The sequence below is a fragment of the Lygodium microphyllum genome, chromosome 20, assembly GCF_053477565.2.
Source record: "Lygodium microphyllum isolate KBCC chromosome 20, Lygodium_microphyllum_v1.1.10, whole genome shotgun sequence".
Lineage (NCBI taxonomy): Eukaryota > Viridiplantae > Streptophyta > Polypodiopsida > Schizaeales > Lygodiaceae > Lygodium > Lygodium microphyllum.
This window is the reverse complement of record NC_141154.1, coordinates 104,018,839-104,163,017: the sequence shown is the minus strand read 5'-3', so window position 1 is coordinate 104,163,017 and position 144,179 is coordinate 104,018,839.

The following is a 144,179-nucleotide window of genomic DNA, read 5'->3' as shown; positions in this document are numbered from 1 at the left end:
GTATCAGGATTGATGTTAACCCCAAGCTGAGAAGGCAGAAGGATGAATGAAAAAGCAGAAAGAAGATGGAAAAGGAGCAAGGACACGCAGACGGCCTCTAAAGCTAAGCCGGGGCCAAAAGCATAGTTTTAAATAAAAGGCACCTCAAAAACTCCAAAAACTCTTGTAAAAGAGCGCCAGGCTCCCTCCTGTGCCACCTGTAAAATAATAGTCAAATATAGGCCTCCGATCATGTAAAAAGGGATGGGTGCCCATGGGGTTTTAGGGTTTGTATATATAATGTTCAAAAAGTGAATGGAAGCTCATTCTTTGGTGTGTGCCCAACAAGAGCTCTTCTCTTCTTCTCCTCTCCTTGCTTGTGTGTGCTCTTGAGAGAGGGACTGTGAGAGTGTGAGGGAGTGAGAGAGTGAGGGATCAAGAGGGTGAAGCTCTTCACCATCTCCTCTCCTCTTTTCTTTTCTTTTCTTCTCTTGCGCGCACGACTATGGTGGATGGAGCTTGGAGAGGGAAGAGGCTTGAGGATGCTTGAGCTAGCATCTAGGATCGTGGAGCTACCGGAGTGCGCGGGAGAGAAGGCAACTCACATTGGCATCAAGGTAAGCTCACTACACTCGTAGGATCGATGGCGCGTCGGCTATGTGAGAGGTAGCCATTAGAGCTCGCTTGGAATGCTTGAAGCAATAAGCGGTCTGTGGGTCTTGGTAGTTGAGCAAAAGCTCCCACATTTTGGTTCCATTTCCGGGACTAATGGATTCAAGCTTGAGCGCTTGCGCGCCCCATATCGAGCATTGAAGTAAGGGATTCCCCCCCCAAAATGGAGCTTGAGGTAGGTAGGAAGGTTGAGTGTTTTGATCTTCGAAACAAGTAAGTATTTTGGGTTAGTTTGTTGTTTGATGATTGGAAAATAGGGAGAAATCATTTCAGTTTGTTACTTTTGATTCTCGTTGCATTTATCATAGGATAGGATTAGGAAATCGAACTGGGAAAGGGTAGGGCTTACTGTTGCAAACAGGGTAAAATAGGGCACAAAACATGCAAAAAATGGCAAAAAACTGGCTTGGGATGCTTAATGTTGGCAAGTGAGTGATTGAGAGTGTCAAAACCCTGCTCGGGAAGGGATTTAAGAGCCAGGAGGCCAAGGGAGAGCTCATTTGTAATTGTTGGAGAGAGAGAGAGAGAGAGAGAAGAGAGAGAGAGAGCCAGCAAAGATTCGATTCGATCGCGTCATCGGAGAGCCTACCGCTCACCCCAGGTATACCAATCACTTCCCTTGGTGCCTTAGCCAGGATCTGGAAGTTTGTGCTTGGGATGATTGCCTGACTAGGGAGATTCGATCGAAATCGTCATTGTGCGGCATTCGTCGCGCCACGTTTGGCCCGTCCAAACGGCCCTTGTTAGGCCAAGTCCCAGTCTCGACCCTCGGACTCGCCCATTCCGACCTCGACCCAAAAAACCTAATCGATCCTCGGCCCAACATTTGACTCGGCTTGTCTGAGTTACTCCACTCAGCTCTTTGACCAAATCAACACTCGGCTTGACGTCCACTCGGCCCGAGGTCCACTTGGCCCAGGACCTGACTCGGCCCTCAGCCCAACATTTGGCTTGGCCCATCCGAGTTACTCCACTCAAACCTCAACCTACGAGAAACTTTTTGCACTCGGACAAGTGCAATTTGACCCGTCTGAGTCACTCGTTCGGCCCCTGCAATTCGGACCAGTTGGGCCGAGTGTGTGTCTAACTCAGTCTCAGAGATTTGACCTGATCCAACTAGAGCTTAGTGGCGCAACCTGTTGTAAGCCCTCCTGACATTCAGAGCTTGATTCTGGCGCACCGTGTAGACAAAATCGCAAGGCACAACCACTTAACAGTTTGAGTGGGCAGTTGCAATACCTAGAAACCCAAAGACCTAGAGGTAACCCGTTGAGCCATAAAACCCTAATTGAGCCCAAAAACGGCAAGGCAACGTAACCGAAAGGCCTTAAGTCCCATCTAGACGGCTAGAGAATTGATCTACAAAGCCTATTAGGCCTGAGGGTGCATGAGGCGCTTAGAGGCTGTTTGCCGCACTCACCTTGAATTTCCGCACTTGAAGTGCACTTAAGAAAAATTGAAAGCCTGATGGAACACAAGTGCACCAGAAAGAATACATGCATAGAGTGGAGATAACTTGAGGACTGTATTTAATAAGTCAAGGAACTCATTCAGATAAGCCACTCAAGGAACCCACGAATAGGAGAGAACCCATGGATAGAGACAAACCATCAACACGCAAAGTAGGACCAAGCAAGCGGTGCAAATGAAGGGGATTTGACAAACCCACTCAATCTGATTGATAGCTTGGCAAAGCACGAGAACTCGACTATGGCAAAGCAAAGCTCAGACCACAAGTCTAATGAGGAAATCAACTTGGGCGTCTTCCCAAAGGCTATTAACTGGTTAGTAGCTATGATGTGCATGCCTGGTATGAGCACTGCGGTCAGACATCAGATGCTATCATCGCAGACTTAGAAGAAGAGAGGAAGCTAGTCCATAAGGCATTGCAAGGCATAGCCGCGTACAATAGAGACCAGCATGCCAGGAGTCAAAGGCAAAGCACGGAGTTGCATGAGGTACAGCGAGTGCTGAACTTAGTCGGCAGAAATTGAATGGATCACAAGAGAGCCCTAGAAGGAGACTTAACGCTGAGCGAACTTCTTATGAAGCGATTGTTAGACAACACCGCAGCAGAGCAAAGTGCTGCAGCATTGGCGACCTCACTGCTGGCAGGATTAAGGAGCAACCCAAGGCTCTAAGAGCCAGTCTAAAATCCCAATAGTCGCAAAGCAGCTCAATAAGTACCAACCCCATGACGATCCATACAACTTTGTAGAGTAGTTCGAGCAAGTCTGCGAAGCCAACGGCCTCAGCAACCTGACTTAGTATTCTCAAGCATTCGGGCTATGCTTAGGTGACAAGGGCAGGACCTGGTATATAAGCTTAGATGCCGCAGAGTGAGCAAACTTTAATAGCCTCGAGAATCTCTTCATTAAGAGATTTTCTGAGCCTAGATACTCTGACAATTTGCTAATACGACTGATGAATGTCAAGCAGAAAGAGAAGGAGGACATTTGCGATTACATAACCCATGTAAGGAGCCTCTTCAAGAGAATCCCTACAGGTGAACGACCGACTGAAAGAGCAATTTCAACTGTGTTCATTAGCGGAATTCAAAACGAGGAACTATATAAGGCTTTGGTAGCCAACTTGAGCTTGCAGTGAGACATGCTAGCTAGGGTTTTTGAAGTAGCCATCAGAGTTGACGATCAACTGAAAGAGAGGAGCTCCAGGAGCTCCAACTCAGAAGAAACCATCTCGCGAGGTTTGGAAAGAGCATCGACCTCTGATGAGCGACCAGCCCCATCATCCCAAGATAAGGGGAAGGCCACCGAGAGAAACCACGACGTGGCTGATGTCAAGATGGAGATAGTCAAGCTGCAAGACCTGTGGAGATGACCAATGCGGCCACATATCCAATGTGTGTACTGTGGCGGAAATCATTTGCCAGCCAAGTGTCAAGGCCCTCGGTCGAGACCTTGCGCTAACTGCGGTAGGTTCGGTCATGACGTTATGCATTGCAGATTGCCTAGGAGACTTCCGTACTCCCAATCATACGGTCAGCCTTACCTAGCAAACAGACCGCAGCCACTTTTCGGAAGGGGAGCCCCATTGGCCCTTCCTACGCCTAATGACATTAAGCCAGCTATCCCTAGGATGGACATAGACCCTACAAGTATACCTAGGCCGCCTGCTCCCTATGTGACCCATCCACCGAGTGATGCTCCAATCCACTACGTGGAAGAGCCAAATGAGAAAGAGGCTTACTTATACCCTTATGTCTCTCACGACGACGAGGACAACGCCGTCCTTATGAACTATCAACCAGTACCAGTGATCGTGTTAGGGAGAGGACAAGGTAGAGGCCTAGGAGGGTAGACACAGGATCCAATCATTTGTTGGACTTGTGGTCACCCATGCCATGTCTTATCACATTGCCCCGAGAGGGAGCAGCATAACAGAGATAAAGCTGACCTAAGGTGTGTTGAGTGTGGAATCACCCATCTCTTTGTCAATTTCCCAAAGCGGAAACCTTTTGCAAATTCAGTTGAAGTACCATCTGTCCCATTGGGGTTGTTTGGCATCGAGAACCTTGATGGGGAAGCCATGCCCATCCCATTGCGGGTCATGACCCGTGCCTAGACAAAGTCGGCCGGCATATCACTATCGAGACCCAACTACCTCGATGGAGCCTCGATGGGAAAAAAGAGAACCAGGCGAAGGAAGAGGAAACCAGAGGCTAAGATCGCACTAAAAGCTGAGAGTGCTACAACTTTGCCTGTTGGAAAGAAAGTCGAGGACGCAGAGACGGAAACTTCAGCCCCCAAGATGGCCGAAAAGGGAAGTGTAAAGGTAGGGGAGTACTCGCATCCGTAGTGCCAACTCGAGGCCATAGAGAAAGTGAAGGACTGGGTAAAAGAGGCCCAAGAGCACTTAAGGGACATTGAGCCCATCCTAGAGGACGAGAGCAAGGATCTCATTAGCATGAGCACAACAGTCTCACCCCCTCGACCAAAGTAAAGAGATGCAACCGCACCGCAGACACAGTACCCCTTAGGGCAAGCCTTGATGCTGCAGGTCCACAAATCAGTCACGGCCATTGGCCAGAACAATCCGGTGTAGGAGAGGGACGAGCAGCCGACAACCTCCTTACCACGCTAATGACCACCACAGTGACGTTAAGCCTAGGAGACATGCTTAAGCAGCACCCCACCCTATGGAAAAACCTCAAGTAGTGGGTTGAGGAATCACAAGAACATGCATCGGATCTGCAGGATCAGGACGTAGAAACACAAGTATTGAGTCTAACGCTACACTCTGTGCCAAAATCCTTGCATGTTAATGCTTTCTAGGAAGGCACTGAGATGCGTGCAGTGTTACCAGTCCTAGCCTTAGGAGACACAACAAGAAAGGGGATCGTAGACACGGGAATCGGGGTTAGTGTGCTAAGTCACGCAGTACTGCAGACCTGGGGAAACCCACTTGTTGAGACCGCTTGGTTTAATGTCACATTAGCAAATGGCATGAGGGTGAGGCCATTTGGGGTACTTAAAAACTGACCAGTGAAAATCGCACGTGTCCAGTTCTCTGTCGACTTTATAGTCATGAAGGGGGTGGACTACGATGTCCTGTTAGGCCGGCCTTGGATGCGCAATGCCAGAGTTATTGAAGATTGGGGTAACCGCTTGATATTTTTAGGCAACATGATGGAAGCTGTGAGGGTAGAGATAGACACTTCGAAGACCTCACCAGTCAACTTGGATGCCATCTCCTCGATGCTCAAGGGTGAGGTCAAGAATATTTATGGGCCCTTGATCAAGTATATCCCATGTCCAGAGAATGAGGGGGATTGGATGCATGTCCTTGCTATAGTCGACTTGCTGTTCTCGAATCAAGAGGCGCATGAGCAAGCCATCAAGATGATGGGCACAATCGACAGCACGCCCTCTATACCAATGTGCATGATGGAAGGAACCCTTCTTGGGAGACCTAAGCCCGTCACCTTCCAAGTGCCGGGCAACAAGAGAGAACTCCAAGAGGCCCTAAATACTTAACAGACAAGCTGGTTGAAAATTCAGTAGCAAACCTTGAACCACTCCAGGATCTCTTAGGTGAATCCGAGTGGCAATGGACTAGGATGCATGACTTGAACCTTATGTACAACTGGGCCTTAGTCCCGGATCGACGACAAGAGATGTACCAATCCCTACGGGACGATGAATAGTCTAGCGCAGAGCACTCTGACGACAAGTACAAAGACTGCCAACCCTTCAGTGATGGAAGTGAGGGTGAGGTGGATTTGGTAGAATATGACACGAAGGGACATGAAATAGAACAAATACAGGCGGATTCCAAGCCGCAAAAAAGAAGTGCCTACAAGACAGAGCGAGGACTCATGCACATAAATTGTGACCACGCTTGGTTAGAACACATAGGAGCCATAGACCTTGAGCAAGCAGGCCTAGCTCAACCAAGAGTGACACTAGTGCTTAGGGTAGAATCACCATCTGAACTGTGACCACCAGGGGAGACCCCCTCTTCTAGCGAAGACGGAGAGTTCGACTCTGAGTCGGTGGTGAGCTTGGATAGCGACCTAGAAATACCTAGGCCGCCCAAGATCTGATGCACAATCGGGAACTTACTTGTCCACCTGAGGCACAGACCATTGAAGTAAGGAAGGGCGAACCAACCCAGGGACACCCGAATAGACGAACAACGAAAACCACGAGACCTTCCTAAACGATTTACGAAATTCAAGAAAGGAGATAGGGTAGTGATCTTGATGGGTGCCAAATGGCAAGGGCAAACGAGCGAACAGATCGAGGGACCAACCAAGGTCAAAGAGGTGAACTTAGCCTGGGAAGGGGAGACACACCGACTCGTCTTCATTGCCAATGACTTGGCTGAGAAAGAGGAAGCGAGTCTTGTCGCTCTCTTGCGAGAGTATGTAGATGTATTTGCATGGTCCTTGGAAGAGCTTAAAGGTGTAGATCCGAGTGTAGTGACTCATAACGTACCCATGACACCAGATGCAGCATCGATGAAGCAGTGACCGTACCCAACGAATCCTAAGCACGCTCATGCTGTGAAGGAAGAAATTGATAAGTTGATGAAAGCAGGATTTATTTACGAAATTGAGCACACTGACTGGGTATCACCCATAGTCATTGTGATGAAGAAAAATAGAAAAATTAGAGTGTGCGTCAATTACAAGAAGGTGAACGCTTCTACTAAAAGGGATAATTATCCATTGCCATACACCGAGCACATGCTTGAAAGAGTAGCAGGCAAGGAGGCCTACAGTTTCTAGACGGCTTCTCAGGATACAATCAGGTGCCGATTCGCAAGGATCAAATGGAGTTGACCCCAATCATTGCATGACAACCCTTCAAAAAATGGGAAATCGACTTCATGGGACCCATCAGCCCTGTTGCACAGTATTCTCAGGCCAAATACATCATTGTGGCCACAGACTACCTAATGAAATGGGCAGAGGTGATAGCAACCCAGAAGAATGATGCTCAAACGACAGCCAAGTTCTTGTGGGAGCAGGTAATCTCACGATTGAGATGCCCCATTGAACTAGTCAGTGATGACCAGGGGACACACTTCGTCAATAAAGTGATAACTGATCTCCTATCCACCTTCCTAATTATCCATTGGAAATCCTCTCCATACTACCCTCAAGTGAACGGCCAGGCAGAATCCACAAATAAGATTCTTGTTAACATCCTAACCAAGGTAGTCTCGGCCTCACGCAGTGACTGGGATAACAAGCTGATGGCGGCCTTGTGGGCTTACCACACAGCTTACAAAATGGCCGTCAAACATACCCCCTTTAGGTTGACCTATGGAACTAAAGCAATTCTCCCCGTAGAATTCTTTGTGCCTAGCCTACGAATTGCACCTCAGGAGCGATGGGAAGGAAAGAAGGCATGGATGTAATGCTTAGTAGAGCTCAAACGCCTCTTGGAGACTCATCTTCTAGCCACTCATGCACTCATACGTGAGAAGGCACGATGCAAGAGCTGGTTTGACAAGCATGTCAAGCAACGTGACTTCGAATAAGGTGACCTAGTGCTCCTATACTCAGTCAAGGGGCACAAGCAAAAAATGAAGTTTCGGGGTCTTGGACCTTTTAGAGTCCGTGTGATCAGCCGAATGGGCAATGTCGAGCTCGAGACTTTAGCCGGCGAAGGAATAGGCTTCTTCAATAGCATCCGTGTCAAGAAATACTATCCCCCCACGCATCCTTTGCATGAACCACCAATGTTGGAACCACCAGTCAACGTCCAAGTAGCCACCATTACCAAAATTGATGATGAGGGTGACAAAATTGTGGAATCTGCAAACCTGTACATCATGGTCATTGCCAAGCGCACATGCATCTTCAATGCCTTAATTGATGAGGGAGCGGACTTCAATGTCTTGACTCACGATCATTGAACCTAATTTAGCAAACCGCCACTACAACCCACTAACGCCAGATTAAATCCATATGGGGGCCACTCCTATGTACTCCTCAATAAGTGCACGGCCACCATTTCTATTGGGACTGAAATTGTACCAATGATCTTCTACGTGCTGCCAAACACCAAGGACGCAGGCATGGAGACGCTGCTATGACAAACCTTCAAGAAGTAAACTCGTTGCTACGTCAATTATGAGTTGCAGCTCATTCACCTCACCATAGGCAACATCCGCATTGATACACCTTTCAGCAAGGGTTGCGTGATGGAACAATCCACACGGCCACCGATGGAACTATTAACATGTGAATCTAAGGAGAGGGGTAGTGCTCGACCACCACCCACCACCTCTCAAGAACCACTGCTCGTGGTAACAAAAGCTAAGGCTCAACAGCCTAGTTTCCAATGGAGGCCTAAACAGCTGCAATCGCTGCCTAGGAGTCGTCGCACACGACCTCATAAGACCCAAAGCTCTAAACCTAACACACCAAGGTGCAGTAATCAAGGAATGATCAGGCAAAGGTGGGTCTCTAAAGCCCTCTTGCACGCGCAAGGCTACTATGAGGGGAAAGCCTGGTTATGGATCCCTAAATCCCACACGGCCAAGACCACCACTCATATGCTACCCCCAAGCCTGATCACCCTTAGTCCCATCAAACCTCAAAACCATAAACTACAATTCTCCCTAGGACCACATCCATTAAGCCCATCCACACATATGCTTGAGAGAGTCGAACAAGCCTACTGGCCCAAACGACAGACATTGTCGCATGACCCATCACCCACTAGAGTCCATCTGATTACAATGATCCACTCTGAAGGCAGTAGTCCATCAGAGGTAGTTGCTGCTTCCCCAGCCCTAAGCGAGGAAGCCAAACCACAACCTAAGGCACACCCGCAACCACAACTATCCACTCTCAAAGGCTCTAGTACTATCAAACCCTAACCACTAGCATGTCTTAACCCTCCTACGAGTGGAAGTCATTTTTGACACTGGCCTTAGATCTAGCTGAAGATACAGGGGATGATGTGGTTGATTGTATTAGATGGCTCGATGCCACCTTCAGAGAGTTAGCTCTGAGCTATGACCGCTTGGACTTAGGCTTGTTGCGTGAGCTTTTTGCAACCAAAATTCACACAATGCCTTCTTCTTGTGAAACATTTGAACTTGCATTCGCAAAGGAAGCACACTCCGCTGCTGTATTGATCAACAACGAGGTCTCTAAAGAGCAAGCCCTCCAACAACGCCTCATAACGTCATACCATCAGCGAACCACTTCTGCCATCACCGACCAAGAAATTGCAGAATTATCCCAACTTGCTGGGACTGAATCCCCATTCTTGCAGCACTGGTACATTCTTAGGTTGCAATGGAAAGTAGAGGGATGCTGAGTCATCAGCAACTCGGAGTAGTGCCGCACAATCAAAACAGTAGAGTACGACCCCACTTATATCATGCCAACCTCGTATAGAGTTTTAACCACTCTTCGCAACCGCCCCCTAGAAGAGCACATCAAGGGGCACCCTTACCTCGATCACCTATTGACTGAGGAGGTGCTACACATTGCTAGCCGTGGTGCCTCCGGTGACTTCCTAATAGATGTTCTCACTTACATAACACACGTTGGCACTCGCCCTTGTGATCTCGATCGCGTAGCTCAGTTAGAGTATAACCCCAATTTTTACACTTGGTTCCTACACCGGTGGCTCCTAAGACCCATTGCCGAAGGTCCTCAACCTCCAACACTTTCAATCCTAGTAAGGATTCTTCTCAAGCTAGGAAGGGAAGGGGAGTGAGGTGAATTAAGAGATCAATTAAAACTAGTGAAAATCAAGCAAAACGCATAAGCACGTAGACAACGGGAGAGGTAGGAAAATGTCAAGAGAACTTTAAAATAAAAGGCAAAAAGTTAAAACTGAAAGGGAAGGCTCCACATTGGATAGGATTTTAAGGCTTTCATTCAATAAACACATAGAGTCTTTCCTTTTTAGTCTATGATTTTTTTTTTTGGCGAATTGTTAATTTTGGAAGCACTAATGGAAACTGGGGTTTATGACAGGAACAAAAGATGTCACAACAAGACCGTGCCCACCAACTTCCATTCATGGAAGAGGAAAGAGCGCATTACAACATCACTTTGGAGAGCCGTGCCTACAACCAACTAAAGTTCCGAATGTAGAAGGTTTGGTGGCCAAGGAGGAAGCAGCGAGGGTCATTGAAAAGTGCAACTTCACCAAGTACCTGGAAAAATTTGCGCAAGAACCTAACCACACAAAATGTGTGGAGTTTCTCAAGTCTTACGACCCCGACAATGAGTGCGACACCATCACAATAGGAAGGGGATAAAATGCCAAACATGTGCAGGTTCGCTTAACCACTGCCTTGGTGGAGAAGGCGTTGGGACTGGAGCCAAAAATAGAAAAGAAGCAGAAGAGGGATGTGTAGGCCATGCTAAAGATGAGAAAGGAGGACGTGTTGACAAATGACGGCACCAACATCCAGGACATCCTTGATGCGGAAACCAGATTGTAGGCAAAACTAGTACACGCGCTCTTCTCCAGCCAGCACTACAATGCCTTGATGCATCGAATTAGTGTGCCTGTGCTGGAGAACGTAGCGGCTCATACCTTGCATGAATTCAACTGGAATGGCTATGTGCACAAAACTATCGACCAAGCGGCTAAAGCATTGGCTTTAGGAAGCATACCCGTAGGAGGAGAGTCTCCAGCTTCTAGGGCCACGGAAAGAAAGAAGGCCTCGTTTAAGGCCTCATTCATTGCCTATGGAAGCATTTTGACTGTGCTCATCTAGGAGGCAGTGAAAGAGACGCAGGCTGTAGAAGAAGTGTCAAGATTTTGGGAGAGAAGGAAGGAGTCTCACTTGTAGCTTTCTTGCTTGCACAATGGGGGAATACACACACAGGTGGAGGCTGAAAACCGTTTTTCCTCTTCTTAGTTGTGTAAGCCAAAAAGAACTCAAGTACATAGAAATAGAAGAATCCTATATATGGGTCTCAAACCAAACTCAACTAACTAAGGTGGCATACTAACTGAGCTACGAACTAGAGTAGATAAGGATAGCTGTCATCTAGCTATTATTCATGGGCGGTGTACCAACCGCATCTACAGCTAACAAGTCGGTGACATAAATGCACAACGGTCACCCTGGCATATCACGAGTGGAGCTCGATATCTCAACACTCCCCCTCGAGCTTAATCCCAATTCCTGCACACCAAGTAGGTCTCTGAACTTGCGCAGCTTCTCTGCGCCCAATGCCTTTGTAAATATGTCAGCTACCTGATCCTCTGTGCTGACATAAACTAGATCAATAAGACCTAGTAAAACCCTCTCCCGCACATAGTGATAATGCACCTCAATGTGCTTTGTTCTAGTATGATAGACTGGGTTATTTGCCAAGTGTATACTGCTCATGTTGTCACAATAAATGATAACTGGCCCATCTGTAGGCTGATGCATATCATAAAGTAGCTTATGCAACCAAGCTACCTCACATGCAGCCATTGCTGCACCCCTGTACTCAGCCTCTGTGCTCGACAAGGCAACTGTAGGCTGTTTCTTGCTGCTCCAAGTGACTGTAGCACTCCCAAAAGAGAACACATATCCACTGGTAGATCTTCTATCAGAAATACTACCAGCCCAATCAGCATCAGTGTATCCATGCAATTGTATCTGAACCCCAGTCTCATAAAATAGTCCATACTGCAATGTGGACTTCACATACCTGAGTATGCGTCTAGCCGCATCCAAATGGGGTTTCCTTGGAGCTTGCATAAACTGACTTACCAATCCAACAACATAGCTCAAATCTGGCCTGGTAATAGCCATATAAATCAAACTTCCTACTATGCGTTTGTACATAGTAGGGTCTTCGCTCAGCTTCACATTCTGCTCCAAAGAAACTGAAATAGGCTTATAGCCTGTCGTCCCATATTTGGACAGTATGTCCAATCCATACTGCCTCTACAAGAGCCATATCCCACTTGGTGATCTAATCACCTCAATGCCCAAGAAATAACGCAGCTCTCCCAAATCCTTCATCTCAAACTTCTGCTTCAATAACATTTTCACATGAAGGATATCTTCATCACTATCACCTGTGATAATCAAATCATCAACATAAATGACAAGCAGCATAATACCTTTCTCTGTTTTTCTCACATAAAGTGAGAAATCTGCCTTGGAAATTTGAAAGCCAATAGTGACAAGATACTGTCCTATCTTGTCAGACCATGCTCTAGGTACTTGGTTCAAGCCATACAAGGCTTTCTTCAACCTGCAAACAAACTCAGGATGAACAGCATGCACATAACCCGGTGGCTACTCCATATAGACCTCTTCTTGCAAATCACCATGCAAGAAGGCATTCTTTACATCCATCTGATGTAAAGACCATCCCTTTGATGCAGCCATAGCAATGACTGCTCTTACGGTTGCCATCCTTGCAACCGGACTGAATGTTTCTTCATAATCAATGCCATATGTTTGTGCATATCCCTTGACTACTAATCTTGCATTGTATCTGTTCACAGAACCATCTGCATTGTGCTTCACCTTATAAACCCACTTACAACCAATTGCATTCTTATCCTTAGGCAAAGGTACCAATTCCCATGTAGCATTTGCTTCCAAGGCATCCATTTCTTCATCCATGGCTTTCTTCCATTTTTCTTTTCCCATGGCTTGCTTAAAAGAAGTGGGTTTTGGTTCCTGTATCACTTTGACCATATAGGCATAGTGAATGGCTGTAAATCCATCATATTTCAGCCTATCCACAAGATACCTAGCTCTGGTAGACCTGCGCAAAGTAGGTTCACTCCCAGGTGCTCTCAAAACATCCCTGGTCTTCCTTACTCCAGGTGTAACAATAGAAGGAATACCCAACTCATCATCAATGCTCTGTTCTGAGCCACTGGATTCACCATCCACATAAGAGTGACCTGCATTCACATCAAACATGGGCTGATCTACCTTCTCTTTTCCTTTTCGTGATACCTGCATATCACTATCTGCATTGCTTTGAGAAGATTCTCCTGATCTCAATATACCTGTCCATGGTGAAGAATGTGAACCACTGCTAGAGGACGCTCCAGGTCCACTAATATCTTGTGACTGCTGCTGTGAATTCTGTGCAGCATTACCATTTTGTGCATCTACATTATCAATCACATTTATTGGTTTATACCAGCTACTCATCTCATCAAAAACAATATCTCTGCTCACTGTAAACTTACGAGTAGAAGGATTATAGCATCTATACCCTTTCTGCTGGACAGAGAGTAACCAATAAAGATGCACTTCTCAGCTTTTGGATCCAACTTGGATCTCAACTCATCTGGCACATGAACATAGGCAATGCAACCAAAATTTTCAAATGAGAAATATCTGGTTTCCTACCAGTATACCTCTCCTCTGGAGTCATTCCATGTATTGCTGCAGTGGGAGTCCTGTTCATTATGTAGACTGCTGTAGCAACTACTTCAGCCCAGTAAAAATCTGGCAAGTCTTTTTCGTTGAGCATGGCACGAGATACCACTCCAATATGCCTGTTTTTCCTTTCTGCAATTCCATTTTGTTGTGGGGTATGACTGCATGAATATTGCTGCTTTATGCCATGCTCCTGCAGGAACCTTGCAAACTCATTTGAGAGGTACTCTCCCCCTCCATCTGACCTTAGGCATTTTATTTTCAGGTCTGTTTCTTTTTCAACCATAGCTTTAAGAGTTTTGAAATGCCCAAAAACTTCACTTTTCTTTTTCATAAAATACACCCAAATTTTTCTGCTATAGTCATCAATAAAAGTAACAAAATAATGACAGCCTCCAAGAGATGCAGCTTTAGTAGTCCACACATCAGAGTGGATTAATTCCAATGGCTTCTTACTCTCTTGAACATGTCTAGGAAATGGTTTCCTTGCCTGTTTTCCAAATTGACAAGCTTCACATACCTTATGCATTTCTGCAACCTTGAATTTAGGCAATCTTGCAGCAATATTTTGGGCTTGCATTGATTTAAGTCATTGTACATTAACATGACCAATGCGTTTATGCCAGATATCAATATCTGCAACTACACCGGTCCCATGTGCAAACATTGCTGCACTCAATTCAGGCATGTTTGCATCCAATGTAAACATTCTGCCCTTCTTCTTTCCTTTTGCTATCAAGCGACCTTTATTTTTCATATTCTCAACAAAGCATCCATGAGAATTAAATCTGATCTGCAAGCCTTGCTCAACCATTTGTCCAACAAAAACCAGGTTCTTGGTGATATTCGGGACATGAAATACATCCGACAGGTATTTCTTTTTCCCATACTGCATAGACAAAGGAATATTTCCAATCTGCACAATAGGATGTGCAATATCATCACTAGTCTCCACAAATCCTGGTTTTTTCATTTTCCTTGCATCCTGCATCCATTCTGCATGACCTGTCATGTGGTTTGATGCACTTGAGTCAACATACCACACATCGTTGCTTTCTTCTGCACTTGTCACAGAATTGGTCATGTGCTGCACTATAAAAAAATGTTCATTTCTATCATCACCCTGTCTACTAGAAGATGCATAATTCCTTTGTTGCAATTTTCCATTCATGATGTCATTCTGCTTTTTATAGTAGTCTTTAGCCATATGACCCATTTTACCATAGTAGTAGCATTCAACATTGATGTTTGCATTTTGGCCTCTTTGCCATCCACCACGACCTCTTTGGCTCCCCCTGCCTCTAGAGTTACCACGTCCTCCTCCAAAGGACTGGTTTTCTTGAGTTTATTGCATATTCTGATTTCTACCACGGCCTCCAGATCGGCCTCCTCTACCTCTGCCTCTACCTCTTCCAGTATTTGAGTAGAAGACAGCTTCTTTTGAAGTTCCTCCTGAAGAAGATGTACCACCATTTCTCTGCTCCTCAGAAATTAGAAGAGCAATCAACTTCTCAAAATCAGGAAATCTTTCATGGATGGAAATGGATGTTCGGAACTGTGCATAATCCTTTCCTAGATCATTCAAGGTCACAAAAACTAAATCATCATCTTCATTGGCGACCCAATGGAAGCAAGTGCATCTGCAATCTTCTTCACCTTCATGTGGTAGTCATTGATGCTCATACTTTCTCTTTGCACATTGTGCAACTCTTGCTTGAGTTGCATTTTCCTGGCTTGTGTATTTGTGCTATACATTTTTGACAAAGTATCCCATGCCTCCTTTGGCGTACTTGCATCTTGAATATGCATAATCATAAAGTCTGAAATGCTGAAAGACAACTAGTACATAACTTTCCTGGCTCTCTCATGCCATGCTTTAAATGCTGCATTTGCTATTGATTGGGAACATCAAGAAGAATTGGTTCTTCTTCATTTCCTGCAATGAATTCCCAATATCCTTTTTCCATAAGGAAATTTGTCATTCTGAACTTCCATGCTTGGAAGTTGTTCTTGTCAAGCTTTTCAGTGACAATCTGTGAAAGAGAATTAGACGCCATTACAGAACACAGCAAAAAATTCTGTCAGTGCAAAGAACACAGCTTCAGCCTCACAAGGGAAAATCTGCAAAACTGACGAAAGTGGTATTTGACCACACAGTCACTTCCTAGTGACAATTTTGCATCAACACGCAACAAGGATGATTCTGTAACTCCCAATGTCTCTGGAGCTCGATATCTCAACATGGAGCCACATTGACTCTACCTTCCTAGACTTTACTCGAAAGCCAAGGAATCTTGGGCTCGATCTTGCAATGGATGGCATGAACCCATTCGGTCTGCGCTCAACTTCTAACAGTGTGTGGCCTATAGTCCTTATCAACTACAATATCCCTTCTTGGCTTTCTACGAAGAAAGGACATCTCATCCTTAGCTTACTCATTTCCGGCCGCTACAAAGTCAAAAATATAGACGTGTATCTTCATCCATTAGTCAATGAGCTTAAGATTTTGTGGGAGGAGAGGGTCATCGTGCAAGATATGAGTAAGCGTGATGGTCGACGGTCAGCCAATATTCAAGCCATTCTCATGTGGACGATGTATGACTTTTTGAGATTCGGAGAGTGCTTAGGTAAGTAGGCTTCTGTTCTCATTGGTAATATCTATCATAGCTCGTTCAAGTTTGTATTCACTGGATAGAGGTGTTGGATTACCTCAAGTTATCATGCATGTCCATTGTGCAGGCCACAGTTAGACTCCCAAAGGTCACGAACCATGAAGAAGATGATATGTCAAGGACATGCCACTTTCTTGCCAGAGGGCCATGAACTCAGAGAAGGTTTTCTTGGACTACCTTCAACATGTATGAATGCCCAAAGTTGGTACAAGCTGAAAATGGTCCACACGGACTCGCATCCAAATGGAATGCGACAGTTCTCAGTTTTTATGAGTTGCCATAATGGACCCACTTACAGATCAATCACTTGATGAATCCCATGCATATTTTCAAGAACGTGGGTAGCTTGCTATGGGACCACATCACAGGAAAGAGAGACACTATAGGGGCACAAATGGATTTGAAGGAGGTAGACAAGATGGAGGCACTGCAATCAAGTGTTGATGGTTGCTTGCAGCTACCTCATGCTCCTTGGGTTTTGTCCACTAAAAAAGAGTGCATTGTGAAGCAAATAGTCAAGTCTATCTGCACTCTGATGCGTATGATGCATTCTCTCAGGTTTGCATTTTCTAAAGACCAATTATCAGGACTAAAATCCCATGATTGGCATAAGATATATCAGGTTTGTACGAATGGATTATAAGTGGCCTACGTATTTTGCTATTTGGAGTGTAGTTATTGTTCATAATGTTTTCTCATTTGTGGCAGTTTGTACTATCGATCGCAATTGTAGGATACCTAACTCTAAAAATGCGAGGGGCAATTTACAGGTTGTCGACTTTAGTGCAATGGATCTCACAGAAGGAGATTAAAACGTCCTCTATTGAATCCACGAGGTGGGGAGCAATGGAGACGGTTTGTCTCTTTGAGAAATACCTGCCTACTAGCATGCTTATGATACAAATCCACCTTCTTGTGTATCTTATAGATGAAGTGGAGATTGTTGGACTTGTCCATACGCGATGGATGTTCTTCTTGGAGTGCTTCATGAAAACCTTGAAAGGCTTTGTGCGACAACGAGCTCACGAGCTCAGCCAGAAGGTAGCATGGCTGAAGGTTGGCTGGTGTCTGAGGCGCTAGTGCATATTTCACATTGGCTACCAATGGTGGATTCAGACAACAGTATGCTATGGTCATTGAAGGACGATGATAGACTGACCCGAGATGTGGTGGTTGGAAATGGGGTAGAAAAAATAATGGATGCTGCAATGGAGGAGAAAGTGAATCGCTTTAGTATGTTGCACCATTCCTCTATGGAGACGTGGCTCTCTAGGCACCAGCAAGCTAGGAAAGATCAAGAGGAAGCACGATCTGAATTTTGACGTAGTACGCATCATCGACCAATTCGATATCCCGAGGGCATGGAGGAGATGCCGTGGTTTATGTCAACGTGATGGTTACATGGAGCTTTGACTGCAACGTCTCACGAAGGAGTGGAGGTCTCAACCGAGGAGTGGAAATTCTCGAGGGGATGTAGTCCAAAGGTGATGACGTGGTTAGGGTTTGTCGTATCTATATTTTATATGCGACAAGTAATTGAGTATTTTGGAAACTTGCAAAGTATTATTACGGTGGATTACCATAGCTTCTCCATGATACTATTCGATGTGCAATGGTTCAAAGTGGTACTTGAAGGAGCTGGAGCAATAATTCGACGAGGTCCATCTAGATTTCTAGCAATAGATTTCGAAAAAAAATGGATGGATTTGCGCGACACCTTTGTGTTGCCGGCCCATTGTGAACAGGTGCATGAACTCATTTGTTTTTTAATTGTATTACGACATGGTACATGTCATAATAGTCATAATAGTTAAATCTCTCTTGTACGTGATTGTGAACAGGTAATCTTCTATCCAAACCCTCGACAACCTCGATGGTGGTATGTTATACCTTCAGCTCCCCGAAGTGCGAGAGTATATGATCAAAGCGATGTTCCGAGCATAGATGAGGACAATATGCAAATAGAGGGGTTGATATTGCAAGGGATGGAGGCCATCGAAAGCTTGGAGTATGTAGAGGAGCCAATATCAGGTAACAATGATAGAAATACAGGAGTCCAAGAATTCTTTGAGAACAAGGTGGACTCATTCTTTTGTGGTTACATGTCTATCGACCTTCTAGTATATGCCAAGTTGTGTCAAGAGATTGACATGGGACCATAGGATACTTCATACTTGGAGCATCCACCTACTCAATCTGTTGACAAATCGCTTATAAGGGTACATAAGATATGTATTTTAAGTAAGTTCATTTTTTAAAGATTTATATTACCGTGCTTTGTATGATTTAAATTGATTATGCTAACATCATTTTTTGTCTGTGCAGGTGACCTTTGTGGATCTTTAGATCATCAGGATGAGTCAAGGGATGAGCGATGAGGAGCTGCAAGAGATCTTCACATGTATATCTTCAGATTAGATGGCGAGATTTAGAGACATGGCAGACCAAGAGCTGTCTCGGACATTGTCAGGCCTCTCTATTAGATCTACTTCGGCGCGATCTGATGCTTCAGTTTCGAGCAGACGAGGTCAACGCTCCAGAATTGGGCTAGACAGAGGGAGTAGTTTAGGGGGATGCTGTAGAGATCCGCATGCAGTGAGCTCGTAGTGAGCTCGAGATATAGGTGCTACTCCTCGCTCTTGTGGCAGTTCCAGAGAGTGTGGCTTAGGTGGTTGCTGTGGAGGAATGGACGTGGTGTTTCCATCTCATCGTTCTGCTAGAGTTGCATCACCTCCAAGATTTGTCACACTTGTGGGGATGTCTACTCCACTCATTCCGGCTTTTGCTCAGTCATCCGCAGGGTGGCACCCCTATGGGTGCTACTCCAATAGATACTACCCCGATTGGTACACAAGATGTACTGGGGTCTCCTAGATATGCCCAGGAGCATGGTTGTAGGTTGGAGAGGACCCATCTTAGGCATACCCTAGAGGGATATGCCTACCTTGTAGATGATACGTCAGGAGCCATCATCATGAATGATGAGGGGAGGAGGGTGATGGCTCGCACGAGAGAGTTGTGCCAACATTTTTTTCGGCACAACGTCTTGGATCATTGGAAGAACATATCGAAGGGAAGCAAGGACTACATAGTAGCACCCTTGCAAGAGGAGTTTTTGATACTAGCAGCAGATAGGTTTTCTACGGGCTGGATGATGGAGTGCATGTGTGCATATATGTCACACAGACGATCGGACACACGCAAGGCACTTAAGAGTGGGGCTACAAAGCTCGAGTGGCTAGACGCGAACGACTGGCACTGACTCAGGGAGGAGGCTACAAATTCTCCAAGATGTTGGAGACAGCAATGCAAGGTGGCGAGGGCACGACTAGAGGCCAGAGTGGTCCATCATCTTGGGAGTCGCGGCAAGATGACATATCTAGAGGACTTTGTAAGTTTTTCTTTTGTTTTGCTTGTTTATTTTTTTGTAATATCCTTTGTACTGACAATCATGTTTCTAACAGTTGTATTTTGTTTTCTTTGCAGCACTCCATTACAAATCGCGATCCCATCGGCCTTGAGACTCGACATGCAGAGAGGCACAGTCTCACTACATTGATCGACCGATTGCATGGACGCAATGGCCCTGTAAGTCACTCATCTTTCTTGTCCATAGTTACCATGTTTAATTAGAATGCATTATTGTATGGTGGATTGATGTGTAGTTGTTTCTTTTTTTGCAGAATTCGTTCGATGCTCCTTTGCGACGGGACGAGGTTTCGGATGGCGATGATCTATAGCTTGCCCTTGGATCCCTGGAGCTCACACACCCTTATTTTTTGGTCACGTGATTTGTGTAGACATTTTCTATGTAGTAGTAGTATCTTGCCATGATTGTACCGGTTGCTTTCATTATGCGATCATGTATTTATTTCATGTATCACTGTTATGATTTAAGTATACTTTGTCTTTATTTACATGAACATTGTACACATTTCTAAAACTATTTTTTATGGCCCAAATAAGCACATAGTGCTATATGTGCTACCCTGCCACAATTTTTTTTCCTGTTATCATCGCTATTAGTGTCACAAATTTATTGCATGCGTCGCTATTAGCATCGTTATTAGTGTCGCAAAACGCCATTATCAGCGTTGTTATTTGCATCGGTATCAGCGTCGCAATACTGATGCTGATAACAATGCTTCTATGGCGTCGCCAATAACAACGCTTTTTGCGACGACGGGGGTAAATTTTTTATATTAACATTTTTGTCACTTTTAATGTCTGTATAAGGCCTATATCTTGTAGTGATTATCTATGAATTTTTTCTAAACAAAACATAATCCTTTTCTATTTAATCTATAAATAACCCCTTTATATTATATCCTTTTCTATGTAAGAAGTGTGTAAAAATGGTATTTTAAAATAACCTTGTTTTGAACCCACGTGATGCACACATATATTCATGAGTGGCCGCCTCAAGTCTATGGCACTAAGGTGATGCACTTTTGACAAGCCTCAAGGAGAACTCTCTATTTATATCGATTAGTGCTCACTACTACTGAGATTACAAAGAAAGAAGGATCCTTCCTATTGTCTTAGACAAAAGTGAGAGGGATTGTAGGAGAGAAAGAGAGAGGTAGTAGTTCCAAGTCATTACTGGGCCACTACTAATGCTTAGGATAAATATTTAATACATTTCTATAACACAATTTTAAAAAAATGTATGAAAAATGTGGATGGCAAAGCTTTATTCCTTGTAACAATAAACTTGTTTGCAACTGATATTACCTATTTTTAGTTATGTCCCAGACAACCTAGTTTGGTACCACCTTACCATTCTTTCTCTAATGCATACAAATAAAATTTTGAGGCATGAGCTCATAGAATCAATCATGATGGCAAAGGGCATTTGCCAAAAAAAATTCCGTCATTGGAACTAGAACTAGCTGCAAAAAAAAGTGACTTAAAATTTTGGGTATGTAATTGAATTCACTTTTCCCCTTACCAAAATGTTGAAAGGGACTAGTGATAAATCATGGGTTTAAACCCCCGTATGCATGCATTTAGAGTAGCCACATTGTCTCTTCATAACCACTGCACCACTCACAATATTATGTAAATGCTTTGGAATTGTATCATATTTGACCCCCACTACATCGAGTAATAAAACACTTCCTATTGGTAGCTGTCCAACAGTTGGCCCTTATACCCTAATATTGTCTTTTTCTTTGTGATGTTGGGGTTAGGTTAGGAAATGATGGAGACATGTTATGGTGGAAAGCCATTTTCAACATGAAAACGTGAAGGTCTAAAAACGCTACTAATCGTGGAGACAAAAATAGAGTGTGGCAATAAGAAATTGTGTGAGGAAAGGAATGCTTGGGTTTGACAAAGCAAGTGTACTTTGGATTTGACTATCGATCGCCTTGACTAATATCATGGGTGGCTTGTCATGCACGAGATCGGAATCGCATGAATGTTGATCACTCACATATTATTGACTATAGCTCACTAGCAAACAAACACCCACATGCACACTCGCCCTCCCCTCCCTCTCCCTCTCTCTCTAATTTGTGCCTCCCTCAACAACATCACAGATCATCGTCTCGTTCTCCATCGTCATCACAGTATTCATCCATCTTACTGTTGTCGTCGCATGGCAGCTCAAGCTTTTTTCCTGTGGATTTTTGGATGTGGGATTTCCGCTCCTTGCCATCATGTCATGAGACCTTGTGGGTGTCCACACAACACTGACAAGTTCTGTTCCTTTTCCCTCCTTCACATGCACCATAACACACAATAATTTGTAAATAAAATTAATCTAATTGTTGCATCCACAAAATGAACACACTGGCACTTCACCAAGTTTGTAATTAAAATCAACTCAACTGTTAAATTGTAAAAATGAGCCCACGCAGTTGTAGGAGCACATAACACAACAATCCACATAATTTTGTAAATTAAAATTCACTCCCTGTTCACAATGCACCTACATGCGTGCTCCATACACAATGACTTGTAATTAAAAATAAACCCCCACTATCATGCATGCATGTGCTTTGCACTAAACATCATATAAATTGTAACAATGAAGTGCATTTGTAGAGACCTATAGTCAAGTCGAGTCAAATCTGAGTGGGTTGTTTTAGGTTATGCAATATGACTCATTGTGCATTAGGAGTTAACAATGAATTGCAAATTAATATCTCATCTGATAAAAGGGATTTGTGTAATTTTTACCTATTCACATCAGCACGCCATAAGTTGATAAAAAGCATTTACAAGGATGGGGTTTTGTCAATCAAACGTTAGTCTTATTAGTCCCTATCGATTCTGTTGTCAATCATCAATGGTTCTATTATGAGTTTGTTTTGATTTGTTTAGTCTCATGGAAGCGGTATGTATGAGATTATATTTGATTCGACGATTTGACTATGGGGTTTCATGGTGCATTTATGTTTGCATATCATGAAGCTTTCGATCGCATGTGTGCATACTTCATATCAAAATTTTTATGTAGGATGTGATTTGCTTGGGGAAGTCTTGTCCAATCATGTCAATCTTCTCGTTTTTTTCTTGATATTCATCTTTGCACTAGTGGATTGTTTGGGCTTTGCAAAAGCTTTCTCTTTTTCCTAGTTTTTGTGTGTGTGGTTATCATCCTATGTAGTTTGAATGTCATCTTCTTCTGCCCCACATGATATTCCCTCCTTCTAGAAGTTAATTACATCGTCGGGCTGGCCTTTCTTAGTTTGTTTCCCTCAAGTTTCCACCTATGGATGTGAAACTTTGCTATTCCTTCTTAGCATCTTACAAGAAATATTTTGGCTTAGTATATGGTTGTAATTTTTACTTATCTCTTGTTGGCTAAAATATCACTGATGCATTATTCTTACCCCTTTTTGCTTCCTTTGTGCGCCTACTGGTAACCAATTGCTAACAATAGAGGAGATTCTTGCCCTTTTATAGAAGGAGACTTTAACAAAGTCATTAACAATTTAGGAGTGTCAATAGCCCATATCTCTTCTCTTATATAGAAGTATTTGTGTCCATTTCTACAAGATCAAGGCAAGCATGCATCTAAGTGCGTGTCCAAAGAATTATACACTACATCTATCAAGTCACTTGAAGGTGTCAAGTTTAATTGGGCAACATTTGTTTTGGCTAAAATGGACTAGCACTTCCAGCGTGTCAAGAAAGGTTAGCTTAGCAATGTTTCATATGGAGCTTTTCTCCAAAAGGTTATTACACTTGCACCTCCTCCAGGTGGAGTGCCAGTACCTCATCATGTCCCTCTTCTGAAGCAACCTCCACCTCCTATTTCCTCTCCTCCTCCAATGCAACTAAACTCCGATTTTGAATATGTGCCTCTCCTACTAAGTTCCCTCAGAAAAAATGTTTACGCACAAAGGGTCCTTCCAATCCTCCTTTTGTTCTAGATCATCCTATAAAGGAATATGTTCCTATTGTTTCTAGCAGCTCTCTTCCCTCATTCCTTTCTTGTAAAAATCTATTTGTAGCCCAAAGGGAAGTTCAATGAGATTCACAAATCCCTTCCTCCTTATAGATAATGTTATGTGGACCCATGCTTTCACAGTTGGTTTCTAGTGTCCATTCTTACTCTTGAAACCTCAATCAATTCATGTCTTTAGTCCATATATGCACTACTTACACCTCTCTACAAGAAAAGGTGGACTCCCTAACTAGCCAGCTTAGCAAGGCCTTGGAGAATCTAGCCTCTAAGAAAGCTACTTTGAGTGACATTCATAAACACATGACTGCAGCTACAGCTTTAATGGATTCACAAAAAACCACCATTAGAGCGTTGGAAATCAAGATCACTACTTTAGAGGAGGAGAATATCTCAATAACTAAAGAGAAAAATTATACTCTTGAGGAGATGGTAGCATTAGCTAGTAAGCTTCATACATGTGAGGATCAATTACAATACTCTCAAGAAACTGTAGAGTCACAAAAGAAGCTTATTGAAAAAATCCACAGTAAAGTAGCTACCCTTTTTGTTCCTCCTCCAACTCATGTGGTATCTTTTGTGTTGTCTTATAAAGAGGATCTTGACCAGCTATGTGATGGTTTCTTTGCTAAGGTAGAATGCATTTAGCAACACATGAACTATGTCCAAGAAGATTTTGTTTGCTATGCTAAATTGGTGTCACCTTTGCCTTCTTTTTTGGGTTAAGTATAATCAACAATGCTTGGCTTTGTATATTTCCCTGAGTAATGTGGATTTAGAACCTCCAGAGGGGGATGGGTGGTTGAATTTGTGCTCTGCAGACTTGTTGAAATCTATGTTTGATAGATTTGTGGATGAGCTGATTTCTCATGAGACACAATTACTTTCTTTCATGTACCTTAAAGGAGATTTGCAAATTTCTGATGAGAAGGACATGAATGTTAATGTGGGTGATGTCATCTTACAAGCTGCCACGAATGTATATTTGGTGGATATGACTTTGGCATCTTGATATAGAGGACATGCTTGGCATCCTCCTTTGGAGGATGGTGTCATGGATCCACAATGTCGATGGATGTTTTTCATAAATCTGATATCCAACCTTTACACTCTCAAGTATTAACTCATATTGCAAACAATCCTTTATTCACTGATAACTTCTTCTAAACTTTCAAATTTCATTGTTCAGTTTATCATTCGGATCATCCCAATGATCTCCTTTCCTATTCTCTCATTTCCTATAACCTACCTTTGTATATTTCCATTATCAATTCTAATCTAGATACCATTCCTATATTATCTTTCACTCCTACCAGCTTCCCTCAAATTCATGCTTTTACTAGTCATCCATTCATCGTTGATCCTATATCTTCTCCTACCCCTTGTGAAACTCTTACTATTGTTCCACTTATTCCCTCTATCTTTTCAACAGAGTCCTTTCAAACATTTTTATTATCTTTTTCTCCCTTGCCATACTCATTGTCCCTTTAATTATCATCCTTTTATGATTTATCTTACCCACCTTTGTAATGTTCTCATATTATTCCAGTACCCCCACCCACTAAAAATATCAACCTTCCTCCACAATCTGTGATGGATACTCATGGACATGATAATGATATCCTCCATTGATGGTAGTGGACATTACTTGATTCTTTGATAGGCCCATTGTTTGATTGGCCTCTCATTCTTGGGTTTTGGGAGAGTCCTTCAGGATGTTCAAATTCCTATCTTCAATTTGCTCAAGTACATGCTCAATCTGAGGATATCTGTGTATGTATTGCAACTCATTTTTATTGGTATCTCACCTTCATGCATCAATAGTCAAATCTGAATACTCGAAAGACAATCCTGAATTTGTAAATTAATCCTAATGAGGATGTAACAGTGGCTCAGATGGATGTGTTGTACTACTTTGCCCAGGCCTTTGCTACTAGATTCATTATCTTTTTGGAAAGGATATGCTGTCTTCAGTTTCTTGAGAATGTACGTATATACTTTGAAGATGAGAGAAAACTTGAGAATGTCTCAAGCTTAGCATGAAGTTCAAGAAGAAATATCTTCATCCTATGGTAGTGGAGTAGGTTTTTTGTTATATCTTTCTTTTTAATGAAAAATATCCTTTTTTCTCTCTATTTTTTGGGATCATGTGCCATTTAGACTATATCATTATAGTATATATGTGAGTTCTGTGTTTTGTGATGTTTATGTGATGTGTATGTGTTTTTTTTCCTTGTTGAGGAGATGAAGTTGAAGCTAAAAATGATCAAAGATGGATGGTGGTTGAAATTAAAGATTTTTTGAAAGAATATGTGCTAAGATGCAAAGAAAACTCTTATATCCTTTAATGGTTTGAGTTTATCTATTTAATTATTAAAGGAATGGTTCATAATGGTTATGATTTTCCTTCATATCTATTGTTGGCTCCAGGTTTATTTGAAGAAGACATGTTTGGGATCATGGATTTTTTTTGAGCTAGATTTTATGATGAAAGATGGTTATTTAGAGATTTTATTCTCTTTTTCCAAAGGTTTGGGAGGATGCTCCCTACTTAAGTGTGGAGATATGTTAAGGGATGAATTGACTTGTTTTTTAAGCTGATTTTTGTTGTTTTTGTGAGCTGAGTGGTGGATTCTGAGGGTTTATAGATTGAATTTTGATGTGTTAGAAGTCTTTTGGAATTGTTTGATTATGATTGAGAAGCTCATGATGGTTTTAAGCTTGAGATATTATGATATTTTGATTGGTTTTGTGATGTGTATGTTTGGTTTTGTTAAGTCTGTTTTGATAGGTTTTCTTTTTTATATAAGAGGTTGAGATTGTGGATAAGTGATTTAAGGAACGATTGAGAGTGTGTTGGATGGTTTGAATTGGTTTTGGTAGTATGAGCTTTCTGGGTTTTTATGCCTTCTATTGACATTTTGTTAAGTGTTCTGTAAAGCTTCTGTAAATCTTTTGTTTTGTTTTGTTTACTTCTGTGAATGTTCTATTGGATGAATGTTTAGCTTGGAAATGTTTTGTAATCTTGGAAAGAGATGAGTGAAAGCTCTTTGAATCTTGAAGAAACAAAAGAAGTAGCTTATGAAGACTTGAAGTGAAGACTGTAGTGACAGTGATAGCGGTGAGCTCTCAAGGGTCATGTAATGTCTCTAGTGACCTTTCATACAAAACATGCCTTTTGGGAGGGCTATCCATGACCAAGAGAGGATTATTGAGTGTTATTCTTTGTTATTCTCATGTATTATTGAGTGAGAGAATACATGAGAGAGATATTATAAATACCATGAACAAATATTTTTTATGTTTATATGATTTATAAATATTAAGAAAATAACTATTGATATTTTATGTAATTCATAAATATGAAAAGAAATATCACTGATGTAAATTTTACTTTATCTTACATTTACATAATTTGCAAATACTAAAAGAATTTTTCTTAATGCTAATTTTTACCTTTCCTTATATTTACATAATTTGCAAATGCTAAAAGAATTATTCTTGATGTAATTTTATTTATAAGCAACTAAAGATATCAATTTATTCAATGCAATGCAATTTCATGCAATTTATCCTACCTTTCAAAATGTAAGACTCTAATTTAATAGCTCTTCTTATTCTTCATTATTTTCTTTTGAATTCCCATTTTTGTGAAACTATAACTTCTTCATTAACTATTGAAACTCTTTTATTTATGTTCTTGATTGTGTATTAAATGAACGTCAATCTATGAATGAACATGGTTCTATGTGGTATGTATTAGTAGCAACCATCGACTTGCCGTTCTCAGATGATGAAGATAACTATATGCAAAGATGTAGAAGCAGCTAGTAAAAACAATGGAGTCAGCTTTTGAGTTACCCAAGAATGATGCTACATCATCAATACCTCTTTGCATGATGACCAGGAGCTCTATCAACTGACCAACACCTATCACCTACCATGTACCAACTAATGAACTTGAACTCCATAGAATTCTTGAGTACCTAAAGAGAGAGGTAGCTACTAACCCAGTTGCAAACTTTAAAACTCTTAAGGATCTCATAGAGAATTCAGAGTGGCAGTGGACTAAGGTCCATGACCTAAATTTGTTGTACAATTGGGCCCTCACTGTGGATGTGAAAAGTCCTATGAATGGGAACCATGGGTACAATGAATAGTCTAAGTATGAGGATTTGGATGATGAGTATGAAGACTACCATTCCAATGGTGAGGAAAGTGAGGAAGAAACTGAAACCATAGAGTACAACATAGATAGACGAGTGATTGAGCACATAAGAGTATACTCTAAACCCCAAGAGGCCAGTGCTTTTAGAGTGGAAAGAGGAGTCATCAAGGTAAATTGTGATCATACCTAGTTAGAGCACCTAGACGTAGTGGACTATGAGCAAGCTAGATTAGTTCAATCAAAGGCACCACACCACTACTTAGAGTGGAATCGTTCTTAGAGCTACAACCACTAGGGGAAACTCCTTCCAATGAAGGCTGTGAGTTCAACTCTAAGTCAAAAGTTAGCTCTCTAGAAATCCCATAACCACCTATAAGACCAAATGCACCAAAGGGGGCCTCTTGGTCCATCTAAGACACAAGAGGCTCAAGGAAGAGAGAAGGAAACAGTCTAAGTCCTCATAAATTGAATGATAAAAGAAACCACATGACTTACACAAACACTTCACTAAGAATAAGAAGGGTGACCGTATGTTGGTATTAGTAAGAGACAAAGCAACATGACAAGTTAATGAACGCATTGAAGGATCTGATAAAGTTAAGGAAGTCAACTTGGCAAGGGAAGGGGATAAGCCTTGACTTGGGTACATATTCAATGACTTAATTGAGTAAGAGGAGTCCAATCTCATTAATCTCTTACGAGAGTATGTAGATGTATTTGCTTGGTCCTTAGAAGAGTTGAAAGAAATTGATCTGAGTATTGTGACTCACAACCCTAAATCCCTTTTGGGTGGTCATCCCCTTCTCTCCTTTTTTACATGGCCCCGATAGGCCCTGTGTCCCATTGTCCTCCTATCTTCCTAGCTTCCTTCATACTGCCCATCTACCTTTACAATTTTCACGAGTGAGAGCTCGGCGCTCTTAAAATAAATCATGGTGTGCCTTGCACTCTTTTACAAAAGTATTGAATTACGATTTTTCTTGTGCGCCTCTCTCCTTGATTTAGGATTTTTTCACACTTCTTGTGTTTCTCGATTTTTTCTTGACGTGCCTTCGCCTTCCATTCCACTTTTTTCTTGGCATTGTATTTTTCTCTAGATTTTTTGGATTTTCTACTTTTCCACCTTGTTCGTTTGATGGTTAACATTACCTCCCTCCTAGTTGAGTGCCAGTCCCATGGCACTTGCTGGCTGGTGAGTTTGACGGTGTTGCTACGATAACAAGGTGGCTTTTTGATTTTGTATACAAGCAGGGTGGGAGGTGGGAGGTGTATTAGAGGGATGTATGGGATTTATGGACCTAAAGAAAGGCCCTTATACTAGCCCTAGTAGAAAGTGTGCTGGAGAGATCTATGCCTTTGGAATTGAAAATAAAGTTGGATGAATCCCTGCATGGAGAGAGGCTGATGGGTAGATCCGTCTTTGAAATTGAATATTGTGTTGGATGGATCCATCGCCTGGACCTTTGCAGTTTCCTTCTCTTGCGGTGTTCCAAATGAGCTTCTTCATTCACTTTTTGACTAGGGCTATTGCATCCGCCTCTTGATTTGTCGTGCCTGCATGGTGGCATGTCACATAATATGGGGAGTGCATTGCATGGATGATGGGGTCTAGTAGTCAGGGCCTTTGTTTGTACCTGGAAAGAAAAGGAGGTGCACTACCTAGGGGTGTGTGTGCCTGATCGTGGAGTGTGTGGTGCTAGTGCTTGTAGGATTGGGAGATAGGTCCATCGCCCTCAGTGTGTTGCACACTTGAGGACCTAGTTTGTGTATAAAGGAGATGCGATGCAAGGGGCTTAGGGTGACAAGTCTAACCGCAGGAAAGTGTTACCTCCCCAGGTGTGTCTTGCCCTTGATGTGTCCTAAGCATGGAGTGGGGAATCAAAGTGAGGGTAGGGGGTTAGGGACAGAACCAACCGACCAGGGCCACCATACACACCTAACTTGAGAACCCTTAGGAGCAGTGACGGTGATTGATGTGAAACTTGCGGTGTCTCTCTTTTTTTTTGTTAATATAAATTAAACCCAAGTTATATAGTCATGACAGAAGTTAGTCTTTGTCATTGGAGTGAGGTGGAGAGAAGGGGGCTTAATAGATTTGTTAAGAAATTGGAAACTTTGGAGATATGCCTTGAGGTTTAGGTGGGGACTTGAAGAGTGGTGGTGAATAGGAATGGATGATTGCAGTGGGTGAAGCGGGTATCATTCTTGTCCTCTAGAAGAGCTAAGTAAAATGAAGGCAATAGAGCAGATCGCATCATTAGTCGAGCCATCGCACGACTATCCATGGTGTTGGGATCAAAATGGAGTACTGGGAGGCCGCACTCCTGTGGGATGGGGTCTTGCCTAAAGAGTATCCTAAGCAATCTAAGGTAATTACAAGTAGTAATAAAGGCAGGGTCATGGCATGAAGAGAATTCGTTAGTGAATTGGATTAGGATATTATACAAGTTCTCTAATGTGAAAATGAGGGCATCTTCATATGTAGTACAATGAGGTTTATAGATTGCAAGGAAGTCATAGCGGCCGTGGACACTAGAGTCAAAATCCACTCCCACCCTTGGAGGGTAAGGCATAAAGGTTGGGCCATTCCACTTGAAGGGTTGAGTGTTGCAAAAGGCCATTCGAGTGTCCAAGTTGGAGTCACAGACCCTCCTTCTCCATTTAGGTTGGCATTCGTAGCCGGCCACAGACCATGGCACTTCAAAGACCTTATTTTGCCAAAACTTGGCATCTTCAGTGGCCCATAAGGTGGGATTCTGCTCTCTCTCATCCAGCCATTTCTGTACGAGCCTGCTTCTGATGTTAATTACCTCCTCCACCACCTTGATGGGCAAGACCCTATGCAAGATGGTGGGGAACTGGAAGTTAAAATCAAAGGGGCTCTTGGGCATTTCTTGCCTCTCCCATATTACAAGGTCAGAATGGAAGCTTGCTCGGGCATTGTCCTCACATGGTGAGATAGGTGCCTAGGGTGCCCTCACTCCCTTGGTATTCTATTTCCTTATTGTCTCCTCCACCATTTGTTTTCTTTTTTCCCTTAGTGCCACCTTTCTTTCTACGGAGGTGTTTGCATGTTGCTACTCTTCAGGCCACGGGGAAGGAGGTGGTGGGACAAGCTCTTCTTCACATGGTCCCATTTCAAAGTTCACATTCACCTCTCTTTCCTGGCTTGGCTCTTGCTTCTCTCCTTCGATGAACCCAAGTGCATCCACTTCATGCAAGGTTAGGCTTACCAATAGGAGATAATGGCATTGCTCCTTTAGGCTTGGGCCAACCTGCTAGGTTGTGGTGGCATCTGCAGTCTTGCTTTTAGCACTCTACGAGCCATTCCTAGTTTCCTTTTCATTGCCTATATGAACTCTCCCTCTTCTCTTTGGGTAACGTCCAATACAGTAACCAAGAAGGCACTTTATCGGGTCTAGAAGTTCACTTGGGTGGCCTCTACTCCACTTTCAACAAGTATTTTTTCTTTTTCTACTTGACTAGACGGCATGCCAAGGATTTAACTCTTTTTTTGTTTTGATTAGCCCATTCTTTTTCCCTACTATTCATACCTTTGAGGCTTTCCCCCTGTCTGCGAGATAGCACTGTCAATCTATGTTCTTGGTCTTCCATCTCTGTCCTTAGCTTTTTTTGCTCTTCCTCTATTGTGGTAGCCTCTTGGGTTAGTTTTTCCACCTCTCTTTCATATATGTGAGCTCTTTCCTCCCTCAGCTCCTCCAGCTCTTCTGTGGCTTTAGCGATTTTCTCCATTTTTGCTTATAGATATTTGTAACGTGCAATAATCTCTTCATTGTGCCGCCATAGATGTCATGTGGCCTCGATTTCTTCGTTCAAGCGCACCTGCCATTCCGCTTATGTCTCTTCCTTAGCTTGTAGCTGCTCTTTCAGCTCATTGACTTCCCTTTGGGACATGGCCATTTGGCATGTTCTCTCCAACTGGGATGTAGCCAATGCCTATTTTTCAGCTTCGAGCTCTGGTACCGCGATTATCTTCTCCTCCTTGGCTCTCTCTAATTGAGAGAGGAGCTCCTTGACATACTCGTCCTAGTCTTCAGGTGGCCTCTCTATTGTGGGGATGGAGGTTGTGGAGCTTGCCACCTTTTGTCTCTTAGGGTCTCGCCTCGACTCGGCGTCTGCTACAACCGGCCTTTTGGTTCCTACTAGGGAGGTTCCTTCTTCTACTCCTTGGCCCATTTCTTTATTCACAAAGTATTGGACCCAAGCCATTAGGTTGCTGGCATCCACTTGGGTCGTAAAACTAGGAGTGGAGATGGCGGCGATGGTGGCGGTGTCAGGGGAGTGGAAATGGGGGTGATTGGGGCCTGCCTTGCCTTCTCGCACTGCAGGTGGCACAAATTCTGGCACTTGGGCACTTGATCTCAGCCCTTCGTCTCTAATTGGGGGGCTCGTAGGTTCCGGCTCATCACGCTTGGACTGTTGCTCAATGGACATGCATGTGGCAATGGCCATGTCTTCCTCCTCCTTTTTTCTCAATTTCTCCTCCTCTTCATGCTTTCTCCTTCTTTTGTCCTTGGCCTTTTTGGACTCTCTAAGGGCCTTTTGCAAGTCTTCCTTTTCTTGTTTCTCCTCTCCTCTTCTTGATGTTCTTGTGTAATTTTCTTCTTTGTCTTCTTAGCCTTTCCTCGGCTAGTTTAATGTTGTTTTTCCATGTCTTCTTCTTCCTCACTCAGTGTCCTTTCGCTGGACTACGCCTCTTGTTCCTGGTGAGGTGGTGACCTGCTTGGTGTTTCATCCACCCCTTCTCCTCTTTCTTCCTGCCCTTGTCCCAAGGCTTCCCTGATGATCGCGGTGAGAACCCTACCAAATCCAATGGTTGTAACCTTTGAAGACGAGGCTTTCCTTTTAGCTTTGGTGGCAAGAGATTCTCCTCCAGCAGTCTGTCCTCCCATTGCCAAGGCTTTTGTTGAGATCTCAATGGTCTTCCTCACAAAACCATTGAGGTTCACCTCATCGAGCGACCTTGCTGTGACGCTCTCCAACAGGGGGACGTTGATGTGGCTCATGATGGTGTTGTATCTTTGACTAGAAAACAACGTGTGCACCATTTTGGCTTGGAGTTGGATTTTAGGGTCAAGGATATTTACCAAGCTGATGTCGTCATTGGTGTGGAATTTTACCTTGTCCATTCCTAGCAAGGCATATACATCTGTTTTTGGCTTCCTCTCCACTTTGTTTGCCAAGTCCAATTCCTTTTCCACCAGGTCCGGGGTCAATTCAATTTGCACCTAATGAGTTCCCTCTCCCTCATGTACAGTTACGGTGCTGTGGTTCATGTGGAAAGTCCTTAGGAACTCTGCACAGTGGAAGTAGTCCATCCCTTGGCGGCTTACTGCTTCCACATATTTTTGTAGATTGCATTGCTCGATGATCTGCCTCTTGGCCCACCGCTCTTCAATGACCACATCTTCTAGGTTGAAGATATGCCGGGGAACTTGAACTGGTTGAATGCTCGTGTTTCCATCGCAAGTCCATATTTCACTTGTTCTGCCTCTGAAAAAGGTAATTTGCCAACCTTTCCTTGGGCTGCCATGATGGGTACTTGTCATGAAGCCATATTCACCATTAGTGTTTTTCAGAATAATTATAAGCAATAGGAAATGACTACATACTTGTTGAAGTGAAATGCTTGAGTGCAGAAGTACACCTTTTCCTCCCAGTAGTCTATTGATTTCAAATTTTATTGACCTTTTTCTCAATTACAAGTTGTTGCATTCTACCCTTGCAATGTGTGCTTTTCCTTTATTGTTTTCCTTATGTGTTTGGTTTGAGTCACCTTACCCCCACCTTATGGTTCACCATTAGTATTCCTAAGACATTTTCTTGCTGGAAGATAAATAGGAGTTGATCATGCTTTTATGGAAAGAAGAACGTGCTTTAAGCATCAAAATGGAATTTTCCTTCCAGCAGTTCTATTCATTTCCAAAATTTTATGACACTTTTCCTTGATTTCACCTTACTTCTCCTTGCCACTTACTTCACCTTCACCTTGCCCCCTCCCCCCTTGGGAATGAGAAGTATCCTTCCTAGGATTAAACATGGGAGAGACAAGAAATTTGAGCACAATATGGTGCTATCTACTTTGACATTATTTGGCAACCCTATTTCTCCCATTGGAGACGTAGGTTACACCATTTGTGTAAGAATGATGAGTCAGAGCCAGCGAGGCAAGTGAGTTCCTCAAGCTCAATGGATAACATAGGCCGTTGGGGCTTGCGGTATAATGTTATTAGTCATTTGATGAACATGTGCTCTTTTGAGATTTCACCTTTATCGATCAACTCCTTTGAAACTTTGGGGGATGTTTCTTTCATGAACTCATATTCTTCCCAAGTGCAAGATAAGGAACAAACCTCAGTGGTGGTAAGGGGTTCATCAAGCAATAAGCTGAGGTCAAAATTTTTTAAGCTCCTAGTGAATGTGGTAAAGGTGTTATACAAGAGCTTGATTCAGGTCACCAAGTCATCTCCCATATTCTCAACAAGGTCCTTAGCGACTATTACAAACGAACATCACTCGTAGGAAGGCCTAAGACCTTCTGGTGAAAGTGGTGGAATTGGGCTAGACAGTGATGGTTCTAGTGGCAATGGACTTGACAGTTGTGTGTCTCAAGGTAGCTCCATAGTCTGATCCATGTGTCCGGTGTTGCTTTGGGGTACTAAGGGTGGCTCCAGTGACACAGATGGTGGGTTGCCCACTTCTTGGTAGCCAGTGGGGTGCCAAGCTTTTCAGACTTAGATGATTTCAGGGTATCACCACATGACTATTTGGGTCAATAGATTGGTTGGGGTTTTTTGACCACAACCATCACAGGTTCTATAATCTTTGCTGCTTGGGTTTTCTGGTTGTTCACTCCCTTAGCAAGAGTGTGGCTTCCTAGAGATGGGGTGGCCAGTGATGGTCATGGTTGGACTATGCTTCTAGAATTTTGCTTCTTGGGTACCCATATCCAAGTATTGCCTTCGTAGTATCCTTGGGCTCATAAAAGATCTTTGGGGATCCATTGCGGCTTGATTGTGCACCTACATTGATAGCGTTGGGTTGGTCTCTTAGGTTTTAAATGATGGTTATTAGCCTTGCGGGACTATGTTTGTTGGCTACGAGTAGGTCATTTTTGGTCCTTTGGCACCCATTTAAGCATGGGCTCTCTAGGTTTGGGGATTGCCTTAGTTGGTAGTGGTTTTGTAGTCTAGGTGGGTTGTGATGACTCACGACCCCCATCCCTAGGCTTGGTCCTAGGTAGCTCTATTGGTGGCATGGTAGGCTTGGATGGAGCCTTGCTGCCCTTGCTGAAAGTTGCCATGATTTGAATGTTGCCAATGGCAAGGTGAATACGCTGCAAATCATAATCTATGTTACATTGTGCTTGCTTCTTGAAAGTGCATCCTAACAATGATTCTTGACATGCATCCTTTATATTTGGCAATACATAGAAGATGACTGATAGGCTCTCTAATTCGATAGAGACTGCGATCTTGCATTTTCCCAAAAGTGTATAGGGTTGGCCCCCATAAGGGGTGAGCTTAGCATTAGTGGGTTGGAACTACAGTTTGCCAATTTGGGTCCAATGGTCATGGGTTAAGACATTAAAATCAGCTCCTTCATCGATCAATGTGTTGATGGTGCATGTGTTCTTAGCAGTGACCATTGTCGGAGGGGTTTTTGTCGAAAGGTCGAATCCACCGAGGATCAGAAGTAGAAGGAAGTAGAGATAGGAGATGGAAGAGAAGATAGAGAATACCCAAGTGGTAAACATGACAAAAACAAATCACAATGAATTGAATCAATATGTATTGAAAGAACCTGGAATCTTTGCACTACTCAGAAGCAATCTCCAGGCATTAGTTCTCCTGGAGCTCCTTCGTAGACCAAAAACGTGGATCTGAAAAATCAACTCTTTCTCTGCTGCCTGGAACCCGAATCTGATGGTTTCGTTGGCTTTGAAAGGGAGGTAAAACCCCAAGACACCTAATCACGGATCTCTTAGATCACTCCTTCTTCTTCTTTCAGTTCAATTTGCAGTTTTCAGCCTGTTTACAGTGATCACGACTTGCATGATTTCATCCATCTGTCTTGTTTATGATAAATCTCCTAATTGGCTAAAAAAGCAACTAGCTTTTTGCATGCCATCCTAATCTAGAAGCTTTTTCTAACTTTTATGGATTTTTATAATAAATAATATAAAAAATTGACTAAAATTATCCAAAAATCTAGTATTTTCAAATAATCCATGCAATTCACACTAGTACTAATGGCTCAGATCACATTGACTCTCTAGATCAATAGAGAAGTTGAATGATGATGCATTCCATACTTTTTCACACTGTGTCCTCATAACATCATGACATCCACCCCCTCTGAACCTGCATATCCTTCGGTATGTGTCAAAATCCTAGTTGTCACTGAATTCTGAGTCCTCCTCATCCTCTGCAACCATATCCTTTACTTCTTCATCTTCCATATCTTCCTGGCTAGCCCCTATATCATGGCCACTATTTTCTTCCAATTTTGGCAACTCATAGGCAATAGATTCTTGTCTTTTGAATAATTTTATTCTTTTCCCTACTAGCAGAAGTTTTATGGTTGTCCCATCCAGCTCATTTAATGCATAAGTAGCATTATCAAACACCTGTCTTACCACATAGGGTCCAAACCATCTTTTGGAAACTTTACGCATGGCACTATGCTGGTTATCTAAACTGCTATCATAAACTAATACCCAGTCCCCATCTTGTATGGTTCTTGGTCTCAGTCTATGTCTTTTGTCAAACTGTTTCTTGTTATGTATCCTTGCTGCCCTTAACTTTGTAGTTGCTGCCTCTATGTCTTCTAACTTTCTTTCCAACTATCTAATGCGTAAGGCCAACAACTCCTCTCGATTCAACTCCTCCTTCCAAGATAACACACTCCATGTGACTGTCATCTCTTCTATCGGCATGATAGATTTTTTACCATAAAACAACTCTACATGCATATATCTTGTAACAACACTATGAGTTGTTCTGTTGGCCCATAAAGCATAAGGGAGCAATTGTGGCCACTCTTTTACCTTCTTTCCACATGCTTTTGCCAATGCCTTCACAATAGGTGGATAACCTCTTTCACTTTTTCCATTTCTTTCAAGGTTATAGGCTGAAGTTAAAGCAAGCTTTATCCCCAACCATACAAAGAAATCATGAGCTTCATCTGCATCCAGCTCACCCCTATCTGTTGTAATTTTTCCACACAACCATATGGACAAAAGATCTCTTCTAATAGAAAAGTACATACATCATTTGTCATCTTAGTACCTAGAGCTCTCCCTTCCACTTGATTAGTCAAGTCTTCACGAGAAAGCACAAGTTACCTCATTTGCCAAAGACTTGTAGGCATTGTGACCAAATCCACCACCCACTTAAAATGAAGAGACAATGGATATGTGGGTTGCAATCCATCCCAATGTCTCACATTTGAATACATTTGACATGTCATACATGTTTTCACAAAGTGAGCAACATCCTTATACATACCCTGCCACCAATATCTTTCTTTGATCTTTATAAAAGTACCCCAAACACCTCTATGACCAGCCCATAAGCTTTCATGAAATTCTTGCATAACAGCTACTTGTGAAGCTCTATCACCCAAAACTCGCAATGGCATACCTTGTTTCTATTTAGCATGTTTCCATAAGTATCCATCTTTTAAGAAAAATCCATAGGCTTTCCTCTTGATCTTCTTACACTCCTCATATGACCATTCATCTCTCGTTAATGTACTGAGATATTGACCAATTCTCAGCCACTCTCCTGCATATTTGTCTTCTAGAAACACTTCTACACAAGATGCAAAAACATCTAAAGTGTCTTCTTTTTGTTGTCCAAGCTTCTGTTAATGCTGTAGCAACACCTTGCATTGCTAAATTCACTCTTGCAACATCATTTTTAGCCATAAGAAAATCATCTTCTTCCTCCTCATCCATCATCCCATCTTCATTCTCATAGCATGCTCAAGATAACATGTTTGCCATTGGGTTATCTCTTCCTGCAATATGCTGAATTTCAGGGTTCAAAGATTTGATGTATGCAATCCACTGAAGCATAGCAATGTCCAGGGTAGCACAAATAGTAATCATACCCAACAATACCGGCAAAAAATCAATCTCAATGACTACATGACCACCCATAAAATACTCCTTATCACATTTAAGGGCTATCACAATTTCCCATAATTCTCTTTTAACCTGTGGATATCTTCTCTGTCGTTCAGTCAATACTTTAGTACCAAAGAGAATTGCATATCTTTGTCCTTCCTCATCATCTTGCCCAATTGCCCATCCAATCCCAATTGGGCTTGTATCAACAGTAATAATGATAGGCTTTCCATGTGAATAGTCAGCCTTTCTCAATGTAGGAGCAGATTTTAAGAGTTGCTTCAATTTCTTCATTGCTTTCTGATGCTTCCTTTCCCAATGAAATTTTTGACCTTTCCTTAGAAGCTGATAAAGAGCATCGGCTACATGTGCAAAGTGAGGAATCCATATCAAATAGAACACACATGCACCCAAGAATCTAGGCACCTTTGATACATTCGTGCATACATATTGCATTCTATCAATCCCATATTTTTTTGTTGGTTATGGCTTCGCCCATAAGGCCCACACATATGCCCAACAATCAAAACATTTTCAACTCCAAAGACAGACTTTTGTCCAGAAAGAGTTAAATACACCTCTTCTAGACATGTCAAAATCCTCTCACAATCCACAATATGATCTGCAACAAACTGTCTGCATCCATGAGTATCCATCTCTTCATTCTTTTCATCCACTGCACACCCTTTGATTGGAACATCATCCAAGAAGGGCACAGTCAATTGTGGTATAAAGTCCCTGAGTACCCTATTCATAGCATTTGTCATGTGTTCCATTGAGTTTGTTGCACCGTGTGGGAGAGTACACATCCGTACTAACCCCAAAGGAGTCTTCATGGCTATGATATCCCTTCTTTCAATTGCAAGCTGAAACTAATCATAACCCAAGTAAAGATCACCCAAAGAATAGATTGCTCTGCTTGCAAAAGCCTCTGCAAATTCATCAATCATAGGACTTGCACCCACATTCCTTATGGTCACTTTATTGACCAGTTGCATGTCTTGAATAAATCTCAAAGCCCCATTCTTTTTGGGCACAGTAAACCAATGATTTGAGTACGGGGCTGAAGAAGGCTCCAAGATCTTCATGCAAATCTTTTCATTTAGCAAATCCATCAACTTTGGCAAGTAAGCTTTAGGCACTAGAATAGGCCTCAAGTTCCATGGTACATGTGTCACAGTAAATACATAGGAGAGACAACATTTGGATCCACACAACCTATTTCACTTGGTTGAAATGCAAATGCATTCCCATGTCTAGCCAACATCTGCGTAAAACAGTTTCTCTCAGCATGCAAAAGAAACCCTTATGTACCAACTTTCAATTCCTATAATGTTTCAGATGTAAACTGATGACCTATATCTTTAGGATCTCATAAGCTTGGCTGCCTTGACACTTTTTCATATATACCCTCACTCTCTAGTGGAAGTGGCAAAGAAATTGGTTTGATCTTTTTGTCAATTGTCTTATAGTTTGTCTCCACAAGTGCTTCAGCCCATTGTAATCCTTCCTATTGAGCAAACAATGTTATAACATCATACATATCCAAAGAACATATTGACAACACTCTCTTTTCAGCCTCATTTTCTGCATGTATAGCTGCTGAAATTTCAGCCATAGTGTCAGTAATATTCAGCCCATAAAAGATGCCTGAAATGCCATCATTTTTAGCTAGCAGCCCCCAGTGATCTCAATTTCTTAATAGCCCGTTTCATAGATATGTGTTCAACCCTACACATAGCTTCCATAGGCTTAAACCAACATGAACTGTTTGTTGTAAACTGAGAATTACCAATAGTAAATACATGCTTCATTTCATCAAGAGGCGAGTACACCCTCTGAATAGCACTACTATAGCCCCGCATTACAGTAGTGCTTAATGAAAATCCAAGTCTTTGAATTCCCTTGCATTTGGAACCAAAGGAGACTCTTGAAGCATATCACAATTTCTAGGATGATTAACACAAACAGTAAGAAATTGGACTACTTTCCTCCCATCTTTGCTTCTGACTCTTGCAAAAGCAAAACCATCATCAAGTACCTTTGTTTCCATACACACTCTTGTAATATAGGGCTGTCCCAAAATCATTGCATATGAGGAAATATCTTGCACAAAGAAGTGTTGCTCTTCCTGTACATCACCAATTGTCACTTTTACATTAGGACATGCAGCATAGAGCTCCCCTGAAGAATTATTTGTAGCCCTCATATGCCAACCATGATCAGTGTCCACAGGCCATGCACCATTTTCATACAATCCCCGCTCAATGACATTTATCTCAGACCCATGGTCAAGTAAAGCAACACAAGGAGTTTCACGCTCCCCTATTTTCACTACCATTTCAGTGGTAGCTCTAGCCCAATGATTTCTTGTGTAGTGACTTCGAGGAATAAATCCTAGAGTCTCTTCTCCATATTGTTGCATTTTCCTTACTCCACCATGCATATTGCTACAAGACAATGCATTTTCAGCCACTTTTTTCTCTTTTCCACATGCTGTCCTGATTAGTAGCATCCTGCATAGATAATCCAGTACTTAGTTCATGCTCATATTCAACCCGAATACCCAACAAACTAGTTTCCTCTTCAAATTGCAGCAATGCACTAGTGGTATCACCAAGAAACTGAGGTTTCCTTTTAATTATGTCAATGATCTCATCATGAAATTCCCGCTTGGAAATGCCAGCACCTCTCCCAAGGTAAATTCCACCCGACTATTTAAGATCCGCTCTTCAAGAACCTTCTTAAGATCTGTGGTTGTCTCAATGTCAGATTGCAACTTATATCCTGGTTGCTTGCCCTTCTTTTTGCCCTCTTGTTTGTTATCCTATTTTTGCTTCTGACTGACCTCTTCCATAACATGCTCGGGAGGTGGCTAATTTGCAGCTTTAGGCCGATCCACACTTCTTCTTGTCATTCTTTTAGATGTCCCTGCAATATCTTCATCTCTTTGTCATTTTTCTTCCACGAGTATGTTTTGTACCTTTGCTAAATATGCATATACTGAATATGCATCTACCGGTGATTCCCAACCAGTTATGCCACGAATATCTTTCCCTGCATGAGACATTTCACTATCAGTGACCTTTCTCTTTTCAGCTACATGTAAAGCATATGTCCATATTTGAGCCTTTGGACCAACCATCACTTGGCCATGCATTCTATCCAACTGTAGACCAAAAGTAGAAGCATGTACCACCGCATAAGCATTTCGGACAGCCAAGTCTTCCAACAACTTCTGTGTACATCCCTTTCCAAAATTCAAAGCAAGAGGCAATCCCGTTTCTTGTGCATGGATCTTGCCATCTTTCCAAAAGATAAGTTGTCGTGCCAAGGCCTCCTGATAGGCAACACAATCCTTTCTCTCGTGCTGCAAACTGTCACACCACATACATCTTTTTCCAATCTTAGGACCCGTCCCCTTTCCTCTTGTCCTTTTTCGTCCAATTTTGCAACATTCAATTGAAGATCCCATATCCCTTTGACCAATTCATCCAAGACATCTTCCCTAACAGAGGGAACAATAGCAGGTACAGCCATAGGGTTAGCCATAGAAGTAGGTGGCTTATTGGATACATCAACTGTCTTGCCCGTAACAGTGGGCAAGCTAGAGACATGCAATCTTTCTCTTCTTCAATGCTTCTTCATAAGTGCAGTAACAGCTTTCTCGACTCTGTTTTCAAACATGTCTCTGTAGTTTGATCCTCCAGCAAATCATCAAGCTTCTCTTGAAGCTCAAGATCAGCTGCCTGTAGAAACAATTCAATTTTTTGACTTGCAAGAGCTTGCTATTCTGAAAGATCCAACTGCTCAAATCTACTTTCAAATTCTCTTAACAATTCTGTAGCCACAAGACCCTTATTGGGTTGTATAACCCACTCCTGAAAAGTCTTGCGCATAATCAAACTGGTGTCCTCAATGTAAAATTCAATTTGCAGTTTTTAGCATGTTTACAGTGATCGTGACGCGCGTGATTTTGTACATCTGTCTTTTTTATGATAAATCTCCTAATTGACTGAAAAAGCAACTAGCTTTTTGCATGCCATCCTAATCTAGAAGCTTTTTCTAACTTTTTCAAATTTTTACAAAGAATAATATCAAAAATAGACTAAAATTAACCAAAAATCTAGTATTTTTGGATAATCCATGCAACTCACACTAGTACTAATGGCTCAGATCACATTGACTCTCTAGATCAATAGAGAAGTCGGATGATGATGCATTCCATACTTTTTCACACTGTGTCCTCATAACATCACGACACCGTCATGCTTAGGTAAGCTGGCGCTACTTCTTTCTCATCCTCACTGTCCATCTCAGCGATAGTGGCTACTCGTACGTGGACAAGGGGTCCTGGCATTGGGGGCTCATGCAATGGGTGTGTGGGAGGGAAACACCTCTTTATGCAACTACCATTGAAGAAGTCTATGCCCTCACCCTCTAGGGTTTTGTGTTCCACGTTGCTAGTTTGGCTAATGGTTGGAACCTTAAAAGGTCCTTGCCCCTGGAACTTTATTTTTTGCTTATGTCCTTTGATTGAGTACAACAGTACTAAGTCACCCTGTTCGAAGCTGCATTGCTTGACATGCTTGTCAAACTAGCTCTTGTGTCTTATCTTCTCGCATATTAGTGCATGGGTGGCTAAAAGCCAGGTTTCTGATAAGCATTTGAGGTCAATCAAGCATTCTTTCCATGCCTCTTTCCCATCCCATCATTCTTGAAGGGCTAACTTGAGGCTTGGTATGAAGAATTCCAAGGGCAGAATTGCCTTAGTACCATATGTCAATCAAAAGGGTGTTTGTCCTATAGTTGTCTTGTAAACTATGCGGTAGGCCCACAAGGTTGCCATCAGCTTGTTATCCCAATCATTGCATGAAGTAGAGATGACTTTGGTCAGGACCTTGACTAAGATTTTATTTATGGATTGACTGTTTGCCTAGGGGTAATAAGGTGAGGATTAGGTTGATGGATGATTAGGAAGGAAAATAGGAGGTGAGCTATCACTTCATTGATGAAGTATGTGCCTTGGTCGCTAACAAGTTTGATGGGGCAGCCGAATTGTGAGATCACTTACTCCCATAAGAACTTAGCAGTGGTCCAAGTGTCATTCTTTCTCATAGCTCATGCTTCTGTCCATTTTGTCATATAATCTGTATCCACAATGATGTATTTGGCTTGTGAATACTGTGCCGTAGGGCTAATGGGTCCGATGAAGTCAATCCCCTATTTCTCGGAGGATTGTTGTGGGATAGTTGGGTTTAGCTCCATGTGATCGTTACGAATCAAAAATTTAACCCTTTGGCACTCGTCATAGTGCTTCACAAATCGTGCCACATCTCGAAAGAGGGTGGGCCACCACAGCTAGGACTACAACACCTTATAGGGTGTCACATCTCTACTAAAATGTCCTCCTAAAATTTTGCCATGTGTCTCTATTAGCACGTCATGCATCTCATGCTCACACACACATCTGCGCAGTAACCCATCTTGCCCCAGCCTATAAAGTTGGCTAGCTATAAACTGATAGGGTTGGACTTTCAGGATGAGCCGCCTCACTCGAGCCTCTTCCTCTGTCCATTCAAATATAATCAAAAGCTTGTATAGAGGTCTAGCAATCAATGCATAGTTTAACACAAACCGTCGATAATACCCTATATGTCTTAAGAAGCACTAAATGCCCTTGTAATCAGTTGGGGGTGGAAGATTGACAATGACCTTGATCTTCAAGAAATCTGTGGCAATGCCATTCTTCAACACCATGTGTCCTAGGATACATCCTTGCTTCACCCAAAACAATCACTTCAAGGGGTTTAATGAGAGACAATATAATCGACATCGTTCAAAGACGGCTTGGAGTTATCTAAGTGCTCTTGCCAAGTAGAGTGAACACAGAAGTCGTCCGCGAAGCCTCTAACTCCTTCCTCAACATGTCTTTGAATATTGTACACATCAACCATTGGAAAGTGACTGGCGTGTTAATCAATCCAAAGGGCATGAATATGTAGGCAAAGACTCCCCATTTAGTGGCGAATGCGATTTTCTACCTATCATTAGGATGTACTTGCACCTAATTATATCCAGAGAAGCTATCCAAAAAACTGTAGGACTCTTTGCCACCTACTCTCTCGAGTATGTGCTCGGTGTACAGCAGTGGGTAGTTATCTCTCTTTGTAGCTGCATTTACCTTCTTGTAATTGACACATACTCTAATCTTTCCATTCTTCTTTAATACAATGACTATGGGGAAACCCAATCCGTGTGTTCAATTTTGTAGATGAATCCTGCTCTCACTAGCTTGTTGATTTCTTCCTTGATAGCATGGGCATGCTTTGGATTCATGGGATATGGTCGCAGCTTGTTGATCAGTGTTGGGTCAAGTGTCAAGGGTATGTTGTGAGTCACCATACTTGTGTCTACCCCTTTGAGCTCTTCTACGGACTAAGCAAAGCCGTCTATATACTCCCGCAAGAGAGTAACAAGACTTGCTTCATCTTGCTTAGCCAAGTCATTGGCTATAAAGACAAGTCATGGGTGGGGTCTCCCCTTCCCTAGCTAAATTGACCTCTTTGACCTTGGCGGGTCCCTTGATTAGTTCACTTGCTTGCCCTTGTCGTTTGGCTTCCAGCAAGATTACCACCCTATCTCTCTTTTTGAATTTCGTGAATTGTTTTGGTAGGTATTGCGGTTTTCACTGCTCTTCAGTATATGTTTCATTAGGTAGCTTCCGTCATTCCTCCCTTAATCATCAGCGTCTTAGGTGGACGGGTAGGTCCCCCTTGGTGCGTCTAGTCTTGGGGAATCGAGGTATTTCATGGTCACTATTTGAGCTAACTTCCAATTCTGAATCTAACTCTTTGTATTTGCTAGAAGAGGGGCTCTCTCCTAGTGGTCATAGCTCAGAAGGCGAGTCTGTTCGTAGCAGTGGTGCATCACTCGATTGGGCTAGGCATGCCTACTCATAGTCAATTGCACCTATGTGCTTCAACAAAGTTCAATCATAGTCCTTGTATCTAACTCCTTTCCCTACTCTAAGGGCACTCTACTTGCATGGTCTAGAGTCTATTCATATTTTTTTGATTATACAACCCCTAGTGTCATATTTTATGGTATCGATTTCCATTTTTCTCTCATCACTAAAGGAATAGGAGTCCTCATACTCATCGTCAGAGCTGTCATTATCTGGTTGCTCATCATTCTCCAGGTTTTGACACATCTCTTCTTGCTGGTCAAGGATTAAAAGGCCCAATTGTATCTCAAGTTTAAATCGCATACCTTGGATCATGGCCATTCAGGCTCATCCAAGAGGTCTTGGAGTGGCTCAAGATTCGTTGCTAGATTGCTATAGCCAATATGTTGGTCAAGTACCCTAGGATCTCCATGAGCTCTTGTCTATTGTTTGGGACTTGGAATGCAACAAGGTTTGGTCTTCCATGTAAGATCCCAATCATCATGTAGACTGGTGCTAAAGGTGTGCCCTTGAGCTTGCCCGTTGCCTTGATGGCTTGTTCATAATCCTCAGTATTTGAGAACGGTAGGTCGATGGTAGCAAGAACAGGTAACAAGAACATGCATCCAATCTTGCTCATCCTTAGGGAACGGGATATACTTGGTGAGTACTTGGTAAGGGCCCCATAGGATCCCCTAATATGTCTGTTGCCCTTCAGCATGGTGGAGATGGCATCTAGGTCGACTAGCGTAGTCTTCCAAGTGTCCATCTCTACTCTTATAGCCTCTATTCGATTGCCCAAGAAGATAGAACCATGGTCCCAGTCTTCTATGACTCTCGCATTGCGCATCTAGGGTTAGCCTAGTAGGATGTCGTAGTCCACTCCCTTCATGACTATGAAGTCAACCGAGAATAGGATTCATACAATCTTCACTGGCTAATTTTTCAACACTCCGAACGGTTTCACCTTCATTTCATTAGCCAACGTGACATTGAACCTAGCCATCTCGACTGATGGGTTACCCCAGGTCTGGAGTACTACATGGCTTAGCACACTCACTCCTACCCCTATGTCTACAATTCCCTTTCTTGTGACATCCCCCATAGCTAGGACTTGCAGGAGTGCATACTTTTCTGTGCCTTCCCAAAAAGCATTGACGTGCAAGGATTTAGGCATGGAGTGTAGCATCAGACTCAGCATTTGTGTTTCTACACCGTTCTTAGGCAAGTCTGTGGTAATTGACTCATTTGGTTCTTCAACCCAATGCTTTAGATCTAGCCATAGCGTTGGATGCTGCCTAAGCAGGTCGCCTAAGCTTAGAGTTACAGGGGTGGTCAACAGTGTATTGAGGAGGTTGCTAGTCACTTGCCTCTCTCCTAAGCTTGTAGTTCTTGGCCAATGATCTTGATTGTTTTGCTAGCTCAAAGCATTTAGCCCTGGTCTAGGTGGCCTAGCCTGTGGTGCCATCACCTCCCGTGATCTTGGTCGCGCAGGAGAGAGATTGGTGCACTCATGCTTGAGAGATAATCGATCTCGTCTTCTAGTATGGGCTTAGCATCTTTTAGGTGCTCCTAGGCCTCCTTCATCCATTCTTTCACCTTCTCAATGGCTTTGAGTTGGCACTTCAGGTTGGGGTACTCCTTGATCTTAGCACTTCCCTTTTCAGCCATGCGTGGAGCAGACGTTTCTTCCTCTGCATCAATGACTTTCCTCCCCATAAGTAGTGTTGTGGCACTTTTGGTTTTGAGAGTGACCTTAGCGTTTGGTCTTTTTTTCCTTCATTCAACTCTTTTTTCCAATTGAGGTTGCGTCAAGGTTGTTAGGCCTTGGCAAATGATATGTTGGCCTACTTCATCTGCGCATAGGTCATGACATGCAAGGGGATAGACATGGCCTCCCCATTGAGTGCCTCGACACCGAACAACCCCAATGGAACCGATGGCTCATTTGCCAAATTAGAGGATGGCCTTTTCCTAGGGCAATTGACAAAGAGATGAGTGATTCCACACTCAGCGCATCTCAGGTCCACCTTATCTCTATTTGCTTGCTCCCTCCTCTTGAGATAATGCAAAGAAATGTGTCCTGGGTGATTGCAAGTTCTCTTGGGTTGGTGCTCCTAGGCCTCTGCCTCTCCCCCTACCTACTGCCATTATAGGCACTAGTGAGTAGTCCATAAGGATTGCATTGCCTTCCTCATTATACGACACGTATGGGTTTACGTAAAGCTCATCGTTGTTAGGCTCATCCACATAGTGGATTGGAGTATCACTTGGTGGTGGGTGGGTCAAGTAGGGTCCAGGTGGTCTAGGGATACCTGTATGATTTATTTCCATTATGGGGATGGGCGGCCTAGCATCATTAGGTGCCGGGGGAGCCACTGGGATTCCCCTTCAAAGGAAGTTTGGTGGCCTATTCTCAAGGTAGAATTGATCGTAAGGCTACAGGTACAAGAGTCTCCGAGGTAGTCTACAATGTATGTTGTCATAGCTGAACCTACCACAATTAGCACAAGGTCATGACCAAGGGTCCTGACACTTAGTTGGCAAGTGGTTCCCACCACAATGCATGCGTTGGACATATGGGAACGCTGGTCATCTAATCATCTCCTGTAGTTTGGTTATGTCCATCCTAATCTCTGCTAGCTCATGTCTCACTACAAGATATAGGCCTTATACCGACGTTTAAAGCAACGAAAATACGATAATGGACTCTGCAGAAAAAGAAACAACACATCAATCCAACATACAATAATGCATTCAAATATCTCATGGTAACTACGGATAAGAAAGATGAGTGACTTACAGGGCCGCTGCGTCTATATAATTGGTCGATCAATGCATTGAGACCGTGCCTCTCTGCATATCGAGTCTCAAAGCCGATCAGATCACGATTTGTAATGAAGTGCTGCAAAGAAAACAAAATGCTAACTATTAGAAACATGATTGTCAGTACAAAGAATATTTCAAAAAAACAAACAAGCAAAACAAAAGAAAAACTTTAAAAGTCCTCCAAATATGTCTTGTGGCCACCACTCCCAAGATGATGGACCACTCCGGCCTCGAGTCGTGCCCTCGCTGCCTCGCGCTGCTGACTCCAACGTCCTGGAGAATCTTTAGCCTCCTCCCTCAGTCGGCGCCAGTCGTCTGCATCTAACCACTCGGGCTTTGTAGTCCCACTCTTGATTGCCTTGTGTGCATCGGATCGTCTATGTGACATGTATGCACGCATGCAATCCATCATCCAGCCCGTAGAGAATCTATCTACTGCAGCTGGCACTGGAAACTCATCGTGCAAGGATGCTACTATGTAGTCCTTGCTTCCCTCCGGTATGTTCTTCCAATGATCCAAGACCTTGTGCCGAAAAATTTGTTGGCACAACTCTCTCATGCGAGCCATCACCCTCCTCCCCTCATCATTCATGATGATGGCTCCTGACCTACTATCGACCAGATATCCATAACCCCTAGGAGTCTGCCTAAGATGGGTCCTCTCCCATCTGCGTCTACGCTCCTGGGCATATCCAAGAGACCCCTCTACATCTGGTGTAGCGACAGGGGGTAATCTCTCTCGGAGTGGCACCCAAAGTGGTGGCACGCAAAGGGGTGCTACCTGCTAACGGTTGTGCAAAAGCCGGAGTAACTGGAGTAGACGTCCCCATAGGTATGACAAATCCTGGAGATGACACAACTCTAGTTGAATGACAAGACGGACATACCACATCCGCGTCTCCACAGCAGCATCCCCTGATCCCGATGCACTCCCTCCCTCTGGCCCAAGTCGTGAGCGTCAAGATCGTCTGCTTGAAGCCAAAGCATCCGATTGCACTGAAGCAGATCTAGCAGAGCACCCTGATGAAGAATGAGACAGCTCCTGGTTAGCCATCTCTCTGAATCTCGCGAGCTGGTCTGGAGACATGTGTGTGAATATGTCCTGCAACTCCTCATCGCTCATCCCTCGACTCATCGTGAAAATGTCACCTGCACAGATAAAAAATGATGTTAGAATAATCAATTTAAATCATACAAAGCACAGTAATATAAATCATTTTTAAAAAATCTCTCTTAAAATGCATATCTTATGTACCTTTATAAGAGATTGGTCAATGAATTGAGTAAGTGGATGCTCCAAGTATGAAGTATCCTATGGTCCCATGTTAATCTCCTGGCACAACTCTACATACACTGGAAGGTCGATAGACATGTCACCACAAAAGAATGAGTCCGCCTCGTTCTCAAAAAATTCTTAGACTCCTATATTTCCATCATTGTTAGCCGATGCTGGCTCCAAGATTTCGACGGCCTCCACCCCTTGCAATATCGACCCCTCTATTTGCATATTATCTTCATCTATGCTCGGAACATTGCTTTAACCATATACTCTCGTACTTCGGGGAGTTGAAGGTATAACATGCCACCATCGAGGTTGTCGGGGGTTTGGATAGAAGATTACCTGTTCACAAACACATACAAGAGAGTTCAAACCATTGTGACATAAACCATGTCGTAATACAATTAGTAAGAAAATGAATCCATGCACCTATTCACAATGGGCCGGCAACACAAAGGTGTCGCGCAAATCTGTCCATTTTCTTTCGGAATCTATTTTGATAAATCCAGATGGACCTTGTCGAACTGTTGCTCCAGCTCCTCCAAGTACCACTTTGAACCACTGCACATCGAATAGTATCATGGAGAAGCTACGATAATCCACCATAATAATACTTTGCAAGTTTCCAAAATACTCCATCTCATCCACAACCGTGTTTGGATCTGTTGCTCATCGCCGGCTCTCTTGCTCAAACCTTGCCATGACACCACAGTCCATTGTGGAGCACATTTTGTCAATACGCTCCACGTGAAAATGCCATCCGCACGACCACGCTGCACTATATATTTTGTACTGTACATTGAAACACTCAAATTAGATGTCGCATATAAAATTTAGATACGACAAACTCTAAACCCCTCATCACCTTTGGACTACATCCCCTCAAGAATTCCCACTCCTCCATTGAGACCTCTGTTCCTTCGCGAGATGCTGTGGTCAAGGGTCCATGCAACCATCACATTGACATAAACCGCGGCATCTCCTCCATGCCTTCGGGATATCGAATCGGTTGATGATGCATACTACATTGGAATTCAGCTCGTGCTTTCTCTCGATCTTGCCTTGCAATCTGGTACTTGGCGAGCCACGTCTCCATGGAGGCATGGTGCAACATACAAAAGCGATTCACCTTCTCTTCCATTGAGGCATCCATTCTTTTTTCTACCCCATTTCCAACCACCATATCTCCAGTCAGTCTATCATCATCCTTCAGTGACCATAGCATTTCATTGTCTGGTTCCACCGTTGGTAGCCATTGTGAAATATGCACTAATGCCTTTGACACCAACCAACCTTCGGCCATGCTACCTTCTGGCCAAGCTCGTTGTCGCACAAAGCCTTTCAGGGTTTTCATGAAGCGCTCCAGGAAGAACATCCATCGCGTATGGACAGGTCCAACAATCTCCACTTCGTCCTCCACAAGATGCACAAGAAGGTGGATTTGTATTGTGAGCATGCTAGTGGGCATGTATTTCTCAAAGAGACAGACCGTCTCCACTGCTCCCCGCCTCACGGATTCAATAGAGGATGTCTTAATCTCTTTCTGTGAGATCCATTGCACCAAAGTCGACAACTTGTAAATGGCCCTGCGAATTTTTGGAGTAAGGCATCCTGCGATCGCGATCGGTAGTACAAACTGCCACAAATGAGAAAGCATTATGAATAATGGCCACATTCCAAATAGCAAAATGCCCATGCTAATTACAATCCATTCGTAGCACAAACCTGACATATCTTATGCCAATCATGGGATTTTAGCCCCAACAATTGGTCGTCTTTAGAAAATGTGGACCTGAGAGAACGCATCATACCCATCGGACTTGATTACTTGCTTCACAATGCGCTCTTCTTTAGTGGACAAAACCCAAGGAGCACGAGGAAGCTGCACGCGACCATGAGCACCTCAATTGCGGCCAAAGCGCCTCCATCTTACCTACCTCCTTCAAATCCATTCGTGCCCCTAGAATGTCTCTCTTTCCTGTGATGTGGTCCCATAGCAAGCTGCCCACATTCTTGAAAATATACATGGGATCCAACAAGTGGTTGACCTGTAAGTGGGTCCAATATGATAACTCGTAGAAAACTAAGAACCATTGCATTCCATTTGGATGTGATTCCGCGTGGACCATTTTTAGCTTGTACCAGCTTGTGGCATTCATACGTGTTGAAGGTCGTCCAAGGAAACCTTCCCTGAGTTCATGATCATCACGAGACTCAGGCATGGTATTTGCAGGTGGTAATATATGATATTTCAATAACCTGAAAAAAATCATAAAACACCTTGAAAAAGCACAAATGTTTGTAATAATAGTGTCAAAAAAAAAAACCAATGAAGCCTATGTGCAAGGTACCTGAATAACTTAGTCACACTCGTATCGCTCCACCCGTATTTTGCTTGCACACTTAAGAGTGCAAGCAGTGTCTTCAACTGAGATACTCCGCACCCATCATATAATGGTATGGATGCTTCCTCTCTAAGCGAATCAGAAGTCTCGACATCCATGGGAATCAATGCATCGATCATTGCCTCCATCTCAGGCTCCAAGATTGTAGGTAAGTCTGGAAGGTTGTCTGTCTCCTCTAGCATTGACGGTATAGATTGGCCTTGCAAGTGGTGGATTGGCTCCTGCACTCCATCCATCGCACACCCATGAACTCTTCTAATTGGCCGCAAAGGGTGCACTCCCCCTTGGGACGAGACATCACCTCCCTGGATAGAAAATTTGCCAGCAAGACCCAATCTTATTGTATATGGTGTTCAATTAGCTTGCAAGTACAATGCATGATTAATATTAACTTCAAATTACCGTTTGCTAAAAATATGCAATCGTCTGATCAATGATCTCAGATTGAACCTCGCCAAATCGTCGTACGTCTTCTATAGACAATCGGCGTTTTCGTCTGATTGTTGCCAACTTGTATTGAGAGCAAGGACATGGGACACGCTGATTAAGATACGCCTCGCGATCTTGAACAACAAGACCTTCTTCATTTTCCATCTTATCTATGTTACAACAAACAATTTAATGACTTGTAATACAATTTGGAAAAATGAGGCTCAAATGGATAGCTTTATGGAGATGTATGTCAAGTTGCAAGTTGATCATAAGCTCTTGCTTGAGAGGTTTTAGCCTCTGCAAGAGGTTGAGAAGAAAATTTTGAAAAACATTGAGGTTGATATTGATGCATCCATAGTGTTGAAATCTAAACTTCAAGATATAAGAAATGCTTTACTGATTGATGTAAAAAATGCATGGGACATAGTAGTTGAGAGATTTATTGATGTTATATCTCGGCCATATACCATGCTCAAGGATTTGTTTGTCCCAGTAGATAATTATTCATTATTGTAGAAAAAAAAAGCATTGGTTCATAAGGTTCATGAGTTGAAGACTAAATGTTTGGACTTGACTAAAAGATTGGATAATGCCTTAGATGCTAAAAGGAAAAGTGATGAATATGTTACTTCATCATTGCAACAAAAAGATTAGTGACAAGGATGTTATGATTAATGAAGTTCTTCATGAGGTGAATATAGAGTTGAAGGGGATGGAACACAATTCTTCTTTGGGATTTAGTGGTGATCAGTCAATTATTGAGGTGTCTTCTTGTATGGCCATTATACCTTATATACCTAGCTACGATCTCTAGGTTATGTACTTTGAGTATCTTAGAGGGGCTCTACTAGGATTACTTATACAACAGCACTAGAGGGCTTTGAGTATAAGTAATCCTAGTCAACAAAATTTATGAGCATCATTGAGGATCTCTTAGTCTAATAATAAATTAGTCTCAACAAAAAGCATCTTAGTAATGTGGTTTTTTTGTCCTAGGTCCATGTATAAAAATTAATGCCATCTATGAAATTTATCAACTATAGTTATAAAATTTGTTCCAATCAATTATACTCATAGTCATAACATTTGAAGAAAATATCCTATGCTCAATTTAAGGGATTTTTCTTCTATGGCAATACTTTTGGGTTCATTTTGATGAAGTACCATAATGACCATTAGCTAGGGTATCATTTTCTTTTAGTCCTTCCGTTGACTAGTTGGTATGATTACTAATTTGTTATGCCTATAAAGTTAATACAAAAATAATGAATTATGCATATCACAATTAGATCCCCTACTTGGACATTGTGAAGAATATGACCAATTTTAAGCCATCTTAAAGAGTCACCAATGTACGTGGCCCATGGTAAAGCACATTGCATACCATTATCGATAAGTCTATTATTGTGCATCTTAAATCTCCTAATTAGACTTTATAAAGTGTATGACCAATTTTTAGCCCTCTTAAGGAGTCGATGTAATGGTACCCATAAAAAAAGAAAAGTGCATACCATTACCATAATCATGGATATGTTATCGTTCCAATATATACACACACAGGTGGACTACATCTTGAGTAAACAAAAGCTATCCATTTGAGTAGACATACATCTCCATAAAGCTATCCATTTGAGTATACATCTCTTTCTCTTTCTCTCCCTCTCTCATTTCCTCCCCCTCTCTCTCCCTCTCCCTCTCTTTCTCTCTCATTTCCTCTCCCTCTCACAATATATCCTAACACTCTCCAAAAGCAAAAGGGAGAGGGAGAGAGAGAATGCACTCTCCCTCCCTCTCCCTCTCCCTCTCCCTCTCCCTCTCTTTCTCTCCCTCTCTCATTTCCTCCCCCTCCCCCTCCCCCTCCCTCTCCCTCTCCCTCTCCCTCTCCCTCTCCCTCTCTTTCTCTTTCTCTTTCTCTTTCTCTTTCTTCCTCCCTCTCTCTCTCTTTCTCTCCCTCCCTCTCCCTCTCCCTCTCCCTCTCTTTCTCTCTCATTTCCTCTCCCTCTCACAATATATCCTAACACTCTTTCTATTTCTCCCTCTCCCTCTCTTTCTCTCTCATTTCCTCTCCCTCTCACAACGGCGGCGGCGGCGAGGGCAAGTCTTCTTCCTCTCCTTCTCTCACGATGGTCGCTCTCTCCCTCGCTATCGCTCTCAAAACACAAAACGTAAAAATGCAAAATAAAGCCGCGCTCGGTTTCGGCCCGTTTTTTTCCCCTGTGGAGCGTCGCTAAATAGTGACGCCGCTACCCGTCGTTGCTACTCGCCATCGCTATAAGCTTAAATCCTTATAGGGTCTCGAGTCAGTTTCCTTCCCTTTGTCTTGCATACTTGGGCTTGCTCTAATAGCTTCCTCAAAGACCCTTGCTAGTGCGTCTCACTGCAAGCTCAAGTTTTCGGCCAAGGCTTTGTAGAGCTCTTCACTTTGTATTCCACTGATTAATACCGTGGATACCGATCTTTTGGTTGGTCAAGCCTCTTTCTCCAAGCTCCATCCTCTATAGCCATGCGTGAGATGAGAGAAGAGAAAAGAAGAAGAAGAAGGGAGGAGATGGTGGAGAGATTCACCTCCAAGATCCCTCACTCTCATACACTCACTCCCTCACTCACTCACACTCCCTCCCTCAAGCACTCACAAGAAAGCAAGAGAAGAGAAAAAGAGAAGAAGAAGAAGGGTCCACTTTGCCACATACCAAGGAATGAGATCTCATTCACTTTTTGAACTTTATATACAAAACCCTAAATCCCTTTTGGGTTATCCCCTTTTTTACATGGCCGTTGGCTGTGGCCTAGGCCCTTTTTCCCATTGTCCTCCTATCTTCCTAGCTTCCTTCCTACTGCCCATCTACCTTTACAATTTGCTCAGTGCTCTTAAAATAAATCATGGCGCACCTTGCGCTCTTTTACAAAAGTATTGACTTGCGCTTTTTCTTGTGCGCCTCGCTCCTTGATTTAGGATCTTTTTACACTTGTGTTTTCCAATTTTTTCTTGATGCGCCTTCATCTTCCATTCCACTTTTGCCTTCGCCTTGTCTTTTGCTTTAGATTTTTTGGATTTTTTACTTTTCCACCTTGTTCATTTGAGGGTTAAAAAGTTCACTTAAGAAAAGATCTAACACTTTCAAGGAAAACAAAAGATGACTTGGGTGGCTGATGTCTCAATGGGAAACTCAAAAGCCAACTGCTTTTTGGAAAACCATACAAGAAAATAGGTGAGCATTACTTGGAAGCTAAATGTGATATCTGCAAAGGTGTTTTGGATTTATTGCGACTAGTTATAGGATAGAGAGCAATGATGGTTTACTTGTCTCCAGGTCAACCTATGTTTGTAACAATAGATTGACTTATTTACAATTAAACCCTAATTAAGAAAAATTAAACCCTAGCCTTATGTATCATAGAGGGTTTCATTTATCGAACTACCTCAAACAATTAAGTTTAGCAATTCATATGCACATCCTATATCTATCTTTTAAGATGAATCCCTAATATGTAGTGAAACTGAAATTGTTCATGATGCCCGCAAATCTAGATGCGAGTCTTTCCTGAGTTGATGATGCAATGTGGCTCTTCTATTCTTGGGAATTCATTTTAATGCACTTATGCAAATCGTAAATAGTGACTTGTATTTTTCTTTGTGCGAGGAACCTGAAACCATCATGCCTAATGCAAACGCGAGCTACTTCTCTTTAAAGGTTTATAGGAGCCTAATACTCGACTTAGTATTGCAACATCCCATAGATAACCATTTCGTGGCAACTCATGATCATCATGGACTTGATTTAAGCCTTTACACCTACATTTCCCATATGCAATTTTGCAATGCAAAAGTATGATTTCTTTCTATTGATGACTATGCTTTACCATCTTGTTCATAGGGCTTGACATCATAACGGTACCTGTTTCTAGAGTGTCAAATTATTGTTTATGCCTGATAATCCATTTTTCAGTTTCTTTTACCTCTCAAGCATGCCAATGCTAGTACATAAATCTAATGCTCTATGAACACAATCAATAAAATCCTTGATTTCAATGTGCACTAATGTGTAATCTTTTGCGCAAATTATTAGTTCTATAACATGCCAAAGTGCAATAAAACACGATTCTCAACATGATTTTATAATACAACCTAGTTGGTTGGTTAGCTATCGTGGATTTTTGCATGAATTCTCCTCCCTACCTAATTTAGTTGATCTATGTTTTTTAAAAGATTTCTACCAAAGTAAGATTTATGGAATGCACATGGTTACTAAGTGTTGTGGTTCCTTGACCTATAGCTCCATCGGTTGAAGTGGGATTCACACTTGATTGGACCTTACTTTGCTTGGGAGGCATCGTATAGTATGGGCTTTCCTTCGCGGATACGCACACGGGCTACAAAGGAGTTGGCTCCTTGCAGGGGAAAATTGCCGTGGGAACCCTCTCAAAGAGGGGGGAGAGGAAGCTTGAAAGCTTCTAAGGAGATTCCCCCCTTTCTCTCTCTCCCTCTCTCTCTTTCTCTGTTCCTTAGTGCCTCTCTCTCTCTCTCATTCAATCAGACAACAAGGGGGGGAGAGAAAATGAGATGCCCCTGTCTCTCCTAGGGGAGGGGATTTTATAGCATTTTTTGGGGGGGAAGAAGAATGGAGAATGGCATGTCATGGATCCCCCCCCTTATCTCCAGTAGGCAGCCAGGTGGGCCGATGCCATGCAGGATATGGTGGAGGGAGAGAGTGGTGTGCCCATCATCAGTGTCCTTGACATCATCGCCACGTCTGTAGCTCTGTTGATGTCATCTCACTGTAGCTCCCCTTGTCACCTTGACACACTGTCATCAACACCGTCATTCCACACTGCAGCCCTCCCTCCGTTCGCCAACTGGCGGCGGTATGGATAAGGGGGCGGGTGAATTTTTTTTGTTTGTTTAACTTGCTTTTTTTAAGGGGGGGCTCACGAACCCGTGGAAATATTACATCCTTTACCCCTTAATGAATCGAGATGTCCTCATCTCGAAACGAATTGGGGGTATTGTTGGTTGAGAGTACTCTCGTCAATCCATGTGTTATCCTCTTCTGGATAGTCCTTCCACTGGATGAGGTAGTCTTTGAGGGTTCTACTCCTCAATATCTTTTCTCGAATGTCTAGGATTATATTTGGCCAGAGCTCAAGAACTCCTTGGCTTGACATTATAACTTGTTGATCATTGAGCACATGGCTAGGATTGGATACATATTTCTTTAGTAGGCTAACATGGAATACATTGTGAACCTTCACATTCTCAAGGAGTTGTAGTTTGTAAGCATTGGGCCCTAGGAACTTGAGGATCATGTAGGGTCCGCAATACCTTGGACTGAGTTTCTTAGATTCTCCCAATGATAAGAACTCTTCTTGGGTCGTACACGGATAAAAACCATATCTCCCTCATTGAAGAGTCTCTCTTGTCTATTTAAATATGCATAGGCTTTTTGCATATCCTTGGTGACTCTAATGTATTGTCTGATGGCCTTGACTTGCTCATCCATTTTCTCAAGCATTTTCTTGGAAGCTTATACCCTTAAGGTAGGATCTAAAAATTTCAATGGAGTATGGCAATCATGCCCATACAATGCTTGAAAAGGTATCTAGAGCCCCAAGAGGAACACCAAGGAAAAGGGGATTCTACTGCAAGAAAATCTATATTGTAACATCAACAAGCTTTTATTTCATTCTTTTGATGACCAAAACAAAGAAAACAGCAAATCTTCACACAGCATCATAGTAGATATCTCCCACGGATTTGATAGAATCAACCATAATCTTCAACTTCTTCATAAAATCCATCATTAGAACAAGGAACATAAAAGAATACACCATTTTTAAATGGAAATCAATCACACAGTATTCTTCTTCAATGTCTTCATAGTTTTCTCTCTCAATCTCTCATATTTAGATACACTGTTTTTATAGAATTAACTATCTCTGGCTCTCTCTCTCTCTTTCTCTCTCTCTCTCTCTCTCTCTCTCTCTCTCTCTCTCTCTCTCTCTCTCTCTCTTTCTCTCTCTACATCATCTCCTCACTAAAATACTCAATAATGAATCTCAATAATCCTTCTTAGGTCATGGATGCACCTCCCAAGAGATAAGTCTCTGTTGAAGAGGCACCAGAGCCACTACAAAGTCTCTTCATAGCTCACTACTATCACTGTCACTTCAGTCTTCTCTTCAGTCTTCAACAGCAGCTGCTTCTTCCATTTTTTTTAGCTCTTTTGAACTTAGATTCATCCTTTCCAAAAGTTAGAAAACTTTTCCAAATTCACGCATACATTCCACAAAACATTTACAGAAGATTTACATAACAAAATAGAACAGGAACAGAGCAGAGATAGAAGCTCTACAGAAGGTTTAGAAAGGGTTATAGAAGGTCATCAGAGAAGATCAAATCCTCATAACTCTACTAAAACCATTCCAAACTATAAAAAAATATTCCATAAGCTTTCAAAATATTTCAACCTTCATCAATCATCAATCCATGCTTCATACAGAAGAAAATCAAAACAAAAACAGAAGCTATACGAAAGGTATGAGAACCAATCAGAACCTCAACAGAACCTATCAGAAACATCAGAGAGCTTCATATTCCAACTAAAAATCATCATGAACATCCAAAACATAATCAATATCATCCAAAACACTCTCAAAAACTTCCATTATCAACCATTCATCACTCAAAATCCATCAAAAATCAATCATTCAGACCTCAAAAACAACAAAAATCAATAAAAAATTCAGTCTTTTTCCACTCTCAACATATCTCCACACTTAGAAAGGAAGCATCCCCACGACCTAAGGAAAAGAAGAATATAAGTTTAGTAAAGAGCTCAAGTTGATCACTCCACCACAACCCCAACTTATCACCTGTATCTCTAGAAAAGAATACAACTAAAGGAAAACTTCATTATTCATTAACACATCTGATAATCAATAAAAAGTCATAACAAATTTGTAAAGGATATAAGAAGTTCTTGAACTTTCCATCGTAGGCTTGCCATCCACCATCACCATCAATAGTTGAAAACAGAGCTCTCAAATAAATTATTCAACCAGCACGAACTCATCACATACAAATTATTATAACACACACACAAACACAACCATCTGAATAGCACCTCCAAAAAATGTATCATTAAGAAGTACAGAAGATACATCCAGGGGTATCAATGAAGATGATTCCTCTTGAAGGCTTAATGATTTCGAAAGCGATCCAGGGATAAAGACTCATCTACAAAGGATTTTGGAGGACTCTGAAAGAATTGAATGCAACACATCCGTTCTAGCAAAACAAGGTATCTGCAAGGTAGAAAAAGGGCATGAAAATATAGGACATCCAACTGTTGGGAATCAATGTCCACATTGACATTCATACAAAGCTTTGGGATGGCCTTTTGATCGTCATGGGAATGCCTATGCATATATGCTAAGTACCAAGCAAAATGGGCTGTCAATCTCACTGAAGGATCTAGATATTGTGAATATTATTGAGAAAAATGGAGGTAATTTTGGTATGCTTGACTAGCAGTTGTCCAGTCCCCTGGAATTAATGACCAATTAATCTGTGGTCCCTTGAGAGAATCAGTTGAGCTCCTATAATGGGCCATAGGATCCCTCCCCTATAGAAAAAGTGAAAAATATTTTTCATTAAGCTCAAATTTTTTTCTCCCCCTCTCTCCCCGCCGACAGCAGTCGGGGGAGGGGGAGAGAGAGTGGGAGTGGTGGATGATGGGGGGGAGGCATGCAGTCTCCAGGTGGAGGGGTGGCCATGCCACCTACCTCCTCCCCTCCCCTATATAAGGGGAGGCTTCTCCCCTCCCCTGGCAGAGAGAGAACGAGGAGGCTATGCCCATCGTCACCGTCTATACGCCATCCCCCAGCGCTCTGCAGGGCCACCAGGGCTCCGTCCCAAGCCACTTTACCCCCTGGATGCCTGATCATGCTTCCCCCCCTTTGATCTGTTGCAACGGCAACCGTGGGGCTGACATATTGCACTGCCACCCAAGGGACGACTCACGTCACCTTTCCCCCCTCGCCGTCTTACTGAAACAAGCCCTTGGGCCTCTGACCTTAGTCACCCCCCCAATTACAAAACGCCACAGGACCCTCCTTGGGCCCCCAAACAAGCTGCCTTTCTGGGCCCCCAAACAAGCAGCTATTTCCCCCCTGGTTGCTTCGTGTTGTGGTGAGAAAAGAAAGAAGGAGAGCCTAAGAAGGAGAGGGTGAGGGAAGAGAAGGGAAGAGGGAGAGAGAAGGAGAAGGTGAGAAGAAGAAGGAGGGGGTGGGAGAAGAGAGAAGAAGAGGGAGAGAAGGAGAACCAGAGAGGAAAAGAAGGAGTGGGAGAGAGAAGTAGAGGGAGAGAAGTAGAAGAAGAGAAGGAAGAGAAGGAGAGGAGAAGAAGGAGTGGTAGAAAAAAAGGGAAGTAGTGGGAGAAAAAGAGAGAAGAGGAGGAAGAGAGGGAGAGAAGGAGAAGGAGAGAAGAGAAAGAAGGAAGAGAGAGAAGAGGAGGAAGAGAGAGAGAGAAGAGGAGGAAGAGAGGGAGAGAAGGAAAAGGAGAGAAGAGAAAGAAGGAAGAGAGAGAAGAAGAGGAAGAGGGAGAAGAGAAGGAGAAGGAGGGAAGAAGAAGGAGTGGTAGAGAAAAGGGAAATAGTGGGAGAGAAGGAGTGAGGAGATAGAAAAAGAAGGTCTGGTGAGAAAGAGAAGAGAAGAAGGGGAGAGTAGTAGAAGAAGAGAAGAAGAAGAGAAGGAGAAAGAGAGTAGAGAAATAAGAGAGAAGGAAAAGAGGGAGAAGGAGAGAGAGTAGAGAAATAAGAGAGAAGGAAAAGAAGAGAAGGAGAGAGAGAGAGTAGAGGAAAGGAGAAGAGAAGGAGAGGGAGGGAAAGTAGGAGAGTAAGAAAATAAAGAAGAAGAAGAGAGGGAGAAAGAAAGAAGGAGGAGAGGAAAAGAAGAAGAAGAAGAGAGAGAAAAAGAGTAACCGCCACAAGTCACCCAAACCACTCTCTCGGCAATGAACCCCATCCAGTGGTCTTTCCCAACCAAATGTGTCAAACCGAAACCGCTAAGGTCTGGACTGCCCAATCTCCACAAGGAGAATGGCTCCTAAGAAGAAAGTCGCGGGAAGCATAGGTGTCCAAGCCACCGGTAATGCTGGAGGGGCGAGCAGAATGACCAACGCACCACACACGAATCAAGCCCAGGTTCCGAGCCTTAAGATTAATTAAGTAGTATTACTCGTGGAAGAGATGAAATGGTTTGTGCATGGAACAAGAACGAGTCTTAGGATTTTTTTAACTCTAAGAACTAAGTTCCATGCGCGAATGGAAGAGTTTGGAATTCACATAAAATCATAAGGTTATCGCCTTATCTCACATGAAATGATAGCTTTTACTCACATAAAATGATAGGGTTATCACCTTACTTCACATAAAATGATAGCTTTTTAACCAGTTCAGTGCATGAATAGTCATTTGGAATTCACGTTTCGCAATCATGGTTAAAAGAAACACATGAAATGTTAATTTCTGTTCATAAGATATACTTGCATCGTTAGATCAAACCCTAGACTTTCATAGACGCAAGTCACATGTGTTCCGGTGTATTAGAAATAAGTATTCGTTGCTAGGAATAAAGAGAGTTAAAATTCATTTAGGAGGTACAACTATACTAAACACACAATGTGCACGATGATTAAGGTTGATTGGGAAATCCTGCATAGAACCACACTAAGAAAATTGGAAGGATCGCATGCATCTAGATTGCATCTTGAAATTCTAAATGAAAAATCATGTATTACCATGTGTGTTAACTGAGCTTCGTTGGAATTAGAGATTAAAAGACCCTTGGTTGGGCTGCGAATGAGGCATGTCCGTTGCCTTGACTGACCAGCTAATGTTTGAGTTAGGGACTAAGATACCCTACGGTGAAACCCAAGGGAAAAGGGCAAGTATAAGTCAACTTACCAAGACCATTTGCTTGCGTATCTTGTTTGAAATTATTGGGATCTCGCCAAGTCGCAGAAAGACCCAAGATCAGGTGTTGGGAGCATCCGGGAAAAAAAGAGTCACACCTTAGCAGTTGGTCACACAAGCGACCTCTGAAATGTTTGTGCTTGTACTTAGGTGCATTATTTGATCTCTTTGCTCAAGGAACTAATTCAAGGAAAACACTTAATGCTTCAGGTTGAAAGCCTAGAGGGAGAGGCAAGAACAATTACCTTCGACTGTCTGCCTGGCCCGATCCAAGGGGGTTGTTAGCCTTGTCGGGTATATGGACCTAACCCACCGCCAGAGGTCTCTCTGTGGGTATTGCTTGGAGCAGGAGGATGCTTCGGTGCCAGGGGAGGCTCTGGCTGTAAATCCCTTGCCTCCAGATCCCAGGCAAGAGGCCGATGTGACTCGAGATGGGATCTCGAGGCCCGCATACTAATCTACGGGCGAAACTTGGAGCAACGATCGTGTAGATTGCTGGGATGGCCTTCGAGCATAATATTGGATGTAATCTGGGATTATGATAAATAAAGGACAGATACTTGAGAAAGAGAAACTTGCTTGATATTGTTTTTGTGTCAGCCCCTAAGTTACGAAAGAACCCATGATTAATTTGTTTAATTAAGGAAGCTATTTTTGCATGTCAAAACGTAATGTGTTAGGTAATTAGATATCTAAAGCAAACTGAGGAAAGTGCGGTGGACGTGACTTAGGTCTGTCCTACGGAAGGGTAGTCCTGGTTAGCTAGGAACTTTTCTGGAATGATGAGATGATAGGACAATGAATACCTAGTGTCAAAAGATGTAGAATTTTTGGTTTATTCTGTTTTAGGGGAAAGGAATGAAGCTATGCCATACGGCAGAGAGGTTGAGCTTCGCATCCCTCTCGTTTCCCATTCTCCATGAACCAAGTGCAGCATGAGTCCGCATCGACTCCATTGTTTCTACACCAAGTGGTACAACTGGAGCTCGACGCTAGCTCCTTCCTAGAGACTTTGCTGATAGGAAAAGAACCCTAACCTCAGGTCGATCCCAAGTGGGAACGACTGGACACTTCTGCTCGGGGCAGACTCGAGAAGACCTAGATCGCAAACCCTGTGTCATTCCCTGCGAGTGCCAAGCGGAGCCTTCTAGACCCTCCTCCCGATGGGCTACTAAGACGTGTCCCGCAAGTGGACAAATGGGCACGTTACAGTTGGTATCAGAGCGAACCAACAGAAATCTAAGATTTACAAAGGAACTTAATGAAGGAAAGTAAAGGGAATAAGGGAACATCCAGGGGAAGGTAAGAGGAATAGAGCAGTGTTTTCTATTGAAAACATTTTCTTACTCACTTATGAATGCTGGGCTATAGAGTCACGAAGCATGGAACAAATTCTTGGTGTTCCAGGTTATGTTTATGACTGCAATGCGTGCTTCGGATTATTGACGGAGGCTAGCATGATGAATATTCTAGGCCGTATCTACAATCCTCCACCCCTATACGCAGAACGGAGATGGACGGGAGAATTAGGAATATACTACATAGCAGCCCACTGACTTGCATACCTTCAGGCCAACTTGAAGAGAATCAAGTGGATTGAGGATTTAAAGATCGTGAAGCTGTTCATCTTTGTCGAAGCTCATGCAAACACAACCCTGCATGTTGGCGATCGGCAAGTCAAGCAGAATAAGTATGTGTATGAAGAAGTGACTTGGGTGATCCCTGTTGATAGAATCAAAGTACTGGGGCATTATGAGAAGAAGGGTTATCAAAGGAAGGGATACCCCAAGCTTCCTATGACTTATCGATTCCTGAAAATCCATGACCCCACTCCATATTATTACTTAGTCCCTGTAGCCGATTGTAACACAATCCTATTTTCCCTAAACTGATGTACTAATCAGCTTGTTCTACTTTCCCAAAATAAATGTACTCAAAGGGCTATACCCTCATGAATGAATAAGACTTCTCACGATTGTCTATCTTGATTGTAAATGTTGGCAAAGAAGTTAAGAGATTAGGTCACTTGGCTAAAAGCTATGCTGGTCATATTAACATAATATGAGAAACGTTTGATAAGTTTTTAACATAAAGAATCTTATTGCCTAGGCACAATCCCAAGTGCAAGTTCCAAGTCTGACCCCTACACTAAGTACAGATGTGACTCAAGAGAAGAAGTTCCTTCTCAAACAAATCAAGCCATCTAAATTCGATGGCAAGGGAAGGACTGTTCAAACTAATACCGAGATCTGGATCGAGTCCATGGAGGACTTTTGAGGCAGCTAGAACTGCACCTGCTTACTAAGATATGCTTGCCAAACTTAAGCTTACAGGCGAAGCAAGACTTTGGTGGAAACAGTGGTGTAGAGACCAAGGGATCTCGGAAGGGATGGTCACTTGGGAAAAGCTTAAGGAAGTTGTGCGAGGGAGGTATCTGCCACCTGCCTACCGCACACAGAAGATGAACGAATTCTATGAATTGAAGCAGCTTGGACTATCCCTTGATGCATATTATTCAAAGTTCATCTCTCTCTTAAAGTACGTGCCACAAATGGATATGACACAATAGGTGTCAAAGTTTTGTGTTGGGTTAAATCCACCCATAAACACCCGCTTGGAATCAATGCACCCAACAGACCTACAAGATGCACTCATTCGAGCTGCACCAATAATACAGGAGGTGCAGACCAAGCCAAGGAACAACAGGACTTGGCCTTACAGGGATTAGAACAAGGGAATGTATAGGGATCAGACTAAGAGAGGGCATGGTCAAATTCAGGGACAAAGGAAGAAAACTAGGATCAATGCTGTCAGCAACTTTGTTCCTACATGAGGTAATGATCGCAATCTCCGTTGTTTCCATTGCAATGAGCCTGGACACTTCAAGAGGAAGTGTCCCAAGCTGGCCAAGGAGCCACCGTCATGGCCAGAGGGAGAACCTCTAGTGTTCCCAATAAGGAGCTGGGCAATGAAGAAGATCTATCCATGGATGCTGACATTGAGAGGGCAACGGTTCACATCGCTCTTCACAAGAAGGGACCGAATTGCCTATTCTCGACGATCCAATCTCCATCGGATTATGAATGTAAAAGCTTCAAAGCCCTAATCGATTGTGGCAGTACACATTCCTTCATTTCACTGATTTGTGCAAAAAGGCTAGGGATAGCCACAATAGACGCACCTACTTTACTTATGTAATTGGCAAATGGTCGTGAGGTCTCTTGTACTAGGCAAACTACTAAGGTGAAATTCCTATTGGTTGGGAAGCCGACTTCGGTGAGATTCAGGGTAATGAACCTAGGTGTCCACGAATGTTTGCTCGGAATGGATTGGCTAATACCCAATGATGCCCATATCCACTATGGAAAGGGCCAAGTCTCCTTCCAAAATTCTAAAGAGGAACTAATTACAACTCAAGGAGAGGCTGGTAAGCCAAAAATTTAGTTGGCAAAAGCAACACGGATAATAAAAGGAGCTAGAAAGGGCCTACCTGTCTATCTGATTAAACTAAATAAGCTAGATTAGAATCAGGAATCTGGGAAAGAACCATCATGGTTAAAGGAATACACATATGTATTTCCTAAAGAGCTAACTAAACTTCCTTCTCAAAGGGAAGTCGACCACGAAATCAAGTTGGTGCTAGGAGCTGCACCAGTCGTCGCAAAGAGACCATATAGGATGTCCATCTCGGAAGCTATTGAACTGAAGGAGCAACTCAAGCAACCGTTAGACCAAGGCTACATCCGTCCTAGCAATTCGTCATGGGGAGCTCCAGTGCTATTCCAAAAGAAGAAAGATGGAACGCTCCGGCTATGCATTGACTACAAAGGGTTGAATCAATCAACCATTAAAAACAAATATCCCATTCCAAGAATAGATGAACTACTTGACCATCTTCAAGGTGCGAAGATCTTCTCTAAGATAGATCTCAGATCTGGATATTATTAGATAAGGATCAAGGAAGAAGATATCCCGAAGACTGCATTCAGCACAAGGTATGGACACTTTGAATTCCTAGTGATGTCATTCAGGCTAACAAATGCTCGTGCTACCTTCAATAGGTTAATGCAAGATATCTTTAGGCCCTATCTTGATGACTTTGCACTCATCTTCTTTGACGATACCCTAGTCTACTCTAAATAGGAAAAAGATCATGAACCCTAGCTTCGCATTGTTCTTGAAACAATGAGAGCACACAAGCTTTATGCCAAGAAGAAGAAGTGTGCATTTTTCAAGCAGCAAATTGAATATCTGGGATTCATTGTATCAGCGGAAGGAATTTCAGTAGATCCAGCCAAGGTCAGAGACATTCTAGAATGGCCAACACCAACTTCTGTCAAAGAAATACATAGCTTTCTTGGTTTGACAGGATGGTACAAGATCTTCATCAAAGATTATGCTCTGATTGCAGTGCCTCTGACTGATCTACTAAAGAAGCAAGTAGCAATTGTATGGTCACCTGCCGAACAGACCAGCTTTGACAAGCTAGAGCAAAGCTTAGTATCAGCACCCATCCTGAAACTTCCTGATTTTAGTAAGGAGTTTGAAGTGGTAATTGATGCTAGTGCACTTGCCTTAGGATGTGTGCTTATATAAGAAGGTCATCCCGTAGCAAACTCTTCAAGGAAACTGAAGAGCCATGAAAGGAATTATGCTACCCACGATCTGGAGTTGTTGGCTGTCATCCATGCTCTTAAACTTTGGAGACATTACTTGTTGGGTAACAAATTTTCCTTAGTGACAGACCACAAGAGCCTTAAATGGATCTTTACTCGGAATGAGCTTAACATGAGGCAACGCCGATGGATCAAAGTGCTGGAAGAATATGATTTTGAAATCAAATATAGGCATGGAAAAGAGAATGTAGTTGCCGATGCACTCAGTTGCAAGGCATTTCTGAATTCTCTTATTTTGCAAGATCCATCAACAGCAAGATCTCTAGCCACAAAGGTATTAATGCCAAACAACCTAATATTTGAGTTAGCAAGAGAAGAGGCATGTCATGACCCAATCTACCAGAAATTGCTAAGGGAGATCCCCATCAAGGATCAAGACCCGAAGCTTAAGACGAAGTATCAAGAATTCTCTGTCAGTAGTGGACTTGTCTACTTTAGGACAAGATTATGTATCCCTGCAAGCCAATCTCTCAAGCAGAAGATACTTTGGGAAGCCCATGACTCCCCTTTCTCGAGACATCCTGGATATGCCAAGACCCTTAATGCAGTCAAGAAGAGCTATTATTGGGATAGGCTCAAAGGTGACGTTCTCAAATATATCACGGAATGTTTGTCTTGTCAGCGCATTAGGGCAGAACATGTCAAAATGCCATGGAAATTGCAACCACTTGACATTCCCCAAATGAAATGGGAATTCATTAGTATGGACTTTGTTGTTGGCCTACCCCCAAGTTCAAGGAGGATACAACTCTATTATGGTTGTAGCAAATATGCTCACCAAGGTTACACATCTCATCCCTGTCAAGACAAACTATAAAGCGTCAGACATCGCAATATTATTCATCAAGGAAATATTCAAACTGCATGGGTTACCCAAAATAATCATTAGTGATCGTGACTCTCTCTTCACATCACACTTTTGGAGAGCTATCTTCGAGGCCATTGGGACTCAACTCCATTTCAGTATAGCTTACCATCCCCAAACTGATGGTCAAACGAAACGATTCAATCAAGTCATTGAATATATGCTTAGGGCATACTATTGTCACGAACCCAAAAAGTGGATTCAATATTTGCCACTGGTTGAGTTTGCCTACAATGCTTCTTACCAACAAAGTATTCAAATGACCCCTTTCCAAGCATTGTATGGGCATGATTGTCGTACTCCTTTGAGCTTCTCGGATCCAACCTTGAGGGTAGAAACTTCAAAGAAAATGCTGGAAGACATGGATGACCAAACCAAATCAATAAGACAAGACATCCAAGCCACCAAGGATAGACAGAAGGCTTACGCGGACTTGAAATGGCAAGACAGATCCTTCATTGAGGGTGATATGGTCTTCATCTGCGTACGCCCTAAAAAGATTTCACTGTCCTTGGGAGAATACAAGAAACTAAGTCCAAGGTACTGTGGACCTTATAAGATCACTAAGTGCCTAGGACCTAATGCTTACAGACTATAGCTGCGCGGAACCCTAAAGGTTCATAATGTATTTCACGTTAGCCTTTTAAAAACGTATCTACCTAATCCAAATCATGTACTTGATGATGAGCAAGCTGTAATGCCTAGCCAAGGAGTCCTTGAGCTACGGCCTGATAGAGTCCTAGATGTTAGGGAGAGGCATTTGAGGTCAAGGACCTTGAGAGAATACCTCGTCCAATGGAAAGATTATCCCAAATAGGATGCCACCTGGATGGACGAAGATACTCTCAACCAACAATACCCCCCAGGTCCTCTCGAGATGAGGACATCTCGATTCCTCTAAGGGGGAGAGAATGTAATGGGCCATAGGACCCCTCCCCTAAAGGAAAAGGGATTTTTTTTTTTAGTAAGCTCAATTTTTTTTCTCCCCCCTCTCTCCCCGCCGATAATAGTAGTCGAGGGAGGGGGAGAGAGAGTGGGAGTGGTGAATGATGGGGGGGAGGCATGCAGTCTTTAGGTGGAGGGGTGGCCATGCCACCTACCTCCTCCCCTCCCCTATATAAGGGAAGGCTTCTCCCCTCCCTTGGCAGAGAGAGAACGAGGAGGCTATACTCGTCGTCACTGTCCATACACCGTCATTACCATCCATATGCCATCCCCCAGTGCTTCCTAGGGCCACCTGGGCTCTGTCCCAAGACACCCTACCCCCTGGCCACCTGATCACGCTTCCCCCCCTGCGATTTGTTGCAACGCCAGCCGTGGGGCTGAGGTACTGCGCCACCACCCATGGGACAACTCACATTACCTTTTCCCCCTGCCGTCTTACTAAAACGGGACCTGGGGCCTCCGACCTTAGTCACCCCCTCCCCCCAATTACAAAATGCCGTGGGACCCTCCCTGGGCCCCCAAACAAGCCGCCTTTTCCCCCCTGGTTGGTTCGTGCCGTGGGGAGAAAAGAAAGAAGGAGATGCTAAGAAGGAGAGGGTGAGGGAAGAGAAAGGAAGAGGGAGAGAGAAGGAGAAGGTGGGAAGAAGGAGTGGGTGGGAGAAGAGAGAAGAAGAGGGAGAGAAGGAGAAGCAGAGAGGAAAAGGAGTGAGAGAGAGAAGTAGAGGGAGAGAAGTAGGGTAGAGAAGGAGGAGAAGGAGAGGAGAAGAAGGAGTGGTAGAAAAAAAGGGAAGTAGTGAGAGAAAAAGAGAGAAGAGGAGGAAGAGAGGGAGAGAAGGAGAAGGAGAGAAGAGAAAGAAGGAAGAGAGAGAGAGAAGAGGAGGAAGAGAGGGAGAGAAGGAGAATGAGAGAAGAGAAAGAAGGAAGAGAGGGAGAGAAGGAGGAGAGAAGAGAAAGAAGGAAGAGAGAGAAGAGGAGGAAGAGTGAGAAGAGAAGGAGAAGGAGGGAAGAAGAAGGAGTGGTAGAGAAAAGGGAAATAGTGGGAGAGAAGGAGTGAGGAGATAGAAAAAGAAGGAGTGAGAAAGAGAAGAGGAGAAGGGGAGAGTAGTAGAAGAAGAGAAGGAGAAGAGAAGGAGAGAGAGAGTAGAGAAATAAGAGAGAAGGAAAAGAGGGAGAAGGAGAGAGAGTAGAGAAATAAGAGAGAAGGAAAAGAAGAGGAGAGATAGAGTAGAGAAATAAGAGAGAAGGAAAAGAAGAGAAGGAGAGAGAGAGAGAGTAGAGGAAAGGAGAAGAAGAGAAGGAGAGGGAGAGAGAGTAGGAGAGTAAGAAAAAAAGAAGAAGAAGAGAGGAGAAAGAAAGGAGGAGAGGAGAAAAAGAAGAAGAAGAGAGAGAAAGAGAGTAACCGCCACAAGTCACCCAAACCACTCTCTCGGCAACGAACCCATTCCAGTGGTCTTTCCCAACCAAACGTGTCAAACCAAAACTGCTAAGGTCCGGATTGCCCAATCTCCGCGAGGAGAATGGCTCCTAAGAAGAAAGTGGCGGGAAGCGTAGGCGTCCAAGCCACGAGTAATGTTGGAGGGGCGAGCAGAACAACCAATGCAGCACACACGAATCAAGCCCAGGCTCCAAGCCCTAAAAGTAAATTAATTAGTATTACTCCTGGAAGAGATGAAATGGTTTGTGCATGGAACAAGAATGCGTCTTAGGATTTTGTTTACTCTAAGAACTAAGTTGCATGCGCGAACATAATATTTTGGAATTCACATAAAATGATAAGGTAATTGCCTTATCTCACATGAAATGATAGCTTTTACTCACATAAAATGATAGGGTTATCACCTTACTTTACATAAAATGATAGCTTTTTAACCAGTTTAGTGCATGAATAGTCATTTGGAATTCACGTTTTGCAATCATGGTTAAAAGAAACACATGAAATGTTAATTTCTATTCATGAGATATACTTGCATCGTTAGACCAAACCCTAGACTTTCATAGACGCAAGCCTACATGTGTTCCAGTGCATTAGAAATAAGTATTCGTTGCCAGGAATAAAGAGAGATAAAAGTCATTTAGGAGGTACAACTATACTAAATGCACAATGTGCACGATGGTTAAGGTTGATTGGGAAATCCTGCATAAAACCGCACTAAGAAAATTGGAAGGATCGCATGCATCTAGATTGCATCTTAAAAGTCTAAATGAAAAATCATGTGTTGCCATGTGTGTTAACTGAGCTTGGTTGGAATTAGAGATTAAAAGACCCTTGGTTGGGCTATGAATGAGGCATGTCCATTGCCTTGACTGACCAGCTAATGTTTGAGTTAGGGACTAAGATACCCTATGGTGAAACCCAAGGGAAAAGGGCAATTATAAGTCAACTTACCAAGACCATTTGCTTGCGTATCTTGTTCGAAATTATTGGGATCTGTCAAGTTGCGAAAAGACCCAAGATCGGGTGCTGGGAGAATCTAGGAAAAAAAGAGTCACACCTTAGCAGTCGATCGCACAAGCGACCTCTGAAATATTCATGTTTATACTTAGGTGCATTATTTAATCTCTTTGCTCAAGGAATTAATTCAAGGAAAACACTTAATGCTTCAGGTTGAAAGCCTAGAGGGAGAGGCAGGAACGGTTACCTCCGACTGTCTACCTGGCCCTATCCAAGGGGGTTGTTAGCCGTGCCGGGTATATGGACCTAACCCGCTGCGAGAGGTCTCTCCGTGGGTACTGCTTGGAGCGGGAGGATGCTTGGGTGCCAGGGGAGGCTCTGGCTGTATATCCCTTGCCTTCGAAACCTGTGCAAGAGGTTGATGTGACTCGAGATGGGATCTTGAGGCTCGTGTACTAGTCTATGGGTAGAACTTGGAGCAACGATCATGTAGATTGTTGGGATGGCCTTCGGGCATGATATTGGATGTAATCGGGGATTATGATAAATAAAGGATAGATACTTGAGAAAGAGGAACTTGCTTGACATTTTTTTTGTGTCAATCCCTAAGTTACGTGAAGGATCCCGTGATTAATTTGTTTAATTAAGGAAGCTATTTTTGCATGTCAAAACATAATGTGTTAGGTAATTAGATAACTAAAGCAAATCGAGGAAAGTGCGGTGGACGTGACTTAGGTCCGTCCTACGGAAGGGTGGTCCCGGTTAGTTGGAAACTTTTCTCAAATGATGAGATGATAAGACAATGAAGACCTAGTGTCAGAAGATATAGAATTTCTGATTTATTCTGTTTTAGGGGAAAGGAATGGGGCTATGCCATACGGCAGAGAGGTTGAGCTTCGCATCCCTCTTGTTTCCCATTCTCCATGAACCAAGTGCAGCATGAATCTGCATCGACTTCGTTGTTCCTACACCAAATGGTACAATTGGAGCTCGATGTTAGCTCCTTCCTAGAGACTTTGCTAATAGGAAAAGAACCCTGACCTCAGGTCGATCCCAAGTGGGAACAGCTGGACACTTCCGCTCGGTCAGACTCAGGAAGACCTAGATCGCAAACCCTGTGTCATTCCCTGCGAGTGCCAAGCAGAGCCTTCTAGACCCTCCTCCCGATGGGCTACTAAGACGTGTCCCACAAGCGGACAAACGGGCACGTTACAGCTCCATCCTCTTCTTCTCAGAATCTGCTGATCAAATCCTTCGTACCCACTAATCAACTGAGGGGGCTGAGAAATAGAAGTGGCAGGAGATGGAAGTGGATTAAGTAAAAGAGGATGAAGAGATGGGTAGGAAAAATCATAAAATAAGGAATAGGCTAAAGAAGGAGTGGCTGAAAATTTAGGCAAATCAATTGGGAAAGGTGTCAATTGATAAGCAGGAAAAGTAGAAGGTATATGGATAGATGGAGAAGGGCATGGCGGAGAAGGGGAAAAGATTCAATCTTCAATGAAAGAATAATAGGTAAAGATTGGAATTTGACAAAAAGCCTGAGGTTGAAAAAGGAGAGGTAAGATAGCTGCTGAGTTGGATTGATAAAGGGAAAAATAAGCATCATAGCGATGGGCCATTTGTTGGTAATACAATAAACTGGGAATAGAGGAACCTAAAACAGATGGTTGATGGTAGGCATCAAAGAAGGATGAATCAAATGGATGGTTCTTGGAAAGATAAGCTAGGAGATCCACCCTCAGTTGGTTAGTGCTCTGCACATAAGTGGAAGCTGTATTCTGGCGTTGGTTCAGGACTACAGAATCAATCATTGAATGCCATGAAGTGTCAAGGAAAGTAGCCACTTTAGAAGAATAGCAATGGAGCATGTCATCTATCATCAACTCCAAATGGTTGACATATAAGGCAGCTTGTAAGACCACATCTCCCATATACCAATCCAGATCTACAACATCTGAAATTAACAGATCACCTCGTAGATACATATAAGATAGCAACATGGTATCCGTCGTCACACAGAATCATCAAAGACCATACGGACAACTTCTGTCAGCAAATCAGAAGACCAAGCCCCACTCCAACCATCCTGTGGAAGAGGGAGATCCATCATTGAGAGCTTAATATAGAAAACCAACTTCTGCAACTGATAGTGGACAAAAAAAGAATGGTCCGGAGGAACATACTCCTAAAAGTGCTCAAATGTAGACCATAATAAATCCATCCTGGACTGCAATCTTTCCACTTTATCTTGAAGCAATGGACATAATGTGGCTTGTCGTTGGAGAACTACCAAGTCCTGCTATTGAGATATAGAAGAAATCATAGGAACACTAGGGCTTGGAGGAATGGACCGTGACTATGCCAGTTGGTCTTGCAACTGCTTAATCTGGGAAGCTTGGGACTCCAATGTATTGTGAGCAGTATGCAAAGTTGACAGTTTCGTATCTAAAAGAGTCTTAAAATCTTGAGCTTCTTTGGATATTTTCTCTTTCTCTTCCAAAACTCTAGTGACCTCTGACTAAGCCTTTGCTAACTGAATTTTCAAAGAAGATATTTCTTCTCTCTGGGTCTCAATCATTTGGGTCTGCTGCTCCATCTGCTTAAATAGATTGACAAGAGTGTCTTTAGCAGAGGCTAACTCTATGGTTGCCTTATGCATCTGGTCTTTGGATTGCATCAATTCTTCATAGAAAGAAGCATATAAATGTTGAACACAAGTTGTCACTGAGAGTTCAATAGAACTCTGGATGTCGTTACAAAGGAAAGGAATGGCATCCCCTGACACTAAACTGTTCAGCGAAGAAACTGATATTTCCAAAGAACCCTCTCGATGTGCCCTGAATAAGTTATTGCATGTGAGATAGGCAGGGAGGTCACTTCTAGAGGTAGCATGAACTATTACTGAAGGAATAATTGGTCGAATTTTCTCTGCCATACACTTCAAGCGCTTCTGCTGAATGACCAACAGAGGAGGGGAATCAAGATCCTCTATGTCAATGGTTTTTGAATCCTCTGAAGGTGGAGGGGGAGGGACTTGATCAGATGGAGAAGGGGGTAGCACACCCTTCTTAAGGCCTGAATATGTCAAGAAAGCATATAAATAGGAACCATAAGTTATATTGGTAACATTCCCTCGAGTCACTTTGATAAAATATTGGTCCATCTTCGTAAGAAGGTAAGTACTTCAGTCAATGGCAACCCCTTTTAACACCATCCTGGAAGTTGTGAAGAGCTCCTTGGACAAATAGTTAGATGTTGTCTTGGCAGGCATAAACCTGTCTTGGAGAAATTGATAGACTAGCTTCCAAAGAGGATCAGTGGTTATTGAGAAAGACACTCCTGAAGTGTTAATCACCTTCTTGACATCGAGGACCTCTTTAGGCTACTTTTGTAACAGCTTTAGAATCTCGTCATTTGAGAATAATTGTCTGGCTATAACAAAGGGTTCTCCTTTGTAGGGAAGAGACAAATCCTTCCCTGACTCTCTAGGTATCAAAACCATGGAAGTACCACGAACCAAGCCCGATTTCTTATTGTATGACGCAAGAAACTCATCACATAGGGCTGGATTGTCTAGAATCAAAGGGAGTGAAGCAACCACAAAAGTTGCAAGGCCAGCTTTTCCGATAGGATCAAAAGTCAGTAGGCAAGAATAATCATTACTGATCAATGGGACATACTGAACAGGAGGAGCTTGAGGCACCATTCAAATGGAATATACACAAACCACAAACACAAACAATCACAGAGAATTCCTGCAAAACAACAAAATAGCTATAAAAAAGAAATCAATCAAAATAAACACACACAGACGTAACTAACCAATTGACAATCCCAAACAACCCACATCCTAGAAAAAAATCGGCATGACCCCTACACATATGCGACCGAAAGCTTCATGCTATGCAACAAGCAGCAGCCAAGACCCCGCATTAGGCAAAAAAGAAAACTACAGATCGCACCCGTAATCGTATCACACAATCAAACCATAATACCTCAAAAACCTAATCAGGACATAACCAGAACTTTGATAAACAATGTTAGCTTAAAGGACTATACGTGCCCATTCCACGAAGCATATTTATTGAAAACGGAAAAAAGTGCAATGAGGGGAATGATTTTAGTGAAGGGTTCATTTTAATAAATTATTAACAATGGTTGAAATTTTATTAGGTTGTAAACCTTAATAAGAAAACGGCCGTTCATTTTTAAATTGTTAGTTATAATTTATAAATGTAAAATGATGCTTTTAACGAAACCCAGACTGCGATTCCCAAACTCAGGTCTCTAAATGCATATTCATTGATTAAAAATTTAATGTGTCTGAAACGCTCTTCTTTTTCATTGCGTGCATTTTTGTGACGGCTGGTTCATTTTTATTAAAAATTAAAGTGCCTCTGAAGCGCACGTAGCGCGTCCAAAGTGAACGGTGGGTTGATTTTAAGTTATTAGAAAAATATGTTTTTAGCGCGAGCGCGCATGGAAAAGTGGGTGCATAAAGTTCATTTGAACAATTAATTGTGGTTAAGGGATGACTAAAATAAATAAAGCATAAAAAATAGATACCTGGTAGGGGTGTGTATGCAAGAGACTGAGGGCGCATTGAGTAGTCCCAAATGCAAGGAATCCAATCAAAAAAGCAAAAACCACTGACTGGAAAAAAATAAACATTTGGTTTAGGTAATATTGATTAGTGTTTGAGTGAGATTGTTATTATTATTATTTTTAGATTGTAATTTAGGTGGATGGTGATTTTTTTCTTTTTTTTTCTTTTGTTTGTTTATTACAATTTTTTAAAATGTTGGATTTATTAGGATATCAATCAAACCTAATTGAAAATGAAACCATCAGGCTTTAACAATGAATTTAAAATTCTTTAAAAAATTATTTTGTAATTTGGCAGCTTATTTTTGGAATTTAAAATAATGTTTTTATGAATTTAGATTAAAAGTTTATCATTTGGGTCCAAAAATAATAGAATGATCATGTGCCAAGGTGTTTTCAGCTTATAAAATATTCCAAAAGTAGTCAAATGCATTGATGAAATTTTTTGTGATTTTTTTGAATTTAATTTTGTTTTTTAGGGATTTTAATGATTTTTTCTCAATTTTCAATGAATTTTAAAAGGATTTTAAATATTATTAATTTTTTAACAATTAATTATTTATATTATAATCAACAAGATCAACCAAAAAATAGCCCAATTTAGTAAGAAATTTTGTAGTAAATTTTTATTTTTTAAATTAAATTTTTATGATTTTTTTAATATTTTTAAGTATTTGTAGATATTTTTAAGGTATTTTTCTCAGGTTTGTAGAAAATCAAAGAAGATACTTGGGCTGCATGTAAACAACTGTGTGTGCTCATCGGGGATGGCACGCACCATCGCACGGAGAAGACCAAACGCGCACGGCAACTCCCGTACGCACTTGGTGAACACCCACGGCAACTCCCGTACGCATAGGCACACCTGGACACCCGCGATGCGTGTGGAGGGTGGGGTAGAGGTAGGAAAGGGGGCTAGAACGGGGGAAACTGGGGTTAGGTTAGTGAGCTAGTCAGGTAGGTTAACTAAGTACAATAGGTAAGCTAAGGAAGTTAGGTTAGGGAAGTTAATTAGGTGAGTTAAGTTAATTAGGTTAGGTAAGTTAATTAGGTTAGGTAAGTTAAGTAGATTAGGTAAGGTAATTAGGTTAGTTAAGTTAAGTAGGTTAGTGAAGTTAATTAGGTTAGTTAACTAAATAAGTTAGATGAGTAAAGAAGTTAGTTAACTAACCAGAGGGGAAGGAAGAGGAAGGAGATGGGGCGGCGGGGCGGCGCAGGAGAAGGAGAGGAGGAGGGAAGGCAGTGGAGGAGAAGAGGAAGGAATGATGATGGTGGCGGTGGGGTGGCGGCAGGAGTGGCGAGGAGGAGGAGACGATGATGATGACGGCGGGGCGGCGGAGGAGAAGGGGAGGAGGGAGTTGATGGAGAAGGGGGAGGAGGGGAGATGGGGTGGCGATGGAGGCAGAGGGAGGGAGGGGAGTGGTGAAGAAGGCGAGGAGAAGGGGAGGAGGTGCGGGCCACGAGCGTCGGAGGCTGCGGGCGTCGGAGGTGATGGGGGTGGAGGACGAGATGTCGGAGGAGGAGGAGGCGAGGGCCACGGGCGTGGAGGGCAGAGAAGAAGGGGAGGGGTGAAGAGGAGGAGATGACGAGGAAGGAGAAGAGAGAGATGGAGAGGAGCGATGCAGAGGGAGGGAGGTGGATGAAGGAGGGAGGGGAGAAGAGGGGCCGCAATGGGAGAGGAGAAAGGGCGGGTCGATGGAGAGGAAGAAGGAAGGGGCGGTTGACGAACATGTAAGTTGGTTGGGTTTGTTTTGTTTGTTTGTTTGTTTTTTGAAATTTGTGTGTGTGTGTGTTTTTTTCTTTGTGTGTGTTTTAAATTTTAAGGTTTGTTTTGGTGTTTTTTGTGTTGATTTGTTATCTTTTGTGGGTGCGGTTTTTTTTTTCTCTCTTTGTTTTTTCTTCTCTTTTTTCGTTTTCTGTGGTTGTTTTTTTTTGTTCGTGTTTTTCAGTTTGTTTTGTTGCTTGTTTTGTTTTGTTTTTGTTTTTTTTTTTGGGTTTTGTTTGGTTTGCTTGTTGTTTTGTTTTTTGTGTTTTATGTGTATGTGTGTGTGTGTGGTTTTTTTCCATTTGTTGCCTTGTTTTTTTTCTTTTTTTTGGTGGTTTTATTGTTTGTTTTGTTTTGTTTTTTTTTGGTTTGAATGGCGAAATCCATTAAAAAGTGAGTGTACCCCCGTCCCGCGCGCATGCGCCGGGCGAGAGTAAAAAAATTTGCATCGGCGGGATCAGACAAGGTGAGGACGGCGGCACGCAAGGCACAAAGGCCACAAGGGCGGCCCGAGGCGCTTAAAACCAAAAACATACGCGTTCACGCGCCACACGAGAGATGTGGCCACACATCAAGAGGACGAAAAATTAATAAAACCCAAATCATACACTGGATCAAAAGACCGTAAAAATGAAAAATGTGTCGGGAGACGAGGGGAAGATGATAGAAAAATGCGACATGGGTTTCGGGAAAAAATCAGGGTGTTCACATGGAAAAAACACGAAAAACGGCTCCAAAAATACATTCGAGGATTAATATGGAAAAATCCGCTTGCCGGAACGCAGGGTGGAAAGAAGGAAAAATGTGCCAAATAATGTGCCCAACAAACCTATCACGTCAACACATGGTTTTGACCAAGAGAGGATGCGTTCACATGAAAAAAACCCAAAAATCGTACTCGAAAAGGTATTCGAAATTTAATATGGAAGGATCCGTGCACCGGAATAGAGGACAGGAAAAAGAAAAAATGTCCAGAGGAAGGGAATTCACAAGACTGTCATGTCAAAACTCATTGCTGGTGGAGGGAGGAGGGGTTCACATGCAAAAAACACAAAAGAGACACCCAAAAACACATGGAAAATTCAATAACTACAAATCCAACAGTCGGAAGAGGGGGAAGAAAAAAGGAAAAAGTGGGGGAAAGACTGGCAAGACACGACTGTCAAATTAAATGGGACGTCTGGTGCAAACAGGGCATGTGCACATGGGAAAAATGTGGAAATTACGTACGAAAAGGTCTCGAAAACCCGCAAAAATTAATAGCGGACTAACCGTGCATCGAAAGGACACAGAGTAAAGACAAAAAATATCAAGGGGAAGGTGATTGTCAGGGTGGGCATGTTGAATCATAGTTCCGAAGCAATAAAGGCGCATTCACATGAAAAACCGTCCAATTTATGGGAAAATGCTTCAAAAATTAATAACTCAAGAACCATCGATCTGAATAGGGGTTGGTAAAAAGGGAAAAATGGGCAGTTCGAAGGGACAAATAGGGCTGTAAGGTTGGATTTGGATTCCGGTGAATGTAGGATGCGTTCACATGCAAAACGTCAAAACAAGGGATAAAGGAAAAGAGGGAAGGAACAGCCCAAAGGGTGGGGTAAAGTTAGACGAGTGGGTGGGAAAGGGACCCCATGAGGGAAAAAAGAGGTCATGGCATACATGCATGATCAACTTGAGGCATATGCAAGGGGTATACACATTAGACGCGTAGGGATGTGTCCCCACACTTAAAACCTTTACGGACAGAGTAGATTGATCGACATGGCTATAGACTTGTCAACCGACTGGACATTGGTGTCCCCACACTTAAGACATCACAAACACTTGCAAATAGAAAAGCAGGGTTAGGAACACTTGGCGCGTTTCGCGTATGGTCGAAGGAACCGGCACTGCTACAGAAGGGTTGGAGTCGGCTGCAAGAGGTACCACAGCTCGCTCCAGCGTTCAGCCAGCATGGCAGGGACCATGCAGCAACACCCAGGGAGGTAGCTCGTTGATGAAGTCCATCAGGGGAGGTGCCATTGACAAAGGATAGGCACTCAACTCACTGGCACTCAGATGGGATGAGAGAATAGTTACTCGCCCCATAACTTACATCACTTGAGTTAATATTGATAGAAACCCAGATCTCACACTTGGTTCGGAATCGATAAGGGTGTGGTGCAGAGGGAGTATGCCAGGGTGCACAATTGATGGTGCATTAGTGCGTCCAACCCGTCTGGCATAGGTGCAAACAAGAAGGCCAGGGAGCCTTGTAGTGCAATGTACAGAACAAAGTGACATGTCCTGTGCTGATGGCAGAGACCCATCCCGTAGGTGCAAAGGGGACGAGAACGTACCTGACTCCAACTGTTGTAATGTCACTCAATCCTCACCTCTCAATAATTAATTGAAGAAACACCAGTCAGACTCAACCCACCCTCTGTCTCACTCTCTGTTGAAAGATACATGAGGGCAACCCGTTCTTGAAACCCATTGATGTAATCTTCACTGTCACTTATGTAGAGGTTATATGCCTTGTGCGCATTTGATGGTGCAACAGTGCATCCTGCCCTCCTGTGCAGGCATACAATGCAAGAAAAAAGGCCAGGAGCCTTATGGTGCAGTGCACAAGAACAGATCATGCATTGTGCATTAAGAGGCCCATCCCATGCGTGAATTACTCCATTCACACATCTCACAACTCATTTAATTTGAAGGGAAAAACTAGTCACTCATCCCACCCTCTGTCTCCCGCTTTGTTGAAAGATACAAGAGGGCAACCCATACTCACATCCCCATCCTGTTAGGATGAAAGCTCACATCACTCAAGGGGTTGCTGATGAAGATCATGTCGGCTATTGTCATCATGATCTTGAAGATGAGACGTATCTAGGGAGGCAACCAACAAGTCTCGTACTTCAATGATTTGTAAGAAATGTCGTTTGTTAAGAAGGACAGACGGATTGATATTGCAGAGACAACACACCAAGGGAGGTGGCTTCAAATTACTTGCTGAAAAGGTGCGGCTGGTGAATCAACTATCCTGAATTGCAAGGTGTTACCACCTTTTCCATACTCAGCTTCCCGCCCAAGGGTGTTTACACCTTTTCTTGGAACGAGGCTTGTTATGACAAGGAATTTCTTCCTTTTCTCCCATAACACTTTTGTCTTTTTTTTTCTTTTTTTTTCCATTAAGAAAGAGTGGTAGAAATACCATGTGTCAGGACCACCCTCACCACTGTTGTTGGATCAAACAAGAAGAGTTCAAGGTCGGGTTGAGAGGTATCTGTGAAGGGCTAACAGAACGAGACCGCCCCATGAGGAGAATCATAAGGGCTATCAGAAGTATGAAGAGAAGGACAATGCAACACCCAAAAGGGAGAGGGTAGGTCGACTGTGATTGTCAAGTGTCAAGATTGTGGGAGAGAAGGAAGGAGTCTCACTTGTAGCTTTCTTGCTTGCACAATGGGGGAATACACACAAGGGTGGAGGCTGAAAACAGATTTTCCTCTTCTTAGTTGTGGAAGCCAAAAGAACTCAAGTACAAATAAATAGAAGAACCCTAAATATGGGTCTCAAACCAAACTCAACTAACTAAGGTGGCATACTAACTGAGCCACGAACTAGAGGAGATAAGGATAGCTATCATGTAGCTATTATTCATGGGCGGTGTACCAACCGCATCTGCAACTAACACGTCGGTGACATAAATGCACAACGGTCACCCTGGCGTATCACGAGTGGAGCTCGATATCTCAACACTCCCCCTCGAGCTCAATCCCAATTCCTGCACACCAAGCAGGTCTCTGAACTTGCGCAGCTTCTCTGCGCCCAATGCCTTCGTGAATATGTCAGCTACCTGATCCTCTGTGCTGACATAAACTAGATCAATAAGACCTAGTAAAACCCTCTCTCGCACATAGTGATAATGCACCTCAATGTGCTTTGTTCTAGCATGATAGACTGGGTTATTTGCCAAGTGTATACTACTCATGTTGTCACAATAAATGACAACTGGTCCATCTGTAGACTGATGCATATCATAAAGTAGCTTATGCAACCAAGCTACCTCACATGCAGCCATTGCTGCACCCCTGTACTCAGCCTCTGTGCTCGACAAGGCAACTGTAGGCTGTTTCTTGCTGCTCCAAGTGACTGCAGCACTCCCAAAAGAGAACACATATCCACTGGTAGATCGTCTATCAGAAATACTACCAGCCCAATCAGCATCAGTGTATCCATGCAACTGTATCTGAACCCCAGTCTCATAAAATAGTCCATACTGCAATGTGGACTTCACATACCTGAGTATGCGTCTAGCCGCATCCAAATGTGGTTTCCTTGGAGCCTGCATAAACTGACTTACCAATCCAACAACATAACTCAAATCTGGCCTGGTAATAGTCATATAAATCAAACTTCCTACTATGCGTCTGTACATAGTAGGGTCTTCTAGAAGCTCACCTGCATCTGTGCTCAGCTTCACATTCTGCTCCAAAGGAACTGAAATAGGCTTACAGCCTGTCATCCCATATTTGGACAGCATGTCCAATCCATACTGCCTCTGCAAGAGCTGTATCCCACTTGGTGATCTAATCACCTCAATGCCCAAGAAATAACGCAGCTCTCCCAAATCCTTCATCTCAAACTTCTGCTTCAATAGCATTTTCACATGAAGGGTATCTTCATCACTGTCACCTGTCATAATCAAATCATCAACATAAATGACAAGTAGCATAATACCTTTCTCTGTTTTTCTCACATAAAGTGAGAAATCTGCCTTGGAAATCTGAAAGCCAATAGTGACAAGATACTGTCCTATCTTGTCAGACCATGCTCTAGGTGCTTGCTTCAAGCCATACAAGGCTTTCTTCAACCTGCAAACAAACTCAGGATGAACAGCATGCACATAACCTGGTGGCTGCTCCATATAGATCTCTTCTTGCAAATCACCATGCAAGAAGGCATTCTTTACATCCATCTGATGTAAAGACCATCCCTTTGATGCAGCCATAGCAATGACTGCTCTTACAGTTGCCATCCTTGCAACTGGACTGAATGTTTCTTCATAGTCAATGCCATATGTTTGTGCATACCCCTTGACTACTAATCTTGCCTTGTATCTGTTCACAGAACCATCTGCATTGTGCTTCACCTTATAAACCCACTTACAGCCAATTGCATTTTTACCTTTAGGCAAAGGTACCAATTCCCATGTAGTATTTGCTTCCAAGGCATCCATTTCTTCATCCATGGCTTTCTCCCATTTTTCTTTTCCCATGGCTTGCTCAAAAGAAGTGGGTTCTGGTTCCTGTATCACTTTGACCATATATGCATAGTGAATGGCTGTAAATCCATCATATTTCAGCCTATCCACAGGATACCTAACTCTGGTAGACCTGCGCAAAGTGGGTTCACTCCCAGGTGCTCTCAAAACATCCCTGGTCTTCCTTACTCCAGGTGTAACAATAGAAGGAATACCCAACTCATCATCAATGCTCTGTTCTGAGCCACTGGATTCACCATCCACATAAGAGTGACCTGCATTCACATCAAACATGGGCTGATCAACCTTCTCTTTTCCTTTTCGTGATACCTGCATACCACTATCTGCATTACTTTGAGAAGATTCTCCTGATCTCAATCTGCCTGTCCATGGCGAAGAATGTGAACCACTGCTAGAGGATGCTCCAGGTCCACTAATATTTTGTGACTGCTGCTGTGAATTCTGTGCAGCATTACCATTTTGTGCATCTACATCATCAATCACATTTACTGGTTTATACCAGCTACTCATCTCATCAAAAACAACATCTCTGCTCACTGTAAACTTACGAGTAGAAGGGTTATAGCATCTATACCCTTTTTGCTGCAGAGAGTAACCAATAAAGATGCACTTCTCAGCTTTTGGATCCAACTTGGATCTCAGCTCATCTGGCACATGTACATAGGCAATGCAACCAAAAATTTTCAAATGAGAAATATCTGGTTTCCTACCAGTATACCTCTCCTCTGGAGTCATTCCATGTATTGCTGCAGTGGGAGTCCTGTTCATTATGTAGACTGCTGTAGCAACTGCTTCAGCCCAATAAAAATCTGGCAAGTCTTTTTCATTGAGCATGGCACGAGATACCTCTCCAATATGCCTGTTTTTCCTTTCTGCAATTCCATTTTGTTGTGGGGTATGACTGCATGAATATTGCTGCTTTATGCCATGCTCCTGCAGGAACCTTGCAAACTCATTTGAGAGGTACTCTCCCCCTCCATCTGACCTTAGGCATTTTATCTGCAGGCCTGTTTCTTTTTCAACCATCGCTTTAAGAGTTTTGAAATGCCCAAAAACTTCACTTTTCTTTTTCATAAAATACACCCAAACTTTTCTGCTATAGTCATCAATAAAACTGACAAAATAATGACAGCCTCCAAGAGATGCAGCTTTAGTTGTCCACACATCAGAGTGGATTAATTCCAATGGCTTCTCACTCTCTTGAACATGTCTAGGAAATGGTTTCCTTGCCTGTTTTCCAAACTGACAGGCTTCACATACCTTATGCATTTCTGCAACCTTGAATTTTGGCAATCCTGCAACAATATTTTGGGCCTGCATTGATTTAAGTCGTTGTACATTAACATGACCAATGCGTTTATGCCAGATATCAATATCTGCAACTACACCGGTCCCATGTGCAAACATTGCTGCACTCAATTCAGACATGTCTGCATCCAATGTAAACATTCTGCCCTTCTTCTTTCCTTTTGCTATCAAGCGACCTTTATTTTTCATATCCTCAACAAAGCATCCATGAGGATTAAATCTGACCTGCAAGCCCTGTTCAACCATTTGACCAACAGAAACCAGATTCTTGGTGATATTCGGGACATGAAATACATCAGACAAGTATTTCTTTTTCTCATCCTGCATAGACAAGGGAATTTTTCCAATCTGCACAATAGGATGTGCAGTATCATCACCAGTCTCCACAAATCCTGGTTTTTCCATTTTCCTTGCATCCTCCATCCATTCTGCATGACCTGTCATGTGGTTTGATGCACCTGAGTCAACATACCATACATCATTGCTTTCTTCTGCACTTGTCACAGAATTGTTCATGTGCTGCACCATGAACAAATGCTCATTTCTGTCATCACCCTGTCTGCTAGAAGATGCATAATTCCCTTGTTGCAGTTTTCCATTCATGATGTCATTCTGCTTTTTATAGCAGTCTTTAGCCATATGACCCATTTTACCACAGTAGTAGCATTCAACATTACTGTTTGCATTTTGACCTCTTTGCCATCCACCACGACCTCTTTGGCTCCCCCTGCCTCTAGAGTTACCACGTCCTCCTCCATAGGACTGGTTTTCTTGAGTTTGCTGCATATTCTGATTTCTGCCACGGCCTCCAAATCGGCCTCCTCTACCTCTGCCTCTACCTCTTCCAGCATTTGAGTAGAAGACAGCTTCTTTTGAAGTTCCTCCTGAAGAAGATGCACCACCATTTCTCTGTTCCTCAGAAATTAGAAGAGCAATCAACTCCTCAAAATCAGGAAATCTTTCACGAACTGAAATGGATGTCCGAAACTGTGCATAATCCTTTCCTAGACCATTCAAGGTCACGGAAACTAAATCATCATCTTCCACTGGCGACCCAATGGAAGCAAGTGCATCTGCAATCTTCTTCACCTTCATGTGGTAGTCGTTGATGCTCATACTTTCTCTTTGCACATTATGCAACTCTTGCTTGAGCTGCATTTTCCTGGCTTGCGTATTTGTGCTGTACATTTTTGACAAAGTATCCCATGCCTCCTTTGGCGTACTTGCATCCTGAATATGCACAATCATAGAGTCGGAAATACTGATAGACAGCCAATACATAACTTTCCTGGCTCTCTCATGCCATGTTTTGAATGCCTGCATTTGCTGTTGATTGGGAACATCAGGAAGAACTGGTTCTTCTTCATTTCCTGCAACAAATTCCCAATATCCTTTTCCCATAAGGAAATTCGTCATTCTAAACTTCCATGCTTGGAAGTTGTTCTTGTCAAGCTTTTCAGTGACAATCTGTGAAAGAGAATCAGATGCCATTACAGAACACTGCAAAAAATTCTGTCACTGCAAAAACCACAGCTTCACCCTCACAAGGGAAAATCTGCAAAACTGGCGAAAGTGGTATTTGACCACACAGTCACTTCCTAGTGACGATTTTGCATCAACAGGCAACAGGGATGATTCTGTAACTCCCAATGTCTCTGCGTACAAGCATACAAAGCAATTTTTACCGTAACTATTCACCGACCTGTAGAACAGTGGCTGCACAGCATAAAACTGGGCCTTTTCCTGAGTGCGTGCAGAAAACTTCCGCCTCCAAAACAGGCCCCGAAATGGCCTCAAACCAAAAAAACAAGGTCGCCAAGGGCTAAAGCCCTCTCCCGCAGCATATACTGCCCTCTTGCTTCACCGCGAAGGGCGTCTCAACCTGAGACAATGCACTCCTGCACCTTCCGGCTGTGCTACCTGCAGAGATCTGCTCCCGAAACAGAAAATGAAAGCAACACTGCTCCTCTTACCAGAACACCGCGAGCTTGGCTTGCTTTCTTGAGCTCCTTACCACGAACAAGGCTCTGATACCATGTCAAGATTGTGGGAGAGAAGGAAGGAGTCTCACTTATAGCTTTCTTGCTTGCACAATGGGGGAATACACACAAGGGTGGAGGCTGAAAACAGATTTTCCTCTTCTTAGTTGTGGAAGCCAAAAGAACTCAAGTACAAATAAATAGAAGAACCCTAAATATGGGTCTCAAACCAAACTCAACTAACTAAGGTGGCATACTAACTGAGCCACGAACTAGAGGAGATAAGGATAGCTATCATGTAGCTATTATTCATGGGCGGTGTACCAACCGCATCTGCAACTAACACGTCGGTGACATAAATGCACAACGGTCACCCTGGCGTATCATGAGTGGAGCTCGATATCTCAACATCAAGATCCCCAGGGAGGGAAGTACCTCTTCAGACGATAGCCATTGATCAGGAAAGGATCATCAGAGGCATCAACAGTTTGCACCTGAACAGAGTCATTAGGATTGACAACAAGTATCTTGTATGGGCCCATCCACTGTTGTTGAAGCTTGCTAGGAAACTTGCCAAATCTCGAATCATGGGCTAGGACAAGATCACCTTCTTTGAACTCCTTGTGCTTGATAAAACTATTGTGATAGGCCTTGCGTCATGCTTGAGTGGTTTCCATGCACTTTAGGGCCATCTGCCATATCTTATCTAAGCATTCCAAGTGTAGGAGGCGGCGTTGCAGTGACTCATCGTCTCCCAAGAGTTCTTTAACTACCACTCGCAAAGAGGGCAATTCTAGTTCAATAGGGAAGACGGCTTCGGTACCATACACTAACTAGAAAGGGATTTATCCTGTAGCTGCCTTATGGGAGGTTCTGTATGCCCAAAGGGCCTTTGTAAGTCGATTATCCTAGTCACGACGATGTGCGATAATCGTTCGTGTCATGATCGAGCAAAGGATGAGATTGGTGACTTCACCTTGGCTATTGGCTCTGGGGTAATAGGGAGTGGACTTGCGATGGCGGATCTTATACAATTCCATCAGCTCCTCCATGATTTTGTTAAGGAAATGAGTACCTCTATCACTTACCAGCTCGAGGGGATTGCCAAAACAGGTGATAATATTCTCGTACATGAATAGGGCTATGTTGTTACCATCGTCCCGCTTCAAGGATTTAGCTTCACACCACTTTGTGACATAATCCGTACATACTAAGATGTATCTATTATGTTTCCGTCTGGTAGGTAGATCAATGGGACCCATAAAATCAATCACCCACTTCTCGAATGGCTTTAGGGGAAAAATAGGTTGCATTGTCATGGCACTTGTTTGGTGGGTTTTCCCATTCGCTGACAAGTATCACATCTCTTGCAGTAGTCATATGCATCCTTGTCGAGGGTCGGCCACCACTATTCTACTAACAGAGCCTTCCTAGCTGTCGCTTCTCTTGCGAAGTGTCCACCACATGGTTCGTCATGGCATGCTTTCAATACTATGCCGATTTCATCCCTTGCAACACATCTTCACAGCACTTCATCTTTGCCTCTCTTGTACAGTGCACCACCTAGCAAGGTGTAGGGGGCTGATTCTAACAGAAGCTTCTTCTTCTCACGGCTTGAGATGCCAGGAGGATACCATTGAGTTGCTAGGAGGTTGGCTATGTCTGCATACTAGGGAGTAACTATTTCAACTAGAAACAAGGAAACATCATGAAGGTCTGGATCATCATGTTCCTCTTCAGCAGTTTGAGGGATCCATGATAAATGATCTATTAGGACATGGAAACGTCTAGGCTTAGTGACCACTTCAAAATCGAATTCCTGGAATAGGAGCAACCATCTCATCATTTGTCCTTTAACATTTGCTTTGTTCATTAGGAAGGACAAGGCTTCATGATCCACGTATAACTTGAAATGCGTTGACAATAAATAGTGTCGAAACTTCTCCAATGCAAACACTATTGCCAAGTACTCAAGCTCTATGACTGTATAGTTCCATTCCCTATCAGTGACCTTTTGGCTTGCATAATATATTGGTTGATCTAATTTAGAGGGGCCCTTTTGACATAAGACAACACCTAGCCCTTTAATTGATGCATCTATGTGCACATGGAACTCCTTTGTCCAGTCAGGAGGTTGTAAGATAGGTGCTTTGATAAGACATTTTTTAAGGGTATTAAAGGCTTCTTCACAGTCATCAGTCCAAAGAAAATCCGCATCTTTCCTTAGGAGTTTGTGTAGAGGGGCTGCCTTGGTTGCAAAATGTGCAATAAATCTTCTATAGTAGCCCACATGGCCAAGAAATCCTCTCAATTTCTTGAGGTTTGTTGGTGTTGTTAAGGCGGCAATCTTTGCAATCTTCACTGGGTCAATTGCAATCCCTTATGCAGAGACAATATGGCCCAAAAGAACTCATGATGAGATGCTAAAGACACATGTTTCGGGGCTGAGAGAAATCCCATACTCTCGGCATCTGTCAAAACATTGCTCTAGGTGTCCCCAGGGCTCACGGATTAAGCTATAGACACAAAAGTAATCAAGATACAACTCAATGAAATCATGCAAATGATTCTGGAAAGCAGCCGTCATTACTCATTGGAAGGTGGCAGGAGCATTACAGAGCCCAAATGGCATCACTCTATAGGCATAAGTCCCCCATCCTGTGGTGAAGGTTGTTTTGGATTGGTCCTCTTTTGCAATTTGGACTTGGTTATATCTGTTGAATCCATCCAAGAGGGAATAGAGCTCATGGCCTGCCACTGTGTCCAACAGTTGGTCTGTAAAAGGGATAGGGAAATGATCCTTCTTTGTCTTTGAATTGAGCTTTCAAAAGTCTACGCATATTCAAAGTTTCCTGTTCTTCTTGGGTACTATCACAATGGGAGAAACCCATTCATTGTTAGCCACTTGATAAATGAACTCGGCTTCAAGAAGTTTCAATAATTCAGCCTTTCCTAGAGCAGAATAATTAGGATTCATACGCCTTTGTCTTTGCCTTACAGGTTTGGCATCAGGCTCTAGGTCAATGTGATGTTGGCATACTGTGGGATCAATCCCCTTTAGGTATTTATATGACCAAGTAAACATGTCCAAGTTCTCCTTTAGTAAGTCTCATAGGACCACTAGTTCTTCTTTTGGAAGATTGAGACCCACTTTTAGGTGACGTTCAGTATTGTCAATATCCAAGAATGTTACTTGTCTTTCACCTTCCACTTCGTGGATGAATGTCCCACAGATTGCTTCTGGGTAGAGGTTTGACTCTTTCAAGGGAGTAGTGTCATCGTCTGATGTTCCACTAGAATGAGTGTCTTCCTTCTAAACAGATGACTCATTTTTCTGTTGAGGTTGCTGAAAGGGTATCAGAGCTTTGTTTGCTTCTGTGTGTGTGCTGATTTCTTCTAGACTTAGGGATTCATCTTTAGAGGATGCGTCCATGAATGTCACATAGCACGGACCTTCTAGAAGCCAAGGCTTTGATAGCTCTGGCTTCTGTTGGCAAGGGGCATCATCATTATCTTTTTGCTAGACTAATGGTCAAGGCGACAGGAGCCACTTGTGAGCTTAATTTTTATGCCTTTGATCCATTGCTTATGCAGATTCTGCATACTTTGTGGTCCATTGGTTAACCCAAATGGAACCATGGTCATTTCCTGCAATACCCTGAGATCTTCAGCCTCTGAGGTGTCCGTAGGGACATCGACAAGATCATCCACTATAAGAGGATCTTCTTCAACTACACTTTCATAACCTGCTTTGTTTTCTTCCTCATCATTTTCATCCTCTTCCTTTGGAGGCTCTGTCTCTGCTTCTGTAGAGGCTCTGTAGGAGAAGAATAGATCTTCTACCTCTGTGTTTGTTTTTACTTATGCTCTATCTCTGGCTCTATCTCTGTTACTGCCATATAACAGGGAGAACAATACACCCATGCTTCTATTTCACTGTCACAGGTGATTTCAGAAGTCAATTCTAGTTGAGGCAAGAGGTATTCTCCCATGGACAAGGACTTTGCTTCCCTTGGTAGTTGGCTTACATGCCCACTGTTAGGGACTGTGCCTCTATTTTCTTGGGAAAGATTTGCTTAACAGCCTCTTCATCTCTTGATGTACCATCTGTTACTTCATTGGAGGAGTCAGTTATGACTTCGATGGATGTGGATCCATTGCCTGTTTACGATCCATACAACTTCAACACCACTTTGTTGGGTCCTCTGCCTAGGGTTAGGGCTCCTTTGAACCACTGCGTCCTTGGCCTTGCTTTAAAAAGCCAAGGTTTTTCCAACAGCAGAGGGTATGAGGTCCCATAAGAATTTGGTTTGACCACCAAATATGTCAGCCAATAGTCTCTTCCTGCAAGGGTTGTTTTTACGTATGGGAGAATACCTAACAGTTTAATTCTGCTTTGGTCTGCCAATCTGATAAGCCACTATGTAGGTTAAATTCCTTGCAACCCTAAGTCCTTCATTTTCACATCTGTCATTATGTTTACTGATGACCCTCCATCAATCAATGCATCTGAAATAAAACTTCCTTCTATCCATACACTAATCTCTAGGGTTCCAGGATCTAGGAAGGCGTTAGCCACATCTACTTCCTTTACAAGCTCCGGGGCCTTATTGGTCTTGGTCGCTGTTGAAGGAGCTATCCTTAGTCCATGTCTTCTTGTCAAGATGCTTTTGAATTTCTTTCGGTAGTTGAGAGCCAACATCAACAACTGTTGGAATGTTAAGTTTGGTTTAAAAGTATCTAGGTCTTTTACCAAGTCATATTCCTTGATAGGATCCACGGGCTTCTTCAGCCTGCTGAGGAATGGGACTACACCCATTTTCATATTTCCTTTTTCTTCTAGCAATGGTAGCATCGGCACTTCTTCTGTTTCTGGAGGTGCTTCTGCATCATCTATCTCCTGGACCTTTGGTCCTATTTCTAGGACTGTCTCTGTGACTCTCTGTGGCACTGTAATGCTCTGTACTACACTATTCTGTCATGTACTACTCTGTCCCTCTGTTGGCAGGTGAACTTCATAGTCTTAGCAGGAAAATTATTTTCATTTTGAACAATTGGTTCCTTCTTCTTCACGCGCATGACAGTGGCAACTTCCAATTCTACCAAATTGGAGGCAGGCTCTTGTGCCTTCTGCTGGCTATCAATACCATTGGCCTTTACAGGGGCTGGACTTGGACAGACCTTTGCATCGGCTGCATAAGGGCTTGTAATCCACAGATCGTCTAGGGTTTGGACAATTCAGGGAGATGTGACCCTTTTCTCCACACATGTAACATTCCACCTCTGATCTCTGACCACTGCCAGCCTATCGTCCTCTGTAACTTTGAGAGGGAAACCTCCTTGGATCGAAATTAGGACCAAACTCCCTAGGATTTGGTCCAATATCCTATGTTGTCATTTTGGACTCTAGCAAGTTGAATCTTGCATTTTCATCCTTCTGTCTTTGTTCATGCATCTCTTTCAGAGAGTAAATATCCTCTGTATGGTTCTTCTGCAAATAGTAGGAACATAAGGCTCCAGGAATGGTTGGTTTTCGGGTACATTTAGTGGCTAAATGTCCCGCTTGATGAGACTTTCCGCACCATGTATTAGAATGCATCACATCTCTCCCAACTCCTGTAGGAGTGGATATATTGGCGGTATTCACCTTCAATGTCTATACCTGCTCTGTAATCACATTCATAAGCTCTTTCTTGATACTTGCAACTGAGTTGGATAAGTAGTCCTTCAGATTTTCACCTCCTGAAGTACTTGTAGAGTTTTGAGAAGCTTCTGTAATTATTGCATACACAAGTTGGGTTGATCCAAAGGGTCCTCTTCTTTGGTTCTGATTCAGAGCTCCTGTCGAGACTTGGGGTTGTTGATTCTAGTTGGTAGGGTTCCACTGTTGTTGAGTCGCCATTGGAGGAACTGTTTGAGGCCACTTTTGTTGTGGTTGAACCATCATTTGAGGTACTGTTGTCTGTGGCGACCATAGTGGATTAGGTGCATTATACTGCGACACTATTTGCATTTGAGGATAGGGGTAGGGAGCTATCTCTGGGACTACATTTGGTGGGTATACCATTCCTGGCATGGGAGAAGGTAAGACTCCTCTTCCCGGAGTCATTGACAACCTTGCTTCAACTTCGTCATACAATCTTGCACCTTCCACTGTAGCTTGCAGATTGAATGGTCTTCTCAATTCCACAAACTTGTGAACTTCTGGTTGTAGGCCTCTAAGAAACACTCCTTTCTAAATACCTTTGTCCAAATGATGGTTAGTCCATCTCTTCATGATGGATTCCATTCACAAGACATAAGCTTCTACTCTTTCTCCAGAGGACTGACTTAGGTTCATGAACTTCTCTTGCATCCGCTCTTCAAAACCTTCACCCCTGAATTTAGTGAGGAAGGCCAACTTCAAGTCGTCCCAACTGCCAAAAGTTCATGCTGCTTGTCTCTCATACCACTGAAACGCCGTGCCCTTGAAAGTGGGGGGGAATATCGCTAATCAATGCTCAGGGTTTGTGGCATTTTTAGCCACAAATGCTACCATAAATTTTGCTACATGAAGATCAGGGTCTTCATTGTACTCTCCCTTAAAAATTGGCAATGGGACTACATTTGCTAGCCTGTCATCAATATTTCCAGGACGAATCTGGCTAGGAAGGGGACCTTGAGTCACCATGGGGACTTCTATAAAGAGTGATTTTAGGGCATCAAAGGAGGCTTCTGCTGCAAGCTCGTTCTCAGCCTTGATTTTTACCTTCTCTCTTCTCACGTACCTCTGGACTCGTTCTAACGCTTGCCTCTTGATTGCATCATTCATCAGGGGGTTGGCTCCAACCAGTTGTTCGGTACTTAACAAAATAGAATCAAAGAGATCTTTAGTGTTTGGGGGATTCTCTGGCCAACATCTCTTCTACTTCCTTCTTTTCAACATCTCTGAATTCGGCTTTCAAACCACTACAGAGGGGGAGATATTCCATTCTGAAAGTATCAAAACTCATTCTTCTTAGGATCATTGTTGTGCCAACATTATAATAATGCCAGCTTCTAAGGGTTTCAATAGTGTATGTTGTGAAAAACACTCTGTCTACCAACTTTCAGTGGGTTGCTAATTGGACAAACAGAATATTGTCAGTGCACCAAGCATCCCACGTATCTTGCTGTTGAGCATCTACGAACAAATTCAAACTCTTTTCCTTCTTGTTTTCGTGAACCTCCATTGACCACGACTCCTGAAGCTTCTTCACGATCTCCCACTTGATGATGTCTGGAAACTTCTCAATGAATTACAAATCTTCCATGGATAGTCATTCTCTCTGCTTCTACTCTTCAGTTTGTTCCCAAATAAATTTTCACCAAGATGCAAGTTTATGTTACTTCAACAGGAAGAGGAAACAGTCCACCGCATAGAGCTTGCATCATGATGGTAATATGTTTATGCCAATGTGGGATGAAATTCTTGTGGAAAGTGGCTTTAATAATAAGAATCTCCAACTCTTCAGTGGAAGAAGGAACTTTGCAAACATCCATTGAATTCTTTTCTTCTTGGCAATGCCATTTCCTTCATCTTCAGCCTCTTTTGATGCTTGTTGATGGCAAGTTTTCCCCGGTTGCACACCAAAAACATGGAGCCCCAAGAGGAACACTAAGGAAAAGGGGATTCTATTGCAAGATCAAAAAGCTTTTATTTCATTCTTTTGATGACTAAAACAAAGAAAATAGCAAATCTTCACATAGCATCATAGTAGATATCTCCCACGGATTTGATAGAATCAACCATAATATTCAACTTCTTCATAAAATCCATCAATAGAACAAGGAATATAAAATAATACACCATTTTTAAATGGAAATCAATCACATAGTATTCTTCTTCAATGTCTTCATAGTTTTCTCTCTCAATCTCTCATATACAGATACATTGTTTTTATAGAATTGACTATCTCTGGCTCTCTCTCTCTCTCTCTCTCTCTCTCTCTCTCTCTCTCTCTCTCTCTCTCTCTCTCTCTCTCTCTCTCTCTCTCTCTCTCAATAGAAGATCATCTCCTCACTACAATACTCAATAATGACTCTCAATAATCCTTCTTAGGTTGTGGATGCGCCTCCCAAGAGGTATGCCTTTGTCGAAGAGGCACCAGAGCCACTATAGTGTCTCTTCATATCTCACTACTGTCACTGTCACTTCAGTCTTCTCTTCAGTCTTTAGCAACTGCTTCTTCCATTTGTTTTAGCTCTTTTGAACTTAGATTCATCCTTTCCAAAAGTTAAAAAACTTTTCCAAAGTCACACATACATTCCATAGAACACTTACAGAAGATTTACAGAACAGGAATAGAGTAGAGACAGAACAGAGATAGAAGCTCTACAGAAGGTTTACAGAGGGTTACAGAAATAGAGCAAGACAGAACAGAGATAGAAGCTCTACAGAAGGTTTACAGAGGGTTGCAGAAGGTCATCAGAGAACATCAAATCCTCATAACTCATAGTAAATCCATTCCAAAGTATCAAAAACTATTCCATAAGCTTTCAAAATATTTCAACCTTCATCAATCATCAGAATATCCCTCTCCAGAAGTGAGATGTGAAGAGGGAATCATGGTCACTAACGATCCTTCTAGGCAACCCATGTAGCTTGAATATATCCTTGATAAATAATCTAGCAATATTTGAAGCTTTATAGTTTGTCTTGACTGGAATGAGGTGTGCAACCTTGGTGAGCATGTCTACTATAACCATAATTGAATTTTATCCTCCTTAAACTGAGGGTAACCAAACAAAAAAGTCCATGATGATAAATTCCCACTTCATTTGGGGAATGTCAAGAGGTTGTAGCTTCCTAGACATCTTGACATGTTCTGTCTTAATGTGTTGGCAAGATAAACATTCCTAACATATTTGAGTACATCTCCCTTAAGCCTTTCCCAATGGTAGCTCTTTCTGATCGTGTTGAGGGTCTTGACATAATCAGGATGGCCTGAAAAAGGAGAGTCTTCTTACCAAAGTATTCTCTATTTGAGTTTCTTACTTGAGGGTATGCATAATCTTGTCTTGAAATAGACAAGTCCCTCATTGGCAGAAAAATCTTGATACTTTACCTTAAGTTTGGGTTTTTGTCCTTTTCCAAAATCTCTTTCATCATCTTTAGATATTCTGGGTCATGGTTAGCTTCTTCCTTAGCTAGTTTAAGGATATGATTGCTAGGTATTGACACCATAGTTGCCAATGATTCTGCCATTGAGAGTTCCTCCATGATAAGAGAGTTGAGGAACACCTTGCGACTTAAGGCATCAATGACCACATTCTGTTTATCGGGTTGATACCTGATCTCAAAGTCATATTCTTGCAAAACCTCAATCCAATGGCGTTGCCTCATATTGAGGTCAGTTTGTGTTAAGATCCATTTGAGGCTCTTATGGTCCGCGACCAAAGAGAACTTGTTACCAAGAAATTAATGTCACCAAATTTTGAGAGCATGAATAATTGCTAGTAGCTCTAGGTCATGGGTGGCATAATTCCTTTCATGGGTTTTTAGCTTCCTCAGGGAATAGGCTATAGGATGACCTTCTTGCATTAGTACATAGCCTAGTGCAAGTGAGCTAGCATCCATGACAACTTCAAATTCCTCGGTCAAGTCAGAGAGCTTCAGAATTAGTGTTGTCACCAAGCTATGCTTGAGTTGATAAAAAATTGATTGTTCGGTGGGTGTCCACACAATGATGACCTACTTTTTTAGCAAGTTTTTGAGGGGTGCTGTGATTAAGGCATAGTCCTTAATGAAGATCCAGTACCATCCTGTTAATCCAAGAAAGCTACACACTTCTTTAACTGTAGTTGGTGGAGGCCACTCTTGAACATCCTTAATCTTTGTAGGATCTACAGATATTCCTTCATTTGACACAATAAATCCAAGATATTTGATCCACCTCTTGAGGAAGGCACACTTTTTCTTCTTAGCATAGAGCTTATGAGTCCTCATGGACTCAAGGACAGTGCAAACTTGGGATTCATGATCCCCCTCTTCCTTGGAATAAACCAAGGTATCATCAAAGAAGACGAGCACAAAATCATCGAGATATAGTCTAAAAATGTCCTGCACCATTAGCCTATTAAAGGTGGCAAGGGCATTAGTCAATCCAAAAGACATTACTGTGAACTTGAAATGACCATATCTAGTGTTGAATGCCGTCTTAGGAATATCCTCTTCTTTAACGCAGATCTGGTAGTATCGTGACCTCAAATCAATCTTGGAGAATATTTTTTCTCCCTGCAATCGATCAAGTAACTCGTCTATCCTTGGGATAGGATATTTATTCTTGATGGTTACTTGGTTTAATCCTCTATAATTGATGCAAATGCGAAGTGTACCATCCTTTTTTTGGATCAAGATTGGAGCCCCCAAAGGAGAACTACTGGGGCATATGTACCCTTGGTCCAATAGTTGCTTGAATTGTTCTTTTAACTCAATATCTTTAGGAATGGACATCTTGTAGGATCTTTTCGCAACCAGTGCAACTCCTGGCATTAGCTTAATCTCATGATCCACTTCCCTAGGCAGTGGTAATTCATTCAATTCTTCTGGAAACATATCCACGTACTCTTTTAACCATGATGGTTCTTCATTGGTGTCCTCTACTTGTTCCAATTTGTTTAGCTTGATCAGATAGATAGGTAATCATTTTCTTATTCCTTGAGCTATTCTGTTGCCTTAGCTAGATGGATATTTGGTTTACCTACTTCTCCTTGAAGAGATAGGTGATGATGTAGGATCAACAAAATAAAAGGATAGATAGTAAAAACAGGAATATGAGGGGATCCAAAAGGAGTAAAGGATAAAAGAGGAATAGTATCAGAGCTAGAAGAAAGAAGGGAAACATACAACAGAAAGTGATAGGACATGAGAGAATAGGAAAGAAGATCAACAAGATCCAATAGGTAAATAGAACAATGAAAATTAAGGGGCTGGAAAAAGGAATCAATAAACAATGGATGATCAGTAATATAGCTCAACAATTGAGTTTGCAATGGCTGGATATCAGACTTATGAAAGACACTCCATAAACGAGATGTTCTAAAGCATCATCCTCCAAAGACAGATGCCAAGCAAGCCCTCTATACCATGATGTCTAATGATGATAAGTCTTCAAGCTTTCTGCTAACAAGAGCTCCACTAAATGAAAATACATGACTGCTGCAAAATCACATCCCCCACATAAACATTTAGACCCTCCTCATCAGGAATTTGTAGATTTTCTATGAGATACATAAAATACAATTTCATGTGAAACTAGCTTATCCACGAATCTATCAAAGACAACTCTCAGCAAATCTGTAGACCATAGATTTGACCACCCATTCTCTGGAGGTTCCAAATCCACATTGCTCAAGGAAATGTACGAGGCAAACCTCTACTGATTATATTAATCTAGAAAGAGGGGGGAGGTGACACCAATTCAGCATACTGAGTAAAGCCATCTTGCACATAGTTCATTCACCTATTGAAGGCGTTCAACCTTACCAAAAAACTCATCACACTGCTTAGGCTTCTACTGCAACTGGTCAAGCTCCTCTTTAGAAAATAAGACAGAATAAATTATAGGAGCTGGAGGAGGAATAGAGAGAGTAGCAATTTGCTAGTTAAGCCCTTTAATAAGCCTCTTTTGGAATTCAACAATGTCTTGGGAATGCTGCAGTTGACCATCACAAGTGCCCAACTTATACGAGCTGACTCAATCATGTCCTCAAGAGAGTTGCATTCTTTTCTTTAGTTATAGACACATTCTCAACTTCCAAGGTAGCTACTTTAGTTGTTAACTCTTTGATTTGGGCTTTCTAAGAATCCATCAAAGCAGTAGCTTCAGTCATCTATTTATGAATGTCACTAAGGGTAGCTTTTTCAAATGCCAAGTCGTCCAAAGCTTTGCTCAACTGACTAGTTAGGGAATCAAATTTGTCTTGTAATGAATTAAAAACCCTAGTGTAAATAGACTAAAGACAAGAAATAAGGAAAGTCTCCAATGTAGACTGAACACCAGAAATCAATTGGGAAAGCAGAGGTCCACCAACTCCAACATCGTCTGTAAAGATGAGGAAATTTTCTTATCTAGCTATCCATTCCTTTGGGCAGAAAATAAGTTACAATAAGACATGAATGAAGGGAGGGGATTGCTAGAAATGGGAGGGGTAGTGTCCTGTATAGAAGGATCTGCAAATTGAGACTGAAAAGGGACTAGGTAGCCCCGTGGTATCCAAACTACAATACTTCCTACATGGATTGGATTTCAACATCCAAGTATAGTTGAGTACTATTCCTCTCGCTATTTTAGATATTGCCATTACACAAGCGGAGGAGATAGAGTCACGATTACAAATGGCCTAAGGATCTAGGGTGGTAGATCTCTATTCAAGTCTAGGTCCTAACAATAATTTGGCATTACCTACAGCTAATGGAGGTCAAGATGCAGTAAGTCCACCCATAAAAAACCCTAATGCAAGAGGAGGCCTCATGCAAAATAGACCTATGCCAATGGCTAGCTAAAAGGGCCCATTAAATCATGCAAGCCAAGTGACAAATACCAATGTAATACCAACTAATCAGCCACCAATACCTAACTGGGCGATTAAGCCATTAGGACACCAAGCACATGATTATGGTTATGAGTCTAGTGCATCGAATGTTCTTGGGAAAGTCAAGGACATGATGAAGCATTATATTGACATGATAACTGAATAATATAGACAAATAGTTGTAGATGTAAAATTCTTAAAGAAGTAGCAAAACCTAATAGGAAGTTGATGCTCTAAAGGGGGTGTTCCATCAATATTTAGTTGTAAATGGTGTGGTGGTTAGCACCTCCCGTGGGTTGTCCTCATGTGAAGTGTGATATATATGGGAAGTCATGATATATGGCCAGTATGTGTTGGAGCAGAGTTAGTTCACTCCAGCAAGCTCTTAGCAAGGCAATCAACAACCCAAGCTAGTAAATTATAATTCAAACTATGTGAATCCACGAGGGGAGGGCCCTAAGCAAATCTTACAAAGGGGAAAAGCCACCCTAGAGCAAGTGCCCAGTGGGATTAGTATGGTAGAGGTGCTTCCAATTAATTTAAAGACAACCTCTAACAACGTAAGACTGGTCAATAGGAGCCAAAACAATGAAAGAAGTTTAGAAGGATGACCCAAGTGCAAATAAAGCTAATCCTAAGTCTATTGGGGTTGACAAGAAGGTAGCAAATGCCAATACCTAGGCAGGTCCTCTTAAATCTGAAGGTGTCTTAGAGGAGCCCATGGTTAAGAGCAAGCATAAGTCAAAAGCAAAGGAGGTTATTAAGGGTATTAGAAAGCCAAAAGAGAGGATGGTGTGGCAAATTTATTTTTTTTTGCAAACTTCCATGAGTTCAATCTAGTGAATGCTCTATGCAAAGTCAAGCTAGATGTGAACTTGCTACAATTAATACAGTTGTCACCTAATGTTTGCAACAAGTAGTTCAAGAAAATCCTATGAACACGTTATGCTGTAGAACCTATAGGTATAAATCGAGTGGGTAACGAATGGTGGGAACATGTGGAGAAACACTTCCCTAGGGTGCACACATATGTTGATGGCATCTTGATAGAAAGCGTCACAGTAGACCACTCGGGTGGGATCATTCGTAAACATCATGAGTATGGACTTACTAAAGAGGCGTGGTTTGCCCATTTAGAAGGATATTACAACTATTCTAAAAATGGCTGATGATAGTTTGAGATAGCCAGACGGAATAGTCTCTCAAGTACATGTAATAATAACGCATATTGAGTGTGTTCTTGATTTTTGTGTTATCCAATTTTTTAGGAGACCAAGCTATCAATTGCTGCTAGTAAGGCCATTGATATCACTCTGATTGTTTGGTAGACATCCCAGTTGGTCAATTGATCTTCCGGCATGGGTCGAGGAGGACGATTTTGGATGTGTACCTTGAACACCCAATAAATGAAAGGGAGCCACCTCCCACTTCAGAATGGGATGTGCTTGAGGGCACCTTTGCCACTGGAACTTTGAGCTCTAGTGAGTCTAATGAGGGTTCCACAACGGAGGAGGTCCATCAAGTGTGTTTGAATGAGTTGATAGGGGAAAAATATCAGATACATGATACCGATGTAATAGAGTGGGATGTTGGGACTCTTAATGATCCCTGTCCAATCAAACTCTGATGATGAGTGTGCAAACTATGTATTGCTCATGCATGAGTTTAGGGATTATTTGCATGGAGCTACAATGAATTGAAGGGGATACTCCCTACTATTTCCATGCACACAATCCCATTGAAAGAAGGCAGCAAACCAGTAAGGCAGAAGGTTAGACAAATGCCTTTTGAGCTAAGAGAGCCTCTTTTTGAGGAATTAATACATTTAAGGAATGCAAGTATAATGTTTCCTATTGAACACACTAAATGGTGCTCACCGATTGTGATAAGGAAGAAGAAGAACAATCAATTCCACCTATGCATAGATTTTAAGGAGGTGAACAAGTAGACAATAAAGGGCTACTATCATCTACCCTTTATTAACTAGATTTTAGATGAGTTGGTAGAACAAGAAATGCACTTCTTCATGGATTGATTTGTGGGCTATAATTAGATGGCCATAGTTAAGGAGGATAAGTTGAAAATGACGTTCATTACAATCTTAGGTACCTTTGCATACCATGTCATGGCTTTTGGTCTATGCAATGCTTCTGGGTCTTGGCAAAGAACAGCTGTCAAGATGTTTATCGATATCTCTCCTGAAGAACTTAATGTTTTTATAGATGATTTGGGGTGCCTATCACAATCCATGATAGAAAACTCATCGTTTTACATAAGTGCTTTGAGTGTTGTCTTGAGTATTGCATAGCATTAAATCCTCGGAGTGTGTATTTGGGGTTCCTTATGGCTTATTGTTGGATCATGTTGTGAGTGCGATTGGCATTGCCATTAACCCTGCGAAACTAGCAGTTTTTGTGGCCATGAGCCCACCCACTAGTCCTAGGGAGGTTCACAACTTTGTTTCATTTTTGGGCTATTATCGTTGGTTCATTAATGCATTGACCGAGCGCTCATGACCTTTGACAAATCTCATGGTGCATAGCCATGTTTACGAATGGATTGAATCATGTGTAGTGGTGTTTGAGGATGTTAAGATGGAATTATCTAAAACACTAGTGTTAAAAGCTCCAAAAAGGGGTGAGGTTTTCTATCTCTTTATGGTTGCAACAAGGTATACTATCAATTGTTGCCTATCCTAGATTTGGGAGATACATCTTTATCATTTGATTGCTTTTGCAAGTCAAAAATTAGGCATTTTGGAGTTATGTTATAGTTATTTAAAAGAAGTGTGTTTGGCTATGATGTTTGCCACACAAAGAAATTTAGACATTATATTATTTATGAAAAGGTGGTGTTTTTCACCAAGACTGAAGAACTACAACTATTGTTGAACAAGCTTCAACCCATGATCGCCTAGCCAAGTGGTTACTATCTTTGAAGAGTTTGACTATGAGTTTTGAAGTAAGCCACCAAAATTTTAGGGAATTGTTGAATGTTTAGTACATTTTGGCAAGCCTAAGGAAGAGTGAGATGATAATAGTGACTGTGAGAATTTATGTAAGATTGATGCATCCTCAATCCCATTGTGGTATGCATCTATTACACATTATCTATCCACATGCAATCCAGTGGAAACTTTTTCTAAATTTGAGAAGAGGAAGATCAAGCAACAAGCACTTCGCTTTTCCATTATAGTTGGTGTTTTATATAGAAGGGGAGTGGATGTTGAGGTGTATTGTTGTTGCATGGTGCCTGATCATGTATGATTCATTTTAGAGGAATGTCATGATTCAGCATGTGGGGGTCATTTTGCTGGATAGCTTACTAGCCTCAAAGCTTCATGTGCTAGCTATTGGTGGCCAATGGTTTTCCAGGATGCTTTTGCATATGTTAAGTGTTGTGACATCTGTCAAAGACACGATGTTAGGGAAAATCATAAGAGGGAGCTAAATTCCATTTTGGTGACCTTGTCCTTTGAGAAATGGCATATTGACTTTACTATATGAAAGCATTATATCATTGAGGCGACATACTATTTTACAAAGTGGTTTGAAGCCCACACTACAAGGATAATGTTAAGGAAATGACTAGTTTTATGTTGGAGCAAATTATTTGCCATTTTGGTCCACCTAAAGAGCCTATGTTTGACCGTGGGACACATTTTTTGAATAAAGTGATTGAGGCTTTGACAGAAGCTCTAAAGATTAAACATAATAAGACTACTCTTACAATCCCTAAGCAAATGGGCAAGTAGAGAGTACAAATAAGCAACTGATGGAAATTTTATATAAGATGGTTATATAGCTTATAAGGGGAGATTTCTTATATAGGGAAATTCTTTCTTATAAGGGGAGAGAAGAGAGAGAAAGACTATAGGAGAAGAAGAAGAGGAGAGATAAATACAGGAAGAAGAGAGAGAGAGAGAGAGAAAGAGGGAGGAAGAAGGAGAAGCCATGAGAGCTAAAGAGAGGTGGGAGAGAGGTTTCTTAATAGTTCTGTGATGCTTGAGGAAACCCTCTTACACCTTTTATACCATCAGTGTGACTGGTATTTTCCCGTATGCACGGCTCATTACAAACCATCCCGTCTCATGAAGTTTTTGTTTTAAAAAACCAAGGGAGGAACAGTGAGGGGAGGCTACAGAGTACTAATCTATGTGTGATACAAGGGCAATAAGCAAGGGTGTCCATGTCATGAAAACAAGGCCCTGGATGAAGTGGACAGTGTGTAGTCCAAGATGGGTATGTGCTATAGGAAGTCAATCATAACCTTGGGTAGAAGACTCCAAATGGGATGAGTGAGGTGTCGTTGCAGAGCACACAAGATATACTTTTAGCCCATGTGGGTAAGGTGGAGTTGAAAATAATTTAGGACCAAAATTATTTCAAAATAGATGGATGTCTAGAAGCAGACGCATATGTTGTCCAAGACAGGACTGTTGTAGAAAAACAACCATAACTTCCCATAGGAAACTCTGATTGGGACAAATGAGGTGTCATTGCGTAGCCCTTAAGGTGTACTGAAGGTCTATGTAGGTAAGTTGGGTTTGAGAATAGCTTAGGACCAAAAGTGGTGCAAAATAGATGGTTGTCTAGAAGTAGGTGGTTGTAGTCCAAACAGGGGCCAAGTGTGGTCAAGATCTAGCCATGCAGCCTCCTTGAGGTGGGAAACTCATCCAAAATAGAGGCCGGGTACCAAGAAGCTTCCTTCAGAGATAGGCCTTGTCATTTGATCAAGTACTCATGAATGGACTGAGTACAGAGTTGCTTTTTCCACTGTCCTATGACCATTTCAGGCACGTACTAAATAAGGCCCTCTTCATCCATGGGGGGCAGTTCCTCCACATAATCTTTGGGGGTGCCTATGAATGGCTTTAATTTGCTCACATGGAATGCATTATGTATCTTAGTGTTAGAAGGGAGTTGGAGGTGGTAGGCCAAGTCTCCGACTTTCTTAAGGGTTGTGTAGGGCCTGTAGTAACGATGTGCCAACTTGTTGTAGGAGCCATCTTTAAGTGTAGCATAATGGGACTTGGGGACCTTGATGAGTACCAATTCGCCTTCTTGGAAGTCAAGAGGGCGCCTCTTTGCATCCACATGGAGCTTCATGTGCTCTTGAGCCTTTTTGAGATTGACCTTTCATTGCTGAAGCAAGGCCTGCATGCAATCCAACTCTTTTTTCAAAAGGGGGTTAAGCTTCTCACTGAAGACCACGGTGGGGAGGGGCACTCGATAACCATACAATGCCTCAAAGGGGGATACTCCAATACCGAATGAGTGGAGTTGTTGTAAGAAAATTCAGCCAAATGCAGCCACATATCCCAAGCATTCTGCACATCATGACAAAAATTTCTCAAGTAGGTCTCAAGCCACTTGTTAACCCGCTCGGTCTGCCTATTTGTTTGGGGATGATAGGATGTACACGGAACTAGTTTGGTCCCCATGGAGCTAAAAACTGTTTGCCAAAATTGACTCATAAATTTGGCATCCCGATCATGCACTATGACATGTGGCAATCCATGCAACCTAAATACATGCTCCATAAATTGAGTGGCAACTTGAGATGCTATAAACTAAGATTTTGTAGGGATGAAATGGGCTGCTTTAGTGGGGCAGTCAACTACCACATAGATGTTGTTCCAACCCTTCTTGGTTGTAGGCAACCCGGTGATGAATTCCATCGTAATGCGGGTCCATTTGCCCTCAGTATAGGCAAAGGCTGCAGTAATCCACCCGGTTTAAGAGTGTTGTCCTTATTTTTGCTTCTCACTCTCTTGAACATGTCTAGGAAATGGTTTCCTTGCCTGTTTTCCAAACTGACAGGCTTCACATACCTTATGCATTTCTGCAACCTTGAATTTGGGCTATCCTGCAACAATATTTTGGGCATGCATTGATTTAAGTCGCTGTACATTAACATGACCAATGCGTTTATGCCAGATATCAATATCTGCAACTACACCGGTCCCATGTGCAAACATTGTTGCACTCAATTCAGGCATGTCTGCATCCAATGTAAACATTCTGCCCTTCTTCTTTCCTTTTGCTATCAAGTGACCTTTATTTTTCATATCCTCAACAAAGCATCCTTGAGGATTAAATCTGACCTGCAAGCCCTACTCAACCATTTGACCAACAGAAACCAGATTCTTGGTGATATTCGGGACATGAAATACATCGAACAGGTATTTCTTTTTCCCATCCTGCATAGACAAAGGAATTTTTCCAATCTGCACAATAGGATGTGCAGTATCATCACCAGTCTCCAGAAATCCTGGTTTTTCCATTTTCCTTGTATCCTCCATCCATTCTGCATGACCTGTCATGTGGTTTGATGCACCTGAGTCAACATACCATACATCATTGCTTTCTTCTGCACTTGTTACAGAATTGTTCATGTGCTGCACCATAAACAAATGCTCATTTCTGTCATCACCCTGTCTACTAGAAGATGCATAATTCCCTTGTTGCAGTTTTCCATTCATGATGTCATTCTGCTTTTTATAGCAGTCTTTAGCCATATGACCCATTTTACCACAGTAGTAGCATTCAACATTACTGTTTGCATTTTGGCCTCTTAAAGCTGCATCTCTTGGAGGTTGTCATTATTTTGTCACTTTTATTGATGACTATAGCAGAAAAGTTTGGGTGTATTTTATGAAAAAGAAAAGTGAAGTTTTTGGGCACTTCAAAACTCTTAAAGCTATGGTTGAAAAAGAAACAGGCATGCAGATAAAATGCCTAAGGTCAGATGGAGGGGGAGAGTACCTCTCAAATGAGTTTGCAAGGTTCTTGCAAGAGCATGGCATAAAGCAGTAATATTCATGCAATCATACCCCACAACAAAATGGAATTGCAGAAAGGAAAAACAGGCATATTGAAGAGGTATCTCGTGCCATGCTCAATGAAAAAGACTTGCCAGATTTTTATTGGGCTGAAGCAGTTGCTACAGCAGTCTACATAATGAACAGGACTCCCACTGCAGCAATACATGGAATGACTCCAGAGGAGAGGTATATTGGTAGGAAACCAGATATTTCTCATTTGAAAATTTTTGGTTGCATTGCCTATGTACATGTGCCAGATGAGTTGAGATCCAAGTTGGATCCAAAAGCTGAAAAGTGCATCTTTATTGGTTACTCTCTGCAGCAAAAAGGGTATAGATGCTATAACCCTTCTACTCATAAGTTTACAGAGAGCAGAGATGTTGTTTTTGATGAGATGAGTAGCTGGTATAAACCAGTAAATGTGATTGATGATGTAGATGCACAAAATGGTAATGCTGCATAGAATTCACAGCAGCGGTCACAAAATATTAGTGGACCTGGAGAGTCCTCTAGCAGTGGTTCACATTCTTCGCCATGGACAGGCAGATTGAGATCAGGAGAATCTTCTCAAAGTAATGCAGATAGTGGTATGCAGGTATCACGAAAAGGAAAAGAGAAGGTTGATCAGCCCATGTTTGATGTGAATGCAGGTCACTCTTATGTGGATGGTGAATCCAGTGGCTCAGAACAGAGCATTGATGATGAGTTGGGTATTCCTTCTATTGTTATACCTGGAGTAAGGAAGACCAGGGATGTTTTGAGAGCACCTGGGAGTGAACCTACTTTGCGCAGGTCTATGAGAGCTAGGTATCCTATGGATAGGCTGAAATATGATGGATTTACAGCCATTCACTATGCATATATGGTCAAAGTGATACAGGAACCAGAACCCACTTCTTTTGAGCAAGCCATGGGAAAATAAAAATGGGAGAAAGCCATGGATGAAGAAATGGATGCCTTGGAAGCAAATGCTACATGGGAATTGGTACCTTTGCCTAAAGGTAAAAATGCAATTGGCTGTAAGTGGGTTTATAAGGTGAAGCACAATGCAGATGGTTCTGTGAACAGATACAAGGCAAGATTAGTAGTCAAGGGGTATGCACAAACATATGGCATTGACTATGAAGAAACATTCAGTCCGGTTGCAAGGATGGCAACCGTAAGAGTAGTCATTGCTATGGCTGCATCAAAGGGATGGTCTTTACATCAGATGGATGTAAAGAATGCCTTCTTGCATGGTGATTTGCAAGAAGAGGTCTATATGGAGCAGCCACCAGGTTATGTGCATGCTGTTCATCCTGAGTTTGTTTGCAGGTTGAAGAAAGCCTTGTATGGCTTGAAGCAAGCACCTAGAGCATGGTCTGACAAGATAGGACAGTATCTTGTCACTATTGGCTTTCAAATTTCCAAGGCAGATTTCTCACTTTATGTGAGAAAAACAGAGAAAGGTATTATGCTACTTGTCATTTATGTTGATGATTTGATTATGAGAGGTGACAGTGATGAAGATATCATTCATGTGAAAATGCTATTGAAGCAGAAGTTTGAGATGAAGGATTTGGGAGACCTGCGTCATTTCTTGGGCATTGAGGTGATTAGATCACCAAGTGGGATACAGCTCTTGCAGAGGCAGTATGGATTGGACATGCTGTCCAAATATGGGATGGCAGGCTGTAAGCCTATTTCAGTTCCTTTGGAGCAGAATGTGGAGCTGAGCACAGATGCAGGTGGGCTTCTAGAAGACCCTACTATGTACAGACGCATAGTAGGAAGTTTGATTTATATGACTATTACCAGGCCAAATTTGAGCTATGATGTTGGATTGGTAAGTTAGTTTATGCAGGCTCCAAGGAAACCACATTTGGATGCGGCTAGACGCATACTCAGGTATGTGAAGTCCACATTGCAGTATTTTATGAGACTGAGGTTCAAATACAGTTGCATGGATACACTGATGCTGATTGGGCTGGTAGTATTTCTGATAGACGATCTACCAGTGGATATGTGTTCTCTTTTGGGAGTGCTGCAGTCACTTAGAGCAGCAAGAAACAGCCTACAGTTGCCTTGTCGAGCACAGAGGCTGAGTACAGGGGTGCAGCAATGGCTGCATGTGAGGTAGCTTGGCTGCATAAGCTACTTTATGATATGCATCAGTCTACAGATGGGCCAGTTGTCATTTATTGTGACAACATGAGTAGTATACACTTGGCAAATAACCCAGTCTATCATGCTAGAACAAAGCACATTGAGGTGCATTATCACTATGTGCGAGAGAGGGTTTTACTAGGTCTTATTGATCTAGTTTATGTCAGCACAGAGGATCAGATAGCTGACATATTCACGAAGGCATTGGGCACAGAGAAGCTGCGCAAGTTCAGAGACCTGCTTGGTGTGCAGGAATTGGGATTGAGCTCGAGGGGGAGTGTTGAGATATCGAGCTCCACTCGTGATATGCCAGGGTGACCGTTGTGTATTTATGTCACCGACTTGTCAGTTGCAGACGCGGTTGGTACACCGCCCATGAATAATAGCTACATGACAGCTATCCTTATCTACTCTAGTTTGTGGCTCAGTTAGTATGCCACCTTAGTTAGTTGAGTTTGGTTTGAGACCCATATATAGGGTTCTTCTATTTCTTTGTATGAGAGTTCTTTTGGCTTACATAACTAAGAAGAGAAAAACTATTTTCAGCCTCCACCCTTGTGTGTATTCCCCCATTGTGCAAGCAAGAAAGCTACAAGTGAGACTCCTTCCTTCTCTCCCACAATCTTGACAATTCGGAGTTGACATCCATAACAGCTTGCTGTAATTTCTAAAAAAGAGGGCTAAATTCAGCATCAAGCAAGTAAGCCTCATGGAGTTCTTCTATCCAATCATGATGGAGTTCAGTGATGATAGGGAAGACCTTGCATGCCCACATGTGAGAGAGTGCATCAACCACTACGTTATCCTTGCCACAGGTGTGAGTAATCTCAAAGTCATAGTTTTTAAGGTGGCTACCCATCTGTGTTGCTTGGGAATTAAGTTGGGCTGAGTCAAAAAGTATTTGAGCACACGGTGGTCACTTTTCACTTTAAATTTACTGCCATACAAGTAGTGATGCCACTTTTTGATAGCATAAATGACTACCAACATCTCCTGATCATAGACATGCAATTGTCTCTCTTTATCATCCAATTTGCAACTCTCAAAGTCTATCACACCATGTTCTTACAGCAAGACAGTACCAATACCCCATCCACTAGCATCACACTGAATGGTAAGTTCTTTTGAGAAGTCAGGGCACACAAGAATGGGGGCTGAGGTAAGCAATTCCTTCAGCTATTGAAAATTGCGATCAGCTAAGGCATCCCAAAAGAAGGCTTCTTTTTTCATCCTATTAGTCAACAACGGTGCTGCAATTGTAGCATAATGGCAGATAAATCTCCGAAAAAAGGAGGAGAGACCAAGAAAACCACACAATGAGGTGGTGTTAGTGGGGTTGAACATACTGCACTTTCTTAGGGTCAGTTTGGATGCCTTTGATGCCAGGAGGCATATTCCACGGTGGATTGCGTGAGACCACAGTGGATTCTGTAAAACTATATTTATTTGCCGAGGCTCATACACAAGGTGGATTCCTTATGCGAGAAGTTGATGAGGACGTATGCCTTTTTTGGGTGTCTGATTAATTTAATGTACACGTGGGTGATTCCACAGCAAGTGATTCTGCAAAATACATATTTAAATTAATGGATGTTTATGAGTTTAGAGTGCACTCGTATTAAATTAAGGTTAGGATAGAGTTCCAACCTATTTATTTATTTTGTAGCTGAAGACTACTAGGTATTCACTTTTGTGGATTTTATCTTATTTTTTCTAACAATTGTGAATGCTTCAATTGATGTGTAGAGCAGGTAGCAGTGGCATCGAGAAGCACCGGGAAATGGCGTATATTCAGATTATCTAGAAGAAAGTATCATTTTTTATGGGGGCGCGCCTTATCGTTAAAGGCATGGCATTAATATTTATTTAGGTGCCCTTATTTATTGAAGCACTTAGCAAACACTTGTTATTTTATATGCGCATAAGCACTCGGTTTAAATATTTCATTATTGGACATTGTATTTGGACACAAGCCAATTTTGGGGATGCCCAACCACTTTATTCTTTATTTGGGCAAAAGCAAACACAAAATCCAAAGAATGCTAATTGTAAATTGGGCTATTTTTGAACTTGGAGATTAATAATTTTATAAATGCATGCCTTGTGGAGTGCTTACAAAAGGCATGGGGGGAGATTGTACCCAATTTGTATTTTTGTCTCATGTTATGCAAACTCTCTTCTTGGTTTTATGAAATTTATGTAGAGTTCTTTATTCTTGGGCATTCACTATGCGCACATACAACATCCGATTTATGCACCAATGGTATAAGAGTGAAGTTGAGATCAAGGGCTTCCACTAGCTTACCATGTCATGCGAAGGCGAAGCTCCTAGAACGAACGGGCTCTACATGGAGTCTTGTGACGAATCATCAGTATTGGTGTATTCCTCGCGGTGAAGAACCCCCTATTGTGCTATCAGATCGCGAAGGACCACTCCTAGGAGAGGCGGAGGACCATCTCTCAAGCTCCTTTATCAAAACATTTTTTTTTTCTCAGAAGCAGAGAAGAAGTTCATTAAGTTTGAACTTAAAAAGCTTAATAAGATTTATAAAAATCTTAAGCTCTTCACAATCCAATGAACCGTGGCGGCAGGACGAACTGCAGGACGTCGACGTTGTCAAAAAGCTATTGCTGTCCATGTCGTAGCAATTCGATTTGATTTAAGATTTTCTTTAAAAGCTTAAGCTTAAGGTTTTAAGATTATACTAAAGCTTCAAAATTTCACTCTTAAATCTCATGCTTAGCAGATATTCACACTGAGCTCTTCCTGAACCACTCCTGAAAACTTCAACAAGTCCCTATTCACACCTGCACCTTGACAGAGTCAATTTTCAGCAAGCAAACTGTCATACATAATCTACACGGAAGAAGCATTCGTTTGAAAAAAGACTGTTATCAATTATCGTACCCACGAAAAAAAAAGGCAATATTGTAAGAGCAAAAGCATATCGTGAGCTCATCAAAGAACTTCTTGTAGCAATTCCTTCAATGATCTCTTCACACCTAGACTACAAGAAGAACCAATTTGTTTGTAAGAGACTGTTCGCACTACAGAATAAACAAGCAAGTTCGTGGTGGTCTTATTTACAGGTGACTAGAGGATGAGCGATGAATCCTCAATCAAATCCAGGTTATGCTTTTCAATTCTATGTAACTTTTGTTTACTATTCTATACTAGCATGTCATTATTTACATTGAGATATTAGTTGATAAATTAATTGCAATTTTATTTATGATAATTTATTCTAAAAGTTGGTATATGTGTGTGTGTGTGTGTGTGTGTAAGTATATATATATATATATATATATATATATATATATATATATATAATTATTGATACCTTATGCCTACCTGTTACTAAGCCCTAATATTAAAGTTTGAGAATCTATATTCATTTTTTAAAAACAATTGTTTAAATTTACTAGTCTTTGTTAAATCTTTAATAGAATAATAGATATATGTATATATATAATTCTTATTATTCTTCACATGTAATTAGATTTTGTTTTAGCACCACAATTAGAAGTCAAATATATTTAAAAATATGCTCATAAATTACCATTAGATAAATTAGTTAGATTAAATGTCACAATTGATATTTTAAACATTCTACATAAATTGATTGAGAAAATAATTTAGATATATATATTTTTAAAGCTATTTTATGTTTACGTAATTGCGTGATAAACCCTTGTGTAGATATTCTTACATTTTCTTTTGGTATTATTTTCACTTTAAGAACATTACTTGAAGATTTTTACTGGCCACAAATGGAATCTAATGTTTCTAGCTTTGTTTCTGAGTGTTTAATTTTTCAAAGAGTCAAGCGATAGCATGGTAAGCAATATGGTTTGTTAATGCCTTTACCAATTCCTGAACGTCCATGGAAACATATTTCAATGGATTTTATAATTGGTTTGTCTAACACACAAGCTAATCATGATATGATTTGGACTATAGTAGATCGAATTAGTAAACAAGCATATTTTCTACCATGCAAGAAAACATTAACTACATCTCAAGCTGCACAATTGTTTTTGAAGATTGTTTTCACTAACTATGGTTTGCCAAAAGTTATTATTTCTAATCATGATTCTAGATTCTGTAATAATTTTTGGACTACTTTGTTTGTTAATTTAGGTACTAAACTTGATTTTTCATATGTATTTCATCTTAAAACCAATGGACAAACAGAAGCTACTAATAGTACCATTCTAGATCTTTTGCATGCATATACAATTTCAAAACCACAAACATGGGATACACATTTGTATCTACTTCAATTTGCATACAATAATACACCACATACAGCTATACATAAAGCACCTTTTGAAATAATTTATGGACATAGATTGCCTGTAACACTTGTTACATCATTGTCAAACACAGTTAAAGTTGTTGATGATATTGCCAATATGCATGCTACTATTTTGTTGAAGTTAAAGATATGATTGCAAAAGCCCATCAATCATACACTAAATAACCTAATAATAAAAGAAAATCATGAGTTTCAAAGTTGATTATTATGTTTGGTTACACATTGAAAAGAGAAGATTGCAAAGTGTTGAGAAACACCCTGTTGTTAAGTTAGCCCCTAGATTTTATGGACCTTTCAAAATCATTCACAAAATCAATGACAATGCATTTAAATTAGAACTACCTCCACATTGGAAAATCCACAATACTTTTCATATCAGTTTACTACGACCTTTTAGAGGCCAATCACATGTTCACCCTGTCTATGAAAACCGTCCTTTGTTAGAAGAAGAAACTAAAATCCTTGAACCTAAAACTATTCTAGACACTGACTTTCTGATCACTAGAACTGGTCATAGATACTCTAGATATTTGGTTAAGTTTAAAAATCATCATGTTGAAGAGGCCCAATGGATGCACGCCCGTGACCTAAGTGCTTACCCCTCACTACTCTCTCCACATTGAGCTAATAGCAATTGAGGGAAATTGATTTTGTAAAACTATATTGATTTTTCAAGGCTCGTGCACAAGGTGGATTCCTTGTGCGAGAAGTTGACAAGGACACCTGTCCTTTTCGAGCATCAGATTGATTTAATGTGCACGTGGGTGATTCCATAGCATGTGATTCTGCAAAATACATATTTAAATTAATGAACACAATATTAGTGAGTTTGGGAATCTCCCAATTCCCATTTTTTGAATACTAAAAAGATGGCACTCGGATAACATGCCCATAAGTTTCTCAAAACCATATGATGTGACCTATCATTGGAAAGCACTTGAACAATGGAATCTATTGAGCTATAGAGCGCTCGATTTGGAGTTACAGTATTCAAGTTATGACAAATACAAAGATTTGACCACATGTCCCAAACTTATGGGAAATTCCCATATTCCCCAATATGGTGTTAATGGATGTTTATGAGTTTAGAGTGCACTCATATTAAATTAAGGTTAGGACAGAGTTCCAACCTATTTATTTATTTTGTAGCTGAAGACTACTAGGTATTCACTTTTGTGGATTTTATCTTATTATTTTCTAACAATTGTAAATGCTTCAGTTGATGTGTAGAGCAGGCAGTGGTGGTGTTGGGAAGCATCGAGCGATGGTATGTATTCAGATTATCTAGAAGAAATTATCATTTTTTATGGGCACGCGCCTTATCATTAAAGGCGTGGCACTAATATTTATTTAGGCACACTTATTTATTGAAGCACATAACAAATATTTATTATTTTGTATACGCATAGGCACTCGGTTTAAATATTTCATATTGGACATTGTATTTGGGCATAGCCCGATTTTGGGGATGCCCAACCGCTTTATTCTTTACTTGGCAAAAAGTAAACACCAAAACCAAAGCATGCTAATTGTAAATTGGGCTATTTTTGAGCTTGGAGATTAATAAATTTATAAATGCATGCCTTGTGGAGTGCTCACAAAAGGCATGGGGTGAGATTGTACCCAATTTGTCTTTTTGTCTCATGTTGTGCAAACTCTCTTCTTGCTTTTATGAAGTTTATGTAGAGTTCTTTGTTCTTGGGGACCTTCCGACATTCACTACGTGCGCATACAACATCCGATTTGCGCACCAGCCTTTCTCACTAATGATGTGTCCCAAGTACTCAACCTTAGTTTGCATAAAAACGCACTTGCTTTCCTTGGAAAACAATCGATGCTCTCTTAGTATATCAAAAACTTGCTTGACATGGTGTAAATGCTCATGCAGTGACTTGCTCTAAATGAGTATATCATCAAAGAATACCAACACAAACTGGAAAATCCATGGTTGCAATATCTTATTCATGAGACTCTGGAATGTGGTGGGGACATTAGTGAGCCCAAATGGCATGACAAGGAAGTGGTGTAAGCCAATCTGGAAAGTTGTCTTAACTTCATTACTCATTCGTATTTGGTGGTAGCCGAATCTCAAATCAATCTTGGTGATGTGGCCCGCTCCCTTGAGCTCATCAAGCAAGTCATCAATTCTAGGGATAGGATACCTATTTTTGACTATGATCTTATTGAGATCACGATAGTCAATGCACATTGAAAGGACCCATCCTTTTTCTTGACCAATAGAATTGGGGAGGCATAAGGGGAAGAGCTAGGCTCAATGAATCCCATCTCAATGAGCTCCTTGACTCGCTTGGCTACTTCCTCTCACTCACATTTAGAGAGTCGATACGGGGGTTTATTGACTGATTTGGGATGGGGCTCCAAGTCAATCGGGTGGTCTACTTGCCTCTTAGGTGGGAGGGTGGTGGGGGGTTGAAAGAGATTCCGATATTCAGCCAAGAGTGCCTTTAATGCTGCATCTTTCTTCCAAGAATTGTGCTGGTCATCAACATCCTTATTCAAATGCAAAACAAAGATCTGTGAGTGATTCTTAAATCCCTTTTTCAGTTGTCTTGCTATTATAAGCTGAAAATCTACATTTTCTTTGATGCCTTCCAAATGTACAAGCTGCCCATGCACCACAAACTCCGTGTATAGCTGAGAGAAGTCCATAGAAATCTTCCCCAATTGCCTCAGCCAATCACAACTAAGACAACATCCACAGGGCCCATATCAAGTGTAATTAGGTCCATGACTACTGCATAATTTCCAACCAACCTAAGAGGCACTTGTGTGCAAACATGGGTGCTTATCTCTTCACTCCTGTTAGCCACTTGGACTTTTAGAGGTTGCTGTAATTCAGTAGGAATACATGTGAGATGGACAAGGGTGGATTTGTTCACAAAACTATGTGTACTGCCACTATCTATGAGGATATATACATTCTTGCCATTAATGTTTCCAGAGAGTGCTCGGGCTCCTAGAACCCGTCCATGCATCCATGGAGATTGAGCAAATTGATATGGGGGTAAGTGGGGGGGGGGGGGGGGGGGGAGTAAAGTATCAATTCCAACCAAGCCAAATGTGGGGCAGCCATAGGGGTCAAAAGGGAACCCATCTGGAGAATCATAAAACTGATCGGGGTCAATATCCTCTTCAAATTTTGCATTTTCAGCATGTGTCATCATCGGTGGTGTGTCATGTGGGTCCTCATCCTCTATATCACAATCTTCCAACACATACATGCTATTAAACCTAATAATGGCATTCTTAAATGGGCATTGGGATGCATGATCAGGCGTGTATTTATCCTCACACTTAAAGCATAAACCCTTAGCCTTTCAGTCCTTGACAACATCTGGGGAAATGAATCTTTGGCCATTTGAACCTAAGGCATTTTGAGTCATACTTTTAGCATACTTTGTGCCAGCTTTGGGCAGAGGTACTGTCCCAAAAGTGCCATGTTTTCTCTCAGCATTAAAAGTGGGATAAGTCAGTAACTTGGGGCTGCCATTCAGTGCACTATTGCTACAATAATTTCCAGCATATGGGGGCTATCTAGTGGGGTATCTTTGCTGTCCTGAAATGGGCTGCATGCTCTCATTGCAGTGGTATTTCCTGCCATACCGTTCAACCAACTCTATGGTGTCAAACAAGGTGGCTAGCTTTTGAGCCATTACATCAGCTGAGAGATTCGAATCCAGCCCATAAATGTATTTATGTAGTTTGGCCTCATCATTGGCAGCTTCCACATACATGGATAGGTTCATAAACTTGTTAGTATACTCCCACACGGTGAGATTACGCTAATCAAAACGATATCATTGCCTTGCCAAACATTCCTTCTCTATTGGGGAGACAAAAACTTGAACCATGTTCATCTTGAAATCTTCCCAATCACAAAACTATTGGTTTTCCCTTTGAATGCACCTCCACCATGTGTGGGCAAAGCCCTCCAAGTGAAGGGAGCGAAGACAATTTTGGCCTCATCGGTATGGGGGTAAATGAGGAAGTAGGCTTCAAGTTTAGAGGTCCATTCCTCTAACTCAACTGGGGATGAGGATTGCCCATTAAATTTAGTAAAGACAATCTTGTCACGTAATTCATTTGGGCCCTGTTGCCCATGCATGCCATGTGCTCCATGCTGCCCATACATGCCTTGATGACCAAAATGTCATTGGGTGCCATGCTGCCCATGCATTACATGTGGGCCAAACTGATTATTAGGGCCTTGCTACCCAAAATTTCCATGTTGTCCATGCAATACATGCAAACCAAACTAAACATTGGGGGCTTGCTGCTCAAAACTGTCATGTGCATTCTTGATTCGAAACGGATCCCTTGATCCCCTCTATGAGGCCATGAAAAAATATTTATCACCATAAATATGAAGAATTTTTTGTAATTGACTTTTTAGAGCTGAGATAAGGTACACCTATCTCCCATTGCATACATCCACCATACATCCATCATCATACATGTTCTCTACCAATACTTGTGTATACATCCATCATACATTTGCTGTCCATACATGTGCAAGCTGCTTGGATGTCAATGATTGGGGCTTGGCCCACCAATTTAGAGTACCTGCACATGCAAACAAATTTTGGGCTTTGGATCACCGAGAGTTGGGCAAAGTTCCCCTTGGGGCGGAGTTTTGCACCCCTTCAGGGTCTTTGATGGCAAGGGGGGTCACTCCTCTTTTTATCTTGCCACCTCGCCTGGCATTGGGCTTTTCCTCACCTGAGATATACATGGAAGATATTTATTATTAAGCAACCAGCATGATATGCATTTACAAATTGAGGATTGGGCCTTTCATGATATGCATGATGAAAATTGTTAAAATACACGGGATCTAGAGCATGGCAGATGCAGAAGCTATGGAGGTTGAAAGAGAAAAAGGAAACTCATGAAGACATTGGCCCTGACAAGGACAAATTGTTACACAAATGAATTAGGTTCCAAGATTGAGACTTGGACTCGTAAACACAATCTTGTGTATTAATAGTGACATGACACTTTACTGGAAAGAAAGAGTACTATCATTGCATTGGGGAAAGAGTGCAAGTACAAAGCTTTATAGGATTGGAGTGGTGGTACTTTCTCCTACTATGCATATGGGATTCTAGTCCTGATCCCTCACTGCTCCTCACAAAGGGACTAAAGTAGGTGTGATTGCAAATATTTCAACACCCCTCCTCAATCACAACCAAAAGTACAAAGCGTATAGAGGCTTTAGTGAAAGCAACACCTCAAAGTGTGGGCACACCATAAACATGGCAAAACACCAGAGGCTCTCGCAGAAAAAGGCTAAGTGTGGGTACCACAAACATGATGGACATCCAGAGGCTGTAGCAAGGGCCTCATAAAGTGTACATAGGTTGTAGTACAAGGCTAACTGAGGAGTTTACAAGTTTATGTTTGAGGCATTAGGGCTAGGAAATACAAAGCTAAAAAAGTCTATCTGAATAGAAGGACTGATGAGGTTTGTCCTTCTCCTGGTGGTCTTCTTCTTCTTCTTCTTCCTTTGATTCATTTTCTTCTTCTTCTTTGACTGCAACTAGATAGGGATTTTGGGACCTCTTTCTGGCATGGTAGAACTTCTCTGTGTGTCCAGTCCTTTTGCAGAAGTCACAGAAGAGCTGATCCTTCTTGCCTTTGTACGTGTTGCCAACATATAATGCATGTTCATCTCTAGAGGTGCTTGGTTCTTCCTTAGTTTTTGGCTTCTTTTCCTCCTCTAATAGTGATGCCTGGATATCAACAAGTTCAGGATTTGGCATGTTGATTAAAGTTGTTGATACATTATTATATTGAGGAGGCAAACTCTTAAGTAGAACACTGATGCAAACATCTTCTTCCATTTTAATGTTGATTCCTGTAAGTTGGGTTAGAAGTCCTTCCATGTAATTTAGAAGCATGGCAAGTGATGTGCTAGACTTTATTTCAAGCCTGAAAAACTCAATTAGGAGACCATACTTTGATGATTCAGATTGTGCATCAAACAAAGTGTCAAGTCTCTTCCATGTATCTTGTGAGGTCTCATAGTTATCCACATGGTGGATGTGGCTACTATCTAGCTCCACTTTGATAGCGGCATGAGCCTTATCATCATTCTTTTGCCAAGTGATAGTAAGATCCACATCACGAGGCTTCTTTTCTTTTCCAGTGGTAATGGCCCAAAGGCCCTTCTTCATCAAGATGAGTTTGATGCGGGTCTGCCAGGTGTGAAACCCGACTCCTTTGAAGCAAGCAATTGGAGAGTCTTTGCCCATGTTAGACTTGCAGGAACAGCAGTAAATCAAGTTCAGACTTATCAAATTTGAGCATCAAAAGAGTTGGTTGAGATGTGTCAAAAGACACAAGTGCTAAGAGCACTAAATTAGTCTCAATGGACACTATGTTTCTTCCTTGAGTCTTCCAAATCTGCAAAATTCTTCAAGTTCTTTCAAATCTGAATCTTCCCCTTCTTGATTTGATGTTGGGACAGTAGATCAGAGTGGAAATGGGTTGTTCCAATGGCAGAAGAGAGAAAATGATGAGATTTTTGAGATTCAGTGAAGTTTGGCTATGGCTTCTTGGATTAGGGTTTTGACTCAACCCTGGTTTTTTTCTGATTTTGGGAGCTATAGTGGATCATTTTCAAAACTTTTTTTTATCAAAATGAAGCTTTAATGATGGGCTATCAATGCCCTATGGTGATTGTCAACATCGTGACCTATAGCGACAGCAGCAGTAGCACGAACGACAATAGGTTCATTCTGAAGAGTGACCACAAATTTCATCAATGCTAGGCTCTGGAGTGGCCAATGTCAATGTGTCACATGATAGGAATATTATCCTTGAGAAAAGACACAACTCTCTAGAAGGAAGCTTCCAAAGATATGAGCTCTATGATGAGATATGAAAGCTCCAAGTGCAGGAGGTCATGTCTAGCTATGGAGGCCATAGAACAAAACTTGAGAAAATTGACAATGTTGAGTGGTGGATGAGGCAATGTCAAGTTCTACGATGATACAAAGAAGCATCAATAGCAGGGGAACACTTCTTCAGAAGGAAGCTTGGTAAGATTTGGCCTGTGGAGTGAGATACAAGAGCTTCAATATGATAGGGTGTTACTGGCTATGGCAGCCATGAAGGCAAGCTTGAAGGTGGAGATGGCAAGTGAGTACATAGACTGAGACTGAGCTGAGTAGAGATGGACCAAAGGTGAAGATCTACTAAAATGAGCTAAGCCATGCTCAGTTGAACTCTGATACCATGTTAGAATACGCGGGATCTAGAGCAAGGCAGATGCAAAAGCTATGGAGGTTGAAATAAGAAAAGGAAACTCATGAAGACATTGACCCTGACAAGGACAAATTGTTACAGAAGTGAATTAGGTTCCAAGATTGAGACTTGAACTCATAAAAAAAATCTTTTGTATTGACAGTGACATGACACTTTACTGGAAAGAAACAATACTATCATTGCATTAGAAAAAGAGTGCAAGTACAATGCTTTATAGGATTTGAGTGGTGGTACTTTCTCCTACTGTGCATATGGGATTCTGGTCCTGAGCCCTCACTGCTCCTCACCAAAGGGACTAAAGTAGGTGTGATTGCAAATATTTCAACAAAAATGGGATGGGAAAGGGGTTACCTTTGCAAATCAATGACTCACTGATTGCATCACTTACCCTTTCTTACAATTTTTGGCTTAATGATCAAGAATCAAGACCAAGCACAGTTATGGATTAGGAGCTAAATTCTCAGCCAATAGGAAAGAAATTTGAAGTGTGCTCAGTCATGCATGCATTTCAAGAAGTGCATAATGGAAGAAGGCAATCAATAGATGATCCATAGCTTTGGTCAAGTAAGAAATCGTGTAAATCAGGAGTGAACTCAGTCATGCCTGCATTTCATGAGGTGTATAATGGAGGAAGGCAATCAATTGGTAATCCCTAGCTTCAGCCTAAACAAGAATTCATGTAATTCTTTAATCTCTCCAAGAAAGAGGTTGGGCTCAACAAGTGATTGGAGAAGAAAGACCAAGAACCACAAGACATACCTTGCTTAAGCTTGGGAAAGAGGTAGTGGCTGCCCACTCCAAGAAATTCATGAGTGTCCTCCTTCTTACAGCTAATGGTTGTATGGAGACTTCAATGTCTTGTGACTCACACTTATTGAAGCTTGTGGCTGCTCCCAAGACAAGAATTTGAAGGGTCTTTAGTGTACCTTGAGCTCCCTTGAAGGTTTCATGGCTGCCATGGGTGCTGCCCACAATAGGGTTTTGGCAAGTGCCAAGAAGATGAAATGTCTGTCAAGGAGGTCAAGAGTAGGACCAAATGAGTGCCGGGAGCTAGGGCTTAATGCTGAAGACCATGGCTATGAGCTAGGGGGCAAGAAGAGTAGCAGATCAGTCCCCTAAAATTGCTCTGCAAATTACGAGGGCATCTCTGGGGGCTTGAGCAAGGTATGGGGTGGCACTTAGGTACTGTAGGGTGAGCCCAAGGTCTCAAGAAAGTGGCTGGAGGTGCCGTGCAAGCCTTGGAAGAAGGGGGAGAGAGATCTTGCAAGATTTTGGGCTAGAGATTCCATGGCACCTTGAGGGTCCTGAGAGAAAGAAGGGGCAAAACTCATTTTTGTAAAAGATAGTCATGGTTAGTCTTTTCCCCAAGTCCAAAGGGGTATTCTTGGAAGAGACACCCCTAAAATTTCTATGTGAAGTAAAAAAGAGCTACCATTATTGCCCTTCTGCCTCCAGATGCGGTCAAACCTCTAGTGAGCTCCCTAAGAAAGACTGCCATAGTCTTCAAGAAGGCTGACAACTTGTTTGAGTACTCCCAGTGTACCTGTGGGATTTGTGTAACTAGGATTTTCTAACAGTGAATAACTATAAGGAACCTAAATCTAAGGGAAGAAGAAGGATCAAGGACAAGGCTCTGATACCAAATGTAATGAAGGAGACCTAGCTAGCCTAACTAAGGGAGAGAAGAGAGAGAAAAACTGCAGGAGAAGAAGAAGAGGAGAGAGAAATACTTAGAAGAAGAGAGAGAGAGAGAGAGAGAGAGAGAGAGAAAGAGGGAGGAAGAAGGAGAAGCCATGAGAGTTGAAGAGAGGTGGGAGAGAGATTTATTGATAATTCCATGATGCTTGAGAAAACCCTCTTACACCATTTATACCGTTAGTGTGACTGGTATTTTCTCATATTCTCGGTTCATTACAATTATGGTAGGTTACATTAACGAAGCCTTGGTTTATACATTATATTTTGATGGAGCTTCTCAAGGACCTTCTAAGCATGTGAGTATAGGGATTGTTATAAAAGATCCCTATCGTCAAGTGGTTTTGAAAATGTGAGTGTATTTAGGCACCTCTTTTACTACTAACATGGCAAAATATAAGACTTTGCTTATGGGGCTAAATTTAGCCAAATATGGTGCTATTCAATGGTTATTGGTGGAAGGCAAATCATAGTTACTGATCAACCAATTGAATGAGATCTATAGTATGAGGGATCTCATTCTAAGGATATACCATCGTGCAAACTTGACATCCTTGAGATTTTTGAGGCAGGTACTTGCTAGTTGATTCCCCATCAGTGGAATCACTTTGTAGACTCCATGGCTAACTATGCATTTGTTGAAGATGTCTTTCTCAATTGTGGTCCTAAGGGGCTTTTACAATTCCCGCTTGATATCATCCCAAGGCTACTATGGAGACTGTTTGTTGCTAACATGTCCTATTTTGGCTGATGATGGCTAGTATGGGTTTTGAGCTAGGTAACAATTTATCATCTTCATATTCCTTCATGGACACATTGGATCATCCAATGACACATTCTTCAGACTACCCTTTCCATTTATACAGGGGTCTTAGCCAATAATTGTGATACATTAGTGTAGGGCATGAGCGGCCCATGCCCTTGGTCTAGTTTTGTGCTTCAGTAGGGTTACATGGGGACCAAAGTTTTGCTTAGTAGTAAGTTACTCAATTTGTGCTTTATGGTTATATTTTGTTAGGCCAAAAGGGCCATTTCTTTTATAGAGAAATGATTTATCTCGTTAGGCTAAGATGGTCATGTGTCTATTTAGTGTGGGTGCATTTGATGAATCTTTATTTTAGTGCTACACTAGATAGGTTTGAAGGAGCACCTGGAGGGAGCCAATTGTTGCGTAGAAACTTTTTGTAGCTAGTTCAAGTGATATCCTTCCTTTTCAAGTTCTTTTCCCTTAAGTAGAGTGTTTTCTGTGTATTTTTCTTTCTTTTGTTGGGGATCAAAAATCAAGGCATGAAGTCTCAAGATTAGGTTAGGCATGTCTAGGGAGGTTTGAGCAGTTGTCCACCCCTTGTGAAGACATTGTCGGGTATACAAAGATTTGTCTTACTGGTATCCCTAGTGATTGTTTCTTGCTAGCTTGCCAAGAAGGTGGTTTTAGGAATTCTTCTTTATTGTGAGGCAGCTAGGATATGTGTGTGTGTGTGTGTGTGTGTGTGTGTGTGTGTGTGTGTGTGTGTTAAAATATGGAAATGTGTAAAAAAAGGGTTCTAACCTATACAGTAAAAAAATATAAAGAAAGAAAAATTTCAAAGGGCTAATGTTCATCACCTTATGAAGGCCTAGTAGGTTCATGGGAACGAATCAGCCAATGCCTTGTCTTCTTGGGAGTAATATCTAGCTAGAAGGACATAAGGATGGTTGGAGCAAAAATAAAAGTGGGTGAGAATAAAAAGGAAAATCATGTCACCTCACAAGAACTCGGTAGGTTCTTGGGTACCAAGATTGGTTGATACCTTGCTATTCTCCTTGGGTCACAATACACTCAACTCCCTTCTTTTTACATATTCGAGTACCAAATGATAAATAATAGAGACTGAGATAAATGGAAAATCATATAAATGAAAAAGGCTATAGGAGTATTCGCTTGGTAGAAGTTTCTAATCTAGTTGTCCTAGGTTAGGAAGATGGGTTAGACCACCACTTAGTATGACTCCTTTGATAGCTCTTTTAGTCGGTCTGCATTAGAGCAATTGGTTAGCAACTAGCTTTTGACTTCTTTGTCAGATTATGCTTGGTCTATCCCTCATAGAATTCATGCCTTAATTTTGTTGATGGTAGGGCGAGAGTTTTGTTGTGCTATGTTGTGTATTTTATTTGAAGTAGCTTAATGCTCTTTACATTTTGTGTATGTGTAGATTAGTTCATAGGTTTGACGAGTTGAGTCGCCCTATCCCATGGTTGCCAATGTTAGTTAATTTTAAGACAAAATTTAAAGTACAAAAGTGACTAGGGAGCTATAAAAGTGGCAATTTTGGCAAAAAATGTATAGATCATAGATCGAGGAGCTAGAGTTTTCCTATGTGGATTTTGTCACTGAGAATCCAATGCAAGTGTCCATTCGTCAACGGGGGAGCTCATTTGACCCCCCATTTAATGGCTGCAAGGTTTGGTGTTATAACACAAATACTTGATCTGGAAGCCGGAAAGTGAGTGAGAGAGGCTAGATAATACTTTTCGATGCTAGCCGCTAATTAGATTGCAAATCCGAGGCTATTTGCCCCTCTGTTTGGCTTGAAACCACTTTGTTGATAGTGTGAATATGAAGGAGATGGACCAAATAATTTTCCAATTAGTGTTTTAATGAAGATTTAGAACCTTCAAAATGCAAAGAACTTGAATGGAGGGGGAGGGGGTGCATTTTTTTGGCACTCCCATTTTTGGATTTAAAAATGGGTTTTGCACCTCTTCGAATCATGCCTTCTCCTCTTGGTAGTGAGATATTTGATTTGGACACTCTGTTTTGGTGTAGATAGCAAGAGAAATGATGCATTGAATGAAAAGATCACAATCTAGTCTTTCTCTATCTTGTTTCTGTGTCCTCCTTATTTTTTGTTTCTATGGCTGCATCATTTGAGAGAGAGAGAGAGAGAGAGAGAGAGAGAGAGAGAGAGAGAGAGAGAGAGAGAGGACTGATGTGATGGTTTTGGTATGCGTGATAGTTCTAGGGAATGGTAGCATGTAGATTGAGGTATTTTGAAGCATTAGTGGTTGTGTAATGGCATTAGTGGCTTTGTTTTTTTAAAACATAATGTGTCATGTGTGCGGGATTCAGTGTAAGTATCAATTTATTACATATTATGTCATCTCTCTTGTATCTATCATAAAAAATGGTTAAGAATGCTTGAGTTATGTTTGCCAATGTCTGAAATCATAAAAAACTTAGTCACTCTGAGTTGTTTACATAAAAAATATTAAAATTGCAAAATTTGAGATGTGAGATTTAATGCAAAAATAGAGATTTTGTGGGGTTTTGAGGGTTCGATGTTGTTCACATGGAATAATAATTGATAACTTGATGGACTATAGTCCATACTAGTCACATAGATCAAAAAATTAGGAAAAAATAGTAATTTATATTCAAATAAATGAAAATAATAATGAAAAATAGTATTTTTGAAGGGAAATTTTTAACTTTAATGCATTGAAAATTATCAAAAATTAAGAGTGTGCATGTAGATGTATAATGAGTATAAAGCATGAAGATTTGCCTCTATCTACCTCCATTAGTATGTGTGAGAAGTGGGTATTTATTGCTTATTCATATGAAAATGATGGCAAAATCCTTTTACACCTATGTGCGAAAGAAAAACCTAAGAAGTAGGAAAAAAAGGGTCGAAAAGAGATAAGACTTAAATAAGTTTTGATTTATTAGCATATTGTACCATATAGGCTTTGGTTTATTTAATTTTGAAGAGGAATAGTAGCACAGGTTAGCCTGATACTGTCCCTTTGCAAAGCAGCATAACGTTAGAGAAAAAAATCATGAAAAGATTGTTTTTGCATAACACTTGGTTGATTTATAGTTAAAATTGTTTGAATACAATGATTCATACATGTTGCATTTGGATTTAAGCATTGTATCAAAAGGAAAACTCTTGGATGCATAGCACATGTTTGCCTAGTTGTGACCAATGCTGAGTGTGTGAGGTTCTTTGACTGTAGGGTAGCGCAATGATCTTTGGGGAGACGTTGTGTGAGGTTGAAATATTCTTGGATCATTATATACATCATAAGGGGATTTTGTCACTTTTCTTTCTTTATGTTTCAGATGGTGCATCCTAGGGCCAACTCATGGGATATGGAAGAGTCTTAGGAGCCACAACAATTAGCTAATGGGAAATGCTCTATTTGTGTGTATAACGAGGTGTTAGTCACCTATATGTATGGGATACTTCCTCTTCTTAGAATCGGGATGGCTAGTACATTGAAATATAGTTTGAAAATCATGTCTACAAGTGCATTCATTAGATAAATCATTTTGTAGCATCTAGATGCTCTTGGTTGTGAGGCCATGGGGGTTGTTTGGAGAGTGTAGGAGCATGGCTAGAGCCTTACAATGAGCTTGAGGAGATGAAGAGAAGGAGAGAACTTCACATTTCCATGTTCCTCATCATTGCCTCATACTCTTAATTTCACACTCTCACTCACACACTAAACTTCACACACTCTCGCTCACATACTCAACTCACCGAGATGAGATGGAGAAGAAGATGAAACAAATTATGCAAAGAGCTTTAGAACGCCATGTCCCTAATAACTGTGTGGAAGATAGTGCACTACTCAAGAAGGGGGTGGAGTGTCCTTCAAAGGCATCCCTCATTGAGGAGTTATTTTATGGAGTTGCAAAGCTACAAGGATGACTCAAAAAAGTAGGGATCTATGGACTTCATGAACTTTCTATCCACTATATCCTCTAGCAATTGTATACAACAAGTGGGCATTAACATAGCTTGAACTATCATGACACATGATCAATACATGTATGTATATCAAAGAAGAATGGTAGGAGCCTATCTTGGTAGGTTTTGACTAGATTTTTCATATCAGAAGCTTGAGGTAGTTACATGTTGTGATAAAGGATAGATCTAGGAAATTGATAAAACCTTGTACAAAGTGGCTAAATGAAGGTATTGAGTCTAAGGCCTAGAACATGTAGAGTTTGTCAAGATGGGTGGTGCTTTCTTTTGGAATCCTAAGAAATTTGTATCTTTCATGGTTACTTTCTTCATACTCCCTTTTGTACCTTTGTGGGGATACATGCAATAAAGTGGATTTTCCCTCTCATCTTGATGTGAGTAATAATAAGCTTTTCATACCCTTTTGTTGATTTTGAGGGTGGGGTATTGCCACTTTGGTAGACTTGGCCATACTTCCCTCAGTTTCTCCTTGAGGTATCTATTCCTACTTTTGTATGCTTAGTAGGACCTTCAGTAGGCTGGGATATCCAACTAGCCAAGCCATTTACTTATAATATTCTCAGCTGCCTGATTGAACAATTGTACTATGTGTAGGGGTAGTGGTCTCTTGAATCTACTTTCCTTATTCACCTTGAAGTAAAATATAGTTGGGGTGCTTACTTATTTTCTTTCTTGGTACCTTTGCATAGCTTCTTATGTATTTTCCTCTTCTTCTTATGGTTGGAGCTCAAGAGGAAGGGGATATTCAATTACCTTTTGGAATTGTGCCCTCTTGGTCTACACTATAATATCATATGCCTCTTTTTGTTCTTGATCCTCTCCTTCTATTGGTTTCTCTTTAGGTTAATCTACATCAAAATTGGTGGTTTTGGTAGGTCTATTGGAGGCATCATGATAATTGGTGGCTCGATAGCTATAGGATACCATGGGTGAGGTGTTTTCATTTGCCATGAATCGATTGCCTTCAACTCTTGGTCCTCATATCCTTTTTTTTTTGTTGGAGGCATCACGAATGTGGGTGGCTCTATAGCTATAAGAAACCATGGGTGAGGTGTTTTTGATTGCCATAAATTGGTTATCTTCAAACCTTGACTCTCATATCCTTGTTTCCTTAGCTGATAGACCAATTCCTCCTTTGTATGCTCTCAAGATGTTAGGTTGATTTCTTGAATCTACTCCATGCTCTTCAAGGTGCCAATGGTCAACCACCCTAGCCGATATTTAAGTTGCTTAGGATCCCCTTTTTTGTGGAGTGTGAGTCAATAAATTGACTTCCCTTAAGAGTTCATGTTACTTAGTTATGACATATCTATTTGCTTCCATTTGGACTTTGTGCTATGGCTCTCACAATACAATGCTACACTCAAGTCAATATCAACATTAAGGTTGCTTCATAGAGCCTATGGGTCTCATTTTCTACTAATCCATAGCTCATGTTAGGCTAATGGCTACGGTTTCTTATAGTCTAGTGACTATGGTCTCTTATAGGCACAATCATGTATGTAGCCTTCCATTCACCCTATACCTATTGATGCTTTTGTTTTTCCATCTCGTGAAGAGCTATATTTTCCTTCTCCTAAGGAAGCTAAAGAGTGATGTATACCAATTTACCATTGATTTCCAATAGTTGTTTCCATCACTCTTCTACTTATACCTCCCTAGCCTTATAAGTGTTGAGTCATACTCATTGAGTTGAGCGTGGAGCTCTTATACTTGCTCATCTAATTGCAAAATAAAATTATTGCAAACTTCTTAAGTCTCATCCATCCTGTCTTGAAGTTAGAGAGGCAGAGATGAAGTGCTATGGAGATGTATTGTGAGAGATGAGATTGGGATCATGCTAAAAACATGCCATATCAAGCCTTGTGGTGGACACTTTGTGGCAGAAGCGATAGCTAGAAAGGCTATGCTCATAGGTTATTGGTGGCCTTCACTACATAAAGATACCTATGACTACTACAAGCGTTGTGATGCCTGTAAACAAATGGGAAAGCCTACCAAATCCAATGCCATGCCACTATAGCCCGTCCTTCCCTTAAATTTGTTGAGAAGTGGGGCATCGACTATGTGAGCCCAATCAACCCTCCAACTAAAAGGAAGAAGAACCAATATATCTTAGTATGTACTGATTATGTGACAAAGTGGTGTGAAGACAAAGCTCTCAAACAAGATGATGGCAACAACATAGCCATGTTTTCGTATGAGAATATCATCTACCATTTTGGCAATCCTCAAGAGCCGGTAAGTGATAGAGGCATTCCTCTTCTTTGTCTCTTTTGAACTCTTCACACAACTACACCAAGGATCCTAATCTACCTATTATGTCTTGTCTTATGGGAGGCACATGTGTGTTCTTAGTTGATTCGGCAAGGTGATGTCTTTCCTCTTGGGTTATAATGATGACTTCATGTGTAGGTTTTTCTTTGTTGAGCTCAATAATCTATGTCTGCATATTCACAATTTTTATCATCAATTTGTGGAGGGTTACTAAGTTATCTAATTGTTATGATTCATTTGCCACATTCTCCTTTCCCTTCTCAAAACTACTCTCCCCTCCACTAGGATTTTCGCTACTCGTTGTCAGATGGACTAGACCTTTTTGCACATTGCTTCCTCAAAATATTCCCTAATGGCCCTTGCATACTCATCTTAGCTTTGCTTCATCTTGGCAAGAATGCCCATTAGAATTATTTGGCAAGAAAAATTAAATTTAATTCACTTATCTTTTTTTAATTGTTTACCAAATTACCAAAAAGAAAAACACTTCATCTAGGTGGTCAAGGTCTTCATGAATGGTGGACTTGAGGGATTTTGAGGATTTGGAGAATGCCCAATAGCTTTAAGGTTTCCTCCTCTTGTAGAAAAGATGTAATGTCACTGAGAAATGAGTAGTTGTTAAAGCAACTAGCAATGCATAACTCCTCTTCAATGGTCCAAGAGAAAGTGATGAAGGAATTCTTTAGGTGCATTCATCTTGCATGATTTTATGATTGATCTTAGAGAAATAGCCTCACAGTATGTGGGGGTCACATTTCAATAAACTGATTGCACAAGGTTGTTGAGCCAAAGCAATAAGATAATTGCTTGTAGTAGCCATGTCATATCATAATATGTACCAATTTCTTATGAAGAAATTGAGTGGAGCATTTATAGATGGTAGATGCCAACCAATAAGAAACCAAATCTAACACAAGCCATTATCAGGAAAGGGGTGTGCTGGTGGAAGTGTTGGAAGGGAGGGAGAGAGACAAAGTGGAGCAGAAGATGGGCCTCAGATCATTGTTGTTGTTCTTCCATTATTCTTCCTTCATACTCACTGAAAGAGACTTACACACACATGGGTATAACCAAGACTAGCTGTGGTTAAGTCATTGACTACACCGACTTATTGAATGTCACACACGTGTACAGTTGTATCTAGCTAATGTTGGTCACACACATAAAGATAGACTGACTAAAGAGTAATGGGAGCTTGATATCTAACACTCCCCCTCAAGCTCAAACCATCTAATAAACTCCAAGTAGTTTTTTGAAGTATATGAACTTTTATTTACCAAGAGACTTGGTAAATATATCTGCTACCTAGTCTTCATTCTTCACATGAATCAAGTCAATCTTCCCTGTAAGAACCATTTCTCTAATGAAATGGTAGTGAACCTCAATATGTTTGGACCTAGCATGGTAGATAGGATTGCTAGAAAACATAACACTACTGAGGTTATCACAATGCAATCTCACTCTGCTTTCAGCTATATTCCCAAGTCTTTCAGCAGTTTCATCAACCAACTGCTTCGCAAGCCGCTAAGGCAACTCCTTTGTACTCAACTTTTGTACTAGACAATGCAATAGTAGGTTGTTTCTTACTTTGCCAACAACTGATCATACTGCTACCCAATCCAAATGCATAACCACTGGTTGACCTCCTGTCATAGGCACAACCAGCCCAATCAACATCAATAAACCCTATCAAGTCAAGAGATTTTCCATATGCATAAAATAGTCCATAATTTGTAGTACCCTTTACATATCTCATGACCCTCCTGACTGCATCTAAATGTGTTTTGCGAGGCTTTTGCATAAATTGACTAATCAGCTCCATTGCATAACATAAGTCAGGACAGGTAATAGTCAAGTATATCAAGCTGCCCACCATTTGTTAATACATGGTTACGTTCTCTATGTCATTCCAAACATCAATCTGCAGCTTGACATTCTGATCAAGAGGTGTCTCCATAGGCTTGCATTCAGCCATATCATACTTCTGTAACATGTCATGAGCATACTACTTCTATAGCAGCCATATACCTTGAGGCATAGAGACTACCTCAATCCCAAGAAAATACTTCAGCTCACCAAGGTCTTTGACTTTGAATTTAGCCTCCTGTAAACATGATTTAATCTCAACAATGCCCTCTTCATCAACTCCAGTGATGATAATATCATCTACATAAACCACTAGAAACACATATCCATGATTTGTCTTCTTTGTGAACAGACTGTGATCTATATCACCCACTCTAAATCCATGTTGTTGTAAATAATTGTTGATCTAAGCATTCCACAAACTAGGTGCTTGTTTCAGCCCATATAAAGCCTTTTTCAGCTTACATACATGTGTAGGAAAGTTCGAGTGAACATAGCCTTCGGGTTGCTCCATATATACTTCCTCAACCAAATCACCGTTCAAGAAAGCATTCTTGACGTCCATTTTCCATAATTTTGAGCCTTCGCGTGCTACCAAAGCAATGATAGTTTTGACTACTACCATTTTAGCCACTAGATTGAAAGTCTCCTCATAGTCAAGGCCATATCAATGTGCATACCCTTTTGCAACCAGCCTGGCCTTATAGCGTTCTAATGAACCATCTGATTTGCACTTAACCTTGTACACCCATTTGCAGCCAATGGGGACTTTTCCTTTAGGCAACTCAACCAATTTTCATGTCTCATTTTCAGCCAAGGCTGCATCCTCCTCATCCATGGCAGCACACCAGTTATTATCTGTAACTACATCATCAAACTTTGTAGGTTCTTTGTAACCTATCACACTAGCCATATATGCATAATGGTGGGCTGAATAACCAATCCATATAAACCTATAAACTGGTTTTTTGACTCTCTCAGATCTTCATAATTGTGGCTCACTCTGAGCTTTCCTCTCATGAGGTGGTACATAATGACTCTGCCTTGCTCCAGGCATCATAATAGATGGAATGCCCAACTCACTATCCAAACTATCACTACTGGATGACTCATAACTTGTTGTAAGTGGACTTGTCACATCCTCAAGCATCTTTTCTTTTCCCTTATCCAATCTCCCCCTCACTGACATATTCATGTCAGTGGACATAGGAGTATGACTTCGCAAGCATCCTGACCAAGGACTTACTGTAGGTGACCCATCACATGTAGGACCACTCATAGATGTACTCACTATAGGTGTATTTTCAGAATTACTAGTGCTGACTGATCCATTAGTAGCCATTACAACAAGATTACCATACCACGATCCCAACTCATCAAAACCATCTCTGATAATCAATTTCTCATGTGTAGATGGTACATAACACTTGTAAGCTTTCCGGTCTTGTGCATAACCAAGGAATACACTCTTGATAGCTTTAGGATCCAATTTCTTCCTCTTTACATCAAGAACATGCACATATGCAATGCTGCCAAATGCCTTCAAGTGTGAAATATCATGTTTATGACCATACAACCTCTCATATGGAGTTACATCATGAATCCCTACTGTAGGGGTTCTATTTAGCACATAGACAGTAGTCACTACTGCTTCAGCCCAATAACCATTTGGCAAATGATTCCATCAATACCCTAATTTTCCTTTCTGCTACACCATTTTGCTGCGGTGTATAGCTGTAAGTTAACTGACTTCTGATCCCATATTTAGCAAGGTACCTGTCAAAGTAATTAGAGGCATATTCTCCATCTCCATCTTATCTAAGACATGAAATTTTATAGCTCAACTCATTTTCAACATGCTTCTTGAAATCCTTGAATGCATCAAACACATCATCCTTATGTTTCAGTATGTAAAAAGTGTACCTGCTGAAATAGTCAATGAAGGATACATAGTAACAAGCACCACCAAACGAAGCATTATGAGACGGACCCCATACATCTGAATGTACCAACTGCAAGGGTCGTGAGATATTCCATACATGTCTCATAAATGTAAACCATGTCTGCTTTCCAAACTGACATGCATCACATACATGTCCAAAGTCACGATATTTGAACTTAGGCAGTCCAAGTTAATTTCCTTCTACTGCATAGATTTCAGCTTTTGTACATTCACATGTCCAATCCACTTATGCCATATCTCAACATCCCGTATAGCACCACCATCATGTGCAAACATGGCTGCTTTCAATTCTGGAATTGACACATCAAGAGTAAACATTCTACCATCTCTTCAGCCTCTAGCAATCAATTGCATCCATTACCATAGTCTTCAAAAAACCATCCATCCCTATTAAATCTCACCTGCAGATTTTGTTTGCCATCTGTCCTGCCATCTGTCCAACTAACAAAAGATTCTTGGTTATTGTAGGTACATGTAGTACATCATGTAGGCTCTTTTTCTTGCCATCAGGCATCATCAACGGAACAATTCCTGTGTGTTGAATGTCATGCTAGGCATCATCCCCAGTACACACATAACCATGTGAACCTGCAACCATCTCATCAAACCATTCTCCATGGGGTGTCATATGATTCGAAGCCCCTGAATCAATGTACCATCTCTCATCTTTGTTTTGCCTAGATGTATTCTTAGACACATGCTGCATGGCAAACAACATGTCAACCTGCTCATCATGAGCACTACTAGAAGATGCATAGTATCCATGTTGTTTGCCCTTTGCCTTCATATCTCCCTACTTCTTGTAACAATCCTTTGCAATGTGTCCATATGATCTGCCACAGTAATGACAGTCCTTATCTCTATTTGACTAATCATTTGACTACCGTGAACCAGATCCACCACCTCTACCATGGGGTGATCTCCCCCTGCCTCTAAAGCTGCCAAATCAGCATTGGCCCTGTGTATTTGTGCCATGCCAAGCATTCTGCTGATGATGTCCATACGTGTTTCGAGTGTCTCCTTGAACCTTGAAAAGAGCCACGGCATCTGTTGCCTCTGCCACGCTAGCTAGAGTAAAGAATAGTGTCTCTACTTTGAGATGTACTAGAACCTATATTTAGCCCAAGCTTTACTTCCTCATGCAACATCAAAGCAATCAACTCATCCCAATCAAGGGACTTAGCTCTCACAAAAATAGATGTATCAAATGCTTTATACTCTTTGCCAAGTCCATTCAATGTCACTACAATCACATCATCCTCGAACACTGAAGATCCAATGGTGGCAAGCTAATCTGCTATGTTCTTGATCTCTGTAGTGTAAGCCTGAATGCTTATGTCATTCCTAGACATGTTATTGAACTGTTGCTTCAGTTGAATCTTTCTTGCATGTGTTACATTTCCATAATTCTTCATGAGTATGTTCCATGCATCCTTTGGGGAATTGCATCCACTAATCTGTATAACCATAGCATCTGATATACATAAGGAAAACCAATGTAACACCTTGCATGCTCTCTTAGTCCATAGCTTATGAGCCATTTTCTAATCATTTGTTGGATTCCTTTCACGCATTTCAGGTTTAGCCTCATCACTTGTACATAAGTCCCAATAACCTATGCCAATCAAAAAATTCTTCATACTGAACTTCCATGAATAAAATTTTTTGATATCCAACTTTTCTTCCACAATTTGAGTGATATTGTCAATGTCTTGAGCATTTTCCATAGATGCAGCTTAGGTGTTCAGTGATGTATACAACTTGTAAGTATTTGACTCCTTTTCGTACACTTCAGGACCAGTTTCTTGCAATTCATGACAATTTCCTGTAGTTCAGGACAGTTTCCTACAAATCAAGATAGATTCCTACACTTCAGGAAAGTTTCTTACAATAATTTTCTGCACCAAAGCAACAGGGTATTTCAGCCCTTTACAACCTCAGAAACATCCACAAGCATGTGGGATAACTCGCAGGTATTTTAGTCAATACATAGACTCTGCAAGTACTGTATCTCTGTCTCATGTATTCTTATTGCAATGAAGAGGATATGCAGTCTAAAACCTGCAACCTGATATTCATGCACCTTCTTATATATTCAGGAAATCAACTCCTTTGAGATCTTGAGTAACACATACTCATCTCTAGCTAAGTAGATGTCAAGGCATTTGTTTCATCTCCAGATTTCAATCCTCAATTGCATCCAATGCTCTCTTTATTCTTCCAAGCATTCAACATACATATGTCAAGTCATACAAATGAGAGGAGCTCCAAAATGACATGTAATGCTTCAATAAGAGAGACAATGCTTGTTGTCTACATTCAATGATAGTTTCAAGTCATTAAAAATTTCCAGATCTGAATATTTTTTAGCATAAACTCCTAGCTCCAATGCATGACATCATCCATATGACTTCCCAGCATATACCTATGCTTCAATGGTACTCCTGAATAAGTTTGAGAGCTCCAAGCTCATGTCAAAGGTGCATACATGCTGTAGGTTGTCTGTATATAGTAGACCACTGTTATTTCATATCTATAATTAGTTCTTCAAGCTCCCAGATGAGCTCTCAGTCAAGCAATGATGCTATCACCTACTATTTATCGCAGTAAACAGTCAGTCTACACAGGTTTGTGCTGAATATCTCAAAATCTGTGAGGAATTTGAAAAAACTTAATTCTGCAAATTTGTAGGCCACGTCGAAATGGTTTGTGAGCCATTTCTCCAAAAACCATTTCTATAGCAAGATATAGCTTCTGAAAAAAATGGGATGTAGGCACAGTCTCCTTTGGTGATGTTTTCTTCATATCTGATGTCTTGATGTCAAATGGCCACTGCCAAGCCTTCAAGCTTCAGGCGTTCAAGCTCTAATACCATGTTGGGAGAGAGGGAGAGAGACAGAGTGGAGCAAAAGATAAGCCTCAGCTCATTGTTGTTCTTCTTCCATTATTCTTCCTTCATACTCACTAAAAGATACTTACACACACATGGGTATGACTAACCAAGACTAACTATGGTTAAGTACACTGACTTATTGAATGTCACGCATGTGTACAATTGTATCCAACTAATGTTTGTCACACACATAAAGATAGACTGACTGAAGAGTAACATGAGCTTGAAATTCTAACATGAAGCACCTTTGGGACCACAAATAATTACTATTAGCCAAGGAAGTGAGAGGGAAACCTGGTCTAATGTAGAAGGAACTGAGTGACTAAGTGAATTCCTTGTTAGGAAGGCTAAAGGATGGCCACCTAGATAGTAGGTCAAGAATGTGTGGAGATCTTTCATTAATCACAAAAGTAAGCTAGCTTGTATGATGACTAAAAGGGCTCCCTTCACTCAACCCAACAATGAAAATTTCCTAAAGACACAATTGGCTTAGGAAAAACTATTCTAGAATACACAAGTGGTCATGTGGAAAAGTGGGAGCAACAATGTATGATAGGAAATCCCCAGTCTAAAATTCAACTTCATGATATGGAGAATTGTGATGAAGAAATTCTGGCCAATCAAGAATTGACTAAAAGAAATAACAAACTTTTTCCCATTTTATGTTCTTTGTTGGCATGGAAGTAAGACTATTCCACACCTCTTTTGGAATTTTTCTACTGAAGCCAAGAAGTTTTGGATGAAAGTCAAAGAATTGTTTGAAACTTCTCTAGAAATGCATGCCCAACTAAGATGATAGATGTAAATATACCCTAGTAATTAATTCAATGTTCATATCCTCAAAGGGAAAAAAAAATTTAGTTAAGATTCAAGATTATATATCTATGAATCATTGACTTGAGAAGAAAAATTTTCAAAGCTTTGGATAGGGTTATTGCCATTTTTAAAATCTAAGAGAAAACTTTTAAAAAATCTTGAAAAAAACTAATACTAAGTATTGTTTCAAAAAATAACCTATTTTTGTCAACTATAGTAACATCTCTCAATTTGAGGACGCACATTGTTACTTAAGTACCTCAGCTTTACATGGGAAGTATTCAACACTTTTGCAACAATTGCTTCTTGGGTGTGAGAATTACTCTTGGATGGGAATGCTTTTTTGATACAAATGTTTATATGCTTCCCAAGTGGGTGCCATTGGGAGGCAATCATAATCATGTCATCATTAGCTAGACCTAAATTGATAATTTCAAGTAGCTTTATGAAAGTACCAAATATTGATTTTAGCTTTGCAAAAGTATTCTCAACTCTGCAAAAAGCATTCTATTGCGGCGAGAAATGTGATTTATTGTGCCGATTTCTTTGCCATGTTGTAGATTGATCAATAGTGTCAATTCTTTTTTAAATTGGCTAGAGGTAGTGGCATAGCATCACTAATCCTCAAGGGAAACACATTAGCATTGTCCTCTCAGTAGAGGACTAACTTAGGGATTTATAATGCATAATTTTATGGATTTAATGCCTTTTTTTAGTGGTTTGGATGAGTTTGGCTTGGTTTCAATATTTTTAAAGCTTGTTGAGAATTTTGTTTGATTTACTATGTTTTGATGGGTTTTGTTGGTGATTTTTTGGTTTTGATGTGTTCTATTTGTCTTGAGTTGGTATGGATTTTGTTTGGACTATGTGGGTTTTATTGAGTTCTGTTGACCCTTTGTACCTTCTATGAGCTTTTGTATGACTTTTGTAACATTCTTTATATGTGACTATTTGATGGGTTCTTAGCTTGGGGATGCTTTTCTACTTTAGAAAGCATAGAATACATACTCTTATTAGCTAGTTTAAGTGAATACATTAGGAGTTAAAGACTGTAGCTAAAGACTCGGAGTGACACTATAGTAGCTTACTATGAAGAGTCATTGTAGTGGCTTTGGTATCTCTTCATATCAAGCATGCCCTTTGGAGGGTTTCTCCATGACCAACAGAGGTTTTGAATCATTATTCTATTGTATTCCATTGTAACTTTGTATAAGAGTGCGTGAGGGAGAGACATTGAGAGAGATATAGTCATTTTTTATGAAAAAAAATTGTATATCTATGAGAGATTGTGATTTTATGAGAGTAGAAGACTATGGATTCTTTGTGGAAGATATAATTTGAATACTATATGATCATTTTCCATTCATGTAAGTTTATGGATAAATTCTTGATCTTTGTGGATCATGAAAATGAAGAATACTATGTGTATTGTTAGATCTATCACCATAGGAGATATATTCTATGATGTGGCATGAAGTTTCGTTCCCGTTTTTCTTATTGGGCTCAATACGAAGATGAAGAAGTTGCTTGTTGATGCTACAATATAGATTTTCTTGTAGCTCTTTCCTCATTTCCTTGGTGTTCTCTCAAGAGTTCCAAATGTGGCTTTTCCTTTTTTTGGAGCTCGTTTTTCCAATTATCAATCCATTGGTTGTAGAAGGACTAGGGATGTTGATGTCTTGCTTTTTTGGCTATATTATAGACTAGAATTGGGATCATGTCTTTGTCATTTATTATTTCAAATCCAAATAGGCTTAAAGTATAGAGGAGTCAATTACCTACTAGTACATGATTTTTACTTGTGTTAATCTTAGTGCATGTGTGTTATTCTACTTATGCATATCTCCAATCCATCTCATTCTCTTAGATTAGGGAAAGCGTAGGATATGTGTATTGTTGATTTTTATTTGTCTATTCATTGCATAATAGTGACTTGCTATAGTATAGCACCATATGTGAAACTAGTCGTATTGTGACATGAAAATAAATTATTTGACACCATAGGCTCACTTTTCACCTTAAAGTGACTCCCATAAAGATAATGATGTCACTTTTTCACTACATGTAATATAGCCAACATCTCTTGCTCATATACATGTAATATAGTCAACATCTCTTGCATTTGCCTTTCTTTTTCATCAAATTTATTACTTTCATAAGCTATGTCACCATGTTCTTGGGCTAAAATAGTCCCCAAATCCTCTTCCACTAGCATTCACATAGATAGTAAAGACCTTAGAGAAGTTGAGCAAACCAATATAGGTGCAAAAATGAGGCGTTGCTTTAGGTCATTGAAGTTTTTGTTGGCTATTTCATCCCAAAAGAAAGCTTCTTTCTTTAACTTGTCGGTCAATGGAGTAGCCACATGCACATAATTCTTTATGAACATTCAATAGAAAGAAGATAAGCCAACAAAACCCCTCAATGATGTGGTACTTGTCAGTGTAGGCCAATCCTTGACACATCGGACCTTCTTTGGATCAACTGTGGGAGCTTTCACTCAACCGCCAAGACCCACGGACCGCTTATTGTTTCAAGCATTCCAAGCAAGCTCTAATGGCTACCTCTCACATAGCCGACACGCCATCGATCCTACGAGTGTAGTGAGCTTACCTTGATGCTGATGTGAGTTGTCTTCTCTCCCGTGCACTCCCGTAGCTCCACGATCCTAGATGCTAGCTCAAGCATCCTCAAGCCTCCTCCATCTCCAAGATCCATCCACCATAGTCGTACGTGCAAGAGAAGAGAAGAGAAGAGGAGAGGAGATGGTGAAGAGCTTCACCCTCTTGATCCCTCACTCCCACTCACTCACTCCCTCACACTCTCACAGTCCCTCTCTCAAGAGCACACACAAGCAAGGAGAGGAGAAGAAGAGAAGAAGAGAAGAGCTATTTTTGGGCACACACCAAAGAATGAGTTTCCATTCACTTTTTGAACTTTATATATACAAACCCTAAAACCCCATGGTCACCCATCCCTTTTTACATGACCGGCCATTGTGACAAGGTCCCTTTTTCTAATTCCCTCTTGTTGCTTCATGCCCTAGGCCTATATTCGACTATTCTTTTGCAGGTGGCACACGAGGGAGCCTAGCGCTCTTTTACAAGAGTTTTTGGAGTTTTTGAGGCACCTTTTATTTAAAACTACGCTTTTGGCCCCGGCTTAGCTTTAGAGGCCGCCTGTGTGTCCTTGCTCCTTTTCCATCTTCTTTCCGCTTTTTCATTCATCCTTCTACCTTCTCCGCTTGGGGTTAACATTACCCCCCTCCGAGACGGGTGCCAGTTCCATGGCACTCTTGTCGATTGTTGGTGTTTAAGAGGCCATTGGCGAAGCAATCGTGTGAGGACAGGGCAACATGTAAACTCGGGTGCTTGTGGAAGCGTGGTAGTAAGGTTGGTCGGAGAAGTCAAACGGACAGCGAGTGGTTGATGAGGGCCTCCAAAGTCGGTGGTTGGGCACGTTGGTGATGCTTGGAAGGATAGGGTGCAGTGCTCCACCTAAGGAGGGGTGTCTATTGTATTGTGTAGTGCATTGTGCTCCTGCTAGTGGAATGGGGAGTTGGGTCTAACCACAGGGTAGCCTGGGTGATATCCCATGCTTGGGGGCCCCATTCGTGCCAGAGGTGTGGTGCGAGTAGCTTAGGGTGACAGGTCTAACCATAGGCGAGTGAACCTCCCTAGGTATGTCCTACCCTTGATGGGCGCTAAGCGTGAAGTGGGGGAGCAAAAAGGACTAGGGGGTTAGGAGTGGAGCCGGCCGACCGAAGCCACCAGGCATGCCTAACTTGAGGACCCCTAGGTGTAGTGATTGTGCTTTATGTGGTGCAGAGTGCTTGTATAAGTGAGTTGTTTTAGTTATTCCATGTGTAATGTTCCGCTTGAGATTTTTATTTTTTATTTTGCATTACACTAGTAGAACGATAGATTGTACCTAATCTTCCTTGTCTGATTGAGGTGGAGAAGGGGGTCGGATGGACTTGCTCAAAAATTGATAGCTTTGCATGTACTCTTTGAGATTCATGCGGACGTGGAGGGAGGTGGTGGAGAGAAAGGGAAGGTTGCACCTAGTAAACTGGCTATCGTTCATATCCTCTAGGAGAGCTAGGCAAAAGGAGGGAAGAAGGCTAGCTCTCATCATTAGGCATGCCATGGAGCAGCTGTCAATGGCGTTGGGGTCAAAAAAGAGGGGAGGCAAGCCATGCTCTTGTGGGGTAGGGTCCTGCTTGAGTAATAGCTTAAGTAGCCTAAGATAATTACATGTAGTTATAAAGGCTGGATCGGGGCATGAAGAGAAGTCCTCAAGAAAGCGCGTCATGGAATCATTTAGGCTTCCTAAGTCAAAAAGGAGGGCATGCTCAAAGGAGGCGGCGTTGGAGTTGTAGATGATGGGGAAATCATGCCACCCATGGAGAGTGGCAACAAAATCCACACCTACCCTACGAGGATACGCCATGAATGTGGGGCCGTTCCTCTCATAGGGTAGGGTGTTGCAAAACGCCATCCAGGCGAGCATGCTAATATCGTACACTCGCCTCCTCCAAAGGGATTGGCAGTTGTAGCCTTGTACAATATGCGGTATTTCGAACACCTTGTCTTGCCAAAACTCTGCTTCCTCCGTGCCCCACAAAGTGGGGGTCTTCTCTCTTTCTTCTAGCCATTTTTGTCCCAATCGGCCGCCAGTCTCGTGATCACCTCCTCCATTACCTTAATTGGTAGGACCCTCCGTAGGCTGTTAGGCATGAGGAAGCTGAAGGTGAAAGGGTCCTTTTCATTTTCTTGCCATTCCCAAATCACCAGCTCCACATGGAATCCAATAGGTGGGAGGGGTGCGGACAGCCACACGACTAGTTTGGCTCTTAACTGCCTCCTGGTTTCTTCAACTAATTTTCCCCGTCTCTCGCTGAGCGCGGTTTGTTTTTCCAAGGGCAGATCAATCTGTTGCTGTTCTTGAACATGCGGCTAGGGGGGTTGTGGAATTATCTCTTTGCTGGTTCTCCTCATGACGAATTCAAGTTCAGCCTCCTCCCCCTGCCAGTCTTCTAGTTGCGCTCCTTCCTCAAAGCCCAGTGTAACCAACGCATGGGGGGTTAGGCCGGCCAATAGTAGGTACTTCTGTTGCTCTTCTAAGCTTAGCCTAACCTCGGCAGGTTGGGATGACGTTTGTAGCCCCACATGCAGGGCCCTGAGTGCGATGCTCAGTTTCTTCTGCACCACCTCCAACGACTCCTTTCCCTCTGGCCGGGTAGGAAGGCCTGCTGCTGGGCATTGAAGGCTATCTAAGCAGTGTCTACTTTACTTTCTGCAAGGATTTTTTCTTTCTCCACCAAAGCAAGGCACCGTACAAGTGTCTTCACCCGTTTCTCATTCTGCGTAGCCCATTCCTCTCCTCTTTTGTTCATCCCTTCCATGCTCTTCCCTTGCTTCTGTGCTAGGGTTACGAGCTTCTGCTCCTGGGCTTTGAGTTCTTTGCCCATATTCTCGTGCTCTTTCCAGGTGCAGTTGATCGGTCATAGACTCGATCTCCTTTTGTTGCTGCTCCCTCTCTTGTCTTCTCTCCTCCTCTTTGGTATTTAGTTCCTCCATCATTTGCTCGATATTGGTGGTTTTCGCCTCCAATTCCCCATGTTGCATCAAGAGGAGCTTGTATTCCCGCTACATCTACACCAGTTCTTGATTTTCATCCTCGAGCCGCTATTTGTAGCTTTCTTCCATGTCTTCCTTGGCCTTTAATTCATGCTTGAGATCAAAGATCTGTCGTTGTTGCATGGCTACCAACTCCTTTTCCGCCACCAACTCAGCCACACAGCCATTCTCTTTTCCTCCTTTGCCCTCTCCAATTGGGAGAGCAACTCGGCGACGTATTCATTGTGACTGGCTGGTGGCGTCATTGTTGTGTGGGTTGGGGTGGTCGAGGCTTCTACTCTCGGATGCTTCTGGTCCTGCCTTGACTCAGCATGTGTGATGACTGGTCTCATTTGCCCCGTAGCCGTGGTTTCTATGTTCTTTCCCTGGGCCATTTCTTTACTGATAAAATATTACATCCAGACCACGAAGTTGGAAACCTCCATGCAGGTGGGGATGCTAGGGGTGAGGATGGTTGGTTTGGTGGAGGGTGCCATGAGGGTGGGGATAGGATGGAGGAGGTCCTTGCCTTTGCCTTCTAGGACAATGGCAGCGTGACTTTTGGTACTTGGGTGCTAGAGCTAGGTCCTTCTTCCCTCAGCTGGCTCCAGGCTCCTGGATCATCAGCCTTGCACTGTTGCTCAATGGACCGGCATGTGGCTTCGGCCAAGTCCTCCTCCTCCTTCCTTCATAGTTTCTCTTCTTCCTCCATAGCTCTTCTTTGCCTTTCTTTTTCAGCTTTCCTATACTCTTCCTCCAGTTTCTCCTTTTCTTCATGCTATTCTCTTTTTCTCTTCTCAGCCTCCTATTTTGATGCCTTTTTAGCCCTCTTGACTTGTTATGTTGTTTCTTCTTCTTCCTGTTTCTTCTTCTTCTCCCTCTCCTCAGCCTCCTTGAGGGATTGTCTTTTTGCTTTTTCTAAATCCTCTTTCTCCTTCCTGCGGCCTTCATCTGACTTCTTTTTCTTCTGCGTTGTCTTCTTCTTGGGTTCCTTGACCTGCTTTTTGCTTGATTGCTCTTCTTGCTCTTATCAGTCTCAATCCCGTCGTTTGACCTCTCTTGGTCCTGATGAGGGGGTGACTTGTCACGCATTTCTCCTTCCCCTTCTTGTTGAGATATCGAGCTCCACTCGTGATATGCCAGGGTGACCGTTGTGCATTTATGTCACCGACTTGTTAGCTGTAGATGCGGTTGGTACACTGCCCATGAATAATAGCTAGATGACAGCTATCCTTATCTACTCTAGTTCATGGCTCAGTTAGTATGCCACCTTAGTTAGTTGAGTTTGGTTTGAGACACATATATAGGGTTCTTCTACTTCTATGTACTTGAGTTCTTTTTGGCTTACACAACTAAGAAGAGGAAAACGGTTTTCAGCCTCCACCTGTGTGCGTATTCCCCCATTGTGCAAGCAAGAAAGCTACAAGTGAGACTCCTTCCTTCTCTCCCACAATCTTAACATGGTATCAGAGCCTTGTTCGTGGTAAGGAGCTCAAGAAAGCAAACCAAGTTCGTGGTGTTCGGGTAAGAGAATTAGTGTTGCTTTCATTTTTTCTGTTTTGGGAGCAAGTCTCTGCAGGTAGCACAGCCGGAAAGTGCAAGAGTGCATTGTCTCAGATTGAGACGCCCTTCGCGATGTAGCAAGAGGGCAGTATATGCTGCGAGAACGGGCTTTAGCTCTCGGTTGCTCTATTTTTTTTATTTGAGGCCATTTCGGGGCCTGTTTTGGAGGCGGAAGTTTTTTGCACGCACTCAGGAAAAGGCCATGTTTTATGCTGTGCGACCACTGTTCTACATGTCGGTAAAAAGTTACTGTAGAAATTGCATCGTATGCCTGTGCGAAAGGGAATTATGCATCTTCTAGTAGACAGGGTGATGACAGAAATGAGCATTTGTTTATGGTGCAGCACATGACCAATTCTGTGACAAGTGTAGAAGAAAGCAACGATGTGTGGTATGTTGACTCAGGTGCATCAAACCACATGACAGGTCATGCAGAATGGATGCAGGATACAAGGAAAATGGAAAAACCAGGATTTGTGGAGACTGGTGATGATACTACACATCCTATTGTGCAAATTGGAAAATTTCCTTTGTCTATCCAGGATGGGAAAAAGAAATACCTGTCGGATGTATTTCATGTCCCGAATATCACCAAGAACCTGGTTTCTGTTGGTCAAATGGTTGAGCAGGGCTTCCAGGTCAGATTTAATTCTCATGGATGCTTTGTTGAGGATATGAAAAATAAAGGTCGCTTGATAGCAAAAGGAAAGAAGAAGGGCAGAATGTTTACGTTGGATGCAGACATGCCTGAATTGAGTGCAACAATGTTTGCACATGGGACCGGTGTAGTTGCAGATATTGATATCTAGCATAAACGCATTGGTCATGTTAATGTACAGCGACTTAAATCAATGGAAACCCAAAATATTGTTGCAGAATTGCCTAAATTCAAGGTTGTAGAAATGCATAAGGTATGTGAAGCATGTCAGTTTGGAAAACAGGTAAGGAAACCATTTCCTAGACATGTTCAAGAGAGTAAGAAGCCATTGGAATTAATCCACTCTTATGTGTGGACTACTAAAGCTGCATCTCTTGGAGGCTGTCATTATTTTGTGAGTTTTATTGATGACTATAGCAGAAAAGTTTGGGTGTATTTTATGAAAAAGAAAAGTGAAGTTTTTGGGCATTTCAAAACTCTTAAAGCTATGGTTGAAAAAGAAACAGGCCTGCAAATAAAATGCCTAAGGTCAAATGGAGGGGGAGAGTACCTCTCAAATGAGTTTGCAAGGTTCCTGCAGGAGCATGGCATAAAGCAGCAATATTCATGCAATCATACCCCACAAAAAAATGGAATTGCAGAAAGGAAAAACATGCATATTGGAGAGGTATCTCATGCCATGCTCAATGAAAAAGACTTGCCAGATTTTTACTGGGCTGAAGCAGTTGCTACAGTAGTCTACATAATGAACAGGACTCCCACTGCAGCAATACATGGGATGACTCCAGAGGAGAGGTATACTGGTAGGAAACCATATATTTCTCATTTGAAGATTTTTGGTTGCATTGCCTATGTTCATGTGCCAGATGAGTTGAGATCCAAGTTGGATCTAAAAGCTGAGAAGTGCATCTTTATTGGTTACTCTCTGCAGCAAAAAGGGTATAGATACTATAACCCTTCTAATCGTAAGTTTACAGTGAGCAGAGATATTATTTTTTATGAGATGAGTAGCTCGTATAAACTAGTAAATGTGATTGATAATGTAGATGCACAAAATGGTAATGCTGCCCAGAATTCACAGTAGCAGTCATAAGATATAAGTGGACCTAGAGCGTCCTCTAGCAATGGTTCACATTCTTCACCATGGACAGGCAGATTGAGATCAGGAGAATCTTCTCAAAGCAATGCAGATAATGGTATACAGGTATCACGAAAAGGAAAAGAGAAGGTAGATCAGCCCATGTTTGATGTGAATGCAGGTCATTCTTATGTGGATGGTGAATCCAGTGGCTCAGAATAGAGCATTGATGATGAGTTGGGTATTCCTTCTATTGTTACACATGGAGT